General features: G+C 40.6%; 7 protein-coding genes and 1 long non-coding RNA gene across 15 annotated transcripts; 5 read left to right on the top strand and 3 right to left on the bottom strand.

Moving 5' to 3' along the window:
- The first annotated feature begins 4,864 nt into the window (after positions 1 to 4,864).
- TK1 (thymidine kinase 1) lies at positions 4,865 to 10,609 on the top strand. Its single transcript, XM_039344962.1, has 7 exons — positions 4,865 to 5,219; positions 5,366 to 5,397; positions 6,131 to 6,244; positions 7,391 to 7,484; positions 8,479 to 8,568; positions 8,651 to 8,770; positions 8,879 to 10,609. The coding sequence occupies exons 1-7, from the start codon at positions 5,094 to 5,096 to the stop codon at positions 9,062 to 9,064; spliced, it is 762 nt and encodes a 253-aa protein (XP_039200896.1). The 5' UTR covers positions 4,865 to 5,093; the 3' UTR covers positions 9,065 to 10,609.
- Positions 10,610 to 11,579: 970 nt separating this feature from the next.
- Positions 11,580 to 17,281, bottom strand: SYNGR2 (synaptogyrin 2). Its single transcript, XM_039344968.1, has 4 exons — positions 16,970 to 17,281; positions 14,910 to 15,147; positions 12,817 to 12,956; positions 11,580 to 12,347 (listed from the first exon to the last, which is right to left on the bottom strand). Exons 1-4 carry the CDS (start codon positions 17,072 to 17,074, stop codon positions 12,150 to 12,152), a joined length of 681 nt encoding a protein of 226 aa, XP_039200902.1. The 5' UTR covers positions 17,075 to 17,281; the 3' UTR covers positions 11,580 to 12,149.
- A 4,731-nt stretch (positions 17,282 to 22,012) lies between these two features.
- Positions 22,013 to 37,064, bottom strand: LOC120308654. The gene is made up of 5 exons (XR_005556899.1): positions 36,850 to 37,064; positions 36,342 to 36,509; positions 35,217 to 35,307; positions 30,076 to 31,862; positions 22,013 to 22,299 (listed from the first exon to the last, which is right to left on the bottom strand). It is a non-coding gene; the product is annotated as an uncharacterized LOC120308654 (long non-coding RNA).
- A 241-nt stretch (positions 37,065 to 37,305) lies between these two features.
- TMC6 (transmembrane channel like 6) lies at positions 37,306 to 67,090 on the top strand. 2 transcript variants are annotated; one of them, XM_039344906.1, is made up of 21 exons: positions 37,306 to 37,386; positions 37,844 to 37,960; positions 39,315 to 39,439; positions 43,609 to 43,731; positions 43,874 to 44,035; positions 44,739 to 44,844; positions 44,998 to 45,091; positions 46,402 to 46,656; positions 47,429 to 47,613; positions 49,797 to 49,941; positions 51,225 to 51,377; positions 53,061 to 53,233; positions 53,901 to 53,982; positions 55,463 to 55,560; positions 57,875 to 57,970; positions 59,036 to 59,111; positions 59,703 to 59,836; positions 60,761 to 60,937; positions 63,101 to 63,179; positions 65,364 to 65,444; positions 66,320 to 67,090. In XM_039344906.1, the coding sequence occupies exons 2-20, from the start codon at positions 37,905 to 37,907 to the stop codon at positions 65,418 to 65,420; spliced, it is 2,376 nt and encodes a 791-aa protein (XP_039200840.1). In that variant the 5' UTR covers positions 37,306 to 37,386; positions 37,844 to 37,904; the 3' UTR covers positions 65,421 to 65,444; positions 66,320 to 67,090. The 2 variants fall into 2 exon arrangements, 1 of the variants encoding a protein (XP_039200840.1); XR_005556889.1 differs by lacking the exons at positions 37,306 to 37,386; positions 66,320 to 67,090 and adding an exon at positions 61,022 to 61,140 and having other exon boundaries at positions 37,821 to 37,960; positions 65,364 to 65,414.
- Positions 64,086 to 78,266, bottom strand: ARL16 (ADP ribosylation factor like GTPase 16). Of its 3 annotated transcripts, XR_005556898.1 has the most exons (6): positions 78,064 to 78,266; positions 77,238 to 77,296; positions 74,319 to 74,432; positions 69,823 to 69,938; positions 69,356 to 69,707; positions 64,086 to 64,492 (listed from the first exon to the last, which is right to left on the bottom strand). XR_005556898.1 is itself a non-coding variant. In XM_039344979.1 (5 exons), exons 1-5 carry the CDS (start codon positions 78,194 to 78,196, stop codon positions 69,542 to 69,544), a joined length of 588 nt encoding a protein of 195 aa, XP_039200913.1. In that variant the 5' UTR covers positions 78,197 to 78,266; the 3' UTR covers positions 68,121 to 69,541. The 3 variants fall into 3 exon arrangements, 2 of the variants coding, with proteins under 2 accessions (XP_039200913.1, XP_039200928.1); XM_039344979.1 differs by lacking the exon at positions 64,086 to 64,492 and having other exon boundaries at positions 68,121 to 69,707; XM_039344994.1 differs by lacking the exons at positions 64,086 to 64,492; positions 78,064 to 78,266 and adding an exon at positions 77,937 to 77,983 and having other exon boundaries at positions 68,121 to 69,707; positions 77,238 to 77,294.
- Positions 78,259 to 91,366, top strand: HGS (hepatocyte growth factor-regulated tyrosine kinase substrate). 4 transcript variants are annotated; one of them, XM_039344941.1, is made up of 21 exons: positions 78,259 to 78,412; positions 79,770 to 79,854; positions 81,948 to 82,023; positions 82,156 to 82,248; positions 83,636 to 83,759; positions 84,316 to 84,368; positions 84,895 to 84,963; positions 85,123 to 85,247; positions 85,928 to 86,006; positions 86,103 to 86,192; positions 86,903 to 86,998; positions 87,441 to 87,479; positions 87,602 to 87,745; positions 88,086 to 88,299; positions 88,541 to 88,713; positions 88,823 to 88,963; positions 89,060 to 89,237; positions 89,351 to 89,484; positions 89,625 to 89,753; positions 89,954 to 90,049; positions 90,523 to 91,366. In XM_039344941.1, exons 1-21 carry the CDS (start codon positions 78,376 to 78,378, stop codon positions 90,634 to 90,636), a joined length of 2,289 nt encoding a protein of 762 aa, XP_039200875.1. In that variant the 5' UTR covers positions 78,259 to 78,375; the 3' UTR covers positions 90,637 to 91,366. The 4 variants fall into 4 exon arrangements, with proteins under 4 accessions (XP_039200875.1, XP_039200867.1, XP_039200857.1 ...); XM_039344933.1 differs by having other exon boundaries at positions 86,103 to 86,201; positions 88,089 to 88,299; XM_039344923.1 differs by having other exon boundaries at positions 86,103 to 86,201.
- Positions 91,367 to 94,561: 3,195 nt separating this feature from the next.
- On the top strand, positions 94,562 to 101,528 carry MRPL12 (mitochondrial ribosomal protein L12). Of its 2 annotated transcripts, none has more exons than XM_039344801.1 (5): positions 94,562 to 94,702; positions 95,707 to 95,893; positions 96,083 to 96,157; positions 99,600 to 99,737; positions 100,933 to 101,528. In XM_039344801.1, the coding sequence occupies exons 1-5, from the start codon at positions 94,650 to 94,652 to the stop codon at positions 101,047 to 101,049; spliced, it is 570 nt and encodes a 189-aa protein (XP_039200735.1). In that variant the 5' UTR covers positions 94,562 to 94,649; the 3' UTR covers positions 101,050 to 101,528. The 2 variants fall into 2 exon arrangements, with proteins under 2 accessions (XP_039200735.1, XP_039200743.1); XM_039344809.1 differs by having other exon boundaries at positions 94,656 to 94,781.
- A 2,489-nt stretch (positions 101,529 to 104,017) lies between these two features.
- Positions 104,018 to 121,275, top strand: SLC25A10 (solute carrier family 25 member 10). Its single transcript, XM_039344788.1, has 11 exons — positions 104,018 to 104,654; positions 108,240 to 108,359; positions 109,332 to 109,446; positions 109,535 to 109,583; positions 109,840 to 109,881; positions 110,231 to 110,274; positions 112,777 to 112,847; positions 116,323 to 116,415; positions 118,062 to 118,139; positions 118,376 to 118,432; positions 119,664 to 121,275. Exons 1-11 carry the CDS (start codon positions 104,565 to 104,567, stop codon positions 119,763 to 119,765), a joined length of 861 nt encoding a protein of 286 aa, XP_039200722.1. The 5' UTR covers positions 104,018 to 104,564; the 3' UTR covers positions 119,766 to 121,275.
- Positions 121,276 to 122,314: the final 1,039 nt, after the last annotated feature.

The raw sequence follows: 122,314 nt of genomic DNA, 5'->3' as shown, positions 1-122,314 counted from the left end.
ACAAAAATGAGAGGAGATAATGGACAGACTTCTCTTGTTCCTTTTTATATCCCACAAGATTTGTTAACACTCCATTAACAATTATTTTTGCTTTCTATGTTGTGTACACCAGTCTTACCCATTTAATAAAATTATCTTCAAACTTCCTATCTTCCAAAACATTCCCTTATTTCTCTATTAGGTCTGTCCACTGGGGCTCCCTGGACATGACATAGACTGTCCAAGGGGTTTCACTGAGCTTTCATACAATCCCCTCCTCCTTCTTTTCTTTCTTTTTTTTTTTATTAAAAGTTTTACAATTTTACAATAATATCCCTCTCCCACTACCTCCCACCCCTCCCAAAAACCCTCCCCCCCTCTTCCCAAAGCTGAATACAGGGTTGACTAGAACTAGAAATACAAAACATTTAAACTTAAGTAAACCTGAAACAAAAATTACGTTAAAAAAAAAGAAAAAAAGAAAAAAAATCCTATATATATATATATATATAATAAAAAAGTCCAATATATATATATATAATAAAAAATACTTATTATCTTAAACTTTAAACTTTAAACATAAATTATTCAAAAGCTAAATAATATCTTTTAATATCATACTTATACTGTATAAAATTTATCCATCTTTTCCACACCAAGAGATATTTCTCTTGTGATTGATCTTTCAAATAAGCAGAAATTTTTGCCATTTCAGATAAATAAGAAACTTTAAAAAACATTCCTCCAAAGTAGGCAAAAATTCCTGCTTCCAATATTATCCTATCAACAACCTTGCCGCTGTAATTAGATTTAACATTAAAATAATTTCTTTATCATTACAATCGACAGTAATACCTGACAAAAACAATTGTGGAGTAAATTTTATCCTTCTCTTAAATTTTTTTTGAATATTCCACCATATCTTTATCCAAAAAGCTTTTATACTTTTGCATGACCACCAAATATGGTAATACGTTGCGTCCAAACAACCACATCTCCAACATTTAGGTTGCAAATTTGAATACATACAAGACATCTTTTGTGGATCAAGGTGCCATCTATAAAACATTTTATAAAAATTTTTCCGTAAATTTTGAGCTTGCGTGAATTTAACATTCCTCACCCAAATTATCTCCCATGTTTCTAATAAAACCGGCTCATCAAAATTTTGAGCCCATTTAACCATTTAATCTTTAACTAATTCTGTTTCTGAATCCAACTCCACTAATACATCATAAATTCTTTTTATATGAGATCGACTTTGATCTTTAATTTGTTTCCACAAATTTTCATCCTCTCTAATCAAACCCACTTTATAATCTATCTTCCACCTTTCCAATAATTGTCTATACTGAAACCATGAGTAAATAATATTTTCTTGTGCTAATTCATCTATATGTTTTAATTGCCAATTCTTCCCATCCCAATTAAGTAATTGTTTATAAGAAATACTGCCCATCTTCACTCCTTTCCTTATTCCTTCTATTGCATGCCCCGGGATAGCCCATAATGGAATTCTTGAATCTATTCTACAATATTTCCTCCAAACTCGAAGTAAAGAAATTCTTAAAATATGAGACTTAAAAGCCCTATCCACCTTCTTATTATAAATTAAATAGGCGTGCCATCCATATAATAAATCCCACCCCTCCAAAAGGAGTATATCTACATTTGTTAAATTAATCCAATCACTAACCAGTGTTAAAACCACAGAATCATAATACAATTTGAAATTTGGTACCTTGAGTCCACCTCTCTCTCGTACGTCTTGTATAATTTTAAATTTAACTCTTGGTTTTTTCCCTGCCCAAATAAATTTATTAATCCCTTTCTGCCATTCATCTAAACTTACCTCATTCTTCAAAATAGGTATCGTCCAACGTCTGGTTTTACTGAGGGTGGTACACTGGCAGTTGTAACAATGGTAGTTGAAGGCATGTGAGTTGGTGATAGGTGAGTAGTGATTACGGGTCTAACAGTAGAACTTTTGTCTTCAGAACAAATTGTTTCTTTCTTACTGAGAGTGTCATTTGTAATGTATGCTTCAACTGCAACATTACTAAGAAGAACAGACATTTTTCCAGCAGTTATTGACTTGCTATGGCACAAATATTTTGTATTTAAGTCTGCTTGAATATCACTTCCCTTTTTTACTTCCGTTAGTTCTCCAGATGAATTTGGGAAAAGGGAAGAATCGGTCAAGTTGAATTTGAACCCCAAAGCACTGACTACGTAGAGAGATTTATCTTTATTCTCAAATGTCATATTTAATGAATGTCCTTTGCCAAATCCAACTGTAAGAATTTCTTCAGATGTTAGCTTGTTGCCACAGCTGCTAGCATTCTTTATTACATGAGCATCAGACGGAAGTGTGAAGGTTACGTTCTGTTTACTCTTTGTGTCAAGTTCCACTGTGAACTTCATGGAGAAATTGGCTGATAGACATAGTTTTCCACTTGGATCTTTCACTTGAAATGATGATGATGTTTGTAAAAACCCGAGTAGGGCAGCCACCAGGAGGAAACCCATCGCACTTCGGCCTGCCATGACGGAGCGCTTAGAGGGAGAAGGGAGGACCTGGAAGAAGAGGAGCGCCACACGAAGCTGCGAGCACCCACGGGTCACAGGAGCCGAGACCCAGCGCAGCGCTGAAAAACGACCAGGGGCGCGATCACATGACCTGGGACTTCAGCCCCACCCCCGCCCCTCCGTCGTTATTGCTCTCATTGTCACCTGATACCAATTAAGACCCGCCTCCTTCATTTTTTTTACAGGGGGAGGGGTCTTTTCTTTAACTATAACTATAAAATATACTGGCTGAGATCCAACAGGCATTTCTATTGTTAACATATACATTTAATGCTTGACATAGCCAATCCTCAAAACTTCCATATTTTGCCCAAAATACGACTGCCTTTAATAGGATTTCTTGGCCACTCAAAATAACAATATTGAATCATTCTTTCTTTACTCTTACTCCTGGTTTTACAACATTGCACCCCATGGACTACCTGGCGGAATGTTTAGAGGAGATCCCATCTCCCCTCCATGGCACTTCTTACCCACCATGTTTCCCATGCTAGGACCACAATCTCTTCAAAGTTTAACCAAACCATCTGTTCTACCCCCCTCCAGGGCTTCACATCAACTTATGCTCCAAGCACACCACACTACCCATCAACCTGGCCCCAACACTCAGAGTTATATATCCCAACCACCAAGGCAATGCTTAAGTCCAAATTTTCTTACCTTGGTCCGTGCACAGAATTGCCCAGTTGCAGCACTTCAGTGCCCACTGTATAATTCCCCCAGCACTTTTCTCTTCTTTCTTTCTTTTTCTTAACCTCCGTTCCGGATTCCACAGGCACACAGGACTCACCAATCATTCACAACATAGGACCATTGAACTCAGTGGGACATGTCTTCTCAGTTGGTGCTTGCTCAGTGACTCCTGCAGCTGTCTGGAGAATCCCGGGAGAGCTCCCAAGTTGTGGGATTCGTTGTCTAGTTGAAATAAATAATCACCAGCCAAAACTTCCAAGAGAAAACAATGATAATTTATTTGTACTATACTTTGCAAAGAGGGTGCTCTTTGTGTATGCAAGCACACAGTGGACACACCCCAAATCTTCAATATTCATTCTTTATATTCCCCATTGCAAATTTACAAATTTACCTCCCACCTCTTCTTCATTGGCTTAGTAATCATACTGTAATCATGTCATCACAGCCTATCCAAAGCTCCTAAAGTGAATACATTATCTCTGCCCCTGATTACATCTCCCCTAACCCTAATCCCAACCCCCCCCCCATCCTTATTTACAAATTACCTTTTATGATTGTTAGTTCCTAGGGGTTGTCTCTAAAGTTACTATCATAGCAGTAAATTCTGGTTAAGACTGGTTTTCAGCATAGCGGAGACTTTCCTAGATGCAATTCTCAAGCTTCAAGCTAGGCTCATGAGATTAAAATATATACAATGTATTTCTTTACAGGCTAGCTTGTCTTCTGCAGTTTCTGCAAAAACAATAGACTCTTTTTCCCACATCAGGATTTGAGGTTGAATTTCATGCTTAAATATGGTGTTGGTTGCTTTTTAAAAAAATTGACAATATTTGATCCCTAGCAATGAAAAATCAGAAAATACTTGAGCAACGAAAATATGAATGATTCATGATGCCTGGATCAGGGATGCAGGAGGCCAAGAGGCCAAAAAGTTTTCATCCGAAATGCTAAAACGGATACTGTGTCAAGATTCAGGATTAAATTTCATGCTTAGAAATGTTGTTGGTTGCTTTTTAAAAAATTATCATATTTTGTTCCCAGAAGAAAATTCTGAAAATTGGTGATGCTCGGGTCAGGGATTCAGGAGCCTGAGAGGGTGAAATTTGTTTAAACTGAAATTCTAAAATGGATACCGTGTCAAGATTTGGGTTTGAACTTCATGCTTAAAATTTGTTTTCATTTATTTAAGCTGCCGGCACAAGTGATACCTTTCTGCCAATTAATTCTTCCCAGTTTAGTTGTGACCTTGAATTTCCTGAACGGAAACATCTCTGAATGAGTATGTGCATCCCCTAAAGAAGCAAATGTAAGCATCATGCCACATATCCACAGCCTTCTTCAATCTAATGGTTTCAAAATTTTGTGACAAAAGAAATTGAAATCTCAAGTTATCAGTTATTAGACAATAGGCTGAGGAAGTTGAATGAATATTGCTTTGTGTATGGGATTTTTTTTTCTGTTGGCAAAGCAAGGGAAGGTTAAAAAACCTTCCCTTGCTTTGCCAACAGAAAAAAAAATCCCTTAAAACAAAAGATTTTACAACAAAAGAAGAAGACGCCCAGCTAGAAAAGCAAATAGAACATTAACAGCAATAGATAAGCAAATTCCGGTATATCCTTCTTCCCTTCCCCCTTGCTTGCTTGCTTGCTTCGTAGAACATGTTGGAAGTTCCTTCTAAGTCTTCAGGAATGTCAACAAGTACTTTTAAAGAAAAAAAAAGTGCCGCTTTGTTAGTGATTGGCCGAAAAAAATCTTTTTTTTTCATGATTTGCTGACTGGTGGGAGCCGTCCCGATTGGTCAGACCAAACCGCGCGCGCGCGCCTGAAAAATGCCGCCTTCCGGGGATTCTGCTTTGGAGCGCGGCAATCGGCGGGACGCAGTCGGCACTATGAGTTGCATGATGATGCCGAGAGTGCAGCCAGGATCACCGCACAAGACCCGCGGCCAGATACAGGTACATGACAGGACGATCCACTTTTAAGAGTTTGAAAAGATTACATTATAGTCAAGGATGGAAAATTTTGAAGTCAGGGAAGCGAAGGAGTTCGGTAGAAAATGGGAAAACTGCTGACTACTCATTTTTTCCCCTTCTTATGACAGGTCATCTTTGGACCCATGTTCTCTGGAAAAAGGTATGAAGGCATTAAAAATAGTTAGCACTGGTATCTAGATACTAAGATGACTAGAAAAGAAGAGGGGATCTTCAAGTGAAATAAACTGCTAGGGGAGGGGGGGATTTGCACAGGAGCAAGACAGCCTGCGGGCCTGGTTATATTCAGCTTTCTAGGCCCACGCTTCTCCTTAACTCAGTAACTAGGAATTAAAAGTATGGCTGAAATAATTTTAGCCCTGAAAGCCAACTGGGTAACTTTGGGCCAGTCACTCTCTCTGTCTCACCCACCTCACAGGGTTCTTCTTGTGGGGAAAATTAAGTTATTTGTAAAAATAATAAAGGTGGACTACAAATAAATAAAAATAAATAATAGATTACACTTATATTACAACATATAGAAGAGTAGCACTGTCTTATTCTTTGAAACTTTAGCTAAGAATTCTAGAATTTTAAGCTTTAATATAATTCCAATATCATGTTGAAGGCTGGAATAGGTAGGGGGCAAAAATTTACCATTTCTCTTACAGTATCTAAATTGAAAATGGTATAGGTTTGGTATCTTGAGGGAATGTATTATCCAAGGGCTTAGATGCTCAATTACTTTGAAGTTATGTGACCAGATTATTAAAATTGAGATTTTGTGTTGTGCAAGAAGTTTTGATCCATGATAGAATAAAAAAGATTTTACTTTTTGAGTATTTTAGTTTTTTCTGAGTAGCATTTGTCACAAAAGAATCTTAATTCTTTTTTAGCACTGAACTGATGCGCCGAGTCCGTCGATTTCAAATTGCACAGTATAAATGTCTACTAATCAAGTATGCAAAAGACACACGCTATTGTGTCAATGGAGTCTCCACACATGACAGGTGAAAATATACTATGAGCAATGTAAAACAATAGTTCATCATTTGGAGAAAACACTTTACAGGAATACACTTTTTGGTTCAGGAAAATAGGATTCATGTGTCTTGTAACATTGATTGCTTGTGGGTTTTGTTTTATCATCTTCAAGAAAATGCAATTAGTGGTATTGTCTCAGCATACTATATATCTGACACACTTCTTTGGCCTTAAATATTGTAGAGTGAAGCTTCATGTAAGTCTCAACATAATATGAGCTTTTAGAGAATTAGAAAAAGAATTTACAGATTATGGTAGACAGGCATATATTATTATTACGTATATGAAAAGACACTGTTTCACAAAAATAAGGCAAGTTCATTTCCTTATTTAGTAACTTTCCCAATGATTTTAACTATTATATCTATAAATTACACTTTCACACACAGCTCAATGTTTCTTTACAAACAAAGTAATGGCTCCTGTCACTTTGGAGAGAGGGAACAAAATTGCAAGATTATAAAAGGTTTTGTTAAATGCTAGAGTAATCCAGAGCCCTGCTATGTGCAGTTATGTTTTCATAAAATCATTCTTGTGAGGCAAATCACCCCAAACTCTATGATTCAATCTTATGATTGTAACTGAATACTTTATATAACTTTTGTTCTTCAAATAAGCTAAAATTGTGATTCCCTAATTTATATTGGTTGAGCCTTTCAGAACTTCAAATTTTATTTTTTCACAAAATGTCCACTATTTTCTATGTAAATAGACAATTTCAAAAAGGTAAAGCATTTTTCTACATTTTTTTATTTAAAACTGTATTCACTAAAATATTTGCTAACACATGGTCTTTAGGATTCAAAGAGTTGCTATCTGTCTTAAAGAGGATCTGCAGGTTTTGATATTTGGGAAAATTATCCTTAAATAAATTTTAACGTGCTGCAGATACTTACCTTATAAAAAGAAACTTATGAAAAAGAGAAGCAACCTAGAATTAAGGAGAAATTTCCTGACAAAACAATTAATCAAAAATCGTGGGTGCTCTATTGCTGGAGGTTTTTAAGAAGATCTTGGACAGCCATTTGTCTGAAATAGTGTAAAGTCTCCAGCTTGAGCAGGGGTTGGACTAGAAGACCTTCATGGTCCCTTCTGTTATTCTTTCTGCACAGAAACACCATGGAGGCCATGTCAGCTTGTTGCCTCAAAGATGTCCAGCAGGAGGCTCTGAATTCCACTGTGATTGGCATTGATGAAGGCCAGTTTGTAAGTTTATATTATCTGAATGTTTAAATGAACTGCCAAGTACTGATCATTGTTTCCATGCTTAACAGAGTTTGAAATGTAATTCTATACGCACTTATGTAGGGTAAGACCCATTTTGTTTAATGATATTAACTCTGAGATGTCGGGAAACTGTGACAATGTGATAGATTCTTATATTCTCTTGACTTGATTGTAAATGTGAATGGTTAAAATACAATCTTATGCATGCTTCACCTGGAGAGCAAACCCCAGTAAACTCAGTAGGACTTGGCTCTTAGCAAATGGATAAAATTGTGCTATGAATACCATGTAAATGCTTCTAATGGCATAATCTGAAAGAAATTGAAAATGCAACCAGACTTGGGAGTACAAGTAGAATTTTGGTCAATTCATCTGGGAAAGAGCATCATAGGGTTAAAACACACACACACACACACACACAACCTTCAGAAGAATATAATTTTGCTCTTTTAGGTAGGAAAAAGGTGGATGGGGGTGTAATATAGAAGTGTGCAAATGTATTCTTTTGAATTATAAAACCTAGAAAGTAAGCTGAATGATCGAATTACAACAAATAAAAGGAAATATTTATTTAAAAGGATTAGATCTGTGTATGGGGGAATGACTATATACAATTACCTTTACTACTGGAGAAAGCATATATTCAAAAGTTAATTACTGAAGATCAGTGGGAGGCTTTCCTGTGCTCTTGCTTGTGAGCCTCATAGAAGCATCTAATGCACCAGTAGGTACAGAATGGTGAACTAAATAGACTAGGAGTCTTCAATATTGAGGAATTCTGGGAGTTGAAGTCCACAAGTCTTAAAGTTGCCAAGGTTGAGGACCCCTGAAATAGATCTTCAGCAGCAACATTGTTTTGCTCTTTGGAGGAGCATCACTAATTTTATTCATAACAGTGTCTCTTACACATTACTTTACAAAGTTTCTAAAAGCTGGAATGAGGGAATGATGAACTTTTAATTTTCCCAATTAGTTTCCAGATATAGTTGAATTTTGTGAGACAATGGCCAATGCAGGGAAGACTGTCATTGTGGCAGCCCTTGATGGAACATTTCAGAGGAGGGTAAGTTTCTTTAAATTGTTCATTAGAATTTCTGGATAATTTATGTCCCAGATCTATAAAGGAATTCATGGTTTCATTGCAGGCTTTTGGGAACATCTTACAACTAGTCCCCTTAGCAGAAAGTGTGGTGAAACTTAACGCGGTTTGTATGGAGTGTTTTCATGAGGCCTCTTACACTAAAAGGCTGGGAACAGAGAAAGAGGTAAGACTCCAATAAAAACTCTCCCTTTCTTTAAAGCTATTGACTGTGAGATATATTGCCTGTTATAGGTTGAGTAAAACCTTTTATTTTTAAATTTCATCCTACTAGGTGGAAGTAATAGGAGGGGCAGACAAATATCACTCAGTCTGCCGGGGCTGCTATTTCAAAAACCGACAACACTTGGTATCCGAAAACAAAGAGAACCTACTGGGTGGGAATAAACCCCTGGATATTAATGCCTCCAGGAAAGTCTTGGCTACCCATCAGATCATGCAGTGGAATCCATCGAATTGAACAAAGGAAGCAAGAGATCTGATTCCCAGGTGGATTTAGAGAGACGTTTTTTCTGTCCTTCCTTCTAGCTTTGTATTGTTAAACTGATACCCGTCCAAAACATCAGAGAGAGTTGTTTTTATGAGGAGCAACAAGGCTTGAAGACATTATTAACATGCTATGAATAAGGGTGTTCTATATTGAGAACTGCGCTGGTTTCTTAGTCTCTAGAGGGAAGATTTTGAAATGTCATTAGTGGCATTTCCTCTTGCACAAAACTTCCCCAAACGGTTTAATTCAGAGTTTTAACGGCCATAATAGCTAAATTTACTAACAGCAAGTTGCCCTATGAAACTGAAACATTATTTTTCTGAATCCATCAAATTGGGGCTTGAGGGCAGGGGAATTCTGACTCTATATTCAATAGGTAATTCATTGACAATGAAACAGGCTGTTGGGTTTTAAAGACTGAATAGATTAACTGAACAAAATGTATTTTTATTTGGTGCTGTATATAGTAAAGGTCTGGACTTACAAAGAAAAAGGCCCTTTCTCCAGCCCTTACAATCAATATAATTAATAAAAGCTCTTTAATTGCTATCCAACTTTCCTGGATAGATTGACACCTTACATTATTGACTTAATTATATTCTACTTTTGCTTGTTTAATTTATTAAACTGGCTACTAATGTGTCACTTGTTGTTTAAGTATTATATTCCTGCTTTATACTTTCTCGCATACTATCTAGCATTTTGGTTTTACTGCAGTGATGAGTATCCACACTTCCTCTTTTTGAGTAAATGTAGTCCTTTTACACTGAAAATATCCCCAGTATCTTCTGTTGTCTTAGGAGCAGAAATATTAACTTCTGTAGTAGAAACTGAAGTTTTAATCAATGATATATTGAATAAAATTATCCTTACTTTTAAGTTTTATGTGTAGTACCAGTTCACCTTAAGAATATTTAAGTTAGTGACAAAAACTTTTACTACTGGTTTAAAATGTATTCTAGAGTTACCCACCCACTTTGTTAAAGCCTGTTGATATAACACATTATATTGCCCTAACAAGTAAATCATTAATCAGGAAATGGCTATTTGTATGACATTCAGTAAAGGGAAATTACAGCTGAAAATGCTAAGATTGTTTTCTCTGGGAAGCTTAAAAATAATTACTACCAATAATCCTACCCTAGTTATTCCTAAACAGTACAAATGATCTTCACATAAGATATATAATTTTTTTTCAGACAAAAAGCAGGCAATAAAGGCTAGCCTAAAAGGGTTCATGCTTTTTAAATGATCCAGTGCTGTCCCTTTGTTAGACAACAATACACCCTTGCCCAGTTATTAATCCCTCTGTAAATTATTTTCCTCTCCCCTAAAATTATACGATACATGAAAATCCACAATATGTTCTAAGGGATGCGTACAATCCAACTTCTACTATGGCAAAAGATTTAAAACTCTTCAAAGCCCCAAGATTGCAATATTTGCCTGAAGTTTCTCAAAACATGCAATTAGAAAAGAGCAGTGTTAACAGCCACCGGCTAGGGATACAAAAAAGCCATTATCTCACAAAGACTTGTTAATGAAGATGTATAAAAACATTGTGTGCAGAATAGCCATTTTTAGCTGGTCTATGCCTGAACTAAAATACATCAATTTTGAATGATAATCGTCTGTATAAAGACTAAAATGGGGCCCCTTTTGTTCCAGTGGTAGACGGAAACACAGATGGTTTGAGATAGGGCAAGAGTGGTACCACATGCAGAGAGTGGCAGTCACAGCAGGGAGGAAAAGAAGGCACTGTGGAAGTGGGGATAGGCACTGCTGTGCTTTTGGGGCAGGGACCGTGCTGGGACGATCGGAAAGTGAGGCAATGGGATATGCTGTGCTTTGGCGCTAGCTGTGGTTGAAGGCAATATGCCTATTCTAGTCACCAGAAAAATCCGCTGATTTGAGTTTGATCAAAAGAGAGTACTGCAGTTGTTGTTTTTGAGCTTCTAGAATACAGAGTTCAAAGCAGTGACTTTCCACTTCATGCATATTCCTATTTGTGTATTCCTTTCCTTTAACAACTTTTCAGGAAAGGTTAGGAGAATAAACTGCAAGAGTGAGTTTACCTTTGGTACATTATTGAACTGAAGTTGAAACTCAAATACTTTGGCCACCTAATGAGAAGGAAGGACTCACTGGAGAAGGGCCTAATGCTGGGAAAGATTGAGAGCAATAGAAGAAGGGGACGACAGAGAATGAGATGGCTGGATGGAGTCACTGAAGCAGTAGGTGTGAACTTAAATGGACTCCAGAAGATGGTAGAAGACAGGAAGACCTGGAGGAACATTGTCCATGGGGTCGCGATGGGTCGGACATGACTTTGCAATTAACAACAACAACATTATTGAAAACCTGTGGGCCTCTATAGAATACTTAAAACAGGTGTCAATTCTCCATGGAGTCGAGTCCTTCCCACTTTAAACCAAAGAAAATGTATGCTATAGTAAATTCAGTTGAATCACCACTGCAATACGTCTAAAGCTTTATCTAGAAATGCTTTTAATTGGTTTGGGTATCAGCAGCTGAAACGATAGAAAGCAGTGCGCAGTCTGGAAGGGCAGCACCACAGAGCCACAGGAACACCAGACCCATTGGAAGTCTAGAATGGTCAAGATGCGCAAGCACACCAAGGCACAGATGTAACCGCATTGGGGCAGGATAGCTGTGGCAAGGATCCCACTGGGGCACATCCAGTGGAAGTACAGTGTTCCTCTGCGGCAGAATGTCTCTGGCTATTTCCAGCAAGCAGCTTAGTTAGCTGCAGCAATAATAAAATCAAGTAGTCAATACCATTTCAGCAATTAATATTCCTTGCAAGTCACACAGCAAGCTTCCTGTGCCCGCAAAAGAAACATCATTTTCTGCAAGATGCGAGTTTTGAAAATAGTACAATATCCCAGAACCCAATACATATACATGCGCAACCCACAATCTTGGTTATGGCACCCTCACAATTTCACAGTAGACATAGTTCCCACCTCAAGAAAGGAATACATAGCACTAGGAAACTATCCCTGCCAGCTGCTTTGAACAGTGTTAGTAGCAATCAATACACAGGTGGAGGCTGGTAGCCCTCAGAGTTCTCTGGAGTGTGAGTGAAGGGTGGCTGCTGGTAGCTCTCATGACTGACATTGGGGTAACTGGAGTATGGAGGTGTTGGGCCTGGAGCTGGGTCGATGTAACTCTGGTCAAAATCTTGGACACCCATACGGTAACGCTGAAGGGCGAAGGCAATCAGGAGACCCTAGGGAGAGGAACAGTTATTTGCAATAGTAGGAATCTTCCCCTAAAGATTTGCTTGCCAGAGAAGAGATATCCTCTGCAAAACTCAGCACAGTATTCAGTGAATATGCCATCAATTTAATTTAATCACACTGCAGTTTAAATGAAAAAGTTACTTTTCGTCAAGTCAATTCTATTGTAAAAGGCACCTGGATGCATTTCCCTGGAATTCCTTCCACAAAGGTTTTTACAGCCTTTCTATAAAAGATAATAACTTTCATGTTCCTCGGGCAATTAGAAGGCTGTGTTAATGACAATGAGATTTGGATCAGTTATTCTCTGGTTCTGTGCTCAGGTCCCTTTAATGAAATAGCAAAGGAATCACCAATTTCATATCCTGTTTGCTAACCAGGCAAAATAAACCTTAAAGCTACTTGACCTTCCTAGGCTGATAATATTCATCCGTGGGAGACAGGGGAAGAAACTCTTACCCATGAAAAAATGGAGAAGAAACTGAAGGCAATCGATGCACGGGCAGAATCAATCCCAATTGTTACATCTTCAGCCTTTGTTGATGACCATTGGTTTGCCAGCACACAGAATCCAATAAACCACAAAAAGGTCCAAACAGCTAGACAGAAGACAAGGGAGCACTTAATCACATCCTTACAGATTAAATGATAGCATAGAAGTAACATTTTAACTATAGTTATAAAAAGTTACAGTACATTAATCCTATTCTGACATTCTTTTGGGGGGAGTTCAAGTCAGCATTTGCCACATTAGACAAATGGTCTAGAGCAGGGCTTTTCAATCTTTTCACCCATTGTACCACTTTTAGGCTATGGTAATATCCAAATACCACCAGTCGCCCAGTAAGGTGTCAAAAACTTGATGACCAAAAAAAAAAAAAAAAAAAGGAAAAACGTGATAAAGTACAGGTAGTCCTCGACTTACAACAGTTCACTTAGTGACTGTTCAAGTTACAATGGCACTGAAAAAAGTGCTCCCCAAGCCACAGCCAAGCAAGACACCTGCCTGCCTGCCTGCCTAGCAGCGCTCTTCCTCCTGTCCAAGGTTTTCATTGTTGTGAGCATTTCTGTTGAGGATTGGCAGTGGGGGTGGAGGGGTATTTGGTTTTTATTCCCCCCGTCTGCTGGGTGGTTGCAGCAGATTTTGGTCACTTCACATGACCCTGGGACACTGCGACCGTCATAAATATGAATCAGTTGCCAAGCATCTGAATGTAAATCACAAGACCCTGGAGAGGCTGCAACATTCCAGCTGATCGGCGCTTCTTCTGGGCTCAGCAGAAGCGCCAGGATCAGTGCTGCTTTACAGCTGATTGATGCTTCTTCAGAACTCAGCAGAAGCACCAGGATCAGTGCCGAACTCCAGCTGGAGCCTGGCGCTGATTCTGGCGCTTCCACTGAGCCCTGATAGCCCTGATAGCCCTGCAGCTCCAGCCATCTCTCGCTCAGGCTTGTGCGGTGCTGCCACCGGTTCAGCTCATTCCCCTCCTCCGCTATCACTTTTCTAGGATGGTCATGTACCACCTGTCATGTGCCAATGTACCACAGGTGGTACCCATGCCACTGGTTGAAAAGCCCTGCTCTAGAGCAGCAGCTCCCAACCTTTTGGGCGCTAGGGACTGGTTCTGTGGAGGGTGGTTTTTTCGTGGATCAGGGTGTGTGGTTTCACATACTCTGGATCCCATGTGTGTGCAGATGGGACTTCACTCACTTGCGTAGCCCGATTCCTGGCAGGCCGTGAACCAATGCCAGTCTATGGGCTGGGGACCCCTGGTCTAGAGCATGGGCAGGCTTCATTCTAACTCCATGATACGCATTAGGCAATCTGATACCCTTCAAACACTTTGAACAATATCCCAGTATTCTTGATCATTGTCAATGATGGCAGAGACTGATGCAGCATTGAAAAAGGAAATTTCTGACCAGTCCCTGATGTTATAGCCATTGCAGCGTTGCCATGGTCACATGATCACAATTTGGGTGCTTGGCAACCCGCATTTATGATGGTTGCACCACTCCACAGTCAGACAATTGCTATTTGCAATCCTCACAGCCAACTTCCAACAAGCAAAATCAATGGGGAAGCCAGCAGGAAGTCACAAATCATAGTCAAATGACATTGCACTTAACTGTGGGTTATGTGCTTCACAATTGCAATCACATAACTTTGCTTAGTGATGGAACTGCAGATCCCAGTTGCAGTCGGTAAGTGAAGACTACCAATAGTGATTTTTTTTTATTCAGAGCATAAGGCTTAAACCAGAGAACATGCTCCAATTCTATGATCTCTTATCCTTCAGCAGTTATCCACATTAAGAATCACCCAGAATAAGGTCCTATCCCTAAAGCCACTTTGCCCTTTCACAAAGCAAACCTTAAAAGAGCATCATTCCAAAGAAATCTGAATAATTACATTCAAGCACAGGGGAATAGGAGCCAAAAGGGAAAATGCTGTCCAAGTCTGGAAGAGAGGGAAGAGAAAAAAGAACATGGACAGAACTCAGCTGTTTCCCCCAGGGACCTGTTTGAGTTCACATCTCCCAGAAACATACCTGAGAAGGCTAGGTCGGCCATAACGAGGTACTTGCGATCAGTGGCACTGCTAATCTGGGGAAAGTAGACGTCAACCATAAAGAAAAATATACTAGCCAGGAAGGCAACCACACCAATGCCGATACCATAACGACAGGTATCCTCACTACGATTAAAGATGCAGTGGAGTTCAGTGTGGTGGGGATCATTGCTGTAACCTTCTCCAATGATGCAGGAGAAAACAATGAGTGCAAATACCTGCAAAATAATAGAAGGGGAAAAGGTCAATGCTAACATTTCCCAAGGCAACAGGGAAAGCCCATTTTAACCATTTATCAAATTACTAACAGATTCCCCCAAGTTCTGAACTCGAATACTCCTGCATGGCGCTATTCTAGGGCAAGAAGCCAACTTGCAATATAGGCACATTTTATTGGTATACTGCCCAACATTATCATAAATTAAAGCTGTGACAAAAAGGAGTAATAAGAAATTAAAACAAAGTATGGTCCAACCATAAAACTCCATAATCAGCTAGCTCTGCTATTCAGGCAAAAGCCCTGCCCGAGAGGAATTCCCCATCCACTGTTCACAGAAATGTTCCCACTTTTCCCTCCACAAACACAAAAAAACTTTTTCTGAAAAGATTTCCTGGTTCCCGATAATGAAATGGAATTGAAATAGGCTCCCAAGCGACAAACTAAATGCTCATCACCGGTAATCAAGCACCCCCTCAAACCAGATGCCTCTCAAACCAAATCAGCATAGCAGCCTTCTTGTGTTCACGCATGACTTGCTTGGGCTGTACTAAAATTTTTGAAGAAAATTAGAGAAACTTCTAAAACGTTGTTGTTGTTTTTTTTAAGCCACAGAATAAATTACTTCAAATCTTTAAATTTCCCAGGATTTCAGGCCACCCACTCAGGCTTCGCCCTTAAAAGAAAGTAAGAGTACAGGAGAGTCACCAAGACGGCTGCAAGCTACTTCCGTGTTTTGGCCAAGAAAACCAGAGAGACGAGTCGAGCTCGACTTGAATGGGTCTTTGTCTAGGGCAGGGGTAGGCAACCTCGGCTCTTTTATGGCTCATGGACTTCAACTCCCAGAATTCCCGAGTCAGCTGCTGACTCGAGAATTCTGGGAGTTGAAGTCCATGAGTCAAATGTTGCCTATCCCTGGTCTAGGGGGTGCCTGGACTTATTTCCCTAAGTCTTGCAGTAGCTGCCGGCGCGCGGGGCATTGCCACGTTCTTCGCCAAGGCAGGGCTGGGTGCTTCAAAGCAAGGGAGAGCGGAGCCATGGCCGTGCTCATTTGCTGGTCCTATTCTCGTTAAGACTGCAAGGAAGCCAGCCCCTCGCGCCGCCCGCGGTCCATCAGCTGACCTCCCTATGACTAGGCTGCCGTACAAACAACACTCGGATACAAACGGAGGGATTTTAATCCGGCCGAACTGACACAAAGCTAATCTGAAGCAAAGCACCGACCCTCCGTCGCCTCAACGACCTGAAGGGGGGGGTCCTGCCCGGCGAGCGTCAAAACACCCGCGTCTGGTCTGCAAAGCAAAAGGCAAGAACTGATCCCAGCCCGGCCTGAAACTCAACTTTCCCAAGCGGCCCGGCGTCGCGGGCATTTTAGAGAAGCGAAACACCGAAGGGAGAATTTTCTAGCATTCGCCCTGGAATAAGGCAATAATCCCTCTCCGGGGGGGGGGGAACAGCCTGGCCGTTCCTCCAGCTGGGGTTCCAGCAGGGGCCTCCGCCCGCTCTAACAGCGTTGCGTGACTCTGCATTGCTCCGCTCAGGCGACTTTCCCTTCTAGGTAGGGGTCCCAGGCCAGGTACGCGATAGTAAGCAGAAGCTCCTCTAGTGGCCCCACCTCAGCTGCTGCCGGAACCCCTAACCTACCGGCACTCCGGCCACGTCACGTGCCCTCGTCCACACCCTAGCCGAGGGCAGGTGAGAGCACCCATTCCACGCGTGCCCGCGAGGGGGACGGAAAAGAGAAGAAGCGAATCCGTCTCCAGCAAGCTCGAGCCCCTGGTCGTTTCAAGCTTGGCCGGGCCGGGCCAACCTCCGCCACTCACCGCACTGAAAATGCGCGCAATGACCTGTGGCTGCTGCAAGAAATGCCACAGGTCGAACGTGCCTCCCGCTTTAGCGGCTCCGTAGGCGCCTCCGCCACTCTCCATAACTCTCTGACGCTGCTTTCCGCCACCGTCCCAGCCCGGAACTCCCTCTGGCCGCCTCGCCCAAACTTGTGTTGAGCGTTCACAAGCCCCGCCTCTTGGGAGGAGACCCTGCCCGGGACGGCGGAGGCAAGGTAGAGCGCGTGGTGGCTGAGAGAGACCGAAATCGAGGCTTGCGCTCCTGCTCCCCTCGAAGCGGTTCGTCGCCGCCTTCTCCCTTTTTACTAAGAAAGGATGTGGCTTTACCTGTTATAATGCACTTTCGAGCTGTGATTCAGATTTAGACGTTTTCGGAAATGTGATGATGCCACGCAAGTCTGGTGGGGGGGGGGAAGGGGAACAATACAAAGGGGGGGGGGGAAATGGTTTTCATTCAATCTCCTGAATTCAGGCAAATTTCTAACCGGCACATAGGAAAGTATAATCGCTATAGCAGCCACTATTCAACTATCGGAGAAAGCAAAATATCCATTGGCGTAACATTAAGCACACTTATTAAAACATTTTTTTTAAAAAAATCTGAATTTAATGTATTGCTCACTGGTAGCCCTGCTCTGCAAGATGCACAATTCGCCAGCTGGTTTCTAGATGGAATTTAAGATAGCAACTATTACCTATAAAGCCCTAGATAGCACATAGGGCTACTATTTGAAGGACCATCTGCCTCATGATTTCTGTCCATCCTGTATGATCTGGCAGGGTGGACATGCTCCGAAGCCCCTCCATTAAACAGTGACATCTTCTGAAGCTGGGAAATGTGCTTTGTCTGAATGGTACCTCCCTTCAAGATCCCTGCAGTTCCCACCCTGAAGAGGTCCTGGAAGGCCTTGAAAAGCCTATAGGAGGATGGGTAGGATTCCCCTGCTTGTGACATTTTATGTTGGCTTTGTTGTTTAGGTTGCCCTCACATAATTATTTTGTAGTTAACTTTTGTGCTACTCTGTTAATTTTTTGTATATTGTTTTTATATTATTCTGTTGTGAGCCGCTTAGAGGCAGTTGGAGTTGAGCAGCACCCATATTGAATAAATTAAATATGTTCTATAAATTGCCTGTTATATTGAAGAAACAGCAATCAGGATACAGGTTGAGAATAGTTCCTCTTTCTCTGAAGGGTATACTATGTTCACGGTTGGAGAATTTTCAGCAAAACCTATCAGGGTCTGAATGACATATTTCGGATCAAGGCCTTAGATTAGAACATGGGCTCCCTTTATGAAAAAAGAAAGACTGAATAAATGTTCTTTAATGTTAAATGCAACAAAGGGAAAATACTGGGCACATAGCAAGTAGTTTAATCCTGAGCAATTGTAGCACCTTTAATCTCATGAGATACATTTATCCTGATTTCTAGTGTTATCTAATCTGAAATACACCGATTGTTCCAGACTTCGTAGAAGTGGTTGATTCATTTGAACTATTTATGGCCTTCCCTCACTTGCATCCAATCCTCACAAACATGCCCTGGCATATTTTTTCTGCCCCGTTCCTATGGCCTTCATCGTGGCTCTTTTTCATGAGTCACTCTTAGATGTACCAGTATTGAAACAATGTTCTCTTTACCAAGGATACTGCTGAAGGCCACCTTGAGGTATATAAAAGCTGTTAGTCCTTGGTTCTCATCACCTAAGAGGGAAATCGGGGGCCTGCAGTGACTTGAAATGGAAGTATCAGAGGCAAAATAAGAATCAGCAGTGACTTGAAATGGAAGTATCAGAGGCAAAATAAGAATCATCAATGAAGACAGCAAATTTAAATGTTTTTTTCTATTCCCACCAACTCAATAGCAGGGAAAAATCCTGAGTCATGTTGAAATCAGTTTAGAGTGCAGGATTTTAGATCCATTATGATGGTGCAGGAGTAAAAATCTAATACCTGTGATTCATTAAATAAAACACACGACTTTGTGTTATGTGTGTCATAAATATGATGCAGTGGATCAAAGAGTTGGTCTGTGCTCTGGTCAATAAGGTTTTCCCGCCTCATGTTTAGATCAGGGCCATTTTCTACCTTCCCTAATTCAGATGTATTATTTTGTGGGTTCTGCTCTCCTCAGAAGAAAATATATTTTCTTGCTTGATCATCCTGTAGCTCTCCTACCAGCTTCTCCTACATTTCTTTTTTTCAGGGATTTTTTACACCAGGTTTAGGGGAATTCCATCAGAACTGTACTTTCTTCACTAAATATCCCTTTTCCTAGGCACACAAAATTCACATTAACAAGAAAAAAATGAACCACTAAACCATTATATTAAATAATATCAAAACATCTTCCCATCATAGGTATCATCAATTCCACAGTGGATATTAATGCATCTCATCCAACATCCTTCTGCAAAATTACCAGGATTGTTCACTTACATGTTGTCTCTTGAATCTGTAATGCTTTGTCTATTTGCCTGTGTCTGAGAAATGTAAACCGCAAAGACAATGCTGAGAGAGAGAAACAAGAAACTGTCAAGCTGATGCCAGTAGTTCCTGTATTCTTACTTTTTACTTCCCTCACTGAATAGATGATGAAAAGGGAGTATTAATTGAAGGATATCAGCATGAAAAAAAACAAATTTTCAAGATGCTCAAGACTGAATTGTGAAAAAGGCAGCTGGTGTTAGAGAATTTGCAGTTATATAACTTAAAAAAAAAAAAACCCAGACCTGCTCACCAGTTGCAGCTCAGCAAGGTAGAACCATGCCCTGACAACACAAATCATCTTCCTTAGCCCATGATACGGCCCTGTGCATGAATGGTGGCGTTGTTATGTGTACTGGTAAAAAGGCCAATGATATCCCATCAAATGTTACGGTACAGGTAGTCCTCGACTTACAACCATTCATTTATTGACTCTTCAAAGTTACAACGGCACTAAAAAAGTGGTTTATATCCATTGTTCACACATAGGTCCCTTGCAGAATCCCCGTGGTCACATGATCAAAATTCAGAAGCTTGGCAGCTGGCATGCATTTATGATGCCTGCTTTTTTGCGACTGCCATATAATCCCAGAAAAGACATGGCTATATTGAAGAGTCACCTATAGGTTTTACATTCGCACATTTCACACTCTTCAGAGCACCATTTTGGAACTCAATCCAAAGTACTGTGTAGATCTACATATTAGTTACTGTAGAAGAGCATTTTCCTATCTGGTTGCAAAGTAGAATCTGGGGGGGGGGAATATTGCTATTTTAAAGACTTGTAAATCTTCTTTGTATCTGAACACCCAGATCCCTTTGGTAATAATGATAATCTCTCTGATTTGTTAAATTTATTTTATATACCAGATTTATATATTGTCCAATAGCTGGAGAGAGAGAGAGAGAGAGAGGGAGGGAGGGAGGGAGGGAGGAGAATGCCTGGGCATCATGAAAACCAAGAGAATTGGGTTGAATCCATAATCCAGATCACCTTTAAAAGACACACATTGACCCTTTTTTATTTAGTATTTATGGCAGGTGGACATACAGCAAAGCAACAGCAGAAATGGCTATACATCTGCCTTGATTCATTTGAGTACTGTATTTGAACTACTACAGTACTTTAAACATTAAATTATGTGGTCCTGGAACATCCTGTTTGCAAGTTACTGAGCCAATGCAGTAGTTGGATATTTAGTGCAGTATTTCTCAACCTTTCCCCTAAGATGTATTGATGACCAATCCCAAAATTCCCCAGCCAGAATTCCAGGTGTTGAAGTCCACACATCTTAAAATGGCCAGGATTGAGAAACACCAGCTTAGCCTCTAGCCAGGAATGAGAAAAAAATGCATACAGGGAGTATCTTAACAACTGCAGCAAATTAGGTCTCCATCTTTGTAAACAACACATAGCAAGGCACGGGTTTCTGTCACTTTCTCACAGAAAGCATATACTCTAATCCTCTACAAAATTCCTGATACTGAATGTTAGGAAAATTAAGAAAGAGATCAAAAAAGAACTCCAAAACATAATTGTTAATTTGAGATTTGACATTGGGGTGCCAGGTACTGCTCCAGTGGCCACATCTGATAAATAATATTTCCTATATACTGAAGCTTTAGAAAAGGACATCAAAAATGATCAAGAAGCTGAAGCAACTTGCCTAATTGAAAATGATACAATCTTTCAGGCCTTCAGTTTAGAAAAAATGGCAAACAAGGGGAATATAAAATTGTATGGGATGTGAAGACAGCAGATAGACACCTCTTTAATAATTCTGGAATTGGGTTCATATGATTAAAAAGAATTCTGGAAGATTCTCTCTTCCCTCCCAAAAAACACACAACCAAGTATTTCTTCACACACTGTGCAGTTAGACAATGAAATCTACTAATGTAAAATGTGGCAAAAGCCATCAGCAAACAGCTTTAAAGGGGGCTAGCCAATTTCACATAAGATAGGTTATGACTGTGTTATCTATATTTGTTAGTAATGATGGTGTTATGTGCTCCTGGCTACTTTCCTTCGTGACCAGAGGCAAGCTCGCCTGACCAATAACCAGCCAAGACACAGTGAAGGCCTTTTATTTTGTTTATTGCAATAAGCGGGGAGAGAAGCTTTCAAAGCTTGGTTCTCTCCAAAGTTTTAACCCAAAATATCTCCTTCTTTTATTCATTCCTATCACCGGCCGCTACAGCCCTCCTCTTTCCCCATTGGCTGAGGTAGTATGAGGTTACACTCTTTCCGTCCGCCTATACACATTTCCTGATAACATACTAAATCATATTCACATATACAATAAGAATAAGAAAAATTATTTTCTTATGGTTATTTTAAACTCAATATATTTAAACAATAAGTTCTTTTCCTGTTCTCCATTCCTCTCTTCTTATCTTGTTTGGCATGGTTTCCTGCTTTCCTATACTTCCTGGCTAGCCATTTCCTTAAAAAACAACTATTTATCCATTTTATGACTTTCCTCTTCCTTTCTCAGACCCCAACTATTTTTACCTATATGGTTATCTTACTTCCTTAATGTTATCTCTTTCTGACTCTCACCATCTGATTATTTTTAACTGACTGAAGATTTATCATATTGATGTATATTTATCAATGGTTAAACATTCAACCATCCAGTTGCTGGTGAGGCAAAGTGGGGGTGGCCTTGTCATAGATATTGAGTTCTCACTTTAGAAACAGAATGCAGGATAAGACAAGACTTTGGCTGTCACTGTGGTTTTTAATATTCTTATGATTTATGTTCTTATGCTGATTGCTTCTAATCTCAGCAGGATCGCCAGATGAGAATCGTTTGCCTAATAGGTTCAAAGAAGTGATATGCATACCGGTAAATAAAAGAGACATTTGCCTAGTTTATATTTTGGTAGGGCAACATTCAAGGAAACCAGAATTCTACATTTAAATTATTATTTAGAAATAATAATAATTATGGATCATTGCACAGTCAGCCGGATGTTCAGACTGGATTTGGCATTTTGTCTACCTATTGAGTCCTTACCCAGGACCTGGGATAGGCAGATATGGATGTTTGATGGTATTACAGATATCGTCGCAGGATGGAAGCAGTTCCTAGTAAGGCCGCCTTTTGCAATTGACTAATAGCGAATTTGTCAATGCCAATGGTGTTCAAGTGGTGCTCCAGTTGTTTTGGGATTGCACCCAAGGAGCCTATCACTATTGGTACTACCCTTGCTTGCTTTTGCCACAGTCTTTCTATTTCTATTTGTAGGTCTTTGTATTTTGTTATCTTCTCCAGTTCTTTCTCTTCTATTCTGCTATCTCCAGGCTCTGCCACGTCCACTATCCAGACTTTTTTGTCTTTCTTATCGACAATTGCTAAGTCTGGGGTGTTATGTTGCAGGTGCTTGTCTGTTTGAATTCTGAAGTCCCAGAGCAGTTTAATTTTATCATTTTCTATGACTTTCTCTATTTTATGATCCCACCAGTTTTCGCTTACAGGCAAATGATATTTTTTGCAGATCTTCCAATGCACCATTGTTGCTACTTTGTCATGCTGCTGCTTGCAGTCAGTAATTATTATTATTATTATCAATCATCGCACAGTCAGCCAGATGTTCAGACTGGATTTGGCATTTTGTCTACCTATCGAGTCCTTACCCAGGACCTGGGATAGGCAGATGTGGATGTTTGATGGTATTACAGGTATCGTCGCAGGATGGAAGCAGTTCCTAATAAGGCCGCCTTTTGCAATTGACTAATAGCGAATTTGTCAATGCCAATGGTGTTCAAGTGGTGCTCCAGTTGTTTTGGGATTGCACCCAAGGAGCCTATTACTATTGGTACTACCCTTGCTTGCTTTTGCCACAGTCTTTCTATTTCTATTTGTAGGTCTTTGTATTTTGTTATCTTCTCCAGTTCTTTCTCTTCTATTCTGCTATCTCCAGGCACTGCCACGTCCACTATCCAGACTTTTTTGTCTTTCTTATCGACAATTGTTAAGTCTGGGGTGTTATGTTGCAGGTGCTTGTCTGTTTGAATTCTGAAGTCCCAGAGCAGTTTATTATTATTATTATTATTATTATTATTATTATTATTATTATTATTATTATTATTATTATTATTTATTATTATTATTATTATTATTATTATTATTATTATTATTATTATTATTATAGTTGAAGGGGATCTTGGAGGTCATCTAGTCCAACCCCATGCTCAGACAAGAAACCCTATACCATTTCAAATGGCTGTCCAGTCTCTTCTTAAAAGAGCCTGATCATCTTTTTTGCTCTTCTCTGCACTCTTTCTAGAATCTCAACATCTTTTTTACATCGTGATGACCAAAACTGGATGCAATATTCCAAGTGTGGCCTTACTAAGGCATTGTAAAGTGGTATTAACATTTCACATGATCTTGATTATATCCCTCTGTTAATGCAGCCTAGCACTGTGTTGACACTTTTTTGGCAGCTGCAGCACACTGCTGGCTCATATTGATTATGATATTTTGATTTAACTATGAGAAACATTGGTAAGGAAGACAGAGACCAGTGATGGCGAATCTTTTAGAGACCAAGTGCCCAAACTGCAACCCAAAACCCACTTATGTATCATTGGGTGGGTGTGGCCAATTGGGTGGACGTGGCCCATTGGGTGGGCGTGGCTGCAGTGGTAATGGCAGACTGGGTGGGACTAAAATGTTCAATCAATCAATTCCAACTTTGCCCAATCTTTTTTTTCCCACGAGAAGTTGAAATTGATTGATTGGTTAAACCTTTTTTTTTTTTGCACATGGCAGCAGAGGCCTAAAGCAAAAAGGTTTGATAAAACCCAGCTGAAGCCCTAGGACTGGGGCGATGGCATGCATGCCCACAAAGAGGGCTCTGCGTGCCACCTGTGGCACGCAAGCCATAGGTTCGCCACCACGGACATAGACAAATATAGTCAGGAAGCTATATCATCGCAAAGTCCTTTGAGAACAGCTTACCAACACTTACAAAATTTGTAAAAGTAGTCCTTTCATTTTATACATTGGAAGCAATGAAAATGAGTAAGTGAAATGAGAGAATAATGCACAGGGGAGGTGTGATAACTGAGGAGGAATGCCTCCAGAGTCCCCAAAAATGACATGTCCCATTTTTGCTAGACTTGGTGTATGCCAGCCCTCCCAGATCTTACAAGGTTTGGCAGAAATAATTGGGAGTATCAGCGTACTTCATAGATCAGACCAGAAAATCAACTCCACAGAAAGACTAGAACTATACCTTACTGAGATAGACTACAATAACAGAATATTGAAGGTCTGATTGTGCTATCATTCCCCCCCCCCTTTTATCTGGGAAGTATTTGTCTGAGCTACTTCTGAACATTATTTTGCTTCCCAGGACTTAAAAGAATGTCTTGTCCCTCTTAATCTAGATAAAATTATCATTTCTTGTGAAATGAATGCACCCTGTTACACACAATATAACAACATATGAAAGTGGTGTATATTACGTTTCTGATTTATTACTGTTTCAGAACATTAGCTTTTCATACTAAAGTCAGACTTCAGTCTTTCCCAAATCCCAATATTCCTGATTTAGTAAGAATCACTAGCTCCAGCAATTACGGATTTTTGGTTCCTTGGGATGGGAGGGACCAAAACATACGGAGGAAACACATTTTTGGTCTAGATTTGGACATAGCCACTTATAGCCTGACTCTTATCCTATTAAAAAATAAAGATTGGGCGTGCCAGGGAACTCTTAGAGAATGAAGTAGAACGCAGCAGCCCTTAATAGCAAGAGGATACTATTGATTAGCAGTACAAGAAAAATGTTCAACTAACTGCTAAGTGGTTCAGCTAGCATTATCTGCCAAGAGAAAGACTGTCATCTATCTTTTGTGCAATGGAGCCTATAGTGGAGCTGTTTATTCTAAAGCGTTAGGCATACAATGGCCACTTTCACAAGCTTATATGATCATAACACCTTCACAAACTGTATAATCATCTGAGTTTTAAAAAAATACCAGAACAATAAGAAGCATAACCTCTTGTGCTGGAAAGCATCGTCCAAGGAACAAGAATTATTCTTTATTCTTATAAATCCTAATTCTCCTTTCTTTGGCCCAATGACTAATTAAGAGTGCTGATTTTGCAAATATACTTACAAGGAAATGACACAAGATCCATGTGAAGATTAGAATGTATCACTAGCACAAGGGACACTTTCCCCTAAGTCTGCTTCAAATTAATATGTGAGACAGAGTTGTACAATTTTATGGATTCTCTGTTTTATCTTAAGCCACTTCTTCACAAATCCCTTTTCAGCATTCCAGATGTATTTCAGTCTCTAATCTCTAAACCAGAATTTCCAACATTTCTGAGCTGGTTAGCTTATATGTAATTTTGAGAATATCTGATCAAAAAGAGTTGCTAGAGGGAAAGATTGCTCTTCAGAAAATGATTGTTACAATGGGTCTGGCTAGTCATAGAACACCAATTTATTAAAAGACAACTTAGTGAAGCTGGTCCCTGCCATACTTTTTTAGCCTCCATGATGCAGTTATCTCTAAACTGTATTTCCTACTGACTCACTTCTCCAGTGAAGATATGAAGAGAGCCAGTTTGATATAGGACAGTGTTTCCCAAACTTGACAATTTTAAGGCATGAGGACTTCAACTCCCAGAATTGAAGCAACGCTGGCTGTGGAATTCTGGGAGTTGAAGTCCTCATGCCTTAAAATTGTCAAGTTTGGGAAACACTGATATAGGGGTTAAGATGCTGGCCTAGAAACCAAGAGCCTATGAATTCTTAGGCACTAAAGTCAGCTAACTGACCTTGGGCCAGTCACTTTCTCTCAGCCCAACCCACCTCAAAGGGTTCTTGTTGTGTAGAAAATAGAAAGAGGAAGGAGCATTATATACATTTGCTGCCTTGAATTATTTATAAAAAATAATAAAGGTAGGAAAAGAAACTAATAAATGTTCTAGAAGTGTTGCCAGAAAGAATGTTGACTGGTGTCATAACTGTAATTCATGCATGCCAGGAGTAATAGATGCGTGGATTACAACTTCCATAATTTTCAATATATGCCCAACATCCATATTAGAATCATGTATTTGAGAGACATTAGACCCATAATTTTAAAGTGACTGTTACTACACAAAAGAAAGCTTGCCCTTCATTTAACAATCTTGGTACATAGCTAGCCTCTAGAGGTCTCCCTTGCCTTACACACCAGCTTGATTAATGGTTTAAAAATTATTAGCCCTGTAGATACTATCAGACAAGGATGAGCAATTTATTGTCCTAGTGCAGGGGTAATGTTGGCTCTTTTATGACTCATGGACTTCAACTCCCAGAATATAGCTGGCTCAGGAATTCTGGGAGTTGAAGTCCACGAGTCATAAAAGAGCCAAGGTTGCCTACCCCTGTCCAGCAAAGCCAATCATGAAGGCTGTTGTAATTCAACAACATCTGCCAAGCAACAGCTTGCCTCCACCATAAGGCTAAATAGGGATTCCCAACCTATTTGATCAAAGGGCACTGTTTATATTTTAAGAACGTGTCATGTGTATTAAAAGAAACAAAACAAAAGGAAAAAGGTTGCCACAAAAGCTGGCCCATTCACAAAATGGTTTCCATTAAATTGGTTTGACCAAAAGGCAAATTGCCTTAACTTCCTTGTCATCTTTTCCAAGATCCTATTATCAATCTATAGTTTAATTTTGTTTTTGTTATGATCATGTAGACGCATTTAAAAAAAACATATAGTGAGTTTTAACATCTGTTTTTATTTTATATGAACAGGAATCTAAGCCATTATTGGAAAAAGATGATTAGAGGCCAATGTTTTGTTTTGCAGCAGGCTGGTTTCAGCTTGGTAGAAATAACAGCACTCTTCACTCACCAGCTCTGACTTTTTTATACTAGATAAGAGATTGACATTTTTAAGAAGCAGGGAGGGGAACATTTCTCACTTCCTTTGGGTGATGTCATAATGTCATGAGAGAGTCTCCTTTGGTCATCCAGGAAGTAAAAGGCTGAATTGCAACCCCCTTCTTCTCAAACATTGCCCAATCTTGTGTTCTATTACCAAGTTTTTTCTCATCAGATCATATCACATTTTCCCTTCGTTGCAAATCAGCAGTTAATAGAATAGTCCAGTTACTTTCCCTTTAGCCATCACAAGGACCCAGTTGATTTTCCAACTCCTTTCAAGTATATTTATTTATGCAGCTAAAAAATGATTTCCAGTTGCTTTTTTAATTTCATTCAGAAAATCTTCCCCAGACGGAAAGATTCTAGTTTATGCCCTCCTGAAGCTGCCTCTGTTTACTAGAACAGGGGTGTCAAACTGCCGGATGTGTCATGCCGAAACCGTGCCCACCCCAGCTCCGGCAATGGAAAAAAAGTCATGCTATGTCACGACACATCACCTGACACAGCGAGTTTGACACCTCTGCACTAGACTCAAGATTTAGAAGAATAGTGATAGACTTGAACTCTGGGCTCTATCTAACAACATGAAATTCAATGCTGAGAAAAGTAAGGTTCTACACTTAGGCAAGAAAAACCAAATGCACAGGTATAGACTAGTTATTACCTGTTTCAATAGCAGTAATTGTGAGAGAAATCTAGGAGTCCTGGTGGACAACCATTTAAAAAGGAGCCAGAATGTGCTACGGCCATCAGAAAACCTCAGTGTGGTCCTAAGCTGCATTATCAGAATCAAGATCACATGAAGTGTTAGTACGGCTTTATAATGCCTTGGTAAGACCATACTTCAGTGGTTCTCAACCTGTGGGTCGGGACCCCATTTGGGGTCGAATGACCATTTCACGGGGGTCACCAAACCACGCTGTCCGTCATTTTTTTCCCTTTTCCCTTGCTGTCCTACTCCCTCTTATTGGTGGCCACACCCACTTGGGGGTCACCACAACATGGGGAACTGTATTATGGGGTCACGGCATTAGAAAGGTTGAGAATCACTGCCATACTTGGAATATTGCATCCAATTTTGGTCACCCCAATGCAAAAAAAAGATGTTGAGACTCTAGAGAAGACCAACAAAGATGACTGTGGACTGGAAGCTAAAACATATGAAGAATAGTTGCAGAAACTGTGTATGTCTAGTCTATTGAATGGGATAGGGGACTAGGGGTGACATGATAGCAGAGTTCCAATATCTAAGGGGCTGCCACAAAGAAGAGAGAGTCAATGTATTCTCCAAAGCACATGAAGGCAGGACAAGAAGCTATGGATGGAAACTTATGAAGAAGAGATCCAACCTAGAAATAAGAAGAAATTTCCTGACAGTTGGAACAATTAATCAGTGGAATGGCTTGTCTCCAAAAGCTATGGGTGCTCCATCATTGGAGGTTTTTAAGAAGAGATCAGACAGCCATTTGTCTGAAATGATATAGGGTCTCTTCCTTGAGCAGGGAGTTGGACTAGAAGACCTCCAAGATCCCTTCTAATTCTATTATTCTATAGCCACTAACGACTAAGTCCAATCCTCCTGAATTCCATTAATATTTATCTAACTGAAAGCAGGTGCTAACCATTAGTTGAAAAGATTCCTGTGCATGGACTATTTAGCAATAAATCAGTTTAATCAGATTTTCTCGTGTGGTTTTTCCCACCTGATGATACTGAAGCATTTATACAGCAAATTTAAAAAAATCCTTGAAACCAAAAATTGGTTTAATTGAGGAAAGCTAACTATGGGCAAGTGTATTATGCAAACATAACCTGTATGTTGTTAAATGTTTGACATCATATTGGAATTATTTGTGTGGTTTTATAAGAAAGCCGTTTCCTATTTTTTTTTAAAGCTTTTCAAAAATTCTTCTTCAAAAAAGAATATGGATTAGAATAAATCATTCTAGTATGTAAAACAATATATTACAATTACAGTTCTTACCTCTCTACTTTGCCCTCACCACACCATAAATACCAAAGACTTTCAGCATGAGTTTAGATATTGCATGCATAGAAGCCCTTCACCCAATCATTGTATAGCTAAGGTCAACTAAAGAGCTTGTGGGAATATTTCAGGTTACAGTTGCCAGCCTTTAATTCTAAGTGCATTAATCTAGTATAAAACTGATATTAGCTATAGTTAGGCATACTAATTTTAGACCTTGACATTACCCTTGTTATAGCTCCCACACCCTTAGTAGAAATGTGGAAGTATTTAAATTATAACTATAAAGCATATTATTGTTTTTATCTTCCTCTTCCCCACCCTGCCATTCTGTGTTTTACAACCTTTCAAATATTCCTGATATTGGGCAAAACAAAAACTAAAATTTGTCAACCCTGATTTTAAATAAGAAGGAAAACAATGAACATGTTTTCCTTTTGAACAGTTTCTTATCACAAACATAAATCATAGGATCATTATAATTACCAGATTAGAAGGGAATTTGCTATTTTGGTTTGATGCTGAGCACTTTTGCTTGGCAATATGTACAATATTTTTGGGAAGAATGGTTTTATGCAATCATGCTTTTCAGAAGTAAAAATAGCAAAATTAGCATAACCATAAATCTTCCTGATCTCTAGCTCTCAGCTATAAGTTGTTTTAAAAGTAGAATATACACTATTGCAGTATCTTACCTGCAGTGAGTGCTAAATCATCCAGGCAGCTGTCCTGGCCTGTTTTCCACTCCCGTCCTGTCTTCTGCTTCCATCACCTGTTCAATATTTCTTTAGCTTCCCAGGTCCAACTGATTTTCTATACTAAAAATAAATTTATAGAAGTTTACAGACTGTACTATATATTCCAGTGTTGCTTTTATTTTCAAACAGAGCTTATCTTGCCCTAAATGACTCCTGTAAACTTTCTTAAAGATAAAGATCATAGGCAATGACAGCCATAGGCATTCTGTAGAATGTTAATTATCATAATGACCTGGTTGACAGTATCTAAGCAGACTTGGGAGTTGACAGGGAGATTTCCAGGGAATACCATGTCAGTACCCTAGATTGGGAAATTGAAAAAAAAAAATATCCCAAAAGAAGGCCAGTGCAAGTCATTCTTTATTGTTGCCAAGAAGCTACATAGCTATTTCTGTGAAAGTACCAGGAATCAAACTCAGCTCAAAATTAATTTATATGGATCCATTTCCAGGAGAAAGCAACTACTGCATGCAAGGAGTTTCTTTGTAAGCAATCTAGTACAGAAAAAAAAAGGGGGGGGGATATCTACTTACTCCTTTTTTAGAGGAGGCAATACAACACTTCTCATAATTCAAACTCTTCTTCTGAGAATGTCTTAGAAAGTGCACCTTTTACTCTTCTGCTAAGAACCACTCAAGTTAAATTTAAGGTTAAGATAAATTTTAAAATATTTTTTTCCCCTCATGATAAAGAGCAGAAATATTTATATGTAACATTTGTAATACTCAGCCCATCTTGTCCTCCCTCTCTGATGTATGGGATCCACAGCTCTTGCTCTATATACCAGACCAATGCCCATTCTGACTGGTCCTTATACACATACCAAGGAACTGGAAAGAAGTCGCTAAACAAGAGAAGACCACTATGAGAAAAGATGATTTTGATGACTTCGATTTTTCAAACTTGGCAAGATGTGTGGACTTCAACTCCCCAAACTCCCTGGTTAGTAAGGTTTGAAGCCCAGACATCTTAAACTTACAATAACTTGAAAAACATTCACTTAGAAGTTGTAGGCCATGGGCTGATGAAGCCTCCTGATAGAATGGTTGGCCTCACTGGAGATGAAGATTACTCATTTGGACAGAAGAAACTTTTTTCTGCTTGTAAGCAGTTTTCCCTTCCAGTTGTGTAGAACCTAGAGCAAATGCAAAAGCACCTTTTGGTGCTTCAGAAAAAAAGAACTACAGCTCCCAGAGTCCTTTGTTGTTCAGGTGAAGCACAGGGTGTGTTCTAGCCGCCGGGACTGGGGTTTCCTTTGGAGAAAAAGTTTTCTTGGTGTGAAAAGGAGCGCTTTACCTGATTAAACCTGGAGGAATAACTCACAAGGTTAGTGAAAAAGATACTTGATGTAACTGCAAGGCTATGCAGTGATTCCGGGAGTTGTAAAAGGACTCCGTTTCCTTTACTGCGTAAGGTCTTACTTTTTATCGCACGTTTTACTATTGTTCATTTTAATAATCGTGTGTGTGTGGGGGTCTCTTGGTTGCAAATTGGGGCCTGAATGTGATCTCCCTTACCGCGACCGCCATCCTGGATCTCAGAAATTCCATTGTCCAGCGTAAGATTTGCCGCAGGCGGGAAAATCATCCGAGGGATTTGGCTACAAGGATACTTCCGTGGAGTAAGTGACCTCTGTGTTTCTTTCTCACACCCGCGAAGCTGCTTGTAGAAGAAGCGAGGCCCTGGTCCTGGAGGGGGGGAGGGGTGTCGAACCATGAAGCAAACTAAGAAGAGTGATACAAATGATGCACTAAAAAATGATTTTGCTTTCTTTCTAATGCATTCCCAACCCAAAGCAAAAACAATCACAAAAGCATTTGCACTTTTGGCCTGGAGAGAATCTTAAAATTAATTATTTAATTGTAGCAGCCTAAGGCATTGGATTCAAATAAGGCAGGGTTTTCATTTCATTTTATTTATTTTTTGCTTAAAAATAGTATATCTTTCTACCTTTTGAAAATCTGAGAGGACCAATAGAAGCAGTAGCTATAATATAGAGGTAAATCAAAAGAGGCAAGATTTTAACACGCAGTTCTCCCTGGGAAAATTGGGGATGCTTCTTTATGATAAAATATCACTTATTACAACCCACCTACTGCATAATTTACTCCCAGTAAGAAGTTCAAGAAGAAGTGATGCTTCTTGCTAAATATAGATCTCATAGGTCTATTATTCTAATGAAAAAAAATGAAAAACTCTGCAGAAATCTCAGAAACAAGAAAGCACTGACAATTCTGGACTTTAAAATTTAGTTATGATGATGAAAATGAGCCTGTCGCCTTTTCTAAATAAATCTATATTTTCTAGGATTAGGTTTGCCCCACTTTTTTCATCATTCGCTCTGGAGGAGCACTTTGAAGCAAAATAATAATAATAATAATAAATTGCTACGGTCCTGGAGATCAAGTTTAAACACGAGTGATTGTAATAACCTTGTGCCCAGGTAAATAGGCTGGTATCTTCAGCATGATTCTGGAAAAATGATCCTTTCTTAACCCTTTTGGGATGCCCTGATGTATCAGACAGCTAATTTTAAAGAGGTGGCTGCCAAGAATATGCCCAGAGAAAAGAGAGGGTGGAAGATGAGACAGCAGCCTGGAGTGCTTGGCACAGTTGGAGCAAAAAGCCTGGGTTAAGCAGCCTGTCCATTCTTCCGAAGCTGCGTGAATGAGAGAATGCAAAGAAGGGTTGCCTGTGGAATAGGATGCTCTTGATGGAGGCATTGTTTTACCTTGGGACTGTGACAATTTCCAAGAGCTAAGGTGGCCTTTGGACAGTCTTGTGTTGGTAAGTAACCAGGCTGTAATCTTTACTTTGAGGAATGAGTTACCAAATGCACTAGAGACACTCCCGACCAGCTTTCTTCCTATGTTTTTCTTTGATGGCTATACTGAGCTGCCCGAGAAATTTGCAGAACTAGGAAAAAATAACCTCATGCGAGGTCATTCGCCAGCTATCTGCTGGAAGCCAGTTTGTTGGGTGGTGACTTTTGTATCTTCTTATCCAGTTCCCTCTTATCCCCTGGGACTGTGCGTTATGATTATGAATTTCTCTGGGCAATACCATATAGATACTGACAAAAGTATAGAACTGCAGTCCGGTTATTTTATGGGAGTTAAAACATTTTTGTTTCACTATACAATATATGCACTGTGGAATAAATTTATGAGAATATAATCTTTCTGAACAAATCATTTAATTTATCTTAGCTCATTCTCTTGTACCTACACGCAATTTTTATAATATGTTCATGCACACGTGAAAGGGAGAATGACCCTGGGCAATGAGCTGGCTGCCTGAATCTTGATTGACTCCTTAGAGCTCAGCAGTGACCATGCCAATTATACATTCTTCCCCTGTGTGGCCAGCAATAAATGATGCAAAATTCATTGAGATTTGGGCCACACTAGCTGGTGTAGTTGCTGCCAAAGATCTTCAATTGCACTTTGTTTCTGAATTTGAGTAAAACAGTCTGATCTGGGTTTTGGTATTTCTTCTAAGAGAGAAAATAGCATGGCCCACTAGCAGATTGGGGGAGGGGAGAAGACTATGAATCCTATAAACTATGATATATATGCATGGCAAAACCACTTGAAGACACCTCCCTCAAAAATATTATTGAAACAGGGAAAGTACAGATAATTTTTATTGTGCAGATCAAGGGTCTCCTTAGTAGATATCTTCCAAATCAGATTGAAAAAAGTATATACATCTCCTTGAATGGCTTAGATCAGTGTTTCTCAACCTTGACAATTTTAAGGCATGTGGACTTCAACACCCAGAATTCCACAGCCAGCAATGCTGGCTGGAATTCTGGGAGTTGAAGTCCACATGCCTTAAAATTGTCAAGGTTGAGAAACACTGGCTTAGATAGAGATAAAGTTTTGCTATTCAGTTGAATTGGTGCCAAAGCAGGACAAAAGGCTTCTAATTCATTGGGAAGGCAGGCAGCCATGACGGGCAAGCAAATGCATTTTATGCATATCATTTTCTCAGCAGCTGGCTCCTTGCATTGTGTGGAAGTGAAAGAACACGAAGCTTGACATTTATGTGTAATCCCTATGTCACTAGTCATGCTACTGGGTCTGCTGGGGGTAACGGGTTATAAATTGAACTTTCATAAAAAAAAGAACAACTCAACGCTGCTCATATCAAACCTGAAGCATTTTAGAGCAGAAGTAGGCAACTCCTTTGGCACCCACCAAGTTCCCTATCATCTAACAATTTGTGTATACTCTACTTAATTTTAAACAATAAATGGAAGTTGAGGTGCTGCAAAGAAAGTGCCAATATCTAGCTGCAGCTGTATTTGCATAAAAGCCTTTAAATCAGTGGTTCTCAACCTTTTTAATGCCGCGACCCCCAACCGGTCGTAAGTCGAGGACTACTCAACCGGTCGTAAGTCGAGGACTACTCAACTGATGCAGTACCGTTTGCAGAATGGGACTTTTGGCGGGCTCAGCAGGGCAGAGACAGCCTGGACAATTCCTATTGGCTTTTGAAAGCCAATAGAATTAGACTCTATTCAAGAGAGTCTATTCTATTGGCTTTCAAAAGCCAATAGAATAAAAGGGAGTAGCACAGCTAAGGAAAAGGGGGAAAAAATGGCGGACTGCGTTGTTTGGCGACCCCCGTGAAATGGTCATTCAACCCCAAATGGGGTCCCGACCCACAGGTTGAGAACCACTGCTTTAAATAAAAACGGTGGGTGACACCATTGAGGGAGGTGCACCTGATTAAAAAAAAGAGAGATTTTCTCTTTTGCTGCTACAGTTGAGTTGAAGTGCTCCTGGGCAGCCTTGAGTCAACAGAAAACTATACAGGTTGCCCCTGGCTATGTCATAATAAGCAGGAAAGTACCAATTTAACCAAGTACAGCTAAAGGTGACTTAAGACTGTCTCACTCATGGGTTGGGATCAAGATAAAGGCAGTGTCATGGGAAATTGCAGAAAAACCGGTACCAGAGCCTGCTGAATCTTTGGTTAAGTGAAACCACCAACCCACTATGGGCTCAAACTCCCAAAATTCCCTACCCAGCGAGGTGGCTGGGGAAATCTGGAAGTTGAAATCCACTCACCGTAAAGTTGCTAAAACTGAGGAACGTTGACCAAGAGGTTTGCTCAAAAAACCCCAAGCAGGTTATAATAGTAGAATAATCCAGCTGATATCTAGGAAAATAAAGAAAAGGAACATGATAAATGGTTTGAACAGGAATATACCTGTCTCATCTGGTCCATTAGTCTTTCTGTTCCCCTTTCTGTTTTATTCTGACAAATAAAAATTTGTGGAGAGACAATTCATTCTCCCCAAGTCCTTCTTCCTATCAGAACAAGTTAGGGGGCAATTGTTTTCCTTCTCCATGAAAACTGTTCCAATATCTAATGGGTTGCTACAAAGAAGAGGGGGTCAACTTATTCTCCAAAGCATCTGGAGGCAGGGCAAGAAGCAATGGATGAAAACTAAGCAACTTAAAACTAAGGAGAAATTTCCTGACAGAACAATTATTCAGTGGAACAGCTTGCCTCCAGAAGTTGTTGGAAGTTTTTAAGAAGAGATTGGACAACCATTTGTCTGAAATGGTACAGGGTTTCCTACCTGAGCAGGGGGTTGGACTAGATGACCTCCAAGGTCCCTTTCAACTTTGTTATTTTGTTAAGAAAGGGATGTTTTTTTGCTCTGAGAGATGAGCAGTGATGTTCTCCCTGCCATCTGCTGGATGCGAAAAGACATTCCATATAGAGCAGCAATGTTCAACCTTGGCAACTTTAAGACGTGAACTTCAACTCCCAGAATTCCCCAGCCAGTACTGGGGAAATCCTGTTTGGCTCATTCTGTATTGGGTGCTTTCCTTCATACAAGAGGACTGGGAGAGCCATCAACCCCAGGAAAGAAATAAAGTTCCAGAGCTTTACTGCTGCCTCATCTGTTCACCAAGGATAACAGCTTGCATAGCTGAGGCCCAGTATGTTAAAGTTTGGACTATCAGGAAGTAGTAGTTCAGCTTAAAACTTAAAACAGCAGCTGTTAGGCAAGCTAAATTTGCTGTGCCTTTTATTGCCACACCCATAGCCATGACTCTCTCTAGCTTTGTTTACCCCTTGTGTATTTTGGAGTCAGGAAAAGATTAAGGCTCTACAAAGCACTGAAAGCTGCTACTTCACAACAATCTTTGCCCCGAAGCTGTGACTAAGCTGGAACTGACTTCTAATTTTTGCAACAGAGGGGACGTGCGAATACATAACAAGGCTTGAGGATTTGTGTTTCAGACCACTCTTGAGTTCCTCCAGAAGTTTGGATTCTGTCTTTATCAGGCTGGAACAAAGATGTCTGATAGTTCATATTCAACCTCTGGGGTGGACCATCCTTGTCCCTGTATCAGAAGATAAAAATGTGCAAGGTCTTGTCTCAAGCTCCACTTAAAATCACGTTTTTTTTTATTAAAACAGGTCAAGACTGGTTTGCTGTTGTCTTTTTCTTGCCATTTTGATGAAGTTTCATTTTGACAAGGTCTTAAGATCTGCAGACAGCCAGCATGTGGGACCTTACTTAAGGGGAATGATAGATAATGTGAGAGAGTTCAGACTGAGAAGCTTCTGCTTCTCAGTCTGAACTCTCTCACATTATCTATCATTCCCCTTAAGTAAGGTCAAGAACTGTCCTGGTCAAGATAATTACTTAATCACTTCCCCAGAAATGGTGCACGCACTGACCTTATACTTAAACCACAAGTTTAGAATTTCAAAAAGCAAAGATGACATAAAGTTCTTCGCTATCAGTATAGCAAAGTACAAAAACAAAATATCTTTCTGAATACAGTAAAAGCATGTTGCAACTCTTGCTGAGCTGAGCGGCAGGGAATGAGCTAGGCAGTTTCCTGGTGTTGAACCCTGACAGGATGCTCCGTTTTTATCTTTCATAGGCAACAACCTCACTTCCTTTCTTCATTCTTCTCATCCTCTATTGAGAGTTTCAGTCCCCTGAACCTGCACAGTCAGTGGTAGAAACAAACTTCCCGTCAGGCAGGAAGCTTGGTTGCTTCATTTGCTGGTGTTCACTCACACTCTCCTCTCAGGAATGCAGGAACTGGGTTTTACTAGCCCTTGGAAGCCTAGCCCATCCTGGAGTATTGAAATGCAGAGTTACTTATCTCCCTAGTGACAGCTGGGCTGCTTGACAAGGATTGGAGCTGGTCAAGAGAAACTTTATGTGAAGTCTTCTGCTAGTGGAAGCAAGAGATGCACCTGCAGGTAAGCGCAAGGGAGCTTCTGCTTTCCTTTGCAGAAATGATTGGCTGTACGACTGAAAGTCAGAGAAGTACGTAGTGTGAGCACCAGCAGCTGTATTTGGATTGTCTGACAAGCAGGCATACAGACTGAATTGCAGCCTTTGTCTGGACCTTGTTTTCCTTCCTTTTTGTGTGATTTGCTCACAGCGGACCAGGCTGCTCTTGCGATACACACTTTCTAAATCTTGTAGTAGGAGGAGGCGGGAAAGCCCAGTATAGCTCCGTGTGTCTCAAGTTGTGATCTTTATGGCATATAGGCTTGAATGTTGTGTCCTGCTGTTCTTTGATCTTGAGAGGGAATAAGAAGACATCAGATATTAGACCACAGTCTAAACAATTTGTTAGAAGATGCGGAGCCTGAATTGCCTCAATGGAACCAGCTTCGTGTGACATTGATTCTTCCTGTAACCTTCATTTGGAAATGTGGTGGAACTGAAAAGTGCAAAGGCCAGCAAATTACTTGTGGAGTTATTTATCAAAATGTCCCACACAGTGACTTTCACCTTTCACGACCTTGAGAATGGAGATCCTGCCAGGTGAGTGTGGTTCTTTTTTAAATAATTTTAAAAAGTTTATAACAACTTTATTCATTCCTGCCTTAGAAACGGAAAGCATGTCATTAAATGGTTAGAGTACTTCCAAAGTAGGTACAAAGCTGAAAATTAGCAGGTATTGATTTCAAAGCAAACTACTTTTAAAAAGCCTGAAAATGAGACTTTTCTTTTTCTATATTGAATAATCAGAATACTAAAAGTAGAATTCTTGTTAGCATAAAGCATGGGAAGGAATGTTGGTGTGCGGGAGTTCTGTTGCCTGTTTATGAAAATTGGAGAGAGAAGTTTCCGGAAGCAAATGCAAATCATTATCAACATTGAAAAAAAAAAGTTAATGGACTATTTATATGCGCTGATGATGTTACCTAGTTTGGTAATGAAATGTTTGCAAGAAATTCTCCAAGCTCAGAGAGCACTAAGGACCCCAAAGTTCAACTCTACTATCGGAACTATTTATAATCTCCAGTGTAGATCCTTGGGAATAAGTGGGTAGTGCATAAATTGCCCTACCATGATTTCAGTTATTCTCAGAATAGTCTACAGTGTTAGGAAAATATTAGTCATAGCTTCTAAATGTTTTGAATATTGCTGCCTTAGATCTGACCTTAAGATGTATGAAACATGTTTTGTCCATTATTGAACCACAGGTACCAAGATCCACAAATTACTATTACCAGTAATAGAATTTTTAGCCACAGAGATCAAAAGTACAGTATTTATATATTACAAATTCTGGAAGAAACAGGGATTGATTCATTCTACTTCAATATTAGATTGGTAGATAATCATCATTTCTCCAGACTTAGAACAGAACATACTAGAAATGTATATAGCTATGTAATAAAGATTTACAGAATTTGGATGGAAATATGTTAACATTTTAATTAAATTGGGAAAAAATGGAACAATAAAACGCAATTATTAGAGCGCTAAAATATATGATGCTGAAATTAATCTCTATGTTATAAAACTACTTTCCAAGATGTAATAATCAAGACTTTGTTATTTGTTTGTAGTTTATTGTTTAAACATATAAGGCTTTAGTTTCACTCTTATTATGTAGATCTCCTGGGTTCCCATTAGTAGATGCTTACATAAGGCTCTGAAGGCCCTGAGGGGAAGTCTTTGTAAACCAGATTTTATCACCTGGTTAGTTATTTTCCATTCCTCTTATGCATTCTGCCTGTGTCTTAGACTTAGACTCTGCCATGGCTTGCTATAAAGAACTGTAACGTTCTAATATGTCCCATGTGAAGTTGGTGAGATGTTAGAGGCTGTTGTTTAAGGGATCCTGTTAATTAAACAGTTGGGCAGACCAGTTCTCTGTTCCCCACAGCCAAGACCCAAGTCCATATGATGAAGGGGCCGTGCATGATTCCTTCCACCAGCTAATTAAGGAGCAGAGCAGTTTGGCTGAACAAGAGTTGGTGGAGATGCAAGATCTGACTAACAGGAGCAAAGGTGAGACAAGCCATATCTATATAGCACAGAGACTTCCTGATGATTATCAGGGATATTCAATTTGTAGACAAATAGTTGGGGTGAAGGAGAAAGATGCGTAACTTTTAAGTGATATTTCCTGATTTTCTTCACACAACAATGCGAAAACCTGATGTTACTCTCAGCTTTTAACGTAACAAAATATGGATGAAGAGATGTTTTCTAGAAAGCATTTTCTTTCTTTTCAATCATTGTATCTCTGTACAACTAACACCTATAGCTAAACAAAAATCCTTGGCTTATTAACTACATTTAACAAGCCTGTTCACAGTAAAAAGTATGATCACATTTTATCCTCATAACCATCTTGTATGGGAGATTCCAATTCTTTTAAGATGTACAGCAAAAATACTATTAGCTGATTCTCCATTAATCTAATGGGTTCCTAGATGCCGTGGAAACAAGTAAGCCCATCCTTTTAAGGACATACAACAGATTTCAGAAAAAGCCCAAGATTTCATTGCCTATATAGCAGAGGATTTACCTTTAAAAAGTTTGTGCTCCTGCTGGATGAAATGCCATGTTCCCAAGTCCTCCAGTCCCTGTTGCTGTACTTACTTCTATTTTTTTTCTTCCTAGCATTTTCCCTCAATGTAATAACAGAATTATGTAGCTCTAGTTCTATTTATGAAAATGGTACTGGTGGCAGGTGTAGTAATATTAACCTTTTTTGCAAGATTAACATGAAACTAGATAAGATAACTGAAAGGGCATTGGAGATAGAGGTGAGCCTATAGACAGTAGTAGGCCAGATCAGAACCAGAGGACTAAGCAAGATGTGGGATCTATGAGTGAGTAAGAACCAGGGCTACAGGGGGATCCCACCATCTAGGAAGAACTCAGCCAACACAGAAAATTTTGTTATCTTCTTTTTCTGACCTTTAGGATCCAGTGGCTCAGCAAGAGAGCTGGGTCAGGATCGGGCATGAACACATTTTACTGAGAATATTTTTACATGATAGTGTTAAAGGATCATTTGCCAGTGGAAGAGGTTGACATACAATGGCACAAAATTGTATCTTTGATCTTCTGCCACAGAATGAATCTTTGCTGGAAGAGACAGAATTATAGATAGTCCTTGTTTAGTAACTGCCTCATTTAGTGACCATTTGGCCTTACAGTGATGACGAGAAAGTAACTTGGGAACCAAAGCTTGCATTTATGAGTTCTGTAAGTCTGAAAAGCAAAGAAAAGCTGAAGTAAGATCATAAGCGCGGCTTCATTTAGCAACCACTTTGCTTAATGCCTGAGTTACTAGTCTCAATCGTGGTAGCTAAATGAGGTCTACCTGTTGCCCCAAAGGAGCCATTCTCTGCCTCTTTGATCTGTTCTACTTCCCACGTCACTCCTGGGAAAAGAAGCTGGAGCAAGAGACGAGACCTGCCCCTTCTTTTACCATGATGCCACATGGAAGCAGCCTTATGTTGGATTGCTTGACCTGGTGCACAAGCATATCTACCTAGCCAACCCCATAGATCAGCCATGGTAGCGCAGTGGTTAGGATGCAGTATTGCAGGCAAACTCTGCTCACCACGAAGAGTTCGATCCTGGCCGGCTCAAGGTTGACTCAGCTTTCCATCCTTACGAGGTGGGTATAATGAGGACCCAGATTGTTGGGGGCAATAGGCTGACTCTGCAAACCGCTTGGAGAATGCTGTAAAGCACTATGAAGAGGTATCTAAGTCTAAGTGCTATTGCTGTCAGGTATTGCTGTGCCTGCTCTGTGGGGGCTAGACAAGGAGTTGAATTCTAGCTGTAGGGTGGCTAAAGAGTAACTTTTCTCCCACCTTCACCCTAACCATTTTCCAGTGCCACAGAGTTCCTTCCTGGGATGGGAGAATTGGTAGCTGAAGAGTTGTTGTCATTCTACCAGTGTTGCTGGCTTGGGGATCTGCTGCTAGATCAGGCTGGTAGGCAAAAGAAGGGAGAGAGCCTGGCTCTTTGGCACAGGGGGAGAGCCCTGTGGAGAGCCCAAGGCAGATAGCCCTGAAAAACAATGGGCAGAGAAGGTAGAAGGGGCATTTCTGCAGCAGGCTCAAGTGGCCAATCAGAGCAACTGCCAGCTCTTTAAGTTTCCTCAGTGCAATGTGCTGCAGATCATCTGACGGTGTGTCAGAAAGTTGCAAACGCCTCTTGAAAAATGGAAGAGGAAAGGTAAACATAGGTTGTCTTCCTGATGGATCAGGAATGAACTGAAGACAGAATAGAGCATTAACAGAGCTGGAAGGGACCTTGGAGGTCTTAAGTTCAATCCCTTGCTCAGGCAGGAGACCCGGTGCCATTCCAGATATAAATGGCGGTCCAATCTCTTCTTAAAAACCTCCAGTGACCCACCACTTCTGGAGGCAATCTGTTCCCCTGGCTAAAGACCGCATTTTTTTTTAACAAGTTTTATTAATTTTTCAATTTTTACATCAAAGTGCTTAGGAAACAACATGGTGATGGGGTAATCAATTATCCAAAAACAAAGTCATATGTGTATAATTCAGGTTAACTCCTTAAAAGTTCCCTCTCTATTTCCCACAATTAATATGACATATTCAAATTAATACATTTCTAAATAGAGTTCAATCAATCAATACAATTATCAAAAAAAATTTTTTTACTAATACCAATCCAAGTCCTGTTTTTAAGCTTTACTTAATTCCAATTACCATATTTCAATTTAGCCTTGAATAAACATGTTGTTTACACTTTGGGTATCCCTAATTTCCCTCATTTCATAATAATTATGATATCTAAAATAGTCATATTGTTCCAAAAATTACATTCTTAATGTTCTATTTCTTATCCTAATAACTCCTCAGTTACTAATACCATATCTTCCATTATCACAATCCATTTCCTTGTTCTTATTCCATTACAGAGTGATTATCATCTGTAAAATAGACATATTATTCCAAAAAAATATTCTTAGTCTATTTCACATATAAATTCTATTTCTTATCCTAATGGCTCCTCATTTTAAATCTTTTCCATTTATTTGATGATATAGAGGCGCTGTTATGGAAACCCGCTTGGCAGAAAAAGAAAGCCAGAGTCAGATTTAAAAATGGGACTTAAAATTTCACTTAATGGGTTAAAAAGGCTTCTAAGAGATATTGACTGATTTAATATTCGGGATTTAGATTTATACTTGGGATGAAAACTACTGGTTAGATTATAGTTTGAAATTGTAATATGGAAAAGACCGCATTTTTTTGTCCATGTCTTCCTGAAATCACCAAGGCATCTTCCTGCCACGGTCAGCAGACTAGGTGGAAGAAGCCTGAGAAACCTCTGTCTGCATTTCAGTGGTTCATTTCATGGGGCAGCTGCATTCAAACACCTGAAACAGGAAGTAAATGATTCATATGTCCATTAGGACAGTGAATGTTAGGATATTATTCTCCTCTCAATCAAAAGGTTAGAATATTATTTTCCTCCCCTTCAAAAACAACTCATTTCCGTGATTTGTTTAAAATGTTGATGAGACTTAGGGGCTCTGCACTAGACTTTTTTCATGCTGTGTTTGTATTTGAGCTGAAGTGGGGAAGTGGTTAAAGTGCACTATTGAAGGCTAACTCTGCCCACAGGCAGGAGTTTGATCCTGACGGGGCTCAAGGTTGATTTTGCCTTCTGTCCTTCTGAGGTTGGCAAAATGAGACTCAGATTGTTGGGAACAATATGCTGACATTGAAAACTGCCCAGAGAAGCTGCAAAGCTCTATGATGTGGTATATGAGTCTTGAATGCTTGCTAAGAATTTTACCTACAGTTGCTAATAGAGCTGATTTTGAGCATTTCATTGTTATTTGTGAACCTTGGATTTGGAGTCTTTTGTTTTTTCTCAAACACAACTGCCTATACACAACTGTATTGGCACAAGGATCTCTATCCTGTAAACAAAAGGGAGCGACTTAGTCCACCTGGTAATCTGTCATGTTATAAATATTTGCTGTAGGAAACAGTAAAATAAATTTAGAATGAATGTCTAAGTTGTAAAATGCTCAGGAAAAGTATTGTGCTCATTTGGGGAATGGGCACAGAGGAGGAAGAAGGGAAGATGTTGGAGATTCCAGCTTTGACAACGACAATTCATAGCAACTTGGCAATGCAGAGGTTGCATCTGGGGCTTTTCTTTTTCTCCAGAAAATCTGGTTCCTCCCTCTGGTCGGACTGGAGCTTGGAACCCAGATGCACAGCTGGTAGAGCACCCTGACTACTCCTCCACCACATTGCGCATCCTTGCCAAAATGCCCAGCCGGACTATTGGTGAGTTGTGATGCTCCCCTGTAGCCCCAGCCTACTTCTTTCGAAGAAGAATTCCAGGATGGGGCACGTGAAATGTGGGAATTAGCATAGAGAACCATCTTTTTCTCCCCTCCATAGTGATGGTCTTCCCTTTTGTTTGCAGGGCACAGCAGAGGAGCCATCCTGTCCCAGTATTACAACTGCACTACTGCCAGACGCCGTCGTCGGAGCCACCGTGCTCCTCTCCAGGAAGCATCCCGTTCTGCACGGCCTAGTTTTCGACAGCTGTCTCTAGAGTTGGATTCCAGTTACAGAGAAGAAGACTGTAAGTTGACTAAAAAGAGTAGGAAGATGCCTGCTAAACAGAAAAGTCGTGCAAGAAAAATAGAAGTGTGTGTATTTAACGTATCGTGCAGCTGTTACGAGAATCACAGAGAAATCACCTTGATCATTCTCAGTATGTGATCCAGCCATCCAGGTGTTATAATTGCTCAGTGCTTCTCACAGTAGAGTAACAAAGGGTTACAACATGTTCTGCTCGGTGGAGCAGCTAGTCATCTTTGATTGATTTTGCAAACCCAAGCAGGGTTTGACCTCATTGGGACATAGATGGGCAAATGCTAGAAAGCGAAGTTAGGAAGTATTCTGGGAGAAGGAAACTGGGAATGTATCCAGGGAGTCCCGAAGAGTCAAACTTGATTTGGGGGAGGCCATCATAATATTCCTCACTCAAAGAGACGGAAGATGCTTCCAGAAGGCCTGGGAGTACTCTCGCTCCCTTATTTAACCTGTGAAGATGACTTTGTCAGGGGTTCTTTTCTTGGTCAGGCTTTGCCATGAAAGGCCATAATACAGAAAGCCCTGTTTCTTTTTTTCACTTTCCTATACCTTAAACAACAAAAAAAAGGTGATCCCAATCAAAAGTGGAGGAAGGAAAGCAACCTTTTTCCTTTCTATAAGCAAAATGTCTGCACTGGAGATGCCGTTGGGCTGCCTGACCTCTGATCACCTCTGCACTTCCTCCGTAGCCAAGTATATTTTGCTGGTCAAAGAACTCCAGAACCTGCCGGTACAACAACGGAACCACATGCTGCAGATGATGCCTCTGAGCTTGGCTGAGAAGCGCAGACTCAAGTTAGTGCCTTTAAGCCTTGTTAGTGTACTGGTCATAAGATGCTTTTGGAGGAGAGAATGTACCTCACTGCTCTTTCTCCCCAAAACAACTTTTGCTATGTTTTAAGTTTACTTCTCTCTCTCCCCCCCCCTCCCTCCCCGCCTCTCTTACAGGCAGAATTCAAGTGGGCATTCAGGCACCTTGAGGAAACCCAAGTCAACGGGTCGCTTGTCTTACTGCAGCTGGATTAAATACCACTTCCTAATAGTAAGCCCTGTACCCCACTTGACTTTTGTTGCGGCAGGTGAGAAACAAGCAGACTCAGAGGACTTCCTGTGTCTTTCTCACATTGCTGTGAGAAAGGAAGCTTTCACTGGAGCCTTTCTGTGAAATTTGTGTCTATTTAAAGAGTTGGGAAAAGTACTCTAAAAGGTCTTTATGTCAACTCCTGATATACTTATCAAGAAGGCATCAGCAACTTTTAGGAGGATCTTTCTAGGTTACTGCACTGACTATGAAGCAGGGGGTTTGCTGTTTGCCAAATTCTGGCGAACAGGATGGGGAGAAAGTGGCTTTTGGTTCAAACAGGCCCAGCAAAACAGGCTAGAACTTTTGGGAAAATAGGAAAGAGGGCTGCTGTGCTTTTCTTGTCAAGAAACATAACTTGTCAAGCAAATAGAAATAATTCCTACTCGGAGGCACGGGATATTTCTTCACTCCAAGTGGAAGCTGCAAATCTTTCTCTTCAGCAACAATTTTTTATAGCACAAGAGGGAGACGAGGAAGAAGTATATGGCATTCCCTTTGACATGAGTTCAACAATCTGAGTTCCTGGAAGACTTCTCTTTCCATATATTTTCATGTTTTTGCTAATAGTGTTCTGGGCTTGAGAAAAGAGTCAGTTACCACAAATTTCTATTGTGCTAAATGTTGTTTCAAACATTTAATTTTTTGCAATACTCCTTCAAGTAGGTAATTGCAATCCCTATTTCTTTTATGACACAATAAGACTGAGAGAGTCTCATAAGGCTGGAGTGTCATGTTTAACATTTCTGACACACGTTGGACTATACCAGTGATGGCGAACCTTTTAGAGACCGAGTGCCCAAAAACTGGCCCTGCCCCACCCCCACCCCACCTGCCCTCAGGGCCACTCATCGCCTCCAGGGCCCGCCACAGATCGCCCAGCAGCGCCATGGCAGCCACGCCCTCTGCCCGCGCCCCGCAGCATCAACTGTGCGCGATTGGGCATGAGGGCAGAGTCTTGTCTACAATGCTTAGCTGCCATGTCCTTGACTGCATTGCTCCGCGTGGGCCACACTCAGAGGCGACCCTTCTCCAGGAGGGCTGCTGGTGAGGAGGGTGTCATGGGGGGAGGCAAGGCTGGGTCAACGGCACGTGTGCCCACAGAGAGGACTCCGAATGCCGCCTCTGGCACCCGTGCCATAGGTTCGCCACCACTGGACTATACTGTTATTTTGTGGCAAATAAACAGGATTGGATGATTACTCCAAAATCGTCATCCTGGCCATGTTTTCATCTGAAGTTGACCCTACTGTATCCTATTTTTCTTGCAGGGCTTCCGGAATTTTTGGTACAATCTGCTGTCCCTCATTCCTATTCTCCAGCCCTGGCATTATTCCCTCAAGGAGATCAGCGGCCGCTTTGGCTCTAGTATCCTCTCTTATTTCCAATTCCTTAGGACGCTGCTCTTCTTCAATCTCTTTATGTTCCTGATCCTGCTGGTCTTTGTAGTTGTTGTGCAGGCTGCTTTCCCTTCTGCCATACCTAACAGTGTGGCCTTCACAGGGTTTGATCTCTTGACTGGAGCAGTGAGTATTCCTGAAATCCGATCGCTTTCCTTTACTAATCGAATGAATAGAGTGTATCGTCCAGCAGTTTTGAATACTTATAGGGACGTGTTTCCCTCAAATCCAGGGGTGTCAAACTGGATCCATGGGCTGGATGCGTCACACGCAGGCCACGCCCACCCTGGCTCCACAAAGGCAAAAAATATTGCGATAGGTCACAATACATCATGTGACGCGATCAAGTTTGACAGCCGTGCTCTAATCCTTTCAGTTGCACAGCAGTGTTTGCTTAGCCCTTGAAAAGATGGTTTAAAAATCCAGACAAAGCCTGATTCCTGCACTATGAGACAGAATGGGAAAAATATAAGCTATTAGTGTCTGTCAATTCTGAGTTTGATTTTCAGTTCATAATCTTTTACCAGAGTCAAACTTTTGCTTGCCAATCTAACAGATTAGATTGTCACAGTAAACTACACACCTGTTGACTTTTAGTCTGTAGCAATATGTCTGGACGGTTGATAGATGTCTGTTCACTACCAGTGTTTCTACTTGTAGTCTATACTCTGGAAATGTGAACTTGTTCCAGAAACAAAAGAACAGTGTTTGGAATAGCCCAAGGAGTATAGGTTACTTCTGTGTGATATCGTCATGTATGTAAGACCATTTCCATGAATAATCTGTGGCTGTGATTTTAATAAAGAGTGAAATATTTCAGTGTTGTTACAGCCAGGGCCATCTTCTTCAGGAAAGGATAACCCTCCAAAGGATTGACAATAATTTCTTTTCTTCACAGGGCTACTTCAGTCACACACTGATGTACTATGGCTACTACAGTAATTTCACGCTTAATGCCCCTGATGCTAATAACACCCATTACAGGCAACACATGCGTAGCCAGATGTCCTACAATATGCCTCTGGCCTACCTCTTTGTTACCGGAAGCGCTTTCTTTGGAACCTGCTTTCTCTTGATCTACAGGTAAGATGAGCTGCCTACTCTCTTCCCTTTGCATAGGACAGGGTTTTTCAACCTTTTCACCCATTGTACCACTTTTAAGATATGGCATTATCTGTGTTCTGTTCCAGACAGAACACATTGCTTTGAGTTCAGTCTAAAACAGACAGATGACTCGAGAGAAATGATTTCATAACGAATATTTATTGTCCAGGAATTCTAAGCAGAGACTTACTATGCTGTAGATGCATCTGGCCTTTTCATATCTGTTCATTCCTATAGTTAAATTGATACTGAATTTTCCCCTTTTCTTCTGCTAAGCATCACATGTTGGCAAAGGATCTCCAAGCCATGTGGCTAGGAGACATGAGGCTGGATGAACAAAGGATTCCCATCTGGCTTGTGTCCAGGAAGTCTCCCAATGACCAATGACCTTTTGAGACTCCTCCCACTGACCCATCAACATACCTAGCATTTAACCCAATAACTGCCAGATATTCTAACATACTGATACATGCTCTCTAGTTAGGGTTACATAGAGCTATACGAAGTCCAGAACAATCCGAGTACCACCAGTCGCCTAGCAAGGTGTCAAAAACTTGATGACCAAAAAAAAAAAAGGGAAAAAAGTGATAAAGTACAGGTAGTCCTCGACTTACAATACTTCGCTTAGTGACTGTTCAGAGTTACAATGGCACTGAAAAAAGTGCCCCCCAGGCCACAGCCGTGCAAGACAGCGCCCGGCGGCGCTCTTCCTCCTGTCTGAGGTTTTCATTGTTGTGAGCATTTCTGTTGAGGATTGGCAGCAGGGGGGGGGTATTTGGTTTTTATTCCCCCCATCTGCTGGGTGGTTGCAGCAGGTTTTGATCACTTCACATGACCCTGGGATGCTGTGACCGTCATAAATATGAATCAGTTGCCAAGCATCTGAATGTAAATCTCAAGACCCTGGAGATGCTGCAATATTCCAGCTGATCGGTGCTTCTTCTGGGCGCAGCAGAAGCACCAGGATCAGTGCTGTTTTCCAACTGATTGGTGCTTCTTCAGGGCTCAGCAGAAGCACCAGGATCATTGCCGAGCTCCAGCTGGAGCCTGGCGCTGATCCTGGCACTTCCACTGAGCCGTGACAGCCCCGAAGAAGCGCCGATCAGCTGGAAAGCAGCACTGATCCTGGCGCTTCCGCTGAGCCCTGACAGCCCTGCAGCTCCAGCCATCTCTCGCTCAGACTTGTGCGGTGCTGCCACTGGTTCAGCTCATTCCCCTCCCCCACTACCACTTTTCTAGGATGGTCATGTACCACCTGCCAGGTGCCAGTGTACCACAGGTGGTACCCGTACCACTGGTTGAAAAGCCCTGGCATAGGAGTCCAGCTGCTCCTTTCTTTTCTGCCTGGGATAAGACCAGCCTTCTGCATTTACTGTGTACCTGCATTCCTTTCACATAGGATTTAAATAAATATTATTTTTATCATTAGCCCAAGTGGTTTCCTCCTACCTATCAATATTTATTTTTCTTGGTGGTTCTCAGCACCAGGGAAAGGAAGCTCTGCTGCTCACCCAGACTTTTGTATTTCAAGAATCCTGGCATTTGGACCAAGAGCAAAGGATCGTAGGACATCTTGGACGAATCAGACTGATATATAGAATTGCCACTAAGAAAACAAAAGAAATGGTTACTCAGAAATTAGCCTCACTGAGTTTGTGAGAGGTCTGATTTCTGCAATTTAGGATTATATTGCAACTTATATTGTATAATTTACACAAATTATTTGAACGTAAATACTGTAGATTGTTTCAAGACAATTTCAGACTTCTTAATACAATCATTTAGAACAGATTTAAATAATTAAATAACTTGACAGCCATCATTTTCAAAAACACCATTTTTTTTTCCCGAGAAATGGTGTGATATCAAATACTCTTAACATTATTCCTGTTTCCCGGAATATACACTTATTCTATCTTTCCCAGTGCTCTTAGCAATCTTGCCTCAGGTAATTTACTCAAATTTATAGTATTAAGCTTATCTACACTCTGACATAGGCATACCTGCCTATTAAATACAGCCCTGCCAGTCTTTCAGCCAGATTGTTAATTCCATGCTGGCAGCTAACAGAGTGACCACAAAGCTGTTCCTTGGAGAACAGTTTAAAATGGATGGCTTCTCTAACCAGCACATAGTTAATGGCTTTTTTCCCCCCCTCACAGTATGTCTCACTCCTTTGGGGAAAGTTACCGTGTAGGCAGTGCATCAAGTAACCTGGCAGTCAAAGTCTTCTGTTCCTGGGATTACAAAATGATTCAGAAACGCTCAGTCCAACTCCAGAGTGAGAACATTCGCACACATTTGAAGGTAAGTGCTGAATAGAGCTATGTAGTCTGTGAAAATGCAAGAACTACATTAACTGGGAAATAAAATCTTCAATGTTAGTGAAACAGAGAATAGAAATGAGAAGTCGCAGGTTTATTTGAGTTTATTTCATTTTCAACCAATCTTTCTTCAAGTAGGTTAGCCAGTAGCTGTCAATTCAGACTGCCATCTTGCCTGCTGCTACAGCCCTAGTTTGCAAAACAAGGAAGAAGGGGGACTAATTCCCAACTTCCTAATGCATCCTTCGGCTGAATGCTTACAGTTTTTCAAATCATGTTCTAATTGAATGCTTGAGCTATTTTCTTTTTTCCCCTATCGCTAACTACCTCAACCATGCTAGCAATAGTACCATCGCTTGTGGTGCCTAAAATGTTTATTGCCCCTCATGCTAAGGGCAATTTAGGAAACAAGAATCAAACCAGAATCTATGATGTTTTCTGTCTCAACAAGTTCATACTACAGTAAGGACAAAGGGATTCTATCTGAAAGAAATAAGTATGCGTAGTGCATTTTATAGGGGGACGAGAGAAAAATGCAGCAGCTTGTATGTACCAGTGTGCCTCTTCATTCTGAAACTCTAGACAGAGTGAGCAATTCACAGCTTTTGGTCTCTGCAAGCAGTCAGATCAGTCCTTTGACAGGGAGTTATCTGTCCCTTCCTTGGCAGGTGGAGAGAGGGAGAAGGGGTGCAATGGCTAGTGATGTGTCACTGACTACACAGAGTAGATTTTACTCCATGGAAATTTGATCCTCATACCAGCAGCAGCAACGACAAAAATTTCCCACCTTATCTGTTTGGCAACAGGAGAAAGGACATGGCCAATATAGGAAACCTGGCTTATTCATACTCGGTGGCAAAGCGTTCTCAGAGTTGTAGTACTGAGCATCTGGAGAGATGTAAATTGCATCCAAGATAAGACATTATGTTCTCTGGAGGTTTCAATGTAATTAGCCTGAAACTTGTCTTTTCCTGTAATTGCCTATTTTTGTTTACCTCGCATTCCCACTTAAAGCCTACTGTTCACTTTTGAAGCTCTAGTCCCTCTCCAGAGATTTACTTTACAAAAAATCAGTGCTGACTTCTTTCATTGAGAATGTACTTATGTGTAAGACATAACTGTATTATTACACTTTCATTACTGAGTCACAGGCTTAATTCCTTTTAATCATGAACTCAGCTTTCTTTCCCTCCCTCCCTCCCTCCCTCTCCTTCTTTCTCCCCCTCTGTGTATACATATCCTGTTTTTCCCTCTCATTTTTTTCAGGAGTGTCTGGCTGAGCAGAGGCTGGAATCCTCTTTAAGCTTTTCTAAGAAGCTGCAGGAACTCGTAGTCTTGCTGGTGGCCTGGACTGTATCCCTGAGCACTGTTGCAGGCACTGCCATTGGTATACACTACTTTTCTGAATATGTACACCAGGTATGTGAGCAATAGGGTCCCTTTTCAGATACCTGCTCCTACTTCCTGGGAGAGAATCGTGAGAATGAGGTCATTTTCTGAGCTCATACAATAAATCAAGGCTCAAGAGTGGCAGTCTTTCTCAAAGGAAAGTCAAAATAGGCAAGATGATGGTTGTAGCACACAATGTACAAAGGGGCAAGACTTCAGTTGCATAGCTGCAACTGCTATCTTGCCTGTTTTTATCCTTCCTGGGGGATGCCACTGCACAGGACATTTATACCAATAGCAGTAAGTCTTGGATTCATGCATTTATATACTGCCGTAGGCACCTAGCAGAAAAATCTTGCCAAAACAAAATTGCAGGGACTTATCCAGGCAGTCTTTGAAAATAAGACACAATTAAACTGAAGAAAATAATAATAATAATAAAAAGTTGATCTATTGCCAGAAAGCTCCCATTATTGGACAGATTAAAAATGTAATTTATACATCAGAGAAGAAAATAAATAGATGTAACAGAGCATAGGTTGTTATATAGAGTGATGTTTCCCAGCTTTGCATTCTCCAGGCATATTGTCTTATTGTTCCTATCACACTCAGCCAACATTTCATGCTTGACCGATGGGAGTTGTAAAAATAGAGACCAAACACACTGTGGTTATCAATAATTATACCTAGCTTCTATAAAATAACCATTCATGTGAATAAAAATTAACTCTTACTTTCAGCAGAAACATAATTGGGGCCAAGAGCATTGAGCTACCATCAGCCATCTTAACTGCAGTAAAAGAAGCTCCTTTTCCAAGATGGCTGTTCCCAACAAGCAGTAGTTCTTCAGTCATTGTGGAATTTTTGCACACACTCTGCTAAATAATTACAGTGGCCCAACTTGTCTATTGGGATTTGAGCAAAAGTTCAGTTTGAGGGAAACTCTCCATGTTCCACACCAACAGTTCCATTGCACTGAATATGGACATGCTGGTATACCTGGTGGTTTCATGCATTCTTTGGTCATGTGATACATTGAATAGCCAGGCAGCATGATACACTCATTGGTTAAGATGTTGGACATGAACCAGGGTAACTGTATGTCAAATCTCTACTCAATCATAGAGCTCATTGGGTGACATTGAGCCAATCACCTTAGTCCAGGGGTAGGCAACCTTGGCTCTTTTATGACTCGTGGACTTCAACTCCCAGAATTCCTGAGCCAGCATGGCTCAGCTTGGAAGCCTCTCCCTTCCCCTCAGCATGGCTGGCTCAGGAATTCTGGGAGTTGAAGTCCACGAGTCATAAAAGAGCCAAGGTTGCCTACCCTTGCCTTAGCCTATCCCAATTTGCTTATAGTGTAGTCGTGGGAAAGCTAGTTTGGTCTAATGGTTAATGCACCGGGCTAGAAAGCAGGAGTTTGTGAGTTCAAGTCCCACCTTAGCCAGGAAAGCCAGCTGGGTGATCTTGGGCCAATCACTCTGTCTCAGCCCAACTCAACCCAACTCAGCCCAACTCATAGGGTTGTTGTTGTGGAGAAAATAGGAGGAAGAAGGTGTGATGGATATGTTTGCTGCCTTGAGTTATTTGTAAAAATGATAAAGGTGGGATGCAGATAAAGAATAACGGCATCAGGGAAGACTCTTTCTATGCCGTCTCGATTTCCTAGTGAAAAAGTGGAATATAAATGCATGTGAATGATTTCCTCCCCAGGTTCTGCACAGGGAGCTTTTGAAAAACAGCCACGCTGGGAAAGAGTTGTTGCTCCTGGCCCTGCCTCTGGTGGTGTCTCTCATTAACTTGCTCATGCCCTATTTTTACAATCTCCTGGCTGCGTGGGAGAAACAGGAATCGCCAGTGCTGGAGGTGTACGTTGCCATTAGCAGGTAATGCAAAATCTCACAGCTCAAATTGCAGGGTGGGCTGGGCTCAGCTGCATCCCGTTGTTGCAATATTACTAGCCATTTATAAAAGGGACTTACAAGCCATTTCACCAGCGGTGTTGCACAGGAAGAGTTCAGCCCTCAGTGTCTTTCTTTCCCATTCCCCATAAAACAATTTGTGCCGTCCACAAGCATGTGATAGGACAAGAGAGGCAAACTGCTTGCAGAAGTGAGATAAATCATGATATACATAATTTCTAATTTTATAATAAAAAGAGCCATTTGTATCTTTGCTGTTACTGTGTAGCTAGAAAAGAGGAGACACCTGGGGCTTAATCTGCTTCCCTCTTTTTGTTCTGTCCACACTCTACCTCAGTGTTTCCCAAACTTGACAATTTTAAGGCATGTGGACTTCAACTCCCAGAATTCCACAGCCAGCAACGCTGGCTGTGGAATTCTGGGAGTTGAAGTCCTCATGCCTTAAAATTGTCAAGTTTGGGAAACGCTGCTCTACCTCCTTGTGCAAATGCAGGGTAAAAGAGGTCTTCCTTGCTCCAGGTGTCACCTGGAGGGAGGCAAGAGGAGCAGGATGAGAAAATACCCGATGACGATTCCTTTGATCTGAAAGCAAACTTTTTCTTAGGCAATACTTTTATTTCTTTTCCTCCAGGAATTTAATTCTCAAGATGATCATCTTGGGCCTACTGTCCTACCATTGGCTGAGTTGGAAAGTGACATCTTCAGAGATTCAGGTCAGTGTAGATCTGAAGTAACTAAGACTCTTCCTGGAACAGTTCCGAAATGGTTAGTGGCTCTGTCCCTCTAACATTAGGCCAACCAAGAATAAATGGCGTCAGGGGTTGTAGAACAAAAGAGCTTTTCTCTTTGTCAATCCAGTGTGGGCTATACCAAAACGACAACCCGTGACTACCAGTTATGAAGAGAGAAAGGGCCTTTAGAACATGAAGGGTTTCTGCAGTGAGTAGCTTTTCCCATTGAATAAGACTGGTCATCCAAACTAAGTGTGGCTTTTCTCATGAGGCATAGACTGTGGTGAGTGGGTTGAGGATATAAAATGGGCAGGCAGACACCCCCCCACCACCATATGGGCAGAAGCAGATGTTTACTTTTTCTTTGTGGGCACTTTTGTTATCTGGGAACTGAGAATACAATTTTCTGTGTTTCACTAGTTTTTGGTAATCAGGCTTCCCAAATTTGCCACGCAACTGGAAAGAGCAACAAAGGGATTTGGAGATTGCCAAATGCCCACCTTCGACACAGCCAGTCCCCTAGCATTATTAAACTAAGCTATGCTGCATTTTTATGGGGGGGGAGGGGAAAGACTCCTGAGTTTTAGATTAGAACCCAGACTTGCTAGTACAGTATTCCAAATGGAGCTCCTGCTTTTTCCCAGGCAAGACGTTTCTTCCCAGACTTATAAAACTCTTTCTGCATGGCAGGGAGGGACTCTGCTCTGATAGGCTTGGTGAGTGCAGGCTTCCAACAAGAGGGAAGCTGATGGGCAGAGAGCTCTGGAAAGAGAGACAGGATTCTTTGCGCAGGAACAGATTCAGTATTGCATCACGGGGTTCAAATACATTTTACTAGGCTTGTGAGCGTTTGCATGCCAGGGAGAGGTATCTGAGCGCTCCTGTACTATTGCAGCTAAGAGGACAGTTAAATTATAAGTGCTGTAGTAATAGATACCCGAAGGTGCAGTGTTGCCAACTGAGACTTCCCATATGGCTGCAGTATATTCCAAGTTACAGTACGCTTCCCTGCCTTTTCATTTGTATTAAAGGCTCCTCAGTCTCTTCCCTTTGGATCAAAACGGGCACAGGGCTTTTTAATGTTCCCTTCTCTTATGATCTCAGCAGCTTGCTCCTAAATGCAGGCCAAGATGATCTCTTGTGATTCTCTCCTTTTTGTGGGAATCGAGAAACACCATTGCCCCTTCAAGCTTTGTTCTGTTCAAAAGGTGGTCTCTGCTCCAAAGAAGCTGTGAGTTTTATAGAATGACGGGACTCCAGCCTGAAGGACTAGAAGCGGAAAGAGATCCTGCCTTAAGCATTGTTAGCTTCCTACAGGAGTAACTGAGCATTACATTTTTGTTAAGTTTGGTTTAGCCGGCTACTCGATGTCCATTTGACTGCCGTAAAGATGACAGGGAAGGCTGAATGGAGAGGAGCTGCCTTGCTTGTTCTGATGCAAATGGTGCTTATCTTTCCACAGTGCTGGGAAACCTTTGTGGGGCAAGAGCTCTACCGTTTGATGGTGATGGATCTGATTTTCATTCTCCTGGATGTCATCTTTGGAGAGCTGATATGGAGGTAATAATTACAATGGAGATAATATGGAGGCAATCGGATGTTCTCCACCTGACTTCATCAAGTGGTGGGGCGCATACTTAAGGTAGACAACATATTGTAAATCTTAATACACAGGTAATCAAAAGAAATATGCAGCACAGGTAGTCTCAACTTACAGTCACTATTGAGCCAAAATTTTCGTTGCTAAGCAGGACATTTGTGAAGTGAGTTGTGTGCCCATTTTGCAACCTTTTTGTCACAGTTAGGTGAATCATGCTGTCGTTAAGCGAATCTGGCTTCCCCCTTAATTTTACTGATCAGAAGCCAGCTGGGAAGGTTGCAAATGGAGATCACATGACCTCGGGATAGTTCAGCTTGCCATGCCAATTGTCAAGCAGGCAAATTCTGGTCACGTGACTATGGGGATGCTCCAATGGTCGTCAGTGTGAAAACTGCTCATAAGCCATTTTTTTCAGTGCTATTGTAACTTCAAATGGTGACTAAACAAGTAATTGTAAGTCAAAGACTATCTGTACCCACTCTATTTATGCATGTTTATGAATAAGATTAAGAATATAGATTACGTAGCTGTGAAAGAGCATAGGATGCTATCTTCGTGCATTAAAAATAAGCAAAGAGTTATCCTTCATTGCAATGGGAAGGAAATAGCAATAGCACTTATATACCACTTCACAGTGCTTTACCAGCCTTCTCTAACCAGTTTACAGAATCAGCATATTGCCCCCAACAATCTGGGGCAATGGGAAGAAAATTTTGACCCAAATATTATACAGGTAGTCCTTGTTTAGTGACAATTAGGACGAGCAACTCGGTCATTAAGTAAAACAATGAAAAATCATGGGATAGTGCTTATAATTTTACTTCGACTTTCTTTTGCTTTATAGCATCAGAAGGTTATGATCCCAACTGCCAGGTGAGACCAAATGGTAGGGAAGGTTTCCAGAATTTGAGTCGTGAGAAAGCCAGGTAAAAGGGCAAATCTTATAGCCCTTTTACCCCCTCCCTGCCCTTTAGAGTGCTCACCCAGGCATTGGGATAATTAGCAAGAAGAGAATTGATGTTTTTATTTACATTCATTGGAGAGGAAGAGATTACAAGAGAGTAAGCGGGCACGAAAGGAGGAAGATGTAACAAAAGGAATGCGCTATTGGTAGTCGTTGCTTAGTGACTGTAATTGGGACTGGAATTTCCATCACCAAGCAATGAGGTCATTAAATGAAATATCATGTGACCGCACTGCTTAGTGACAGCAATTTCAGTAATCCCGCTTGTGGTTCTTAAACAAGGATCTTGTGCTTCTGTCCTTCCATGCTTCCTCTGCTTCAGATCCCCCACTCCCCCATCTCTGCCCTATTGATCACACGACTGCAGAGGCACCGCAATAGCCATAATTTTGAAGACGAGGCATAAATACTATTTGTTCAGTGTTCTGATAACTTCAAACAATTGCTGAATGAATGGTTATTAAGGGAGGACTGCTATAGTTGATGTGCCAGTCATAAGCTACAAAGGAAGCAAACAATAACCTTTAGTGTGGAACTGATTAGATTCTGATTAATTTCAGGCAGCAACTGGAAGCTGTTTAATTAAGGTCATGGAGCTGCCCTTATTAACATTCCTTTAACACCGGTGTCAAACCCAATTGCATTGTGGGCCATATCGTGATGTATCAGGACTTGTTTCGCCCTTGTGGGGTTGAGGTAGGCGTGGCATGTGCAGGCCACATCCAGTCGGAGAGCTGTGTTTGACATGCCCGCCTTAGCAATTTCTAAGGAGGGTTGCACTGCCTATAAAAGCAGCTGTGGAAAAGAGATCTTGTTTAGGCAATCTCTGCTGTGTGACGGGAAGGGGTAGAAAAAAACCGGGTCAGGCACAGGATAATGCGTACTAGCTGATTCTAACAATGAACAGGTGGCAGAGACATGTAGCCAACATTGCAAAGTTACTTTTTCATCACCATGTATCCACAGGCAGCTGCTAAACAAGGACTACCTGTCATCCTAAATATAATTCTAATTATTTTAGGTACGTTGGATTTGTTTCAGAATAAGGTCCAATAGGATTATGTTGTTAACCCCTTATGATAATGCTACTCCAGGTATATACCAACATAAAAGGGTCAACTCCTAAAGTAGGAACTTTGGGGGAGAGGTCTGAAAAATGTATGTTGTTACTTAGTAGACAAGTATTCCAGAAATGAAACAACTTGCTTGACACTTCGAATAAAAATATATAGTGGCTTATATATTAATTATAGCAACACAAAAATCAATTTTTGAACTTTTAAACTAGGCTTTTTCCCTATTCTTTACAGGATCATATTGGAGAAGACGTTACAAAGTAAACAGAGGCCTGAATTTGACATTGCTAGAAATGTGCTAGATTTGATTTATGGACAAACCCTAACCTGGTGAGACTTTCTTTTCCTTCTATTGGTTGTTTTCTGCTTTGTTCCTTATATATATATATATATATATATATATATATATATATATATATATAATATATATATATATATATATATATATATATATATATATATATAACCATTACAAGCTTCAAAGTATGTTGATCTTTAGAACCCTTGTGCTAATGTTATTTAAAATAATTGTACCCTCGCTTTGTCAAAGTTTTCAAAATACTTCCCAACACATTTATGTATTTCATTTTTTAAAAAAAATACATTGGATTAACATCATGAAGACCTGCATGTGAGATAGAACTTTGGTATTCACTGTAGTTCATTATCACTGGCTTCTGTGGTCCATCCATCTCCATCTCCAAATCAAAGTTTTTGATTACTTAAGCAAATGGGGTGAGGTGCGGAATTGCCTTAATGCAGTGGTTCTCAACCTTTTTAATGCTGCGACCCCCAACCGGTAGTAAGTGGAGGACTACTCAGCCGGTCATAAGTCGAGGACTACTCAACTGGTGCAGCACCGTTTGCAGAATGGGACTTTTGGTGGGCTCAGCAGGGCAGAGACAGCCTGGACAATTCCTATTGGCTTTTGAAAGCTAATAGAATTAGACTCTATTCAAGAAAGTCTATTCTATTGGCTTTCAAAAGCCAATAGAATAAAAGGGAGTAGTACAGCTAAGGAAAAGAGGGAAAAAAATGGCAGACTGTGTTGTTTGGTGACCCCCGTGAAATGGTCGTTGGACCCCAAATGGGGTCCCGACCCACAGGTTGAGAACCACTGCCTTAGTGCATTGTATCTTAATGAAATAAGCCAGAGGTCTCCCATCTTTCGGGCACCAGGGACCAGTTCCGTGGAGAGAGGTTTTCCTGCGGACTGGAGGGGGTGTGGTTTTGTGTACTGCCTGCATCTCACAGATGGGACTTTGCTTGTTTGTGCAGACCAGTTGCTGGCATACTGCGGCCTGGTACTGGTCCACAGACCGGGGGTTGGGTACCCCTGAAATAAGCAATATAACATTTCTCTTCTCTTCTTCATCTTCTTTATTTTTTTCTTAGGCTGGGAGTCTTCTTTGCCCCACTTCTTCCTGTGGTCCAAATCCTCAAATTACTGCTGTTGTTCTATGTTAAGAAGGTAATTTAGTTGCCATTTCTCTTAGTTCTGATGCACGTTGCATTACCTGGCTGCATGCATCAACAAAGGACAGGAGTGTGGAAGTGGCTGCAGTATTAGAGCTCCCCCATCCCCGCCCCTCCCTACGCAGTCAGGATGGAAAAGTTAATAAATCACATTGAACAAGAGGAGCTGCATTGACCAGAAGACCATTTACAGAAAGGGAAATCCATCAGGAGTTCTGAACCAAGAGGAAGATATTTATTTCACGCTCTGCTCCCTCAGAAGCAGCAATGAATGAAATGCACATTACCGTGAGATGTGAATTTGAGCATTTTTATAAAATATTTTAAAAAAAAACTTATGGGAGGTTACATTTGGGGGAGAAAATTTTTTGGCCATTGTTTATTTTCCCCTCCTTAAAATCACCCTACATTATTTATTCCTTTGCAGAGTTTAGGCATAAGTTACGCTTAAAGGCGAGGAGAAGCATTTATTGTCTATAGTTCATCTTTTTCAACATACATAAATACTGCATGTAAGTTTTACTCAGAAACTACTGCTCTTAGGACTAAGTAAAAATCTATTAATTTTCCTATGAATCCCTCTTAGGTCAGCTTGATGAGAAATTGTCAGTGTCCCAGTAAACCCTGGCGTGCATCTCAGATGAGCACCATCTTCATCTCTTTGTTGTGCTTCCCTTCATTCCTGGGTGCTTCTGTATTCCTCTCCTATACCATCTGGGCGTGAGTAGATTTTCCTGTGCAAAATAACCTCTTGCTGTTACATTCCAGATGTGAAATATTTCAGACCAAATAGTCGCAAGTTCTCCCCCCACATTTCTATAATCTCCATTCTGCTCTTTATTATCTGATATAAAACAGGTCCAGGTTTGATGGTTTTGGGGAGAATGGGGCTCTTACTGGCATTGTGTTGTAAAACTTGTGTCTCCATCCATATACAAGTTACCAGGTCACCCCAAAAAAGTATTCCTCTCCTCCTAAGAGGCCAGTCTTCTACCAACGCTAGTCCATTGGTACTTGCAGCAGAAACATTTTAACATGTCAGGTCAGAAAAATATAGACTGCATTTCTGATCAAGTGAGCCTGTGATTGTTCTGTCATTGCAAACTTTAGTATGATGTTATTTTTTTACAAAGCACTTATTTATTCTCTTGAAAAATATATCTTAAGCTGCTGCAAATTGCTCTTTTCCATTACTAGGAAGGCTATAATTAAATCTGCTTTATTGTCCATTGTCAGAACTCCCATTCACTGCATATTGTATATGCAGCATCTTTTATATATCTGTGGAGATTCTGAGTCATTCAGGCCATGGTTGTCCCAAAGATGTTTTTTCAAAAGGCAACTGCATTTGGATGAGAAGTGAAACGGCTTCAAGGAAAAACAAAGTGCAGTTGGCCTTTTGCAAAAGCATCTTTGGGAAATCTTTTATGTATTGTTAAATAAAGAAGGAACATAGGTCAAGATGGAAATTGTTTTTTATATGTTGGTGCTATAAATTGTGTTTAATTCTGAAAACATTGATTTTATAATAAGCAATAGAGATTATATATAAATCTGTAAAATGAAGAATTAGATATGATAGTTACACGAGTTACATTTCCTTTTGCTTGACATTTGATACGTACTTAGCCTTTCTCCATACAGAATAAAACCATCAGAAATGTGTGGACCTTTTCAAACTTTTGATACCATTTACGATTCTTGGAAGGTATGGGTACTAAAGCTGGAAGAATCCAATCCAAATATTACTTGGTTTACCTGGATCCATCAAAACCTCTTCCAAACTTCCTATTTCCTGTTGTTAATCACTGCAATTTTGCTGTAAGTTGAAATGACAAATTTATTTATGTAAGCCTAGAAAATCATAAATAGTTGTTAGACACAATGCATAATATATTTTTGCAGATATATGCACTATGCAATAGAGTGGTTGAATAATATGGATGAAGGTTGTTTGCATGCCATTTCTCAACCTACTGTAGCATCCGGATACATCAGAAGTTGCTGATGGTTTCTGCTGCTGGGTATGTAAGTCGAACAGAATTAATTTGCTGTTAGATTTTAGTTTAATGTAATGTTTACTTTGGTTTTATTTGAACTTCTAGGACAGTGATGACGAATCTTTTAGAGGCCGAGTGCCCAAAAACAGGCCCCACCCCTGCTCCACCCCCACCCCATCCCTCACCCGCCTGTCCGCAAGGCCACTCACCACTCCAAGGCCCACCACAGATCACCCAGGCAGCCTAGCAGCACCATGGCGGCCATACTCTCTGCCTGCACCCCGCAGCATCAACTGTGCGGGATGGCGCGTGAGGGCAGAGTCTTGTCTACGCTGCCTGGCTGCCATGTCCTTGGCTGCGCTGCTCCATGTGGCCACGCTCGGGGGTGACTCTCTTGCAGGGGGGCTGCTGGTGAGGAGGGGGTCGTGGGGGGAGGCGAGACTGGGGCAATGGCACGTGTGCCCACAGAGAGGGCTCCGAGTGCCGCCTCTGGCATGCGTGCCATTGGTTCGCCACCACTGTTCTAGGAAGTTCCTAAAAAATTGTTAAATCGTCTTCTTCCAAACAATGTAAAAAGCCTTTAAAAGTTGACTGAAAATATTTAATAGAAAATAACCAATGATTTGGAGAAGTAAAATTGAAACTATATTATGGGAAGATATATAAAATACAACTGATATTTTTAAAAACTGCAAATTATGTACCATAGTAGTAAAAAGTTATATAAAACAATTGTCAATTTAAAATGTTTACTTACTAGTTAATAAATACAACATAGATAACTTTATATAGATCTCTTTAATTTACATATTTGTATTTGTGGTAAGTGTTAAATTAGTAATCCATGATTCTCGGTGTGATTCAGAATTAAACTAATTATCCAATATGAAATGCAGATTTTTGAATTTATTAAAAGGAATAAGGACTTTAATAAACAGCACGGTTATATAGAAAATTATGAATACAATGTGATCTCTGCAGAAAAATATACTACAATTATATTTGGCAGGATGTAACTTTTTAACATTTAGAAGCCCTCTTTGTTGAATAGCTTATGCAAAGCTAAATAAAATGCTTGAATTTAATTGAGATTGTTTTTTAATATTAGTTTAATTAGATGTAAGATTTATTATACTATGAAGATCTTGAAATTTGTTATTACTTTAACCTACAATGTTATGTTTTGTGTGTTGAGAATTTATATTTTTTTAATGAAAATTCAGGAATCAGAAAAAGAGCTTATTTTTGCTGAATTGTTGATTGTTTGTTCAAAAAGTAGCTACTATATGCATTACTCATAGTGAATTGGCGTATTTTATATCCCTGCATATCACAGTGTTGGCCCTTATAAGATAGACCATAGTAAGAAACCATATAGGCTATTTTCACTGCAACAGCTACAGTAATAGATTCTTGCAAATCTGAATGTGATTCCTCACTTTATCTTAGTGTGAAGGAGCCTGTGATATTTACTCAAACTCATTTCTTGCAGTGGATTCAAAGTGGCTTGTCCGATTGTTGTCTTGGTAGTGGGTCTTCTTCCTGCCCTTGAAGGCCACTCTCAATGCTCTCTACACATAGCGGATGCTCGCCAGATACACGCATTTTAGATGTACTGGCTTATCTGGTCATAGATAATTGATTCCTCTTGTTCTTCTAAAGCAGAGGTCCCCAATCTTTTGGGCACCAAGGACCGGTTCTATGGAGGTTTTTCCACGGACCAGAGGGGGCGTGGTTTTGTGTGCTGCCTGCATCCCACGGATAGGGCTTTGTTTGTGCGGACTAGTTTCTGGCATGCTGAGGCCCGTTGGGGACCCCTGTTCTAAAGAACTATCTTCCTTATTCTCTGTTTGAAAACACCAGGCCAAAGCCATTTCCCCTTGGCAATTCTCTTAGCCTTTTTGAAGGACACATTGTTCTTCTCAGTATGTGTTGGTTAATGTGTCAGCATAAATGTCACGTTCTTCAATCTTGTGTTTTACAGGGCAGTTATCTACTTCACCATTGAGATGGTAAAGGGTCTGCGGAGTATCATTTCAATACTGAAGGGGCAGATTGCCAATGTGAGTACTAAAGGAGAGCCATTCCCCTAATTTAAACATAGAGTGAAAAAGAGGTATTAGTAATTAAAAGGACAACAACAAAAAAACCCTATCAGAAAAATAAAGTACCCTCAAGCAAATTTTTAAAATCTGCATAACCTGAGGTTATATATACATTCATCTGAAACACACAAATATAAACATCTGGATTTATTTGTATTTATTAAATTCTTATGCAGTCCATCTCCAATACAAGGTAGGGAAGCATGATCAGCAAAATTTATACCATCATTCACACAATTCCACATTTCCAGAACCCTCATTTCCTCCTGTCCCAACAAGTATTACCAGAGGGGCTGTCCGTTTGATCTCCAAGCTTAGCAATTTGGCTGCAAATGTTTCGTCTCCATTGGGGGGGGGGGGGGAGACATCTTCAGTGCGCTCTGAATTGTGCTTGTCTGTCAGAGCACTAGCCTTTAAATACCTTTTTGTGTGATGTAAATTGATGTGTTATTTGTCCGGATGTTGCTGAGTCATGGTCTGGTTTCGGGCTGTTTGATTGGCTGGTTGTTGTTGCTGGGACATAGTCCTTGTGCCATGGTTCCAACAGATGAAACCCTTCAAAAGAACTTCGAGGAATTGTTTTTCTTAAAGAATCTTTTATTCGGGAAACAAAGTATTGGCACTACATAGTTGAACACAAAAACTAAATTCCCCTCCCCTGGATACAAAGTAACAAAGTACAATTCCCACCAATAAACAGTCATAAAGCACATCCCCCAATTAGCTTGAAGCGCAGGCTTTCTCCCCAGCTCTCCAGCCCGCCAAACTTTATCAGCTCTGGACCCAGTTTGTCCTTGGATTCCCAGGGCAGAGTTATTATTATTATGACTAACTGAACTCTCATCCCAATCCCCCCTCCCAGCACCAACTGATTCTAAAAGCATAGAGAAAATGGCTGCATTTTCATCTGTTGTCAAAGCAAGAACATCCAACGTTAGCAGCATTGACACCTTGGTGTTTAAGTATCGTCTGTGTGATGCAAATGGTGTTTGTTCGTTTGGTTGCCTCCGAGTCATGGTCTGGTTTCGCGTTGTTTGGCTGCTGTTGTAGTCTGGTTTCTTGTTGGTGGTAGTGATTCTTATTGCTGTGTGGTGGGGTGCCTGTTTGTTACTTTTAAATGCTGCCTTCGTGATTGAAGTAGTTCTTCCGTTCTCAGCGGTTGGTAGACTGCATCAATGTCAATGTGTCTGTTTATTGACTTACTGGTGGAGAACCAGACTTCAAGGAATTCTCTTTCTCCTCTTGATTTCGCTTGGGTTACAGCTGTGGTCCTGGTTAGATCGAATTTGTGTCTGTTACTAGTGCCATTAGTTTTTCCCATTCTTCCCCTCTCCACTGAAATGTTTTTACCTAAAACAGGTCCAATTTGTTCCATTTCCAGAGCAAACATACATTTTGATTTGGATATCCCCCCCCCCAAGCCTAGCAATTCTAGGCACAAATCATTTCCTGTATCCTTATCCATTTTTAATATTTTTATTTAACTAGATAATTATAGACAGGAATAATCTGTTTTGAGTTACGTGACTGCACTAGCTAAAAAAACGGAGACTAAATCTGATTTAAAATATTTTTAAATGAAAAAAAAAATTCTTAAAGAGACTTGACTGTGTTTATTCTCAGGCCATCCCATTTCCTACACTTGTAAAGTCCTGTAATCCCCCCCCCCCAAAAGTGTGTTTGGTTTTCTGTAGTACTTTGTTATACGGCAGCTAACAAAAATATTCATTTCTAATGTTGCAACATTTTATTTGTCCTGGAAAAAAAGAACAGACTAATACAGTTAGTTATTAACTTACTAATTTCCTCAAAAATGTTCAACCAAAATGGGTAACTAAATAGCGATTGCCAAAGTCGGTAGTATTCACCAGTTTGATTACACTCCCTCAATTCAGCTTTTCTTTGTGACTTTTTTAGGAAAAAAGAGCTTGTCTTCCTACATGATCCAACTTACACTAGTTGTTAGTAGATAGTTGAGGGGAGGGAGGTAAATGGCCCTCCTATTCTAGGTACCTGAACTCAAATAGAAAAAAAAAACAACTAGCAATCCTGTACTGTATTTGCTTTAGCATTCATAACGTCCACATTCTATTAAGAAAGTCAGTTTCCTGCTGCTCATCTTAAATATGTCTTGTGTTCCAGGAAAGAGAAGACAAGAAGTTTCTCATTCAAAGACTTCATGTTATATATGAAAAATGAAAAGTACAACAGGATGAAAACGAGGTAAGGCTATTTGGAACTAATCAGAAAGTTCCATAAAAATTACAGGACATCAATATGCCAAACAGTTGGCTAAAAGCTTTGCTCAAACTAGCAGATATGCTAAATCCACACAGCTAGTAGCCTTATATATTGCAGTTTGGTTTTGGAATTCTGCAATAGTTGTTTCTGTTTTCTCTCTTCCAGTAAACCAAAATACCTAGTGCAGTTACAGGTTTCCCTAATCCCCTTCAGTGTACAATACTGTAGCAAATTACCAACGTTCGACTAAAAAAATTATAGGCTCTGAAGCAAAGAGATTTCAGAGGAAGGCACATAAGTCTTGTTTTTGCCACATACACACACATGCAAATGACAAAGACTATCCCACTAACCTTAGGATATTGTGCTGCCATGATTACAGGTACTTTTTATGGAAGGAAGATGAATTAAGCAGCAACATGAACAAATGGATGCTGAAATCTTGCTATGACTAATTTTCCCTAATAACATTTTTCTTCCATTTAGGCTCAAGACTAAAAGTACTCCCTTCCACCAGAAGTATAGCAGGCATAGAAAAAATGATGGGACGCTGGGAGAGGGGAAACATATTATAACAGAAATTTAGGCTGCTATTATATTTGGTTACTTTTGCAAACCAAGTCTTTAGATCCTCTATTTAACACACGGGATACTAGAGGACATCATAAGTAATTCAAGTATATGTCTGGGATTGTATTTACAAGCAAAGATAAGGATGAGCTGTATTTTGCAAATTGGTATTTTGAGGAGAAATATAAAAAGGCAAGATAAGGATTGAAAAATGTGTTGTCAATAGGAAATGCATTGTTCATTATATTGACTGTAAAATCATTACTAATTTTCTTATTACATTACAGATCCATTTTTCCTTAGCATCTTTGCCAGCGAATGTACCAGGTGAACCTTACCCTGAAGGACTTCTTAGAAAAGGGATACGGAGCTATCCAGAAAAGTTTTGATGAACATATTCAGGCTGCTGAAGATACTAACTCCTTTCACTCCTGCATGTGAATGTCATCTACCTTTGGTTGAAGAAGTTACAGCATATTCTTAACATTTGCTGGCCATTTCAGTTTCTGTCTTCAGCCAAATGGAAACTTTCCAGAACCAGACTAAGAACTCCCAGACTATCTCAAGATTTTTACAGACGATTTTTATAACAGAGAATTCAAACTGATATTTTATATTGTGCAATGGTCTGAAGTATTTTTGTCTTGCCAGGATTATGAGATCCATGACCTCATGTGGAGAGTGTACAGTTACTGGAAAGAAATCTTTCTTATAAAGAACCTCATGGTTTAATATTAATCAAAATGACTTGTCTTAAGGGAATAAATTATATTCTCTTTTTAGTCCTTTGCTACTAATTGTCTAAGTAATGATGAACAGTTGGCATTTGTTAAGTTCTCATAGTGTGCAGTTGCTCTAACATGGATGTGCATGCCTACATTTTAACTCATGCTCTGAATGTATTTGCATTTCAAGTGTGAGCACTAGTCTATAGAAGAAATCTTAACTCTTTGCTACCTCATTTTTATTTTCTTTGTGGAACTAAGGTATACAGTTATGGGCCATTTTTCACAATTTCTAGGTTCCAGTCAGTAAATAAAACCTGAAACTTTCTAGAATTGTCTGAGTCACAAGAGCCAGATGAGTGAAAGTGGGTATAAGTGTGTGTGTCATAGTGAGGGAAAAGGATGGGATTTTTAAAAAAATAAAGTGTTGCAATCTAAGACAAGTGCTCATAACTCACTGAATAATTCTAGCTGCTCTTAATACCTTATGGAAATAAAGGAGTCCCACTGGGTGGTACGTGTATGTTATCCCATCATAAAATCTCATTCCCTTTACCTCAGCTGTACAAAATATTTTCCCAAACATGTTAACTGGCAACAGAACTAATCTCACTTCTGGACATGTCATATCTCTAATCTATCCACGTTGAATATTAAGGATAGTCTGTGCTTGCTTGAATTTATACAATTGGAAATGTTACTTTAATGATCAATTATGAAATATGTTTCTGAATCAGAGCTTCAGAAAGCAATGTAACAGGACTAATGTCAGCTCTACTTCTTGGAGGTCGGTAGCTCTCCCTTGCTGGCCCTATTTTTTGCTTCTTCTCTGAGCCCAAGCTAATTCCTCAGGAAAACTACAATTTATTTTGTCCTGCAAACTAAATAACTTCTAAAGAACAAATGACTAAAAGTTACTAGTAAATTTCAATAAAATGAAAGTAATGAGGAGCCTTGTACAGAACGATGCTGTACGAGCTGCTTCAGCATTGACACAGTAAGTAGTTTTTACTCTATGAAATATTTATTTCAGAAAAATATTTAAGTGTCTAATTTAGTGCATTGTCATAAAAAGCACCAATAAGCAGCAGCATAAAATAGGTTAGTTCATAGCTTTCAGATGCATTGAATTCATAATTTACCAGCTTTTGGTATTAGGAATTCAGTGCAATTAATTAAAGCTCTCATTAAACTGGGTGTTTATGGAGGATGAATACAGAGAGATTCAGCATGATTTGATGGGAGAGTCAGTTCTACTGGGCTGAATCTACCCATTTTGTGAGACAGGAAGAGAATGTGATCTGTGTTCACCTCTAGTTGAACCATCTTTGTGATTGTCCAGCAGGAGGTACAACTGAACTGAATGCCAGCATTCATTCTGTAAATATTCCTTACTTTTAACCCTAGTATATATTTGGTTTCTTACAAGCCATTCAAAGATTCTCGAGAGTCTTTGAATTGGAATAATTGGTTAGTGGCTCTGATGGAGGTCACTGATACAAGAGAATAAAATGGAAAGCTGAGAAGATAAAAGTTTACGTGAAAGAGTAACAGAAGAACTGAATTTTAAATAGAATACATCCAATATTGGTAAGACTCTCATCTTGTTACATCTTAAACTTCACCATTTTTAATTGGTTGAAAGAACTAATTAGTCATGCAGAACTTTAGAATTGCTACATTGCACACCCATTTTGTAATTCAACTATAATCTACTGAGCCATTGTAGATGTCGTTTTTGCTGGTGTCCCATGACTCAGATAATCTGGTTCACATGATGGTATGAGCTCATCAAAAACCTAAATTTTCTAAGAATGTGAGATTCTAGTGAGAAGCAATTAAAATCAAGGAAACACCACAAAATTAACATACCATATTTTCCGGTGTATAAGACGACCCCCAACTTTGGAGAAGATTTGCATGATTAGAAAGTCGTCTTATACGCCGGAAAATACTCTATTTTCCGGCGTATAAGACGACTGGGCATATAAGACGACCCTAGAGAAGATTTGTATGATTTAGAAAGTCGTCTTATACACCAGAACATACGGTATTTCTAATGTACCTCACAGAAAAGCAACAGTATGCACTACAGCAAATATTGTATATGGTATTTAATTCAGTAGGTCAGTGTTACCCCTGTATACTGGTCTGGATGGAATTTCTGGCTCAAGGAACAACAGAGATTGCACCATTGGCAAAAGCTATCTGCTAAAGCCCGTCAAGTTAATATTTGGTAGGACTACGAATTTTTGGTTCTCAAAGTTAGATCACTGTTGTTGTAGAAAATAGTTAAACTACTGACAACTGAAACACAAGAGACTGTGCACACAAAGTCTTGAATAAGATACTCAGACTTGAGCAATCTGAATCTCTAGTGTGTTATAGAACAGGAATTTGTTTGCTTTGTACTTCCATTAGATCTGATTTCATGGACCAGAAAATAATACAAAGCATAGAAACTGTGTGAAATTAAACTTCATGTTGCCTACAAAACCTGATTGGTTCCTCTGTTGCAGCATGTTTACTTGCAATTAATTCATCTGTACAAATACCTAGAGAAAATCATACAATGCTGTATATGATTACTGTGCTTACCGTTAGCAGCTTCAATATTCCCTTTCAATGCATCTACATGCAGTAGCAACCATCCAATTTGCCAGTTAAGAGGCAATCCACTGAATAATTTAAATGACATATTTCTACATCAAAGTTTGTGATGGCAATGTTGTTCCGCCGCTTGCAGGAAACGCTTCAGCTTCTTGGCATTTCCAGATTCCAACTTCAATCATGCAGGGTGGATTGCAACCACTTCATTACATCAGATAAGCCCCTGCCGTCCCGTGCACTGATCTCGACCACAGTGATAACCTGTTTGGCACAAGCAATGATATCTTGGATTCGGAATAATGACTTCATCTCCACCAGGGACATGTAGCATGGTAAGTCACTAGGAATCAGAATAGTGAGGAAAAAAGTTATACACCCATTTTCATTTGCCTGCTGTGCTGACAAAAGCCACTGATGTAAGTCTTCTGTCTGGAAATTCAGCTTAATTTCCTTACATTTTGTTGAAAATGAGGAGGACAGGAACCGATGTTAGCTGTTCAGCAGAAAGGAGGGACAGAAGCTGGACACAGGATGCGGAAATCTGAGTAGGATTGGCAGCATCAATCATATACTGCAGGAGAGAGGGAGCAATATACTTAAATAATATCCTAAAGTACTGTATAAGCTTGTTTGCTTATTTCACTATTTGTGCTGCTTGCCAGGTCAAAACTAGAATACATAAAAATTTAGCACAACCTGAAAAACAACACGCATAAATCTTTGCCTGTGCAACTGAAGCCCAATTTTCCCCAATTTCATAATCTATATAGACAATGGGCTGTAAGGCTATATTTTTTATGACCCTTTAATCTCTTTTTTCAAGATGGAGTTGGGGCAATTGAATGGAGCTGAGCATTTACTAGCTGGATGCCCTTCCTGATTCCTATGCAGAATTCACATGGGAGTCAGGAAGGGCATCCGGCCAGTAAATGCTCAGCTTCATTCAGTCGTCCCAACTCCACCCCGAATAAGGGAATTAAAGGGTGAATACTAAATATAATATATTCATACCTATGTCTAAGAAATATGTTTACCCTATATACAACACATTACATGCATATTTAGGATTATATAAGTTTTTCTTATAAAGGAATGCCAATAGTGTCTATCAGCCCCACCAGATCTTGCAGAAGGAATATTCTCCAAATCCCATTGATTAAAGAGTATCATTTGGCAGGGCCCAAGAGATGTGTCATCTTGTAGCATTCCCTGGCCCTTGGTGCACCGTTCCTCCCAATATTAGACCTAGCTAGTTTCTGCGGAGTCCTTAAGACCTGGCTTTTCTTTCAGGTATGTGGCTGGGAAGTAGTTGGGATCATAAGTAGTTCAAATTTGCTACTGATTTGCCATTTTTCATTTTTGCTTTCCCGTATGTTTTTATTTACTGTATTTTGCATTGCACCATTGAACAGTCTGAAAGACCAGATTAGGGACTGATCATCCTGGAGACAATTTTAATCTATGTGGTTGCTGAGAGTCGAGAGTCAACAATGGCACATAATCAATTTTATTATGCTGAAGTTTTCATTGTGTTAGTTACCCAATGAAAGTCACTTTATGTGAGATGGGGATCATACAAATCTAATACATAAACACCCTAGCCTAAGAAATAAGAGTGGGACACTTAGCAACAATAGCCGTAAACATTTAGATTTATATATTAAATATATGTTGAGATTATAAATCTAATTGACATGTCCCAGAACATCTATAATTGCTTAAAAACCCTCGGAATATAGATGTCAAGTCATGGTGTTTTATTAGAAATGTGAGAATATTTGATTACAGATAGTCCTCAGCTTACGACCACAATGGAGCCCAACATTTCTGTTGCTAAGCAAGACATTTGTTATGTGAGTTTGCCCCATTTTACAACCTTTCTTGCCATATTTATTAAGTGAATCACTGCAACTGTAAAGTTAGTAACATGGTTGTTAAGTGAATCTGGCTTCCCCATTGACTTTGCTTGTCAGAAGATTGCAAAAGTTCACATGACCCCGGGACATTGCAACCGTCATAAATATGAATCAGTTGCCAGGTGTCTGAATTTTGATCACAGGAGCATGGGGATGCTGCAATGGTCATGTGAAAAACGGTTGTAAGTCAATTTTTCAGTGTAACTTCAAACAGTCACTAAATGAACAGTTGTAAGTTGAGGACTACCTATATTTATTTGACATTTTTGCCCACTTATAGCAAAAAAAAAATAAAAAATCTTTCAGCAGGTTACAGTCTTAATTGTAACAAAGTACCCATGGCACAATTAAACAATACAACAAAATGAAAAAAATAAATTAAAAAATAAACTGCTCAGGTGAAGAACAGAATCAGCAAGTCAATAAATAAATAGCCACAAATCAAAAACCTTGAATAATGCTCTCTTCAGTAATTTCTGAAAGCTTAATAAAGTGGGAACTGATCAAATTTTAGGGGCAAAATGTTCTAGAGTAATTTAATATGGTTGGGGCTGCATTTGGGAGTGTTGTGGACTAAAGGCAGCCCACATGTTTGGCACCCATGCTCTAGAGCACCCTGCAGCTGCATACCAACAACATTTTTAACAGCCATGTTAAAAATTCTTCCCCACAAAAGGAAGAATAGAGATGAAGTGGTAGTTATCAAGTGCAAATGGGCCCAGGGAGTGCCTCTTGAGGAGACACACCACAGCCACTTTCAAGCAACTGACATTAAATTTCCTCCCTCGCCCAGTCTGTTCCCTCTCTTCCAGATACCTGAGGGAGCCAAGGGAGAGAGGGATGAAGCACACAACTGACCAAGGACAACGAAAAGAGCACCCTATCAATATCATTAAAGTTCAAACAATAGAACCCATTCTGGGTAACAAAGAATCAAGACCTAGATGAATCAGAGCAGCCTTCATGAAAAATTGTGTTAAACAGTCACAGGAGCAGTACACAGGTAATCCTTGATTTACGTGACAGTTATGAAGTTATGAGAGACTTCAAAAAAAAAATCTACTTATGGCCCATCCTCAAAATTACGACTGCCATTCCCCCTCACCCAGTGGTCTTGTGATTGCATTTCAGGTGCTTGGCAATCAGCTCATCTTTATGACCAGCTTCAGCATTGCCTGGTCATGTGACTTTGATTTACAATGTTTTTTGCCAGTTTCCAGCAGAAAATTGACAAAAAAACCCACCTGTGGATAGGCTGGATTTGTTTAATGACCATGTGGTTTGTACAACAAGCATGTGTTTCACTTAACAACAGTGATGACTCACTTTACAAAAGTGATAAAAAACAGTCATAAAATCAAGTTGGATCACAAAGTGCTTTAACTTATGACAGCAATAATTTACAACCAAAATTCCGGATTCCACTATGCTCCTAAATCAAGGACTACCTGTATATATTTTTCTGCTTTCCAGTTCTCTAAATGTCTGTGCCAGTGCAAGAGGTCAGACTGTTTTATGGCAGAGGTTTTATGGCAGCTATAAATCTTACAACAGTACAGGAATGTGAAAGCCCAGGAAAAATAAACAAGGAGCCTGCTTTCCATGCAGAGAAATCCAAGTTCCAAGAATCAGAGCTAAGTATATTCTTGTACCAATCCAAAGTTCAATCAAGGAATCAAAAACACGGGTCAGAAAATCAGGCCTAAAAACGAGAAGTTGCTTACCAGCAGAAATCCGATTCCTAAGCCCTTCTTTTATAGCATGATTCAGGTTTGTCTGTTTTCAAAGTTAAATATCTTTTGAGGGCCCTTACTAAGCATTCACCCCTCTGAGAAGGTGCTGAGTCCCTGATCACAAGGTGTCATTTAAGATTAAAACAATACTCCCATTGCCCAGCCCAGACATCTGGATCTTTAACCCAGAGAGCAGATTTCCGAGAAAGCAATGTCACTGCCCTCACACAACCAGATTTTGGAAATATACAGTACGCTAGGTCTGTATGTTCATCAAGTTGTGGACAAGAAAAGTTTTACTAGGACTGCATTGCAGCTGACTAACCCATTCACTGGCACACGTACAGTACCATGTAGGCCAGCTAAATAAGCTCCCAAAGCCATAGCTTCCAAAAAGCTCTGGACACCCTCCAGCCCAGTGAGTAGTTGCTCTACTTCCTCTCTCTCTCTCTTTTTTTTTTTTTGTCAAGAGTCTGTCATTGATTTGCTCACTTACCTTCATCAGATACTATCCTTTCCAATTAACAACACTGCACTTTTTTTTGCAAACTCCAATGTTACAAGATAAGCATAACCACAATAGCCAGGCTCTTCAACTCTACCAAAAATAATTCCAAGTAGCATTCTTCCAATCCGACCTAACTTTCCCTTTCAAAAACAAACATTCATTGTTTAGCACCATCTCTCATTCCTTTGCATCTATATGAGCAGAAAAACTGGTATGCCATTGATAGAAGTTAAAAGGCCTCTGTTCTCTCCCCTCCCTCCCCTCCCTTGCCTTTTTAAGCAGCAGAATTTTTAACTGCTGACCAGTCCCAGAATAAACATACAATCCTAACTGACTCCATCAAAGAGCAGGGATCCCCCAAGATAAAAGGAGATGCCAGAGGTGAGCTCCACATATCTGAGGGCCATCTTCCTTTAGTATTTCACACAGGATCAAAGCCCAAATCAGGAGCATCTGCATATCTGCACAGAAAGGACACATGTTAAAACCAACACATACACAAACTACACTTGCCTGTTCACCTCAAGGACCAGTCCCCCTATAAAACCAAGCCTCTGGATCCCATTTCCTTTGTAGTCTACCTCCAAAAGAAATCTTTTTGTTCTTGGGAATAAAATTGGATCTCATTTCTCACAGTATGTCTGGATTTCATTTTCTGATTTGTTCTTATGCTACCCTGGCTCGTAGGACCCCAAATTATTTTTTTAATATCATAAAAATGGTTATAACCTTGCAAGCTTATTATAAAAATAATTACCCACTGAATTATACACAATATATTAATGAACACTCACCAGGACAGCATGGCAGTCACTATAGTAACTGGACCAGATAGGACCCATGCAGCCTCCTAGCTCTCGAACTGTGATCTTCTTTCCTACTGAGAGATCGGTAAGATTTGTGCCTACCTGTAAAAATATATACAAACAGATACACAGATGTGCAAATGAATGATTTTCTACTGCACAGTACAGAGACTGTTTAGCATACAATATATCACAATTACAATAGGTTTTATTGCCAAGAATGTGTGCACAGAACTGTAGATACTGTCTATTCTGTTAATTAGGTTCCCTATCCTGGTATGGTAATCTAACTCTCCCAATTCTAAGAAGAGCAAAACCTGCATATTTTTCCATAAAAAGTTGTGGTATGCAATATCATAAAGTTATTTTTGGGATCCTCAAAAACCTGAATTCTATCTTCAGTGCAAGGTCTGATATAATTCAGAAAGCCCTCGGTGCCAGAAGGTTTTTTTGTTTTCATTGACGGTATGCTTTTCAGGATTTAAACATGTCACATACATAATATTGAGCTATGACTAACATGATTAACATGTCCTCAGGTACTTCCCTTTACCAAGACTGGAAAAAGCAGCATCTGAAAAATCATATGCTGGAGGGAAAATGATAATAATTCAGCAATTTATTTATTTTCACATTTTTAAACTGCCTATCTCCCTGAGAGATGGATACTAATGGGTGAATACATAATAACCACAGGTACTAATGGGTGAATACATAATAACAACCACCATATTAACACACATTACAAAACATAATGGAAGGAAAATCATAACAAATAGAAAGGGTAGCAAAGTTTGACCCAGAAGAATTAATCCTGAGGGCCACCTAGTGGCTTTAATTACATGAGGAAAACCTGCTTTGAATGAAAAGTCTGAAAGCGTGAGCATGATGATATAAAATTACAGTTAGAGCAGCAACAAAAGTTATTTTTAGCTCTATCTGTAATCCTGCAGTACCATGATGCACAATGCAGTCCTATTGGTAGATTAAGATATTCTGATAATAAAACAACACATAAAATGGTATAGTGTGTAATGTCTAGTGAATACACTAAACCAACATCCATATCTTTATTGGAAAATTTATAAAGAAGTATTCTCGAAGTAATTGTTGTTACTTCTTTTAGAAGTGATAACTTCCAACAAATATTTTCTGCGCCTGTTAATCAATCCTACTCATTGGCTATAATTGAGTTATCTCTCTTCACAGAACTATAACTAATAATATGATTGGGCTGTCTTACACAAACTTCAGGTGATGCCACAATATTTCAATTGAGTTGTCACAGCTTTAATGTGGCTGTTCCAAAACTCAGTGTCCTCTGCTTCAGCCATTCTAGTAGATTTATATGTATTTTAGGACTATTGTTTTGTTGCATGATCCATATTCATTTAAGCATCAGCTCGTGGATAGATACCGTGCCATTTTCCTGATGAATTTGCTGATATAGCCCAAAATTTGGCTTTTTCAATTATTGTAAGGTGAAAGCAGTCCTATTCTTTATGCACTCTTCTGCTAGAATGCAGTATGTTTTTTCAAAACATAACATTTCTCATTAACACCCAAAAGTTCTACCTTTGTCTCAGCTGTCTATGGAACATTTTCCCGACAGTCTGCCAAATCATCCAAATGGTGTTTGACAAACCTGAAAGAGGCAACAGTCTACCAAAAGTAACCTCCTGTGCACATCACTCTTGTTCAGTATTTTCTGTATAATGATCTCATGAGCACTGACAACAGATAATGCAACACTGATTTGCAAATTCTTCGCCATTACCCTGGGATTCTTTTTACCCTTCTGGTGTATTGTAAGCCTTCCTCCAGAATGATTTTTACCAACCATCGCTGGGAAGAATAACAGTCATGTTCCACTTTCTTCATTTGTACACTATTTGCCTAATGAACTAATGGGCGAGTGTTGAAATTGTTTTGAAACCTTTTCCAATACAATGTTTAACAACCTGTTTTTTTCTGAAATCCACAAAAATCTTTCGACCTCATAGTTCACTTCTACAAGCCCATGTCATGGAGGGAAGGCTCCAAAAGTACTTAATTGAGAAGAGTCCCTCAAACTCACACCTAGATTGTCATCAAATTAATTGAAACATCTAATTCAACTTCCTTGGGTTGATTATTCTAGGCTTCAAATATTTTCCCCAATACAGATATTAAATATTGATTCAATGTTCTATAAAAACATGACAAAGTGTGCTGTTTTCATTATTTGTTTAATGTAAATGTAAAGGCACCAGGCTAGAATCATGAAATCTAGTCTTGCCTTAGACATGAAGCCAACTTCGTGCCTTTGGCCAGTCATTCTCTTAAACCTTAGAAGAAGGCAAGGGCAAACCACTTCTGAAAATCTTGCTAAAAAACCAGGGACTAGTTTAGGCAATTGCGAGGAAAGAAGGCTGACCTAAAGGCATAGAAAAAGAGCTTTCTCTATTGTTTACTGAAAAATACAAACAAATCTAAGCATACAGTATGTGGTATCCTACATTGTTTCTACTATTAATCCACTGTATTCAACACCTAAATAGTACTCTATGGCCATTCCCTCAGCAGTTTGTGCAATCTGATTAAAAATACTCTGATGGCCAACTTTTCAGCCATCAGACAAGCTTAAGGAAAAGAGCCTAATACAGAAGCCAATATATACCTCGCTCTTGCCCAATAATACTGAGAAAAGGGGAGGGAGAACAGAAAAGGCTGTTTAAGGTTGTGTACATAAGAATGTATGGATGTACTCGAGTGTCCTAATCCCGTTTTCTACTGCTTCATATACTGTACCTACCAGCTCCAACTATTTATGTGGGCTCAGTTCTACAAACCAATCAATCTTGATCTATTTAAAGAATTATTTTCAGTGGACCAAAACTAGTGAGCCAAAGATAATAAAAACCATACCGTTGGCAAAGTAGCTGGTGGTTCTCCAAGGTCCTTGGCCCCATCTTTGGAGCTCAGCTGTATCAAAAAGACGTTAAGGAAGATGGTAGGAAAGAATAACATTCAATACAGTAAGATACAGGTGGGATTGAATTTTTCCAGAATAGCCTTTTTCAAACCAATACTCTCAGATGTCTTCCATCACCTGTGCTTATCTGGGAATTATGGAATTATTTCTCAAAGATGATTATCTGGAAGACAGCAGGATATAGTAGGAAAGGCTGCTGAAGAACAAGATCCTATCTTCATCCTTGCCCAACACAGCAAAAAAAAAAAAAAAAAAACTACATTCCAAACATCAAGCAAATTTCATCCCTCTCTCTTGACACCTAACTGCACACACCACTGTTAGCCCCAAGATTCTTACAAGGGAGGCCAAATCCATGTAATTTTTTTTTCTGGGTGTGCATTTAACGATTTAATATTGTATGTATGCTGCACTTGAAAAAGTATTGGCAGCAGCAGACAGAAACCCATCTTCCAAGTCTTCCTTTTGCATTTAAACTTCATTAAAATTAAATATAACCAAGACGCCTTTTGCCCTGTCGTACATTTAATGTCCCATTTAAAACCACAATTTAGTAATCACTTTCTGAAATCTCCAGAGGCCACCTGGAGCCTGTGCCTCTCTGGCCTGGCAAAGAGGCATGGCGCACCCACCTCCTTGGTCAAAGCATCTCCTCGCTCCTTTCCTTTTCCCTTCTTCGCCAGGCCCTGCTCAACTTCGTCTGCCTTTGACCCACGAGCCCCGCTTTCCCCTTCGTCGTCGGGACCCCGTAAAGGATATTCTGCAGCCGCTTCACCAGCAGCGACTTTCCCACCCCGGTAGCCCCGAGAAGCAGGTAGAGAGAAGAACAGCTTCCCGCCATTCCCATAGCAACCAAGGCAGACTCTACGGTCGCCAACGTTCTTCGCAGCATTCATTGGTTCGGAGCGACAGTTTACTTCGTTCACTCTTCACCCAATCGCTAAGGCTTGCCGCCGGAAAGCCCGCCCTCTCCGCTGACTGGAAGGCGGAAGCGGGGCCTAAATTGCGGAGACGTTGGAGGGGAAGAGAGGCGGTGGGTCTGTCCAGCCTGATCTTCAGCGGGGGAGCACAATGGGGCGAGGCGGTGGCACCTTCGAGCGCCTTTTAGGTACTGAGGGGGGAAGGGAACCGTGGCCTAATCCTGCCTCAGAGCTTCGGCCTTCATTTTAATGGCTTGCTTTCCTTCGACCTCCCTTCAGCTTCTGTAAATTGCGTCTTCCTTTTTGGGGGATCTTCCGTTGCATCTGAAAACCAGTCAAGCCTCTGAAGCGTTTTCCTTTTGTGCCCTTCCCCCCCCCCATACACCCATATTGATTTTCCTGTATTTATTCGTAGGATGGTTGTCGTCGCTCCACAAATCGCTAGGTTGTACTTTAGAGACAAAGAGATCAACTGGAGTGATTAATAATGTGATATTGCCTAGCGTCATGTGATGGGTTTGCAGAATTTCACTATTATTCCCTCAGTTTTCCTTTGTGTAGCTAGGGCAGGGGTCTTTTGACCAGCTTGATATATTTTGAACGTATGGAATGATACAAATGTGTAATTTGAAAAAAAAAACAAACCACCAGTTCCTGTATTTGTAATTGTACAAGGCTGCTGATCTCATCACTGACCTAAAATCAGGTTCTACAAGGTGACTGGTTGTACCAGGAAATAACAGAGTAAGTACTGACTGAATCAAGGAAAACATATTGCATTAGGACAAATATCAATGGAAAGAAAATCTACATCAACCCCTTTCAACAGTCAACAAATTAACTGGTGTTTTTGTACTGATGGGAAAAAGACAATGATCAGCTATTCATTTCCCTTTAAATATAAGGCTCTATTTGAATTTGGAGTATTAGAATATACCAAAGTATACCATTCTAAAATATACTTAAGTTCCTTCAAGAAGTTTATAACATGACAGGGAAGGAGAAACTAAAGGTGAGAGAGTGATATGCAGAAAGATTAAATATGCACAAAAGCACATGTACATGTAACCAGGATTTATTCTACATAAATTGGAAAAAGTACCAAAGTTTATGACAGAAGGAAGTTTGGAGGAAGAATTGGAAAGCAAAAGAAGTGAAGATGTTATAATCTAAACTTGTTGATAGAGATTCTGGAGTGGCCTGATTAAAGAAGTCTATTTATTGTGAAAGATAAAGATGAAGTAATTAAAGAAAATATAAGATATCTGGACAAATGATAAATAGTATGGTTGGAGGAGCAAATGTTTATAGCTGGACTTAGATTCGACAACCGAGAGGTCAACTTTGCTGAGAAAAACTCTTTATAAATGCTTGGCAGTAGCATACAATAAATAACTGTAATAGCTGTTATTGTTTGTGATCTGAGGTTCTCATTCATGTCTAGTAATTCTTGTCAGAAGAAAAATCCCTTTGTTCATCAATTCTCTGATGGTGAATATAAATTTGAATTTGCGTCTGAATGACTGTTATTTTAATATCTTGCAGATAAGGCCACAAGTCAGCTTCTGCTGGAGACAGACTGGGAATCTATTCTACAGATCTGTGATATGATTCGTCAGGGAGATACCCAGTACGTGCTGAACTCTACCATCTTTTCATTACCCTATATTTATGCACTTTATTGACGAAAGAAGCATTCTTTCATTACAATTAAACTTAGGCAAAGCATGAGTGGAAAGAAATGTGCTGCTGACATAGAAATTTGAATCTGTGTTTATCCATTTTCCAAACCCAAAATTGTAGGTATTGGCTACATTGTGTCTCTAAAGACCTTGTTGTTCTATAAACACTCGTGGGCCATTCAAATAAAGCATCAGCTAGCACAGAGCTACACAGTGTGAGATCTCTGGCCTATGTATAACTCACCAAATCCTTGGCAACCCCTAGATCAGTGGTTCTCAACCTTTCTAATGCCGCGACCCCATAATACAGTTCCCCATGTTTTGGTGACCCCCAACCACTTATATATCACCGGGTGCTAAGGGCATGGCCAAAGAAAAGGGGAAAAAAATGGCGGACAGCCTTGTTTGGTGACCCCTGTGAAATGGTCGTTCGACCCCAAATGGGGTCCCGACCCACAGGTTGAGAACCACTGCCCTAGATTGTTGATAAATTGAAAATCTTTAATAACAAAAAGAAAAAAAGTAAATACATAGGGAACAATCATGTCAATGGTATAGCAATGTTAATATTAGTTTCAAAGTTTTAATTAATAATTAATATTTTGTCCTGAGTCCTGCTCACTTTTGTAGTGTGGATTCCAGGATTATTCCAATGCCATCACTCAAAAAGGATGATTGCTTGCTACCCTCCAGATAACATGGACTTTAGCTCCCATTAATCCCAATTAACATGACTAATATCTATTAGTCATTGACTAACGTATGGAATTATTATCCAGTACATAGAAACTAAGGATAATCTTTCTGGATCAGGGCATAGATCAGATTAATACACACTCTGTGTTACACTCTCCCATCAGATCCATTCTAGAAGCTCATGAGCAGGATTTGAAGTTGGTAGCCTTTTTCTGTTATTGCTCCTTAGATATATATGCTACCTTTGATTTTGGAGATAGATTATAATTTTAGACATCCTAGACAACCCAAGGTGATACATATTTGTATTGTGACGTCATAGCATGAATCCTAGGCTTTTATACTTTCACCCCAATGTTGTATAGAAGTATGTAAGTCATGCGGTTTGTGTCACAAGTTTTGTTATTTGTCCCATCCCCATCTCTCTCTCTCCTGAAGATGCCTATGAATAGTGCCATCAACATGAATTCATAGCCCTATCCTCTGAATGTGTATCTTGCTCATCCATTTTAAAATCATTTGCATTGGTTATCACTGTTTACTACAATAAATTTCATAGCTTAATTTTGTGTGGATAAGGTTGTTTTCTCATTTAGATTCAGTAAATAAACTGCACTCTAATACTATCTGTGAAAGAAAATATATTTTCTGCTATCCATTCCCCCCCCCCCCTTATATGCATGGTTATATTGTAATCTGCTTTGTTAATTAAGCATTCAGCACTATTTTTTCCTTTTTGCTCTGCCCTTGTTTTGGTCATTGCTACATCTTTTACAGCTTTACAGTGGATTTTTTTTTGGGAGGAATAACTGATTTAAGATGCAGTTGTAAAATTGATTTATATTAAAAATATTTCACTGGCAATTTTTATTTTTATTCAATTGGCTAATTATTCCTAGGAAATCCCAGAACAGAACTTGGTTGCTACTTGGGACTAAGCATATAATTGGCTCCACTCTGGTTGGCCCTTTAGTCCATCATTCTAGGTCAGGTATTCCCAACTGAGGGTGTGAGACGATATTCCAGAGGGTGCGAAGGGTTTTCAAAATTATAGTATATATGCATAATTTGTTGCTGTTATTTCGATCTTTTGTAAGGGGTGCGAGAATATATCAGAAGTGTTCTAGGGGTGTGGAGTATAGAAAAGATTGGGAGCCACTGTTCTAGGACATGGTCATTTGGGATATTTTCTTTGTCTGGGGCTAGTCTAGTCATAATATGACTTTTTTTTTTTGTTTTGTCTTGGCATGTACACAGCCTCCTTCATCAAATGTTAGCTGGCTTAAGTTTCCTTGCAGCTTTCATTAGACTGAACTGGTTCTTTTTCTCCCCTATGTTTTTCCAGGGCCAAGTATGCTGTGGGCGCAATTAAGAAAAAAGTCAATGATAAGAATCCTCACGTGGCGCTCTATGCACTAGAGGTAAGCAGAAGTATAATGACACTGCCTGGTGACTAGGAAGGTTTTCCTCATTTGGGTGGTATGCATTATAAAGGAGATCCAGAAGTCTCTGAACTTTATTTGGGAACTACCTTTTGTGTATTTTTTATGCAGGTCTTGGAATCTGTAGTAAAGAATTGTGGTCAGACAGTCCATGATGAGGTGGCTAACAAACAGACCATGGAGGAATTGAAGGAATTGTTGAAGGTAATAGCACTTAGGCCATTTTTCTTTACGGTAAGCTTCTCTAGAGAAAAGCCTTACGCTGGAGTGAGATGGAATAGATTGACTTTGCTGTGGTTTTTTCCTTGAAGATTTGTATTAATATCACATGACAAAAATACTACTTTTATGACCTTTTTTTAAAAGTAAGCAACATAGAACAAATGCCAAAGTCCTCTAAAAATTTTATTTTAAAAAAAATCTGCTTGGGGCATTTAAAATTTTAATGACCTTATTCGAGTGTAGTATGTTTATGCATGTGTGTGTGTGTGTGTGTGTGTGTGTGTGTGTATACATACATACATACATACATACATACATATATATACATATTACATCTAACATTTCAATTAGCCTGAAATAGTTTTAGAGCACAATCATTTCCATATCTTTCCATGTATTTGTATAGCAAAGATTTCAGCCTGAATAGTTGTGCATACCTCTATCAATGTATGTATTATTGATGCTTTCATTGCTTGAATACACTCACTGCTGGATTGTTTTCTTCCTATCATCATCACATTTTATAATGTGTGAATTTTATCTACTAGTGTCAAATGAAACACATCATTTTCTGTGCTTCAACTGTATCTGTATCAGGGGAGAAAAATAAATGTTGGATAATTTTCCAGGTCTTGTATCCTGATTTGCTAATTCTTAAAAATATATATATCTTTACTATGTATATAGTATACACAGGTGTAGTAATGCTCCTGTAGCTGAGTTATGGAACATCTTTTTCATAGAACATTTGATTCAAATCCTGGTCTCTCTTTTTGCACCATAGAGTAAAATGACTCCTCCCACAAAGTCCATTATTATTGTTGCTATCTTAAGCCTAACCCTATCCAATTTAGATCTTGTCCTCATGATCTTTCCTGCCTTACAGTATTTCAGCCTGATTCCATCAATGGTTCTTGATGGAAGCAATATACTATGATGCAAGGGGAGAATGTGCTTGTATCTGCATTTTCGGTAATGCAGAGGTAATCACGGTGTTCAGGGAAGAGTATTTTTCTACAAGACCCTTGCTGTATCTTTAACTTCGTTTTTTTAGCTTGTTGCAGCAGGAAGAGCCTTAAATGATTGTATGTTTGTGAGGTAAGAACAGTCATTTGGGCATCAAAACACTTCTTAAAATTAGATATAAATTTCTTCAGTGAGAATAATTTTTTTAGGAAGAAATTATTTTGGGTCCGTAATCATACATGTTTACAAGCAGTGACTAAACAAGAGAAAAAGTTAAATTTAACTTTTGTTGCTCTGTGGGATGATGCATCATATATCGGTGTCATAACTCAAACAATGGAAGATTGCGAGCTCAATTCTGTTGGCTGCAGTGCCTGATCTTGATCCTTCCTATTATCTGCAGAGACAAGTTGAGGCAAATGTTCGCAATAAGATCCTGTACCTGATCCAGGCATGGGCCCATGCCTTCCGCAATGAGCCCAAATACAAGGTGGTCCAAGATACCTACCAGATCATGAAGGTAGAAGGTGAGGAAAGACAAGTAGCCTTCCATTATAGTATTAAGGTCATTTATATGGGTGGTATGTTTGCAGCTGGGAATTTAGAGAAATCAGAATTTTCCATTTTTTGTTTGTTTGTTCATTTAATCAAATTTATATGGCCTGAAAACCACCTCATGAATTTACAGACACTAGTGAAGTGCCGGTGGCAACTGCTTACTGTGTTTCAAATACTGATCACAACCATTTTACTTCTGGGCCTATCTCAGCCTTCAAATTCTGGAGTCAAAAACAAATCCCTGTGCCCTTGTTAGTTGTCACACTATGACATTCATGGGATTTAGTGGTCAGTTGATTATCTGAAAAGATTCTGAAGATTTCTTGCAAATAAATCGTACCCTATAGCTACGTATCTTTGGTTGGTTTTTTTTTTTTTAAAAAAAAGGGTCCAGGGCTTTGCCCACGAGGCAGAGCATAGGGAAGCCTGCAGACAGTTGCTCATATCCATCATGTAGTCCTCAGCTCAATATCCAGAGCCTAAGGTTTGGCATGCAATGGCTTGACAGTATTAATCTACCTACAGGTCATGTTTTTCCAGAATTCAAAGAAAGTGATGCAATGTTCGCTGCAGAAAGGGTAAGTGTCCCAGCTGGGAAAGTGGCTTACCTCATTGGGGGAAATAATTTGGACTGTTCTGTAGTAATTGCATTTTGAATGTTCAGTATATATTTGTTTTGTCTCTGCTTTGATACTGTTTCTAATGCTGAGAATTTGGGATGAATCAATCACCACCGTAACAGCTGGTTGAGGCAGGTGATAAAACATGGCCCCTCCTATTTTTTTTTGCCATCTGTACATTAGGAATTTTCTTAATTCCTTTCTTCTCCACTCATTACTTCACATCTGTGATTTGTGATTGCAATTATATTTAGACAGATTGGAAAAATAGCTAATCTTTTTTCAGCTTGTAGTTAAAAAAAAAATTACTTCACAATGAGCTTTTACTGTCCATTAACACATTAATGGACTGGACCCATTTCCTTTATTTATAATGCATTCTAGCATAGGGGTACCCTTGGAAAACTTCGCACATTTAGGATCATGGCAATGTATTACAGTCGCCTTTTTGGTACTCCTAATTGCTGTGCTTCTGTGTGGCTAGGCTCCTGATTGGGTGGATGCAGAAGAATGCCACCGGTGTCGAGTTCAATTTGGGGTCGTGACTCGCAAGGTGAGTGTTATGGCATCCTCTGATCCTGGGATCACGTGCTAAATGTGACACAGAGTTCGATTAGAGATATTAGGAGAGAAGAGGCATGGGCTTTAAGGCTTATGTTTTCCTACCAGATGTTTATTTTGGAAAATTCTGATGGTTCTGGTATGTTCACAGCATCATTGTCGGGCCTGTGGACAGATCTTCTGTGGAAAATGCTCATCCAAATATTCCACCATCCCCAAGTTTGGCATAGAGAAGGAAGTACGAGTATGTGAGCCTTGCTATGAACATCTCAACAAGTAAGAGCTTAGCTGTAGAAGAGGCTACTATATAAATATTCTGAAAACAGTGGCTGTTTGGGGAACTCTGCTTTCTGTATGTGTGAATGCTAGATGTGGGATTTATAAAAATGAATAGTCTAGCCCAGTGGTGGTGAACCTATGGCACACGTGCCAGAGGCGGCACTCAGAGCCCTCTCTGTGGGCACATGTGCCATTGCCCCAGCCTTGCCACCCCCGCAACCCCCTCAACAGCAGCCCCCCTGGAGGTGAGTTGCCCCCGAGCATGGCCCACAAGGAGCAGAGCAGCCAAGGACATGGCAACCAGGTAGAGTAGACAAGACTCTGCCCTCACGCCCCATCGCGCACAGTTGATGCTGCGGGGCACGGACAGAGGGCGTGGCCGCCATGGCGCTGCTGAGCTGCCTGGCCGATCTGCGGCAGGCCCTGGAGGCGGTGAGGCCTTGCGGGCAGGCGGGATGGGGGCGGGGCAGGGGTGGGGCATTCGGTCTCTAAAAGATTCGCCATCAACGGTCTAGCCTATCTTCTCTTGTCCTACAGAATGCAAATCCCAGAAAAAATGATAATTGGTTCGTTGCAGATTATAGTTTTGCTGGGCCCCTCTGCTTTGTCTCCCCGTTCAGCTTAGCAAGAGGGTAGGTTCAAAAGCAGCCATGAACTTGTCCTTTCTATCTATACAGAAAGGCAGAAGGAAAAGGAACTGCTACCACAGAACTTCCTCCAGAATATCTGACCAGCCCTCTTTCACAGCAGTCCCAGGTAAGTCCTTGCCTGTTTTAGGTCTCTATTCATCTGTAATTTAATTGGTCAGTTCCACATACTAGGTACAGTGAGTGCTGTTTATTCTGCCCATAGCTGCCCCCAAAGCGTGATGAAACTGCCCTACAGGAGGAAGAAGAGCTACAGCTAGCAATTGCACTTTCCCAGTCTGAGGCAGAGGAAAAGGAAAGGATGGTTTGTGTTTTGATCGCGATTCTTACAAGTTGTCATAACTGATTTTCATTTGTCGTAACTGATGTTCCTGTAAATTCCTCATGCTTGGCTGCTTTGTGCTATTAGAAGCATTTATTTAGATAATCAGACTTCTGCTTTTTACCGCGACAGCGTGTTGTCCAGTTGTGAGAAATTTGTGCTAATGTCACTCTTGTCTCCAAGTCAAAAGAAGCCCCTTAATTACCAGATAATTACCTGATAGTCTCTCTCTCACCTAATCTGTTCATAAATAATCCAAAAATTGAATTCCTCAAGACTTTTCAATCTGTGTTACATTCAGAGGGTTACAATATCATATTTCATTTTCTGACATCTAGTTATCACAAATGTACTATATTTTAATGAGAAGCCTTCACACGTAAGATATTGTAGTACTGACTGTCAAAAGGATGCTTAACACTTCCTCATAAGATTGTGTAATAATCCAGATTTGATGGGGGAAACATGATTTGGAGTGTGCGGGGGCACTTAGTTTTTACGTGTTGATAACTCCTTAAAAATGAGGTGTCTTCCTAGTCTTGTGTGTAATCCCAGGTTTGATTGAAGAAGGTACTGTCTTTCCCCTCCCAATCCTTACACAGCACTACTCTTTTCTCTACTGCATCTGTCATGCTGATAGACAGCAAAGGATAATTGAAGTGATCTTTACTTTTCCTCTGCAGAGACAGAAAAGCACATATTCTACGTACCCCAAGGCTGAACCCACACCAATCACCTCTTCAGCACCCCCAGGTGGTGCAATCTATTCTTCTCCTGTGGTAAGAGTGCAGCCTTTGGCAGAGAAGAGCCAGCAGAGAAAGATTTTGGACCCTTGCAGTCTTAAATATTTTTAATATTTTTAATTGGTTGTTTATTAATATGCCAGCCAGAGTCATGTTTGTGAGATGGGCAGCTATATCAATCTGATCAGTCAATCGCAGGAATCAATCAGAGCATTCTGTGACTGTTAAGCCACTTCATTTCTCATTTACCATGACAATTCAGTACTATCTTGATCAGGGTAATGAAGGATATTTGGAGGATGAAAATAAGAATTTGGGGTTGTTGTTGTTTTTTTTGGCTCTCATCTGCCTTGCTCAAGCAGCTGATTTGCAGGTCTATTCTCAAGGGTTTGATTTTTTTAAAAAAGGATAATTAGATCGTGGGATATTTTCATGACGTTAATCTTACTAAGAATAACAAATTCTATGTCATTTTCAGAACTCCTCTGCACCTCTAGCCGAGGACATTGATCCTGAGGTGAGACTCCAACCTTTTTAAGCTAACGGGGAGCTAGTCTGAATGATGTACTGACAATAAATTGCTGGTCTGAACAATATACTGACAATACGTTGCTTTCATTTCTCAATATTTCTTGGCAGTTGGCTCGATACCTGAATCGCAATTATTGGGAAAAGAAGCAAGAGGAAGTGCGCAAGAGCCCCACCCCTTCAGCCCCACTGTCCATGGGGGAGCCAGCAACCCAAGCTACTGAAGTCCCACCTGCCCCACTTAGTGTGGTGGAGGTAGGAACAAACCCCTTCTGCATGAGTACAGTGTCGCTCTCTAGGCATCGGTCAGACTCATCCACACCATTGTAGGGGTTAGGGAATGTTTATGAGCCGGGAGTAGCAGTGCTAAAGGAAAGCTTAAGACTGGGTTCTAGGCTTTTTGGGGGGGGTGGAGTTGTGAGTAGTGGGTGCATCTGCTCTCGTGTGGGGTTTGTGTGTGGACTAACATAAACAGGCAGTATAGTTAGTCATCTTGAAGAACCAAATTCGCTTTTAAAGAAGGAGTGCCAGGATTCTAAGGTGGGAGAAGGCAGGACGTGGGGCTTCTGGTCAGCGGTTTCCCATCTCTCCCCAGCAGCAATATCAGAACGGTGAGACGGATGAGAGCCACGAGCAGTTTCTGAAAGCTCTGCAGAATGCGGTCACCACCTTTGTCAACCGTATGAAGAGCAATCACCTGCGAGGGCGGAGCATTACCAATGATTCGGCAGTTCTCTCTGTCTTCCAGTCCATCAACAGCATGCACCCCCAGCTCTTGGAACTACTCAACCAGCTGGATGAGCGCCGTTGTATGTTATCAGAAGTCCCTGATGTGACTGAAAATGGTTTTAAGAGTTCCCTCGCCCCCTGCTGATTCTTAGCGACCTAAGTGACTATTACTACTTTTAGATTGGTGTGGGGTTAAAACAATCTGGTGCTTCCCAATTCTTCTGCTGGTTCTGCTTCTGCTTTCCTCTTTAAGAGATTTGGAAAAGTGTGGCTCCAGTGGGGGCAATGATGTGACTCCAGCCTTGTCCTTCTTTTCCACAGTATATTATGAGGGGCTTCAAGATAAACTTGCCCAGATCCGGGATGCACGGGGAGCCCTGAATGCCCTGAGAGAAGAGCACAGAGAAAAGCTGTGCCGAGCTGCAGAAGAGGCAGAACGTCAACGTCAAATCCAGTTAGCTCAAAAACTGGAGATCATGCGGCAGAAGAAGCAGGTGAGGCTTGGATCGTGATGTTCCCAAGTTTATTTGGAGCAAAGATTCATCTGTCTGAAAGCATAATGACCACAGAGCCTAATACATCCTGTGCTGTTCCAACCTTTAGGAATATCTGGAGATGCAACGGCAGTTAGCCATCCAACGCCTTCAAGAGCAGGAAAAGGAACGCCAGTTACGGTTGGAGCAACAGAAGCAAACGATCCAGATGAGGGCACAGATGCCTGCTTTCTCCTTGCCGTATGCACAGGTATTTGAGTGGAAGAAGACTGGAGAAGCCAAGGATGCCTTTTGCCCTTCCCCACCTGCAAAGTTTACAGGAACCAATCTTGCTTTCTGTGCGTAGCTGCAGGCCATGCCTCCTGCCAGCGGAGTGATCTATCAGCCATCAGGACCCACAAGCTTCCCAGGCACCTTCAGCCCAGCAGGTTCCGTGGAGAGCTCACCCATGCACACGGTCTACATGAGCCAGCCCACCCAGGGCAGTACCGGACCCTACACTGCAATGCCTGTGGCAGGAACAGGTAATAGAAGTCGGAAGAAAAGGAGTGGGTGTGGATTTAGCTCAATCCTTTGCTGAAAGGCTATGAAACTCAGCCCAGAAGGGTGACCTTCATCTCTTATATGTGTGTTTCAGATCCTGGCATGGTGGGCACCTACATGTATTCCACAGGCAATAATAGCGCTCAACCAGCTCCGCAGGGACAGGCAGTGCCCACCACAAATCCTGCCTATTCTTCCTATCAGCCCACACCTACGCAGGGCTACCAGGTATGTTTGATCTTGAATATTTTGTTTGTATGTTGAAGCTGATCTAGACTTCCTTTGGAAATTTCTGGGTATCAAAATTTTCTACTCAAAAGTTGCTACGTAGGGAGCATCTTGGTCCAACCATCTTCTTTACCTTGCAGAATGCAGCCGCCCCTTCCCAAACGCAGACAATGCCTGCCATGACACAAGCGGCTCCCCAGTCTGGGGGTACTATGGGTTACATGGGCAGTCAGTCAGTGTCAATGGGATACCAGCCCTACAACATGCAGGTGAGAAAGTTGTTTTAATTACTGTACTGTTTCCTTTGCGGAACTCCATGAATGGGAAGGCCATCGGCAGGAAGATTAACAGGGAGTATGTAGTGATGTTCATAGAGGTAGGAAAATTCATTTGTAAGGGCCAAGTGGCTGCATTGCAAGAAGGGGCTACTTATTCTGGTGCAAAGTTTGACACCCTCTTTTTCTGCTAGAACCTTATGCCAACTCTCCCTGGCCAGGAATCAGGTCTGAGTAGCCTGCCAGCCCAGCAGCCTTACCTGTCAGGACAACAGCCTATGTATCAACAGGTAAGTCTTTGACCAAATTTTCAGGGCAATCTCCCTCTCCCCTACTCCCACTAAATACTAAGGATAATGTGTTTTTATTTATTTATTTATTTATGAGACTTATATACCGCTTTAAGTGCAAGCACTCTCTAAGCGGTGTACACCAATAAGCAATGTATATATATATATATTTACATTGCCCCCAACAATCTGGGTCCTCATTTTACCTACCCCGGAAGGATGGAAGGCTGAGTCAACCTTGAGCCAGTGAGATTTGAACCGCTGACCTGCTGAACACAGTCAGCTAAAGTGGCCTGCAGTACTGCACTCTAACTGCTGCGCCATCTCAGAATTGTTGAATTCCTTCCCCTTATTAGTATTAAGATAATGACTCTGCCAACCCTTGAGCTAACGGAGCAGATTCCTTTCCTATAGGAATTTCACTGGAAGAAATGCTGTCTCACTCTGTGCTCACTTCCATTTATCCTTTGCAGATGGCACCTTCCGGAGGGCCTCCACAACAGCAGCCTCCGCAACAGCAGCCTCCTCCCCAGGTGCAGCAAGCCCAAGGGGGAGGTGGAGAAGCTCAGCTTATTTCCTTTGACTAATCTCTTGGGTTACAAGGCAAGGGAGGGATGGGTTTCTAAAACATTGTAAAGCTGTCATTTGTTGGTCACTGCTGTACTTGCTACACCATTGCTGTTCCTTTGTGCTGTGCCCTCCATGGGGTGAGAGGAGAGTTTGAGTCCTTGGTGTTGGGTAATTTCCCACTGTCTGTCTGCATTTTCCCATTCCACCTGTCTAAAATGCTGCCAGGATCAAGAATCTGTAACATCCTATATGCTGCTCCTCAGCTGTGGAGAGATAGTGGCCCACAGCCCAACTCACCTAGCTTTTTATTAGTTGGATAACAGAGCTTAGTTCTCAAGCAATCACTGGTAGCTGGATCATTCAGGAAACTGTTCTCTTGTGGGGGGAAATAGCATTTAAGCATGCTCCAGAGTCAGAATTTATGAGATCCAGTGTATGGCATGGCCCTGAGCCCGCATTCTCTCTCTCTCTCTCAGTGGTCACATCTAGCCAAGCAAGTGACCTTCACTTTGCCCAGCACACTCAACTTCTTTCCCCACTAATGTTTGACATCTCTCCACCACTTCTCTCCATGTCTTCTGAGAACCCCTCTCTTGGACACAGTCTATCCCAATCCAGTATGTTTTTTAAGTCCTCGCCCCATCCAACCTATCTGTCCTTAACTGCTTTGAAGATTTGTGTCTCATACTTAGTGGCTGGTGTAGACAGAATGGAATCAGTGACAATAAAAATAAGTATTTAAAACTTTCCTAGTCTGTCTTTTTTTTTTTTTTTTTTACAATCCCTGTGCTGGAATTTTAATCTTTGCATAAATGTCATTCTACGAAATATGTCACTGGATTGTGATTACTGAGGTACTCCAGCAAGAATACAAGAGACATGTTCTAGGATTCAGGGAATTTTCACCCACTTACCAACGGAAGAATCTAGAAGTATCCAGCTTTATGTCCAAAAGTTTTGTTTCTAGAATATAAGGGCCAGGGAGGTGCAGAGCCCTGCACAAATCCTTCCACTGGCCCACCAGGCCAATTGAAGCCAGCAGATTTCTGACCTTCAGAGGGTCCTCCTCATCTCCCGTTAGAGCAGTGGTTCTCAACCTTTTTAATGCCGTGACCCCCAACTGGTCGTAAGTCAAGGACTACTCAACTGGTGCAGCACCGTTTGCAGAATGGGACTTTTGGTGGGCTCAGCAGGGCAGAGACAGCCTGGACAATTCCTATTGGCTTTTGAAAGCCAATAGAATTAGACTCTATTCAAGAGAGTCTATTCTATTGGCTTTCAAAAGCCAATAGAATAAAAGGGAGTAGCACAGCTAAGGAAAAGGGGGAAAAAATGGCGGACTGCGTTGTTTGGCGACCCCCGTGAAATGGTCGTTCGACCCCAAATGGGGTCCCGACCCACAGGTTGAGAACCACTGCGTTAGAAAAACATTACTTTCATGCTCTGAACATCTTGTACTTCAGCCTGCATCAGCAGTAGTCCATCTAGGAAAGGGAGCCTCCATTATGTCTTCAACAATAGTAAGCAGGCTTGTGGATGAGTTAATAAAATTGGATTCCCTATATTTGGTTTTCCATTCTGCAATATTCCAGAAAGTCCAGCATCTACCCACTGACATTACAGACTTTGGTATATTTCTGTTGAGAAGCTGCATTGATCAATAAAGTAATAGCAATAAAGGCCTTGGCAAAATGTATAGAAAATTAGCCCCTCCCTGACCTGATTTAATCTATGTATTCAACTAGCATCTCTCTTAATCATGGGGAACCAGCATCATTGTGGCTGCTGAACAAGTGTTGTTCAGTTCTTTCAAAATTACTATCTACCTTTTTTTTATCTTCAGCTCTACTCATATGGCCTAAATTAAACAGGAACATTGCTGTCCATCAGTACAGTTGTCTCGTTAAAAAAAAGCCACATATTTTGTCCTTTCTATTCAGCCAATTTATGGAAGGTTTTAGCTGCACTCACTTTTGCTACTACATTATGATCTTCCTGTCTGTTTTCATGCATCTTATGATCTAAAATTAGGACAACCTAAAGCCACAAACAATTTGGGGAGGGAGGGAGTATATAGTTCCTAAAATATACCTAGAAAGTTTTTAATTTAGTGGTACATAGTACTTCAGTAACAGGGCTTGTATTTTGAATTGTATCATTACTTTATGAGGAAGTCAATAAAAAGATTCCTTCAGCCAAATCCTAATGACTTTTGACAGTAATACAGAACTGATTTGCAATTGCCTTTCTCAACTTTCCAGGGTAGCCTACAGCTTTAATCTATCCAAGTACTAACCAAGTCCAATCTTTTTCAAAGTCAGGGTTAGTTAGATGCTGTTGCAACAAACTGTTAGGGTGAAACTTAAAAAAAAAAATCTGCTATGGAAAATCCTACTTACCGGTAATTTTTGTTTTTAACTATTTTTTTAATGAGTGCACAGTGGCTATTACTGCCATACTGTTACAAATTCCACATTTTAAGTATACCCAAGAACAGGATATGCTATAAGACCGAACTAATATTCTCTCATTTATTTTTGTGCCATGTTGATATTAGATGATAAAATTTAGAAAACACCACGATGTAAAAGAGATGTTGAGACTCTAGAAAGAGTACAGAGAAGAGCAACAAAGATGATTAGGGGACTGGAGGCCAAAGCATATAAGGAAAGGCTGCTGGAATTGGGTATATCTAGTTCAGGGGTAGGCAACCTCAGCTCTTTTATGACTCATGGACTTCAACTCCCAGAATTCCTGAGTCAACATAGCTGACTTAGGAATTCTGGGCCGAGGTTGCCTACCCCGGTCTAGTTTAATGAACAGAAGGATGAGGGTGGATATGATAGCAGTATTCCAATATCTCAGGGGCCGCCACAAAAAAGGGAGTCAAGCTATTTTCCAAGGTGCCTGAAGGCAGGACAAGAAGCAACGGATGGAAACTAATCAAGGAAAGAAGCAACCTAGAACTAAGGAGAAACTTCCTGATAGTTAGAACAATTAACCAGTGGAACAACCTATCTCCAGAAGTGGTGAATGCTCCAACACTGGAAGTTTTTAAGAAGAGACTGGACAGCCATTTGTCTGAAATGGTATAGGATTTTCTGCCTGAGCAGGGGGTTGGACTAGATGACCTCCAAGGTCCCTTCCAACTTTATTATTATTATACTATTGTCTGGAGAAGGCAGGTGGGGCTCCGTGTGTACATGCCAAGAATTTTTCCTGGGTCTTCACCCAAAGAGCATTTTATTTTCTGTATGAAACACAAACCTCTACATAACTTGTATTAATATGTGCCAATAAGTACAGTACGGTAACTCAAATGCAGTGTTTCCTGAAACAAACCTTTGTTCCAAGAAGACTATGAAATTGACGTGAAAAAAAGGTGCTATAAGACGAACCGCAGGTAAACTGTGTCCCCACTTTCTCAAGATACTGTAACCGTTTTACTGCTAAACAAATCAAACATAACAGAAATAAAAATTTCCATCTATTTCACTATCTTGTGTCTGATCTGTTGATTTCACTGCCTCGGGCAAAATTTAAATTAGTCCTCCTTTGCGGAGCTGTTAAGCTCACGCAGTAAATCGTAAATTATAATTTTCCATCCTGTGAACCCTTTGCGAGACTATAAATCTGCCGCCTGCGCACTCAAACTCCAGCCTGGAGTGGTTTTCGCTCAAGCCTCCGAGTTGCGGAATATTCCTTGGTTACAAATATTCCTTACCGTAGTTCCACTTTGCTCGCCCAGCGTTGGAATGGCAGCTGGGTAACAAAGTTTGGCGCTGTGAAAAACAGCTTCCTGTTCCCACAGTTTTCATTTCTAACACTAGATGGGCTTGAATCGTCACATCCGCTTACCACCGAGATGCAAACGCTCTGTACATCAGAGTCAAACTCGTTGGAGATTGGACGTTTCGTTTAACCAGAGAGATGATTGGAGAGAGCGTCCCCGGCGCCCTTTGCGGTGTGCACGCTTCAGAAAGAGGGGACCGTCGGTGTTTCCTTCCTGCCGCCTTTTGGAGCCGCCGCTATGGCCATGTTTCCCGCGGCCGGACTCGGTACCGCTCTCCGACTGTTACTGCGGTACGTGATAGGTGACCGATGCCCCAATGGAAAGAGAAGCGGGTCGGGGCGAACTAGAGGCCTGAACGCCCAAATAAAGGTCATACGCCCGATTCGCTTTTGCAGACGGAGCCCTTGCTTCGCGGTGCGCGTATAATTGCAGGGGGCCAGCGGAGATTACTTTGGCTCCCTTTAAACAACTCTAGACATGTGGAGGGAGAATTTACTTGATAAGTCCTGAAGCATCCCTTGAAAGGTCAGCTCTGTTACCCCAACTTGCTGAGGGGTCAGAACCTGATGTTGGACTCCTGTAAGGTGGGGTGAGATCTGAACGAGAAACTTTCTGACTTGGGGCTCTGGCTAGTAGATAATAAGTCTAGACTATGGGTGTGTCCAGGTAATATCCATAAATAAGTTCTAATAGATCATGCGGGGCTTGTTTCTATTGTTGCCAAAAATATTGAATTAAAGCAGGCATATTTTATCTGAGAAATTTCTTATCATGAATAAAATGCACATTTAAAATAAATTTACCCACATTAATCCCTAATTATTAAAAACAATCTGTCCTTTCTCATGTGAAACATGCTAGCAGAGCAGATTAAGTTTTGTAAAAAATTAAAACGAATCATGCAAAATTGAAAAATTAGACCTATGCTACAGTATATTATAGCTTATCTTTTGGTTGGCTGTTTTAAATTACTTGAACTGCACCTTTTGCGGTATGAGAATTAATCATAAAGCTCCTACCATGTAATATTTCAGGCTATTAAAAGTAGTCACTATTTCTGAAACTGGATTATTTCTAAAATGGAATTTGTCAAAATTTGCTAATAAAATACCTGGGGAGATTTCCCCCCCCCTTCTTTTCAATAGCATATTCACCAACCCATATTGATCTTCTCCCCCCTGCCATCTTGGTTGCCTTGTAATCCCTCCTTTCTTCATCTGTTCAACAGATATTTTTCATTTGCATGTACCTGTGTGTTGGGAAACTGCAACTTTTGTTCTCTGATTTTCTACAGGCAGCATCGATCACAAGCTTGTGCTATCCGGATGCTAAAGACTACATGTTCAAAGTGTAGTGAAGTCTTGGCAAGTCCCAGTATGGATGATGCCCCCAAAGAATATTCACCCAAGATTCAACAGCTAGTTCAGGACATTGCTAACCTGACTCTTCTAGAGATTTCTGACCTCAATGAGTTGCTAAAGGTACCATTTTTACATTGGAAACTGGGTGATTAATAGATCAAAGATTAAAAAGTGATAGCAGACATTTCCTGCTGTTTGTAGCTTGTTTTTCCTTATAGCGATGGGGCATGGTACTTTGGGTTATAATCCCTGCTTCAGTATTACAAGTGATGTAAAAGATGGATAAAAATTTATTTTCTATGTTTCCAGAAAACTCTCAAGATCCAAGATATTGGACTTATGCCAATGGCCGGGATGATGCCAGCAACACAGTCGGCAGCACCAGTAAGCAACCAGCTTTATATCTTGTCATTTACCTGAACCAAATGGTAATTGTTTTTGGACAAGGGTCTGAATGCACCTGGTTAACAAACACATTGTTCTTGAAGAGGTGGGTATGAAACTTGCAAGCAAGAAGGTGAAAGGTGCAGATAGACTGCTGTTCTTCATTTGATATTTAAAAGAGCTGCTGTATGGTATAATGAAAATATCATCACAGTAGGTATTCATAATGATAAGAAATTGTAATAAACTCCTAAAAGATTGGCAGTATAGAATGGGGCAAAAAGATTTATAATTTATGTTCAGGAGTTCAAGTTAGCTACTTCTCTATGCACCTATAGTTTTACTGGATACTTTTCAGTTCTAAGAGTGATTCTAAGTTAAGCAGTATAACATATTTATTATAATGGATTTAGCAGCCATTTTTTCCAGCTGTCCCTTTTAGATATTACTATGTCTCTATTGCTCACTTGTGTAATGTAATTTGCTATTAAAGCTTTGCATCATTAAATATGGAATAAATATCTTTGTAGTGCCCCAATTTTTCTAAGATCTGCTTCCTGACTAAAAGATTGTATGGATTTGAGTGAATCAAGGGAAAATATTTCTAAATCTTTAAGAAATTCATCTCAAACTTTAAAAGTGGTTGCTTAATTTTATGTCCAGGGAGTTCCCAAAACAGTCTTATAGCAGTTCTCAAAATCTGCCAGATTCAGTGGGATATCTGTAGTAATTATGGATAGATGCCTGTTAGAGGCTACTCCATTCTCCCTGCTGTCTTATATCACTCTTCTCAAGTTTGCTGTTTGATCTTCTCTCCATTTACCAAACAAAAAGGCACAAGCAGCACTACTTCTCCTTTTATTTTTTTCTTTCAGATTTTGAAAATATTTGGACTTTTATTGGGGTGGGATAGTGATAAAAATTTAAAAACATGAAGATGCAGTAAAAATTTGGCAAACATTAATCTACCCAGGAATATTAAACCTGGATAAAACTAGGGACTACAAAGTTTGCAGCAGATGTAGCATGCTTAAGAAGGAGCACATACTAGCTCTTGCCTGAAATAATTCATTAGCAATTTTGGAAATATTTTAACCAGCTCCATAGAAAAGAGGGAAGGAAGGAAGGAAGGAAGGAAGGAAGGAAGGAAGGAAGGAAGGAAGGAAGGAAGGAAGGAAGGAAGGAAGGAAGGAAGGAGAAAAAGAAAAAAAAAAGGAATGAGAAAGAAAGAGAAAGAAAGAGTCCTTAAAGTAAGGAGCTTTTTCCAAAGAAAATAGGATGCAGGACATCAACTTCTCAGAAAAGGAGATTGGAATGTTTAAGATTAAGAAAAGAAAACTTTTCAAGGATGGAGTTTTCTTGTTCTATCCTCTCTTTTCTATGACCCAAAGAGAAATCAATGAGTTTGTTTGGGAAAAAAACTTGCTTCTTACTAGTCAGAATTCATTTTTTAGCTTTTGTTGTGATCATTCCCGCTGCCTGGGGAAGATGTGAGATATCATTTGTGATTAAATTTAGTCAGCTTGGTTGCAGAGTGTAAAGTCACTGATCAGACAAACAAAAAACCAGAATGACATTGATTTCTTAATGTGGATGGGCAAATATGTTTCATTAGGTTTATCAGTAAAATATCAAAGTTCTGGAGGAATGACAAAAGGAACACAACTAATAAAGACTTGCATTATTTATTTAAAATATCCATTCCCACTTAAAACCTCAGAGGAATGTACTTGATATGCTTTGAGAGAACATTTCGTTAAAATAAGTCACAGAAGAATAAACAATATTATTGTTGTCAATACATTCAAAATTAAAAAAAATGTGCTAGTTGCTAAGTGAAAAAAGGCTAAACGCTAATAAGTAACTAAGAAAAGATGATGGTTACTCAGCACTTATCTTGGCTCTCTTATCAGTGAAAAGTTATGTATGACATTAGGGAACCAAAGGATGAAGGCACAGGATTGAATTATAGGAAATTGGATATTAACTTTGAATGAGTTTAAATCTATACAATCAGAGGAGTTCCATCTTAGGGTATTGCTAGCTGAACATTATACTAGCTTTAAAAATCTGAAGAATAAGCTAAATGACTAAAACAAAGCAAATATTTTCTCTATGTTGAAAAAAATGATCCAGCAAATTATGGACCAGTTAGTCTGAATACAATATTTGGGAAGTTACATTTTTATTGGATAACTTCTTTGATAGTGTAATGGCATATAGAGATGACCTTTGGAGACATGTACTTTCAAACTTGCAAGATTGATGTCAGCCTTGCAAGATTGTCCAGGCATGAAGCACGCCCAGATGAACCAATTCTAATGTAAGTATAAGATTACATTAGAAGAAAAGAGCCAGTTTGATATAGTGGGTAAGGTAACAGGCTATAGGTAACAGGTATAGTGGGTAAGGTAACAGGCTAGAAACCTGGAGACTTGAGTTCTAATCCTAGACAGGAACCCAACTGGGTGACCTTAAACCAGTCACTTTTCTCAGCCATAGGAAGAAAGCAGTGGCAAACTACATGTAAAAGTCTTGCTTAGAAAAATGGAGAGACTAATCTAGGCAGCCACCAGGAGTCAAAAGGCACCTAACATGCATACACACGCACAAATCTTGCAAATCTGAAGGTAGATTTTTTTTTTTTTTTTTGCCTAATCATCTTTAGAGGCCAAAATACTGGACAGGATTCCTTCTGAGATATTTGCCACACCCACATCCGTTCTGCAGGTTCACCTCTCTTATCCAACTGTCCCCTTAGTTATGCCTCTTTCCTGTTTCCCGAGGTCATTTCCACATAACATACATATAATTGAAATAATGCTATGTTGGATGAAGAACTGAGAAGAATGCTTAATGCACTTTTAAATAATGCAAAAGTAGGGCAGATAGTTAATACCCTAGAACAGTGGCCCCCAACCTTTTGGGAATCAGGGACCAGTTCCATGGAGAGGTTTTTCCATGGACCGGAGGGGATGTGCTTTCGCGTGCTGCCTACATCCCACGGATGGAGCTTTGCTTGTTTGCATGGCCCAGTTTCTGGCATGCCACGGCCCGAGACTGGTCCACGGCCTGGGGGTTGGGGACCCCTACCCTGGAAGACATAAATAAAAATGGCTCCTTTTGATTCTGTGATCATTAAGAAGAGATTATTGGAGCTAGTCTATTTTCTATAATGGAGAGCTAAAAAATTCAAAGAAGTCCTCATGTAGAATATGAACATAGTAACCATCCATTCCTATTTGTGCCTTTAGTTCCATGGTCAGTTTATAAAAACAAACAACACTGGTGTAGTTCACTGTTAGGTTTGCGCCCCCTCCCCCATCTAAATAAACCAAATGAAGTGCCTAAATAGTTGGATCCTTCCTTTACTACTGTATCCTTGGGCAGGCTCTCTGCCTATTGATTGTCAAATTGTTTCTCTTTCCTTTTTATCTACTAGGCAGAAGAAGAAGAAGAAGTTGTTGAAAAAGTAGAAAAGATCAATTTTACAGTGCGGTTGACTGGGTTTAAAGCTGAAGACAAGGTGAAAGTTATCAAGGAATTAAAGAACCATGTGGAGAACATAAACCTTGTCCAGGTAAATTGTTCAGACTATATTTGTTCAGATTATACTATTGAGGGGGAATATCTGTTTATTTGAAATGCTTGCAGAATACCCTGATGCTTAGAATCATGGGAGCGACAGTTCCCTGTATAGTAACTGTTCATTTAATAGAACTATTTATGCTGCCTTTTGAAGCATAAGGAGCCTTAAAGTGGTTTACACTAATAGCACAATAGTTAGGAAAATAAACAAAATGGTAATCAGCAAAATTAACATTGGATGGAAATATACTTATTGTTTGCTTAAAAACCATTAACGAAGGAGTGAGTTATACATTTTGGAAGCAGGTTCCACAGTATGACACTGAAAATGCCATACCTTATGCTACTGCTTCCCTTGATGACATAAACTAGTGGAAACTTCAGTGATTACAGTAATTTCTTAGCTAGGTCTTGCAGGTAGATGCTTTCCTCCATATACTGTGGTCCCAAAAGATATAGGGTTTTATAGATAGAAATCAACGTCTTATACATTGTGCCTGAGAATGAATAAGAAGCTAATTCCAAGAAGTAGAGTTAGTATAATATGTTCCATAAGAGAGATATTCTAAAACATGTTACTTCTCTTAACTGCCTTAGTTCATTTCTAAACTTGATTTCCATAGAAGTCTTATTGTAATTTTTTGATGTTGCCAGTTGGGGGCAGAAAGGTTGTTTCAATGGAGACTGAAAAAAGACAATGTGGAATGAGCCAAAGTAAAATTAAGATCCTCAGATAGAGTGTCACATGGTCTGTCATGAATCATGCAACTCAGTGGTATCTATTGAGAAAGCGGGGCTAAAAAAAAAAAAAAGGCAAGTTGGCAGAAAGGTCACAGCAAGGTGAACCTGCACCCCTTGCGTGTGAATGTATGCAAAGGCACAGGACTTACCTCACTTTCCCCTTCTTGCCTTTTTGACCTTGCATGCATCTCCACCCTTCCTGCATGCAGATGAAACTGGTAAAGCTCCAAAGATGATTTCCTCAAATCTTTGAATTCTGTTTACTAAACCCTAGAACCATAACTTAGGAAATGTTTCTTTGGAAAGATGTTGGGGCTCTGCATTGTCTCCTCAAATTCAGGAAGTAAGTAGAAAGTATATGGAGACAAAGGCTCTATTAGCTGAAGTTTCTCTTGAATGTTGTGTTCTCCTTTTCATTTTCTTAATAGAACCTTTCTGTCTTGTAGGCAAAGAAGTTGGTGGAATCTCTCCCTCAAGACATCAAAGTAAATGTTCGTAAAGAAGAAGCAGAAAAGATTAAATCAGCTCTGGAGGCAGCTGGAGGCACAGTTGTTGTGGATTAAAGAATCTGCCTGCCTGCCAAAGGACTTAAAAGCAGAGCTGGGGACGGACCCTCTGTGTCAGTCATCCCTGTGGACTGGTGGTGGAGTACTATGCGGTTCCAGGAAAATTGCTCTGCCCCATTTTTTTCTGCTGTGCAGTTTCCCACGGTGATGGCTCAGTGTGTAAGAAATCTTCAGCACACCTTGCTGTCTGCTATGCAGTTAAAAACCTGTATTCATAATGAATATACATGATGGATAACACCTGTAAAATATGTGTGATGATCCTTTCTTGCATGTTATTGTTTTTTCCATCCAGCAGGTTTCTCAAGATTGTGTGGGTTTTGGACCATTGTCTCTTACTTGCAGATTTAATCATTTGTGGGAGCAGATGGGTGGGATCTTTATAGATTTTGGGTCATAATCTAAGATTATCTTTCCAATAGGAGGTGTAAGCAAAACTGATTCTCTTTTAATAAAAAAGGAAAGCAGCTTGGAAATGTTAGCTTTCCCTGTTGTGACTTGCTAGAGTTAGAAAAAATATTACTCTTTTTCTTTCTGAAATGTTTCTAAATCTGAGCAGGTTAAACTTAGGTAGGGACAGTACCTTCTGCAAGTCCCTTTGTGTAACTTTTTGATCCCCGAATATCCAATATTAGGGAAGATGGCTATACCCCCCAACTTTAGCCATCTCCCCTGATTGATGACTGTTCTCTTCTGTGGGTGGCCCTTTTCCTCTCCCCTGCCCTTAGACCTTTTTGGTATGATTTATATCAGCACAGCCTCAAACTCACGATGTCACATGATGTCGCACAACATATCGGGACAGTTTTGCCATTGCCAGCAATGGGGTGGGCGCGGCTTCCGTTGGCCAGCAGTTTGACACCCCTGGCCTACAACTATCTTTTCCTTGGTACTTGCTGGGTCTTGCAATATGGTGGTTTGCTCAATCTTGGCTCCTGTTTGAAGATTTGATATAAGCCATTGTTCTGGTCAAAATGAATATTCTTAGTTTGCTTTGGATAGTTTACCCAATGGAACAAGCTGTGGTTTTAGTCCAATGTCCATGTTGTTGCACTTTCATTTAAAGCCAAGCCAAGGTGAACCCTTAGCAGGCAAGAGATCGCCTAAAGGCAGTTTTTAAGGCACACTGCTGAGGCTGATATGGAATGCTGGTTTTGGAATGCTGGCTTTAAGCATTTAACTATATTTTCTCCAGCACCTGAAAATTCATACAGGAGATTTAAAGTGTGCTAATCTACGTGAGGCTTTAAAGACAGGAAGAATTTGAGACTTCCTTCACTGTCACTTTTTCCTGCTTTTCTCAAAGATAGATTGGCAGTGGCTAGTTTTTAGAGTTGGGAAACATGTTTTACTGACAGATAATTTATTGGGCATGTTCTACTATATTCATGCAATAAACCGGGCCAAATATTGCACTGCCTCCAAAATGTACCTACACAAACGTACTTTCTGTGCTTCCACATCTCAAATATTTTCAAGATTGCTGAAGCCCTGTAAATAACATTGCCCTTTCACAGATGCAACTATGGAAACTTAGAAGGAATTTCAGCAAATGGACACACTTTTACCAATTATTCTGTCACAGATATTGCTAGCTAGGGGCTGCAACTGTCATTGGAAAGCAGCAAATACATCCTTCAAGACTGGAATGATAAAAGAGTATGGATGGAATGGGGTTCATCCTAAATACTGTTTTTTTCTATTGTCTGATCAAGATAGTAAGATTACTCAAAATATGTAAAACTATCCATTTTTCTTAATGCGTTGTGGATGCTCTTAAAGCAATTTGGAACGGCTTGCCTTCAAAAGTTACGGGTGCTCCAGCACTAGAGGTTTTTAAAAAGAAATTGGACAACCATTTGTCTGAAATAGTACAGGACCTCCTGCTTGAGAAGAGGGTTGGAGTAGAAGACCTCCAAGGTCCTTTCCCACTCTTAAGAGAGTGAGCCAGGGATTCTTTTTACATAGAAAGTAAAATTATAAATGGCATCCCTGGTTAACTCAAAGAGCCAACACTCTGGTACTGGAAAAAGTCGAGCAATTGTGAGGGGCTGCCACAAAGAAGAGAGGGTCACGTTATTCTCCAAAGCACCAGAGGGCAGGACAAGAAACAATAGTTGGAAACTGATCAAGGAGAGAAGCAACCTGGAATTAAGGAGAAACTTCCTAACACTGAGGACAATTAACCAGTAGAACAGCTTGCCTTCAAAAAATCATGGGTGCCCCATCACTGGGGGTTTTTAAGAAGAGATTAGAGAATCACTTGTCTGAAATGGTACAGGTTCTCCTGCTTGAGCAGAGGGTTGGACTAGAAAACCTGCAAGGTCCCTTCCAGCTTCTATTCTATTCTAAAATGAACACCATCTTAGGAACCTTAGACCACAGATTGCCTTGAAGATGACTTTGCTGCAAGATATAGTGTTCGGATTGTTAACGCCAAAGGTGATACAGTAGCTCCATAGCATACAGGCTTTACGGTGCCACAAATATATTTATTATGGCATAAATATTTTGGGATTACAAATCACCTAACAAATGAAGAATTACCTTCAACAGGAAGGGAAAAAATGAAATGATGGAAAGGAGCAATAATGCCTATTTATTACTAGCCAATGCAGTAAAGGCAAGAACACAAGCATCCTAGGATGTATGCTATAGTTTTAAAAAAGTTAATCCTGATTAACCCCAAATTAGCAATAACTTGATTTTTTTTCTGATCAATTGGAGGAAGCAAAATGAAGCCTGAAATGCCAGCATCACTTGTTGATCACTGTGGTCCCAAAGGCCTAGGCTGTTACCTTGCACTGTAAAGGTTCCTAATACCAACAAAGTGAAATAAAAACTGCACAATTTATGTAAATGTTAATTTCAGAAAGCAGTAATTTCATGGGCCTATTCCATGATCTCAAGAGTGTTCCCTATATGAACTTGGTATATGACAGCACGCGGAATTGTGTGAAAGACTGTGTGGCAACCCAGGAAAAGCGTTTATTTATGTAACTTCCACACCGCCCATTTCGCCTAAGTGGGAGGTTTACAACCACGGATGAACCGGTGCGATTGAGCTTTTCCTTTAGTTCTTTTTTGGGGGGGGAAATCTATGCAATCACTAAAAGTCGTCACCGGCTTAATCTATATCCAATAACGTCACAAAATAGTTTTAGGCAGCAGTCTTACAAATGTGCATGATCAAAATGAGTTTCGCGGCTCGGTCAAAACGTTTTCGGAGTTGCCTTCTTAGACTTTAATGACAATAATCCCGGAAGTGCGACTCCTTCCGCGAAAGAGAAGCCCGGGCGGAAACCAGAATAAGCCCGGGAAACATCTGGCCCCTCCTGCAGCTGCGCACCTTTGGCCTCACGGTTGCTCTTTTAAACATTCCCTCCTCCGTCGCTGTCAGCATTGCCCGTTTAAGGCCGCTTCGGTTCTCGGTCGGGTGTGGAGCGGAGGCTGGGCTGCCGGATCCCAAAGGCGGAGGGGAAGGATCAGCGAACGCACGTATCGCCGGCAGGATGGCGGAGAAACGCGTGTCCCGTTGGTACTTCGGGGGCCTGGCCTCTTGCGGGGCTGCGTGCTGCACGCACCCTCTGGATTTACTCAAGGTGCGTCCGGGGAAGGAGGGCGCTTGCTTGTCTTGCAGCCGATTTCCGGGGAAAGCCTCTTTACAGCAGGCTGCGGTAGTGCTAATAACTAAGTCTTCCCAGCAGCTACTTCCTTGATCAGTGCAGGGTCCTGGTAAGAGCCGCTACCTGAGGCCGTGCGCGTTGTGTGGCCAGAGGCGGATCCCCATTTGTTACCATGGCTGCAATGGTTGCCCAGCTGCCATTTTGGCGCCTTTGGGAAGCGCTGCCTCCTTCCATTCATCTTTTTGCTGCTGAGAAACGTGAAGAAATTCGCAATTGCCCGTGCGAGAGGCAGACGACGACAAGGAGAGCGGACTGGCACCCGTGGCTGTAGTGCGATGCTGGGGCTCCCTCTTCTTGACTATATAAGCTCTCTTTCAGAAAGGCTTTGCCCAGGAGCCTTAGCGAGGAACTTGAAAGTGCCTTCAAGTTGTCGCAATGCTGAGGTCAAGCCTAAGGCAAAGAAATGTGTTCCTCGCCTCTTTAACATTTTTTTAGCTTTTCTACTTCCCACAGTGCCTTAGAGGTGGTGAAATTGGGCAATGCTTTCTTGCTTCAATTGCCTGAGAGTTGTTGGACTAGGTCAGGGATAGGCAACCTTGGCTGGCTCAGGAATTCTGGGAGTTGAAGTCCACAAGTCATAAAAGAGCCAAGGTTGCCTACCCCTGGACTAGGTCATTGACTGAGGACTTCTGAAAGAATAGTTCAATTTTTCTCATCTAATTTAATGTACCAAAATATTTCTTAACAAAGTAACAGATCCTGGTAAACTACAGGTAGTCCTCAACTTATGATCTCAATTGAGCCCAAAATTTCTGTTGCTAAGTGAGACATTTGTAAAGTGAGTTTTGCCCTATTTCACAACCTTTCTTGCCACTGTTGTTAAAGTAAATCACTACAGTTAAATTAGTGACACAGTTGTTAAGTGAATCTGGCTTCCCCAATGACTTTGCTTGTCAGAAAGTCACAAAAGGGGATCACATGACCCCGAGACACTGCAATTGTCATAAATATGAGTCAATTGCCAAGCGTTTGAATTTTGATTATGTGACCACGGGCATGCTGCAATAGTTGTGTGAAAATGGTCTTAAGTCCCTTTTTTCACTGCGTTGTAATTTCGTTAAATGAACTATATTTTTTTTTAGCTTGAAACTTTATTGCCTGATAGTGAGAGTGTTCTTGTCTTTCAATAGAAGCCTCAGTTCTTAGTGGATATACCAGAATTGCACATGCAGCATTTCCCTCTGAAATACAGGTAGTCCTCAATTTACAACAGTTTGCTCAGTGACTGCTCAAAGTTATAACAGCATTGGGGCAAAACTCAAATGTCTCACTTAACAACAGAAATTTTGGGCTCAATTGTGGTCGTAAGTCAAGGACTACCTGTAAGAGGATATAGTTGAGAAACATGTATCTTGCATGGGGGGGGGTTGTTTGAATTGCAGATTTACTGATCATGTTTTTTTAAGAATTGGTGTTTAAGCCATCTGAAGAGTAACAAATTGCTGTGCTTCAGGCTGTTTATATGATAAAATTTTATCTTTAGCAGATGAGGTGAATTTCAAAGCATGATAGTTTCCAGCCCTGTCCAAAACATTCTGCTCTCCTATTCTTTCCCATGGAATTCTACATGGCATTCTAAAAATGGTTGTTCTTAAGGCTGCCTGGTGCTGGGTTTTTTGGCCATGCTTGCCAGAAATTCAGATAGTTGTAGCCCCAAAGCCTATGGAGGGCAACAGGATGCAGAAGACTGAGAGAACAACAGTGGTATCCATAGCAGAACATTGACCCTGCTTGTAGTAGCTCTTGTATATCCTTGGGACACTTATCAAGGTCAACCCATAGAAAAGACTAGAGGTGACATAAATTGGTCTAGCTATTCAATCTGTTTGCTTTGGAACAAGTGCTTTGAGGGCTTTGCAATTTCCGTATTCAGCCTCCGGAGCATTTCCAGGTCAAACCTGTTCTATAATCTCACTCATGCCTTCCTCTTAAACATTGGCACACTTAAATGTGGTCTATGTGGAGGAAAATTCCACTTGCTTGTCATTGCCTGGCTGTTGGCCCCTTCAAGTCAGCACAAAGGTGCTAACTCCTGCAGAATTTTTCCTCCTGCTGCATGGATCCCTCTGTTCCTGACCTGCTGGCCTGGCTGCTTGAAGAGCAAATTCCAATTTCATGCGCTACAATAATCTTTGAACTATCATTGGAAATTTGGTAAAATGCCCATCTTAGTCATAACTAACTTTTCATTGCCCTCTCCTGACAGCAGATACTTCTGTACCTTCATCTAATATGTATTCTCATCACAGGCTTCTTCAAGTCATTGATTAGTTAAAGTGGATGTTCTAGATAGCACCCCCAATTGATGAACCACATTGCTAGAAGTCTCGGGGTATGGCATCCTAGTGCCTCTTCCTAGCTACTCATTAGGCTTTCTGCCGTTAGGACTCCTCTCATACTGGGTGGAATGGAAGAACATTTGTGCTGCTAGACTGAGAATGTTTGTGTTTCCTCCTGGCATCTCATACAGTACATATCATCTATTTTCCTCCTTGTCTACAGAAGGAAAAATAATCAGCAAGTCAAACAGCCCTGCTATGTTGTTTGATTAACTTTGGGGGCCTTTCACCTAGAACTTGTATGGTTGTATTATTAACCTGAACTGCTCTATAGCTGCACAAAATAGAGCAACAGTTAAGTTGGAGTTCATGCTGCAGAACTGGATAGCTTAACAAGCTCTCAATGTTGCCGAGTCCTGTGAAAACCTTGGGGTCCTTTGCCCTGGCTGGAAGATGTGCTGTAGCTTTTCACTGTTAAAACAGCCAAAGTTAACGGTGCTAATTACATGTGCAGTGAGGAATGCAGGACAGAGCTCTGTCAAAAGAAGGAGAAGAAGAAAGGTGAATTTGGAGTGGTTGTAACTGGTGCTTGATGCTTCTGGATAGATCACGCATGTCCAACCCACGGGCTACATGCAGTCATGGACAGCTAGTAATATGGTCCCCCGAGATTGTAAACTTTTAACATTATTTGATTTATGTACATTAACTATATTATATATTTTATATGCGGCCCGAGACAATCCCTCCTCACTCAGTGCTGTCTAGACAACTCAAAAGATTGGACACCCAAGATAGATGTTTCCATTTGAGCAGTTAACAAATCCCATTAGAGAAGAAGGATTTTATTTTAGAGAAAGGTAACTGAAAGCCAGCCAACCTGAAAGAAAGAAAGGAATCCAAGTGTTTTTATCTAGATCAAAGGTATTACTTCTTATGTAAAACTGGAAAGATCAGACATAGCTACTGGGAATCTTTTCTCTTTAGGCCCTGAGCAAAATGTCCTCTTTAAGCATGAGTGAGTGGAATCCAGCCCTGGTTATCCTTTGAGTACAAGGTTCAAAGCGAATGTTAATATGAGTTTGTGGGATAGAGAGATAGAGGCAATCTTATGGGCTTTTTGCTTCCGGAGTGTTTCATTGTCTCCTCATTTGGCCTGGGATGCCCTCAGCAAATGATATCCAGAAATTGTCAACCTAACCTATCTACCACTTCAACTTAGGTTCATCTGCAGACTCAGCAGGAAGTGAAGCTGCGCATGACAGGGATGGCTCTACGTGTGATTCGCAACGATGGTTTTCTAGCTCTCTACAATGGGCTCAGTGCCTCGCTTTGCCGACAAGTGAGTGTTTGGCTGCGGCTAAGATGGCTTACTTCATCACCTGCCGTCCTGCTCCTTGTGTCCTGTGCCAGCTTTTTGCTTTCACCATTGGCAATGACAATTCAGCACTTCTGTCCAGCATTCTAAAAATATACATTGAGCATTCAAATGACATTCAAGTTCCGACCAACCACTTGTGAATTTTATGCACTCTTTGAAACTGTTGAATTGTAACAAAATACCTGTAAAATACTAATGATGGAAGATAAAACAGTGTTTGGTACCCACAGCCATGTTGATAGATCAGGCAAACTCTAGGTATGGAAATTTCTGAAATAAACCTGTGTGTTTCCAGAGTTTAGAGGAATTGGAATTGCAGGTGAGAATAAACTCGGAGCTGCAGCAATTAATTATTTCCACTTCATAATATCTTGACAGTGACATTTTTTTCCTTCTGCACTTTAAGATCTTTGTTGCTTCTTTCACATATTCCGTAAACATCCTGCAGAAGATGATTCTTCAGCCTAAATCGGTTGTTCTGTATTATGCCTGTTATAATGCTGTAATGCTGGTATTTGCAATTTTCCTCATTGAGCAGGATCTGAAGAAAAAAGAGAGGTTCACTTGCAGTCATGCTTGCCATATGTTTTTTTACAAGCACAAGGGCAAACAAATTTAGCCAGGGCAACTTTTTTTTTTAGCAATAATAATAAAAAACAGCAGGCAAAACTTTGACACTATTTTCTCATCTTTTGGCGGGGTGTACCTTGCAGGAGGTTGGGGCACAGAAATAGAACAGGCATGTCACACTTAATAAACTTTGTTTATTTTTCTATTTACACATAGATTGCTAAACATCATTGCTGCCCAATTTGGGCACTGCAATTAGGAGGAATCAGCACAGATAGAGGAGGAGGGGGAAGAGATTATATGTGACTTGTGATTCTGATGAGCCGTTGCCACATCCTCTTGTGACTCTTTCTGCTTCTTCAGATGACGTATTCTCTCACCCGCTTTGCCATCTATGAGACGGTGCGAGACAGCTTGAGCAAGGGTGCCCAGGGTCCAATGCCCTTCTACCAGAAGGTGCTGCTGGGTGCAGTAGGAGGTGAGCTGGGGCTTGGCAAGTACAGAAGGAAGGGTGAGGTCAGATCAGGCTGGGTGGTCGTTTTTCATCTCCTATCCTTTGGTTGCAGGTTTTACTGGTGGATTCGTGGGGACCCCAGCTGACATGGTGAATGTCAGGTCAGTGTTTCCTTCTTCTCCCCAGACCCCAGTGGGTTAGTCCTTAGGAGGATCCTAAATTAGTTGGGGGTGGAGAAGGATTTTATTTTGTAAAGAGCAAGTCTACAATTTGGTGAAATCTGTACTCTTGGGACATTCTGGTGTCTCTACTTCTTAAGGTTTTTTGGTAGCAAACAAAACTACCTGGTGGAGTGCTTGAAGAGAGATGTGTTTTTATCTTTCCGAGTCTCAACACTGCTGTCATGTTCTTTTCCAGAATGCAGAATGACATTAAGCAGCCGGCACACCTGCGACGCAAGTAAGTATCGGGGCTGTAGTCAGATGCAGAAAATGAACAAATATGGGAAGGCAAAGAAGAGCTTTGGGGAAAGGAGAGGTTATGAGGCCCATCTCTGTTCAAAAAGGACTCTTGAATATGCAGGACCACCGAGGGACAACATTGATCTTCAGATATCCATTCTCTCAAGTCTAAGATCTCTTTTAAATTGGTGGCAATCTCACCACAGATGCCTAAGTCCCATCTGCCAGAGTCCTCAGACAGAAAGTGGGATTAAAGTCTCTGATAGTAGCCAGCTGGGATAGTGAGTGCCTGTCAGAATTACATGAATATTGATGAAAGCTGTTGATTATCTCTTCCTGTTTTCCAGCTATTCCCATGCCCTGGATGGCCTGTATCGGGTGTTTCGTGAAGGTAAGAATGTAGTCAATGTACAGCCGAAATATATTGTGGCTCTAGGACACCCTTGCTGAATTAAGCTTACTTGAAGAAGAAAAGAATCCACTGAGCAGAACATACTATAGTAGAACTTGTGGGCAATAGTGGCCCTCCAGGGAGAGCTACATTATGACTTTTATGGGTCCTAGGCATTTTGGTCTTTATGAGCCTCTTCCTTTAGAACAGGGGTGAGGAACCTATGGACCTTTTATGACTTGTGGAGTTCAACTCCCAGAATTCCTCAGCCAGCCATGCTGACTCAGGAATCCTGGGAGTTGAAGTCCACAAAATCATAAAGGGGCCATAGTTCCCCACTTCGGCTCTAGAAAAATAATACAGATAGTCCTCATTTTGATAATTGGGACCGGCAACTCTGTCGCTAAGCGATGTCATCATAAAGCATGACATCATGTGACGACATCAAGTTACAACGGCAGTTGCAGCAGTTCCGTTTGCCATTGTTAAGCGAATCCTGCACGATTGTTAAGCATGTTGCCATACGATCGCCATCTGAGACTTCCTGCCAGTTTTCCCACTGACTTTGCTTACCGGAAGCCAGCAGTGAAGGTCACAAATGGTGATCACCTGACCACAGAACACTGCGACTGTTGTAATTGCAAACTGGTTGTCAAGTGTCTGACTCATGATCATGTGACTGTGGGGATGCTGGGATGGCCACAACTATGAGGAATGATTGTAAGTATCCTTGTTCAACTCCATCCTAGCTTCAAATGGTTGCTGAACAAGGGGTCGTTAAGCTAGGACTACACGTTTCATGTGATTTTTCAGTATTTTCTGGTATACTTTTATAAGTTCTTATGATTTAATGTAACAGATTTATAGGAGGATTAAATTTTCTTGGTAGCATTTAATGTACGATTAAGCTTTTAATTTGCACTGTATGTATATTTTACGTATGTATATTTTATTTGCATTTATGTATTTGTATAATACAAGACATGACATTTCTACTTCACTTTTATTTTCTCTGCATTAAAAAGAATTTAATTTTTTTTCTTGAGTCCTAGGCACTGTGCCTCTTGTGCCTAATGGGTAAGTGGGCCCATTGACTACAACAGGGGTCTTCAAACTTGGCCCTTTTATGACTTGTGGACTTCAACTCCCAGAATTCCTCAGCCAGGCATGCTGGCTGAGGAATTCTGGGAGTTGAAGTCCACAAGTCATAAAAAGACTAAGTTTGAAGACCCCTGGACTACAATTTTCAGTAATCCAGCCAATGGAGGTGGGTGCAGCAGCTCAGCATGTGGTTGTTGTGGTTGCCCCATCCTGGTAGTCTTATATCTTCTCTCTTTTCAATTGGAGTTTGATCCTTAGGGACCAGGGATGCTTCTAGTTACAGTAGTCCTCAACTTACGACCACAATGGAGTCTAAAATTTCTGCTGCTAAGCCAGGCAGTTGCTAATTGAGTTTTGCCCCCATTTTACGACCTATTTTGCCATAGTTGTTGAGTGCATCACCACGGTTGTTAAGTGAATTATGTGGTCATTAAGCGAATCTGGCTCTCCAGCCTCCTTGACTTTGCTTGTTGGAAGCCATCTGGGAAGGTTACAAATGATGATCACATGATCCCGGGACAGTGCAACCATCAAAAAATATATGCCAGTTGCTAAATACCTGAATTTTGATCACGTGACTGTGGGGACATTACAACAGTTATAAGTGTGAGTGATTTTTTTTCAGTACCATTGTAACTTCAGATAGTAACTGAATGAATGGTTATAAGTCAAGGACTACCTGTATCTTGAGGTAGAGGCTTTTGAAGCAGGTCCTTAGCTTTCTCCTTGCGTATGCTCATGAGCCCAGGCACAGAAGGTTAAAAATCAAAGCCCTCCTTAAGATCCAGATTGTGATTCTGAAGAACTGAACAATATTTCTCCAAACACCTTCCGGATGATTGATTTGAATTGTCTGATTTATAGCCAAAACTCACTTTGAAGCCAGAAGTGAGAGTAGCTTGTTTTGCTCAAGGACATCAGCTCTCAGTTGGCGAGCAATGAACGGGAAATTTATGTGGGTTATTTTTGAAATTAAACTCCTGGCAGAGCATTTAAAATGGTCTTTTATTAGCCAAACCGTCTTCGCTATGGTTAGATTTCTCCCACAGGCATCTAATTGGATTTACTCTTGATTTTCGTCAGCAGATGTACTCGTCTGCCTCTTTCACTTATGGCTACATTCATTGAGGCATCTTTCTTTTCAAACACAGCTGTTTAATCTTTTTATAACCATTACATCCAGTCTTGAATGAATGTTGCTGACTGGTTTATTCTGCTCTCCAAGGGTTTTCATAAACAAAAACATTCTGCCATTCCCTTTTCCTGGAAGTAATAGAAGGTGTCTTATTCTTGAGGAATGCCTTGGTGGTGGGGGGGGGGAGTTGCAGCTGCTCAGGATAAGCAGAAAACACAGTTAACGGAAATCCCTATTCTGTAAATTCCAGGCTTTTGTCTTTGCAGAGGGTGTGAAGAAGTTGTTCTCAGGAGGAACAATGGCATCGAGCAGAGGAGCCTTGGTTACCGTTGGACAGGTAGGAATCCAGAGTCAGTGTTGCCTGTGATCCACTGCTAACTATAAGTAAGAATGTCCATCTAGGTCAGGAGTAGGCAACCTTGGCTCTTTTATGACTCATGGACTTCAACTCCCAGAATTCCTGAGCCAGCCATGCTGAGGGAAAGGGAGAGGTTTCCAAGCTGAGCCATGCTGGCTCAGGAATTCTGGGAGTTGAAGTCCACAAGTCATAAAAGAGCCAAGGTTGCCTACCTCTGATCTAGGCCAAGAATGTACAGGTAATCCTCAACTTAACAATAATTGTTTTAGTGACCGTTCAAAGTTACAGCGGCACTGAAAAAAACCTGACTTATGACCATTTTTCACAGTTTTGACCTTTGCAGCATCCCCATGGTCACCTGATCAAAATTCAGATGCTTGGCAATATGGTTCATATTTATGACCATTGCAGTGTCCCGGGGTCAAGTGATCCCCTTTCGCGACCTTCTGACCAGCAAAGTCAGTGGGGAAGCCAAATTCGCTTAACAACCATGTAACTAACTTAAGAACCGCAGCGATTCACTTAACAAAGGGTGACAAGAAAGGTCATAAAATGGAGCAAACTCATTTAACGGCCGTCTTGCTTAACAACAGAAATTTGGGGCTCAGTTGTGGTTGTAAGTTGAGGACTACCTGTAGATACATGTGCGCACATTCATAAAAATGAAGGGTTTGCAAAATTTAGGGACCTGGAACAGAATATTTGAGAAAACTCCAGAATATTCTGCGCTCTTTCAGGGCATGCGCTTCCAAGGGGAAAGATCCAGTTTGGTCTACTGGTTAAGGCACCAGGCTAGAAACAGGAAACTGAGTTCTAGTCCCACCTTACGCATCAAAGCCAGTTGGATGATCTTGAGTCAGTCCCACTCTCTCGGCCCAATCAAGAGGGGTGGTTGTGGGGAAAATAGGAGGTAGGAATATTAGATATGCTCACCAGTTTGAGTTATTTATGAAAAATAACAAAGGTAGGATAAATATTGGTGGTTTCCAGAAATAAATTTCCTAAGAGTGATTCAGGATACCCTGAATATGGCATTAGGTCTGGGGCACTTTGAACATGGGATTGATTCAGAAAACTATGAAGTTGCCTTTGGAATAGCTCAGTTGAATATTCCACTGCTCGTTTCCAGACTGAGCTTAGTAAATGTACCTCTTCTCATTCAACCTTTTGTCTCTTTCCTGCAACAATCTTGGCTACATTAAGATCACAGTAGGGGAAGGATGAAAGTTCTCCCATCAGCTTTCTTGATGTAACTGCTGTAGTTGGGGTTAAAAGTAAAAGCCCTCCACCCTCAGCATTTGCCTCCCCCCCCCCCCGGCCTAAGCATGGTTACATGTGACTAGAATACACATTAGGAGAGAAGTTACTCATGTTTTAAAAAGTATATTTCTGTAAAGCCCATTATCCGTAGAAGCTTCTGAGCTTATGTGCCAGTTGTGCCCGTTCTAGATTGGGGCATTACTCATGGTCACTCGTGCCTTGGTCACATCTTAGACTACTGCAATACACTCTACATGGGGCTGCTCTTGAAGAGTATCTGGAAACTTCAGCTGGTGCAAAATGCAGTGATGAGAGCAGTTATGTGTGTGTCTGGTAGAATACACATCACTCCTCTGCTTTATTTATTTATTTATTTATTTATTTATTTCTAAAATTTATATGAGCTGCATTGGTTACCAGTGTGTTCCCAGGTGCTGGTATGGACTTTAAAAGTCCTTCATGGCATTGGGACCAGGTTATTTGAGAATCACTTCTTCCCAATTTCATCTGCCCATTTAATCAGATCCAGCAGAGAGGGCATGTTATAATTCCTTTGTTTAGGGAGGTACCCTTGGTGGGCCCTGGATGATGGGCCTTCTCGGCTACGTTGCCCACCTATGCAATCTTCTCTCCCCTAAGGTGACCACTATTGAGTCTTCTTGAGGTCCCTCAAAACCTGGTTATGCCAGCAGCCCTGGGTATTCTAAAGCAGGGGTCCCCACCTCTGGTTCATGGACCAGTATTGGGCCGCGGCATGCCAGCAACCGGTCTGCACAAACAAGCAAAGCCCCATCCGCGAGATGCAGGCAACACACAAAACCACGCCCCCTCTGGTCTGCGGAAAAACCTCTCTCCACATCTGGTCCCTGGTGCCCCAAAGGTTGGGGACCTCTACTGTAAGAGATGGGAGAACTACTGAGATGGCTCCACTTTTTTTTAACAACCCTTCATCTACTATTCTTAGTATTATTTTTTATACTTTTTAATGTATTTATTATTTTTAGCTCTGTTGTATACTGCCCAGAGTCACTTGTTTGTGATATGGGTGTCTATGTAATTTGGTTTAATTAATTAATAAAACAAATACTCAGTATTTGTGTTCTCCTTGTGGGCTTTTAATTTGCAGCTGGTCAGCCATTATGGAAATTCTGGACCCCCTTTTGATCAAGCAAAGCTCTTTCTTAGGTTCTTATATTGTGTAGAAATTCTGATCATTCCTAAATCTTTGTGATTTTAAAAGGTGAGACAGTGGTATTCCATGGTGGCCAGAAATGTGTAGCCATGTGACTTCAGCTTTCCTGCTTAGGAGATTTAAAGTATTTTAAGCTTCTCTGCTTCTCATCCAAGGGGACAAAAGTTAACAGACTGTATTCTGTCTGTGTTTCTGGGACTGCAAAAAAAAAAAAAAAATAGTGGAGGCTAGAGAAGGTTACAGGAGGAGGAAAGTTATCCTTTGAGGAAGATACGTAGTAGTCCTACATATATTTCTACATATATACTTATTCTCCGGCGTATAAGACGACTTTCTAACCATGCAAATCTTCTTCGAAGTTGGGGGTCGTCTTATACGCCGGAAAATACGGTATTTCCAAATATATACGTATTTGGAAAACTATTTTCCTAAGCACCAAAAGGCAAGACAAGAAATAATGTTTGGAAACTAACCAAGGAAAGAAGCAACCTAGAACTAGGGAGAAATTTCCTAACAGTGAGAGTAATCAACCAATGGAATGGCTTGCCTTCAGAAGTTGTGGGTGCTCCATCACTGGAGGCTTTCAAAAAGAAACTGGACAACCATTTGTCTGAAATGGTATAGGGTCTCCTGCTTGAGCAGGGGGTGGGACTAGAAGACCTCCGATATCCCTTCCTACTCTATTATTCCGTGTTCTAGGAATGTTCTGTCAAGGTGTGACACTCCAGTCACACCTTGACATCTTTGCTGGCTTTAGATGTTTAACAATTGCAATCTCTGGCACCTCTGTTTTTTGGTAGTCCCAGTGGGAAAGGAGAGGCTCTTCACAGATCCATTGAGGGCTTCAAACTAAAAACCCATAAACTCATAGCTGAGGTGCTTGAATGGCCTTGTTCTCCCTGATCCCTGGGGGTTTAGCTGAAGTTTTGAGCCTGTCTGCTTAGTTTCCAAATCTGCTCATTACCCTCACAATCAGCCTTATTGTTTTCCGTTTCTTTGCAGCTCGCTTGCTATGACCAGGCAAAGCAGTTGGTTCTTGGGACTGGTTTACTCACTGACAATATTTTTACTCATTTCCTGGCCAGTTTTATTGCCGTATGTATATATATATATATATATATTTGTGTGGGTGAAAAGTCAATTAGGGTGTGTATTTGTGTGCCGTTATAAGAATTATTGCTACTTACGTTAATGTTCAGCTTGTGTCCCAGAGCTGCCAATGCTGGGAGTAGGCTGGATTGCTCCATATAGCCATGCCTTTTCTGTGTGCCTTGCTCCTGCATTTTAATTTTAAGGGGGAAATGTCTGCTGATTAAGAATAATCACTTTGTAAGGTTAAAGTGGTAGATACATATCTGCACACAGGTGGCGGCTCACCAAGGCAAATAAAACCCAGAGGCACTTGGCATTGCTACTTTTTCTTCCTTATCTGATGTTTTAAAAAAATATGCAAGGCCCGAATGGCAGACTTGATGGGAGACTTTGGCTTACTTTGGATCAAAAGCTATTCTGATTTACATAGATGCAAGTTCTCCTTATTTTAATCAGCTGCTAAAATGCACCTGCGGTATCCATATAATTTGCAAAGGTACGTTTTGTTTAACCAAGCTTTATTAATTGAACTATTGACTGTATTTACATTACACTCTAGCCACAAGCAAGGAATTGCCAATCCAAGTCCAATTTTTACAGGCCTTGGAGCCCCCAACCAGGATTTCTGAAAACAAGGGAATTTTTTTTGCCATTTTAGCTAGAAAATGGGAAAATTAACAGTGTTTTAAGTATGGTCCTTCATCACCCTAAAGTGCTTATTTGTGTCAGAATTCATGATTTACAAACTACCATGGCTGGGCTCCCATAGATGCTCTAATGTAGCCAGAAGTGATGCCAATTTTGAACATTCTTGACTTGGGCAAGATTTGATAAAGGCCACAGGAAGGTCATTGAAAGGGGAGTGTAACTTCTAGGAAATGGTCTCATATACTTTATATAAGAAATGGGGTTGACAGATGACTTCAAAGACAAAAATCATTAGCTGTCAGGGTGGCTTTCCCAGCAATGAGATCAGAATATCAGGAGGCTCTAGAGCAGGGGTTCTCAACCTTGGCAACTTTAAGACTTGTGGACTTCAACTCCCAGAATTCCTCAGCCAGCTTTGCTGAGTTGAAGTCCACAAGTCTTAAAGTTGCCAAGGTTGAGAACCCCTGCTCTAGAGCAATCAAACTTGGCGATTTGAAAACGTGTAGACTTCAACTCCCAGAATTCCCTAGCCAGCATGTTGGCTGGGGAAATCTGGGAGTTGAAGTCTACCCATCTTCAAGTTGCCAAGCTTGAAAAACCCTGCTTCAGAGGGTAACAAAGTTTCCGATTCTTCTATAATAGATCATGCAATAACTCCAGAAGCTCTAACTTGTTTGAGATGATGTGAGTTGTAATTGAACACATCTGAAGGGGGTGAAGTCAGAAAAGGCTTCTTTTCCATTTTAAGCCTGTCTAACTGAAAAATACTGATTGTCCTTTAGTTTCATGCAGCTGGTTGGCTGTAATGGCCTGCCTACTTCTAAGTGAAAAGACTTTTCCCATTTCTAATGTGGCTGGTGAGATGTGGTGCATTGTGCATACCCTTTTGGTATAAGATAATTTGTATTCCGTTCCAGCTAGAGTACAAGCCATTTCTCCTCCATGCAACATCTCAGATCAGTCTGAATCTGTTTTGTCATCTGTCTTTTTCTGAATTGCAGGGAGGATGTGCTACATTTCTGTGTCAGCCCTTGGATGTGCTAAAAACACGACTTATGAATTCTCAAGGCGAATATCGGGTGAGTGATCGGATTGCTGTGACTGTCAGCTTTCTGATTTGTTAAGAGAACAGGTGCTCACATTAAACATCAGCGGCTAGGCATTGCTGCCTTGGCATCACAGCCCTGTGGTTTTCAGCATTGTTCAGTTCTTGGATTTCATTAAATAGCTAGAAATGAAACCTTGTGTGAATCTGGGTGGGTTCTGAAGATGGAGTCAAATCAGCATGCATTGAGTTATTCCCATTTTGTTTCAGGGTGTCCTGCACTGTGCAGTGGAGACGGCTAAGCTTGGGCCATTGGCTTTTTATAAGGTAATACAGGAGAGATGGGAGCCACAGTGAGTAACCATGGCATATAGATCAAAGAGGAGCATAAGAATTTGCTTAGAATTTCTGATATTACCGTGCATTCCTGTCCTAGCAAGCGCTGGCCTCTATACTGTTTCTGTCTGATTGTTTACCTTCATCAAGACATGCAAGGTGGTCTCCATCTTTTCTCTCCAGCACTTAGCTATTGGTGACAACTCCGCTTATTAACAAAATGAAATTCAATGGTGAAAAAAGCAAGGTTCTACATTTAGGCAAGAAAAACCAAATGCACAAGTACAGCATAGGTGGCACCATGCTCAATAGTAGTAACTGTGAGAGGGACCTCGGAGTCCTAGTAGACAATCACCTAAATATGAGCCAGCAGTGTGCTGCAGCTGCCAAAAAGGCCAACACAGTACTAGGCTGCATTAACAGAGGGATAGAATCAAGATCACGCGAAGTGTTAATACCATCTTCAATGCCTTGGTAAGGCCACACTTGGAATACTGCATCCAGTTTTGGTCACCACGATGTAAAAAAGATGTTGAGACTCTAGAAAGAGTACAGAGAAGAGCAACAAAGATGATTAGGGGACTGGAGGCTAAAACATATAAGGAACGGTTGCGAGAATTGGGTATGTCTAGTTTAACGAAGAGAAGGACAAGGGGGGACATGATAGCAGTATTCCAATATCTCAGGGGCTGCCATAAAGAAAAGGGAATTAAGCTATTTTCCAAAGCACCTGAAGGCAGGACAAGAAGCAACGGGTGGAAACTAATCAAGGAGAGAAGCAACCTAGAACTAAGGAGAAACTTCCTGACAGTGAGAACACTTAATCAGTGGAACAGCTTGCCTCCAGAAGCAGTAAATGCTCCAACACTGGAAGTTTTTAAGAAGAGACTGGACAGCCATTTGTCCGAAATGGTGTAGGGTTTCCTGCCCGAGCAGGGGGTTGGACTAGATGACCTCCAAGGTCCCTTCCAACTTTACTATTATTATTATTATTATTATTATTGATTTAGGGCTGCTACGAGTTATAGACAAGATACAAAGGATCAGAATATGCAATATGTAGTTTGTCTTAGCAATGAGTCCTCATGTGTCATATGCCTTTTGATTCCTAGTCCTACCTTGCCTTCTTATGTCAATGTGTATTGGAGAAGGTGTAACCTGCCGTATGCAGCTGAAACTCCACAGTGGACAAAAGCTGATTTTCCCTCTTTTCCTCTTCTAGGGCCTTGTTCCTGCCGGCATTCGCTTGGTCCCTCACACTGTGCTCACCTTTGTCTTCCTGGAGCAACTACGCAAATATTTTGGCGTTAAAGTAATGACCTAAAGGAGAAGAGACCTGTTAGAGTAAAAAAAAGATGGGGAACAAGGACTACAGAGTCCCAGACTGGCTGGATGACATATTCTTTCCCTCCTTGAGGGGCAGGTATCCCCTTCACTGCCAGGGCACTATCTGACATCTCACAGAAAGTCCTTGTTTGGCATCTGCTCTTGGCCAGTTCTTCAATATGGTTTGGTACCTACTAGTGGAGTAGCCCTCCAGGATTTCAGTGACCAGTCCCAAATGCCTCTCTTCTCTGCCCATCACCACCCAAGACCTTTTCAGTGTTGAAGGCTTGCTTATACCATAGCATTCCTCATTAACCTCCAGCCTCTCTGTCTCCTGGACATAATAGCCAGCATTCCGACAGACATGTCTGATTTATTTCTTACTAATATGCTTTCCTTTTGTGCTGTCAACAAGCACGTGCCTCGTTCAGAAGCCCCCCCCCCATTTCATTGCTTTCTAGTCTCATGTATAGCAATACCCTCTTCCCATCTGTGTGGGGATTCCTTTCTCCCCAAGCAGAAGGGTGTTGGCCCTTATTGGGAAGGAGATCCTTCATCACAAGTTTGTCCCACTTCTAAATGTTGCAATTAGGGTTCTGGTGACTGCCAACGATAGCTGATAGCAATATCAGGCAGGCAGAGGCCTTGACATAGCAGGGTCTCCAATTATTATTCAGTAATGTGGAGAGAACAATGCTTTTCTCACTCTGTCCTGCCTGCTCCCTTTCTCCTACCTCAGTCTTCATTTACTCTTAGAGCTGCAGTTCAAGGAACAAGCGTTTATTTTCTGGGATTGGAAGTGACATTGGGCAAGTGATGTCCTTCCACACACCCCAGTCTATAGCCAGCCTAATATCACTCTTCTCCTTCAATTGCCTCCTTAAACTTGTTCAACCAAAGCCTTCTGAAACCAAAGGACCTTATACTGATGAGAGGCTGCCTTGGAAACTCCCACCTAAGAGGGAACAGGTTTCCTAAATGCATGTGAATCTTCTCCTCTCCTATGAATGGGCAGTGGAACTGCCCAAAAATTCAAAGATGGGAGGTAAAACTGGAGAGGCCTTGTGAGGTCCTTGGAACAATTAAAAAAAAAAGTAGCCTAGCAGATGGGCTCTTTATTGTCCCTGTGGGATATGGGTTCAAGTCAGAAGACCATCAATTTTTTAGAGTAACTACAATATATATGTTTGTCAAGCTATTATCCTGAGCCTTCTTGGTACCACTGGAAGGAGCATCAAAGGCTGTGGAATCTTCCCAGATTCCCTTGCTTTTACTGTGACATCATTCAGATTCTACTGTAACATTGATGTATTCTTTGTTTTTCTGTCTCGGAGCCTGTTTAATGAAACGATTTTGGGATGTCTATTGATTTTATCCTCCACCAGCTTATCAGAGGGTTGCTGGCCATGTTCAGTGTGCCATTCTGGGGGAGATTACCTTGTCAATTCCAAAAATCAGAGCCAGTGATCAGCACTTTAGGAATCACGAAAATAAAATGATTGTGCAAAGCAGGTGTTGTTCATTTCTGGATCATCAAACAATCCTGTATGCTGCAATGCTGCATTTCAGAATTGAACTTGCAAATACTTCAAGAAATAATTGTATAATTGTTGCAGAGAGAAGTGGGTGGTGAAACTGAATTGGCAACATGGATTAATTCTCCACAGGAATTAGTTTTCAAAACTGCAGAAATGTTTTGAGAAATTGTCTTTCTAAATGATTTTTAATATTTGGATCACCAATAATTTATTGAAATTTCATTGTAGTTATAGGAGATGGTCTGACAATAGTATTACTAATTAAGGACTGGGATATGTGGAATCACATGACTCATCTACTGTCCATTTTGACAAGTGACCAATCAGCCAATAATTGAGAAAGACTGCACAAAGATTTGCCCAAGCAGTTAAAGCAATTATTTTACGTGAGAAATAAAAAGAAATAGAAGGCAGGAGCTTATTATGAATGGTATAGCAAAACCTTAATAAGATCCTGGTAGCATTAGCCATATGTCTTATGGAGACAATTGAAGAGATCTTGCTTATCTCTTTAACTCTAACCTTTCCTTCTCAGAATTTTTCTGTGATTAAAGGAGAAGTTGATGAAATCCCTACATTAAGTGAGGCAAAATTTAATTCATCAGGCTGAGAGAATCATCAGTCATAAACAAACTTGGCTTTGAATTTGAGCTAGCTCTGCTCTGTGATAGAGGCCAGGATTACTGAGCAGTTCCTAAAATGACCACTGAAAAAGATAGGATGGTGGGTACTGCTATTTCCCAAGCTGTGCTCCTCAGTCATAGTATCCATGCCTGAATGGTGTACAGTCTACAGCCACTACATTGCTGGAAGCTTTTGCCATGCTACGGGCCTTCTCGTGTGTGGCCTGCCTCACAGATCAGTCCGGCAGGAGCTGCCAATTAAACCGGGAGTGAAAGCTTGTGTTGGTGAAGTTTAATGATCCTTGGCATAGCATTTTGTTCAAAGTGTGGCTGCTTTAAGCAATGATCCAGTGTCAAGAGGTAGAAATATCCTGTGGGACAATGTT

The sequence above is a fragment of the Crotalus tigris genome, unplaced genomic scaffold (assembly GCF_016545835.1).
Source record: "Crotalus tigris isolate CLP2741 ecotype Arizona unplaced genomic scaffold, ASM1654583v1 scf7180000017551.9496454, whole genome shotgun sequence".
In the NCBI taxonomy this organism is placed as follows: domain Eukaryota; kingdom Metazoa; phylum Chordata; class Lepidosauria; order Squamata; family Viperidae; genus Crotalus; species Crotalus tigris.
The sequence above is the reverse complement of the archived record's forward strand: the minus strand, read 5'-3'. Positions and strand labels throughout refer to the sequence as shown.

What these genes read in the sequence shown, in the direction of transcription:
- SYNGR2 (XM_039344968.1), bottom strand. Translation starts at nt 17,074, where the DNA reads ATGGAGAGTGGCGGAGGCGCCTACGGAGCCGCTAAAGCGGGAGGCACG. An exon ending in GGCCGACCTAGCCTTCTCAG is followed by an intron (nt 12,957 to 14,909) that starts GTATGTTTCTGG and finishes TCTTCTGTCTAG; the next exon opens with CTGTTTGGACCTTTTTGTGG. An exon ending in TCTTCTCCATTTTTTCATGG is followed by an intron (nt 12,348 to 12,816) that starts GTAAGAGTTTCT and finishes TCCTCTCCCTAG; the next exon opens with GGTCTCCTGATTGCCTTCGC.
- SLC25A10 (XM_039344788.1), top strand. Translation starts at nt 104,565, where the DNA reads ATGGCGGAGAAACGCGTGTCCCGTTGGTACTTCGGGGGCCTGGCCTCT. An exon ending in GTGCCTCGCTTTGCCGACAA is followed by an intron (nt 108,360 to 109,331) that starts GTGAGTGTTTGG and finishes CTGCTTCTTCAG; the next exon opens with ATGACGTATTCTCTCACCCG. An exon ending in TCCTGGCCAGTTTTATTGCC is followed by an intron (nt 116,416 to 118,061) that starts GTATGTATATAT and finishes TCTGAATTGCAG; the next exon opens with GGAGGATGTGCTACATTTCT.
- HGS (XM_039344923.1), top strand. Translation starts at nt 78,376, where the DNA reads ATGGGGCGAGGCGGTGGCACCTTCGAGCGCCTTTTAG. An exon ending in ATTCGTCAGGGAGATACCCA is followed by an intron (nt 79,855 to 81,947) that starts GTACGTGCTGAA and finishes ATGTTTTTCCAG; the next exon opens with GGCCAAGTATGCTGTGGGCG. An exon ending in AATGCCTGTGGCAGGAACAG is followed by an intron (nt 89,238 to 89,350) that starts GTAATAGAAGTC and finishes TGTGTGTTTCAG; the next exon opens with ATCCTGGCATGGTGGGCACC.
- TK1 (XM_039344962.1), top strand. Translation starts at nt 5,094, where the DNA reads ATGCCGCCTTCCGGGGATTCTGCTTTGGAGCGCGGCAATCGGCGGGAC. An exon ending in CCCATGTTCTCTGGAAAAAG is followed by an intron (nt 5,398 to 6,130) that starts GTATGAAGGCAT and finishes ATTCTTTTTTAG; the next exon opens with CACTGAACTGATGCGCCGAG. An exon ending in GGAGTCTCCACACATGACAG is followed by an intron (nt 6,245 to 7,390) that starts GTGAAAATATAC and finishes CTTTCTGCACAG; the next exon opens with AAACACCATGGAGGCCATGT.
- ARL16 (XM_039344979.1), bottom strand. Translation starts at nt 78,196, where the DNA reads ATGCTGCGAAGAACGTTGGCGACCGTAGAGTCTGCCTTGGTTGCTATG. An exon ending in GCTGGTGAAGCGGCTGCAGA is followed by an intron (nt 77,297 to 78,063) that starts ATATCCTTTACG and finishes TCTTTTTGATAC; the next exon opens with AGCTGAGCTCCAAAGATGGG. An exon ending in GTGACTGCCATGCTGTCCTG is followed by an intron (nt 69,939 to 74,318) that starts GTGAGTGTTCAT and finishes TCTCTCCTGCAG; the next exon opens with TATATGATTGATGCTGCCAA.
- TMC6 (XM_039344906.1), top strand. Translation starts at nt 37,905, where the DNA reads ATGTCCCACACAGTGACTTTCACCTTTCACGACCTTGAGAATGGAGAT. An exon ending in AATGCCCAGCCGGACTATTG is followed by an intron (nt 43,732 to 43,873) that starts GTGAGTTGTGAT and finishes TTTTGTTTGCAG; the next exon opens with GGCACAGCAGAGGAGCCATC. An exon ending in TTAAATACCACTTCCTAATA is followed by an intron (nt 45,092 to 46,401) that starts GTAAGCCCTGTA and finishes TTTTTCTTGCAG; the next exon opens with GGCTTCCGGAATTTTTGGTA.
- MRPL12 (XM_039344801.1), top strand. Translation starts at nt 94,650, where the DNA reads ATGGCCATGTTTCCCGCGGCCGGACTCGGTACCGCTCTCCGACTGTTA. An exon ending in GCTCTCCGACTGTTACTGCG is followed by an intron (nt 94,703 to 95,706) that starts GTACGTGATAGG and finishes GATTTTCTACAG; the next exon opens with GCAGCATCGATCACAAGCTT. An exon ending in CAACACAGTCGGCAGCACCA is followed by an intron (nt 96,158 to 99,599) that starts GTAAGCAACCAG and finishes TTTATCTACTAG; the next exon opens with GCAGAAGAAGAAGAAGAAGT.